At 41.6% G+C, this 134,718-nt stretch overlaps 1 protein-coding gene across 3 annotated transcripts; it reads right to left on the reverse strand.

Moving 5' to 3' along the window:
* Positions 1-72,313: 72,313 nt before the first annotated feature.
* tmem275a (transmembrane protein 275a) lies at positions 72,314-121,570 on the reverse strand. Of its 3 annotated transcripts, none has more exons than XM_072573316.1 (2): positions 121,356-121,570; positions 72,314-74,128 (listed from the first exon to the last, which is right to left on the reverse strand). In XM_072573316.1, the coding sequence occupies exon 2, from the start codon at positions 74,054-74,056 to the stop codon at positions 73,502-73,504; it is 555 nt and encodes a 184-aa protein (XP_072429417.1). In that variant the 5' UTR covers positions 74,057-74,128; positions 121,356-121,570; the 3' UTR covers positions 72,314-73,501. The 3 variants fall into 3 exon arrangements, with proteins under 3 accessions (XP_072429417.1, XP_072429415.1, XP_072429416.1); XM_072573314.1 differs by lacking the exon at positions 121,356-121,570 and adding an exon at positions 120,821-121,338; XM_072573315.1 differs by lacking the exon at positions 121,356-121,570 and adding an exon at positions 117,091-117,164.
* Between the last annotated feature and the right edge of the window lie 13,148 nt (positions 121,571-134,718).

The raw sequence follows: 134,718 nt of genomic DNA on the forward strand, positions 1-134,718 counted from the left end.
GATCTGGCCAGTGATACAACCTAGATCCCTTTGTTTTTGTAGATTCAGTCTGTTGGGATCCTTCTCTACTATTTTCAAGCCTTTGAGAGCCTCATGTAATTTTGTATTCACAAACTTGGAGACACAGCTGAAGTGGCTGGGCTTCACACTGTTGTATTGGCAGCCGCCATTTGTCTTGATCATGGCACCAACTCAGACACTATCCCATGGGAACAGGGGCTTCTCTGTGTAGAAATTGTTCTCATCATATGGAACTAGTTGTTTGACAAACTTCACAGTGTTGACCCAAATGGGCACTTCTAAATCAACCATTTTAATTGGGCGCTGTTCCATTTAGTGTTGCTGAGTCAAAGTCCTGAAACTCCCTTCCTAATGTCACCTGCACCAGGTGGACTGCAGTGGTTCAAGAAGACAGCTCAGCACCACCGTCTCAATGGTAACCAGGGACAGGCAATAAATGTTGGCCCAGTCAGAGATGTGCACATCCCATGAATAATTTAAAAATATAACCTTCCATCCTTCTCTTTGAAAATTTTCAAAAAACTTTGGATGTGATTCTCTATGTTGTCTATGAGAACATTTTTGTTGTGGGCATAAGAACAATGGGCATAAGAAACAAAGAACAATCCCTGCACCAAAACAGCAACCCAATCTCAATCAAATTGGACCTTTGGTCTCATTACTATCTGAAATAGCTCTTGGAAGAACCTTAGAGTTGTCACATGACTATTCAGATCTTAGTTACATCAGAGGCTTATCTACATATTCATCACACATTATCGTTATACCCATACCATTAAAGTTTAACTCTGGCGTTCTGCAAAAACTACGCATTGCACTCTGAAGCATTTGAATTGAAACTAGAATGTCTAGATAAAAATCTTGCCCCTCTTCAATTACCATAGTCTTGTATACGAACAGATGATTTAGTAATACAACCTAATTATAATTCAACCTAATTTTTAATGAAAGAACAAGACTACAAGAACATCTGATGTAGAAAAACTGAATTGTAAACTACTGCAGCTGGGTGCTAAAATTTGTGTTATTGTGCAAAATTGAGCAAAAGGAAATTTTCTTGTCACCTGTTCCACATCTGCTTAATTTTAACTTTGAACATAAAATGTAGAATGATGTCCCACATATTAATATTGATATTGTTTGCCTCACAGAATGTGTGATCATCTCTTAAGAGACCTGCAGTCCTGGTTGGACATGTTTCTGTATGTATTTACCCTGAACCAGCATTTCAATTAACAGAGAAACCAATCTCAACGTACACAGACAAACAAGGATATGGATATCCTTTAATCTCTAGTCAACTAAATAATATTCACCAAAGATACTAAATCCTATTTAATATATGCCTATAACAGGTGTATCATGTATCAGTGAGATGCTTGCCTCCAATTGGAAACTGAACTTCTGACGTAAATGAAACTTTCAGTAGCCGGACAGTGGATCTGTTGTTGCTTGGCAACTCTAGTTGTCAGGGCCATAGTTTCCTTTGTTTGTTATCTTTTACTTAATCCAGTGGGAATCGCTGCTTCCTAACTTCTGGACTTGCAGATGCTACTCATTACAGCATGTCATCTAAAGTACGGAAGACACTGAGGATACAGAAACCCCCAAATCATAACCACCTTTTGCAATCAGCCTAGAAACCACACATTCTATTTTAAATGCAGCAAGTTGCATTGTTAAAAGAGCATTGATTTGATATTTTGATGTGATTTATACAGGTTAAAGATGATTATGTGCAGATCCCCATTATTCAAAATTTTCTTGCCTGCATCATTTAGTCAAATCTGGAGACAGAAAGGAAACTCTCCCTTCATTCAATTCACAGAATTGCCCAATGCTTTGAAAACAGTATTATCTATAAGCATCTTTTAACATTCTCTGTTTAAATAGAAACTAGGTGAAAAATGCTTTATTAAACTTGATGGTCAGCAGAAATACAATGTCAGATAATTGGTTTGTTTCCTTAATAGTTTGAAGGATCTAAGAGACATAAATTTAAACAAGCTCTACCACACATTATAATTAAGAGCATTGTGCTTGGGTCTATTGTTTGAACTACAGTTCGAACATCTACAGTTGCTGTCTTTTGTGCTGGGAGTGAAACACATTGGAAGGTTGTGGACAGGAGAAATGTCTCCTGTAAGATGAGCTCATGCCTGACCATGCTGCAGCTGAGAAATCTTGCCCACACTCTATTGTCCTCTGCTGCACAATTTCTGCTCTGGTTTAAGTACATTGAGTGGACTAGTCAGAAGGAACAGCTATGCAGGGACCACAACAATTAGAGAACACATTAGCATGGAGAACTGTGGGAACACTGTGAAGTTGAGAACATGGCAGGTTAAAAGTGGAATACAGAGGCTGTGGAGTGAAACTTTGCAAGGATCGGGCTATTAGAGTTTTTGAAAGGGGAGAAGATGGAAGGTGAGTAGAGCAGAGAGAGGGAGCTAAACCATAAAACACAGTAGAAAAAGTGAGATAGATTATAATAGGAAATGCTGTATAAGGCATCTGAAAGAGTTAATTGACATCACAAGATAAGCTCCACTGAGCAGAATATACAGCACTCTTCCTGAAAGAGCTAACCAGTGTCTCCATGTCTTCACCAGAGTTTCAGTGAGTTCCAGGGTTGTTGTTGTTTGTGTTAACAATATGTAGCTAAAGTAATGCGCATTCATTCTTCAGTTGAGCCTGGTGTCTCACAAGAGACAATCATGTGTCTTTGAACATAAGATCAAAGAAATAAGAGCAGAAGGGGGACATCCATCCTTTCTGGCCTGCTCTGCCATTCGATAAGATCATTGTCCCCAGGCCTAGACTTCTCTTTTGAGCCAGCTCCTCATAGCTCTCAGATAGCTGAATGTCCTGCACCACTGAAGTGTTCCCCTGAAGTGGTCCAGGACATTCAGCCTTGGACCTTCGGGTGACCATCCTCCAAGGTGGACTTCGGGACAGGCAGCAGAGAAAGGTGGGCGAACAGAGGCTGATAGGGAGGGCCTCAACCGGGACCTTGGGTTCATATCACATTACAGGTGATCACTATTGCACTACACACACACAGACAGATATTCCTACACACACACTCTCACATACACACGGACACAGGTACACACAGGCGCGCACACAGACACCCACACACACCCTTATAGACACACACACTCCCATACTCACACATGCACCCCCTCACAACTTAAGACACTCTGCACTCACTACACACACACATACACACTTTCTCACACTCACAACCCTCACCCCAGACAGACACACACACAGACAGACAAAGACCCACATGCACACATATATTTTGTGGGGTGAATTTGTACTTGCAGAGTTACAGTGTACTTTGCTCAAAAACTGCATACATTCATGTAGAACTCTGAGCTCAAAAACTGCATGAATTTATGTAAAACTCTGTTATCTCACTTTTTAGATTAGAATCAATCTAAACATCATGGCATAGATAGAGAACATGGGGGCCAACAACTTCAACATATTGTCTAGCTATCACCATTGTTAACAGCTAACCCGAGAATGCAACTTTAAAAAAAAAAGGTTTTGTGATTTACACATGAAAGAAGTGAAACTATCACTGTATTCTAGCAGATGAAAGGCTTAACAGACAATCAACTTTTCAATGTATAATTTCAGTTACATTACACTGTAAACTTTTGTTTTAATTCTGTGTTACGATTGAGCCCTCCACTATTACCCGTTGAAGGAATGTCGCTCCGAAAGCTAGTGTGCTTCCAATTAAACCTGTTGGACTATAACCTGGTGTTGTGTGATTTTTAACTTTGTACACCCCAGTCCAACACCGGCATCTCCAAATCTAAACTGTTTAGCTATTCTTGATAAGTCAACACAGTCATTCTAAGAATCAGAGTCTCTTTTTCACTGCTGCCAATGTCAATGTCCATGTTGTAATATTAGATCTCAAGGTGACTATAAAACTATGTTTTCAGCAAGATTGCCTATTTCCACCTATCCAGTGCACTTTTGGATGCTCAGTCTCCCTGAGAATTACAGTTGTCTTGTTTCAATGAACTTTTTAAAGTGGTCTGCAGATTTCCTCTCTAATCTGTTTTGATCTGTGAAGTGTACCCAATCTTGCAGCCTGACCTTTTAGCAATTTTCCTGTTTGCTAATGCTACCACTGTGTAGCAAGGTGAGACTTGCATCACCCACCTGACGAGGGTTAATGCTTGCAATTTTTATGGAATTACTTCCTTTTAGGTATCTTTTCCATGGCTGTTAACATTGTATCTGATTATACCCAGGAGTTTAATAGACTAAAGTGATAGCAAATGGCTGCTGCCGTTATCGTGAGATCCACATTTGCTTAAAGGGCCCAGGCAGCCTGGTGGATGCAATTAGTTTGGAGAAATTGGCCAAATTCCACCAATCTCCATGTCAGTTTCAATGCATTCTCCACAAACCAGACTCCTGCTTTGTCCATTAAAACTATTCAATGTGCTTTGTCCCATTGACCAATATTCATATACACAGATTGTGGGCATTAAGTAGGTATTTATAAATAACAAATGAAAAATTGTGTTTGTGTGTCTCAGTTAGTTAAGAACATGTGTTCTTAACTACTTTATTCACACCTGACACCTTAAGGGGCCAGTGGACATGCACACCAAGGTCCTGCTGATGCCAAGTGCTTTCTGCTGTCCTATCATTCATTATGTCTTCTCTTGCCTCGTTTGTCCTGCCCAAGTGCATCATCTCACATTTATTCAAATTGAATTCCATTTGCCACCGATCAGTCGATATGACAAACCCGTCTATATCCTCATGTCACCTGGGCTATCCTCCTCACCAATTTAACACCCCACCAATTTTTCTACCATCCAGAAGAAAGTTCACCAAAATTTACCTGTAGAGGGAGAAATTTGGTGGCAGCGTAAAAACAACTCACAATGACTTCCAGTAATTTCTTTGATAAGGTCAACATTTCCTTCCACCCTTTCCTTGGATTAAAGCGGTCCATTTTGGTCCACAATCCTAAACTAAGCAGAAAAAAGTCTTCTGCTTTATAAAAGATGAAACACCATTGCACTAATCATACATTTCATCACAAGGCATCTGACACATAAACAAAACAAAAATGAAGTTTACATTCACTTTTCCTCCCCTCCTTATACGATCTTTCAGCATTTTTTAAAGCTTTAATTGATTCCAGCATTTTACATCTGGGGTAACGTATCTGTGATTACATTATCATTTCCAGAGGTGTGTTTAAACTTTACATTGAAAAGTTAAGTTGATTGCCTACATCTGAACAGTCTTCCATTTGCAATGAATACCCATCATTGGCAGTGCCTTGCAGATGAGGATGACTCTCTTCCAATCTCAGCGTGAGTCTGTAGGTGGCTATTCAGACCGCTAGAGCTACCACAGGTTCTGATACACTTGGGGCAGGTGGTGGTGAAGGAAAGATGTGGGTGGGGCATTGGTGTGAGAGCACTCTCCTTTCTTTGTTTTCACCTGGCTTCCATTTTATCCCGATGGCAAGCCCTGAAGTGCTTGATGTCTTCCTGGATGCCCCTCTTCCACTTTGGACAGTCTTGGGCCAGTGATTCCCAGGTGTCTGTAGGAATGCCACAATTCATTAGTGACCTTGAGGATATCACCAAAGCACTTCCTCTGTCCACCTGGAGCTCACCTGCTCTTTCAAAGCTTGGAGGAGAGTTTTGGAGTCATCATGCAGTCAACGTGCCCAGCCCATCCTAGTCGATCAAGGGTAGTTAGTGCCTCGATGCTGGGGATGTTGACCTAGTCACGAATGCTTGTCTTGGTGCAGTGGATTCACAGGATCTTGCGCATACTGCATTGGTGATACTGTTTCACTGACTTGACAGACTACAGACTACTATAGGAAGGTGGAAACCACCACAGCTCTGTAAACCATGATCTTAGTGTTGGAGCTGATGTTGTTGTGCTTGAACACCTCAGGTGGCTAAAGTCTGGGCTGGCACACTAGAGGAGGTGCTGGATCTGTTCATCAATAGCTGCCTTGGCTGACAGGACATTCCCAGGGTATTGGAGATGGTCAACTTTCTCTAAGGCTTCCCTGTGGTCCTTGATGATTGGGGATTTGCTCCACAATGCCAGGCCAGGTTGATGAAGGAATTTTGTTTTGCGAATGTTCAGGATGAGACCCATGCTCATATATGCCTCCATAAAGGTGCTGACGATAGTCTGGAGTACATCCCCAGAGATTGCACATACACAAGCATCATCTGTGTACTAGACCTCAATGCCACTGCCTGGGTGACTTTGATTTTGGCTTGAAGGTGGCAGAGGTTGAGTAATTTCCTACTGGTTCTGTAAGTTAGGTCCACTTCAGTGGGGAAATTGTTGGCAATGAGGTGAAGCATTGAAGCGAGGTAGATCAAACACCAATGGACTGTCATCAGTGTAGAATAACATTACTTTGCTCTCATGTCAGACATAATGTTGAAGTATCTTTTTAAGCTGCTATTCCTAGCTCAATTAAACAGGTACACCTTTTCTTCACTTGAAATCTGTGTTTTAGTTTCAAGATCCTGTTTTGAACCACCTATGCTATGCTCTACTCAGTGCCCTTACCATCCTGTTTGCATAGGAACATAGGAATTAGGAGCAGGAGTCAGCAATTCAGCCCTTCAAACCTGCTCCGCGATTTAACGTGATCATAATTGATCTTATGCTGGTCTCAACTCCACTTTCTTGCCTGATCTCCATAGCTCTTTATCCTGCTTTTCTCTGGAAACATATTTATTTCTTTCTTGAATCTGTTGATTGAGTCTGCCGCCACTGTACTCTGGGGCAGTGAATTCCACAGGTCCATAACCTTCTGAGAGAAGCAGTTTCTCCTCACCTCAGCTTTGACCCTATCACCTCTCATTCTATGTCTATGACCTCATGTTTGAGACTGTCCCATACTGGGGAATATCTGTTCGACGTTCACCTGAACAACCCCCTTTAGCATTTTATATACCTCATCAGATCGTCACCCTCTTTCTTCTGAACTCCAGTGAGTACAAGCTCAGGCTATTCAACAGCCCTTTCACCTCTGGAATCAACCTCGTGAAGCTCCTTTGAACTGTTTCCAGTAGCATCACGTTTTGGTAAGATAAACAAGGGCTAGACTTATACAGTTAAGGGTAGGGCCCAGGGGAATGCTATTGAACAGAGACACCTCGGGATACAGGTATACAGTTCTTTAAAAGTTGTGTCATGGGTAGCTGGTGTGGTAAAGCACGGTCTGCTCTCTCCTCTGCACTGCATGGCCTTCCCTCCTCCGCATTGCAGGATTTGCACTCTGCTGTTGCTGCTGCTACCACACATGCTGGACAGGCCAAGTACACTCTCTTCGGTTCTGCCAAAGAAGCCAAGAAAGGCTTTTAAAGAGAAAGAAAGGAAGAAAGGCAAAATGAAAAGAGCAGGAAGTAAAAAGAAAAGAAAAAAGAAACAAGGAGAGCAGATGAAGGCGGATGAGGACATTGGTGAGGCCACGTTTGGAGTATTGCGTCCAGTTCTGGTCGCACAGTTATAATAACTATTATTAAATTGGAGAGGGTTCAGAAAGAAATTGACAAAGGTGTTGCCTGGACTGGAGGGTTTGAGTTATAAGGAGAGGCTGGATAAGTAAGACTTTTTTCATTGGAACATAGGAGGTTAAGGGATGATCTTACAGTGGTTTATAAAATCGTGAGGATCACAGATAAGATAAATATCAAATGTAGAGTAGGGGAGTTCAAAACTAGGGGACATATTTTTAAGGTGAGAGGAGAAAGATTTAAAAGGGACCTATGGGGCAACTTCTTCACTCTGAGTGTGGTTTGTATGTGGAATGAGCTGCCAGAGGAAATGATAGATGCAGGTACAGTGACAACGTTTAAAAGACATTTGGAAGGTACATAAATAGGAAAAGTTTAGAAGGATATAGGCCATGTACAGGCAAGTGGGTCTAGTTTATGTTTGGAAGTTTGGTCGTCATAGACGAATTGGATTGAAGGTTCTGTTTCCATGCTGCATGACTCTATCACTCTGTAAGGAGACCAAAACTGGATACAGTATTCCGTGAATGGTCTCACCCACGCCTTATATAATTGTAACAGCATTTTTAAAAATTTTTATTATTCAGTCCTTTTGCAATAAATACCAGGATGCTATTTGCCTTTCCTGTTATATGCTGTACCTGCATACCCACTCTCTGTGAAGCAGGCAAAAAGATCCCTCTGTACTGATGCACTTTGAATCTGCTTCCCATTTAAATAGTAATTTGCCTTTTTATTTTTCCATTCAAAATGGATAACCTTGCACTTATCCACAATAAACTCCATCTTCCAGATTCTTACCCATTCTCCTAGCCTATCAATATCCAAGTGTAAACGCTTAATCACCTCATCCACATATATTAGGATCATCTGCAAATTTTGCTATAATACTCTCTGTCCCTGCTTGCAGATCATCTACATTGTAAATAGTTGAGGTCTGAGAACTGAACCCTGCCACACCCCGTTAGTTACAGTTTGCCATTTTGCTATTCTACTAATTTACAGTGCCCCCTACTGTTCCCATTTTGCTGCACTTCTTAATGTAATGTGTTATCAGCATATTGCAAATGTTGGTTTCTGCTAGAAACTTCTGGGATATCTTCTGTGGGTTCTCAATCAGCTAATTTTCAAGCTGTAATTATTTGAGCTATTGATGCCATGTGGGAAAAATGCCCACACAGTGAATCAAGCAGAAGATTGTCTCCAATATAGTTAAACAATAAAGGTTTATTACATAATAGTTCGTAACTAGCTACAAAAGATATGAGTGCCTGGACCTGGACTACACTCCACAGTTTTGGACCCTATATTTAGGAAAGGATACTGTAATGAATAATCTCAGACCATTACCAGGCAAAGCAATGGAGTTTGTGGCAAGGATGTAGAGACTTTAGAAGATTTGCAACTCAAGTTGAGGGTCTGAATGTAGGTTTGTTCGTTGAGAAATGCTTATCATAGGAAATGATGTCACCACAGGAAATGACATCACCAACCCTAGGAAGCTCAAACATATCTTCTTTGTTACTTCTTCAAAAAACTCAATCCAGTTTGTGAGACATGATTTCCCACACACAAAGTCATGTCGACTATCCCTAATCAGCCCTTGCCTTTCCAAATACATGTACATCCTATCCCTCAGGATTCCCTCCAACAACTTGCCCACCACCGAGGTCACGCTCACTGGTCAATAGTTCCCTGGCTTGCCCTTCGTAAACAGTGGCACCACATTTGCCAACCTCCAGTTTGCCTCTACTTTTTGTCATTTACATAAATGATTTGGATACGAGCATAAGAGGTACAGTTAATAAGTTTGCAGATGACACCAAAATTGGAGGTGTAGTGGACAGCGAAGAGGGTTAACTCAGATTACAACAGGATCTTGAACAGATGGGCCAATGGGCTGAGAAGTGGCAGATGGAGTTTAATTCAGATAAATGCGAGGTGCTGCATTTTTGGGAAAGCAAATCTTAGCAGGACTTATACACTTAATGGTAAGGTCCTAGGGAGTGTTGCTGGACAAAGAGACCTTGGAGTGCATGTTCATAGCTCCTTGAAAGTGGAGGCACAGGTAGATGGGATAGAGAAGAAGGCATTTGGTATGCCTTCCTTTATTGGTCAGAGTATTGAGTACAGGAGTTGGGAGGTCATGTTGCAGCTGTACAGGACATTGGTCAGGCCACTGTTGGAATATTGCGTGCAATTCTGATCTCCTTCCTATTGGAAAGATGTTGTGAAACTTGAAAGGGGTAAAAGACTTACAAGGATGTTGCCAGGGTTGGAGGAGCTGAGCTACAGGGAGAGGCTGAATAGGCTGGGGCTGTTTTCCCTGGAGCGTCGGAGGCTGAGGGGAGACCTTATAGAAGTTTACAAAATTATGAGGGGCATGGATAGGATAAATAGACAAAGTCTTTTCCCTGGGGTTGGGGAATCCAGAACTAGAGGGCATAGGTTTAGAGTGAGAGGGAAAAGATATAAAAGAGACCTAAGGGGCAACATTTTCACACAGAGGGTGGTACATGTATGGAATGAGCTGCCTGAGGAAGTGGTGGAGGCTGGTACAATTGCAACATTTAAGAGGCATTTGGAGATGGGTATATGAATAGGAAGGGTTTGGAGGGATATGGACCGGGTGCTGGCAGGTGGGACTAGATCGGGTTGGGATATCTGGTCGGCATGGACAGGTTGGACCGAAGGGTCTGTTTCCATGCTGTACATCTCTATGACTCTATATAAATAGAAAGCAGGCTACACTACCAGTGCTTCTTTCAGAGGCTCACTGAAGATGTTACCTAGTATGGTGAAGAAACGTGTGAGAACAAACCTATATCCAAATGATGTAGACTTTGTGACTGAACCAAAGGTATAGTTTCTGCCTTCCTATTTATTTGTTAGAGTCACAGGTAGATAGGATAGTGAAGAAGATGTTTGGTGTGCTTTCTTTTATTGGTCAGAGTATTGAGTACAGGAGTTGTGAGGTCATGTTGTGGCTATACAGGACATTGGTTAGGCCACTGTTGGAATATTGCGTGCAATTCTTGTCTCCTTCCTATCGGAAAGATGTTGTGAAACTTGAAAGACTTCAGAAAAGATTGACAAGGATGTTGCCAGGGTTGGAGGATTTCAGCTATAGAGAGAGGCTGAACAGGCTGGGGCTGTTTTCCCTTGAGGGTCTGAGGCTGAGGAGTGACCTTATAGAGGTTTATAAAATTATGAGGGGCATGGATAGAGTAAATAGACAAAGTCTTTTCCCTGGGGTTGGGGAGTCCAGAACTAGAGGGCATAGGTTTAGGGTGAGAGGGGAAAGATATAAAAGAGACCTACGAGGCAAATGTTTCACACAGAGAGTGGTATGTGTATGGAATGAGCTACCAGGGGATGTGGTGGAGGCTGGTACAATTGCAACATTTAAGAGGCATTTAGATGGGTATATGAACAGGAAGGGTTTGGAGGGATATGGGCCGGGTGCTGGCAGGTGGGACTAGATTGGGTTGGGATATCTGACCAGCCTGGACGGGTTGGACCGAAGGGTCTGTTTCTATGCTGTATATCTCTATGACTCTATGATGATATTAGATTTTTTTTTGATGATTAATGAAAATTACTGTATTGGATTAAGAAGAGAAGCAGTTGAAGATGATTCTTTGATGTAAAATAAATAAATAAAAATGGAACATGGTGGGGGCAGTCTCACACAGGGGGATGACAGAAGCAAAGATTACAAGTAATAGAAGTTCCACATTTTTTAAACATTGCATTGCCATGATTAATCTAAATTGAATGTGCCTAACAGTACAGTATGAAACTATTGGACACTTCTACCATTGATCAAGAAGGAAGTAGAAATGAAAATAATTCTTGTGAATTTGCTCTTCTTGCATCTCTTCCTACAAAGTCCCTTTCTTGCAATGTCCTATATTATACCTTTTTTTGTTTATTCATGTTATTATGGGACTTTACGATCTCAGTTACACAATCCAGAATGTTTGCAAAGCTTTGGAAACATTCAGAGCCTCAATGGGTTTTGAACAGCATCTTTTATCTCAGACTGTGATTGGATAAAGTTATCATTAAATTATTTTGTCTAAAACAACTCAGGAATTGTGCGCCCCAAATCCTGTTTGTCACGACAGTAACCAATTTACTAAGTCAGTATTTCCTTCCCTAATAAAATTCTGGTGATGATTTATGTCCTTTGATGTTACCAATATCCTTGATGGCTCTCAAACTTAAATGCCACTGTTCAATGATTTTATTGTTTTATCTCAGGCAGTGCCTGAATATAGGTGAATATCCCCTTATTATGAAAATACACAGTGACTAATTGTTCCTGCATCCCTTTCATATATCATACACTGTGTTGTTAACACCACAGACCTGACTTTAAATCAGTACAAGTGGGTAGGTTTTAAATTAATTAGAATTTCAGCTCAAAATTCAAGTTGATAACAGAACAAAAGTTGAAGAGAAATTAATGGCTCCCTATACCTATCCTCTTTACTGCAAGTTTCTACCGTTTAGAAAATGGACATCTGGGACTCCTGATTTATTTTATTAAGAAATGCTCACCTCAGCCCCAGAACAGCCCTTACTACCTAATCTAATCTGTCAACAATACTGATATCTCATAGCACACTAGCCCAGACTAAACCATCATAAAGATGAATGACTGAGATTGATGTTACTTTCACCTTTGAACACTATTGAGGTGGACAACTTAGGTTCATCAAAGGAAGTCAGGAAATGTATTGACAAAGGAAGTCAGGAAATGTATTAAAGAAAAAGAGAGATCCTATAAAGTGGCCAAGAGCAGTGGGAAATCAGAAGATTGGAAAGGCTACAAAAACAAACAGAGGATAACAAAGAGAGAAATAAGGAAGGAGAGGATCAAATATGAAGGTAGGCTAGCCAGTAATATTAGAAACGATAGTAAAAGTTTCTTTCAATACATAAGAAACAAACGACAGACAAAAGTAGACATTGGGCCATTTCAAACTGATGCTGGAAGCCTAGTGATGGGAGATAAGGAAATAGCAGGAGAACTTAATAAGTACTTTGCGTCAGTTTTCACAGTGGAAGACAGGAGTAATATCCCAACAATTAAAGGGAGTCAGGAGGCTGAGTTGAGTATGGTTGTCATTACAAAACAGATAGTGCTAGAAAAGCTAAAAAGTCTTAAAATTGATAAATCTCCTGGCCCCGATGGGATACATCCCAGAGTTCTGAGAGAGGTGGCTGAGGAAATAGCGGAGGCATTGGTTGAGATCTTTCAAGAGTCACTGGAGTCAGGAAAAGTCACAGATGATTGGAAGATCGCAGTTGTAACCCCATTGTTCAAGAAAGGATCAAGACAAAAGATGGAAAATTATAGGCCAATTAGCCTAACCTCGGTTGTTGGTAAAATTCTAGAATCCATCATTAAGGATGAGGTTTCTAAATTCTTAGAAGAGCAGAGTCTGATTAGAACAAGTCAACATGGATTTACTAAGGGGAGGTCATGCCTGACAAACCTGTTGGTATTCTTTGAAGAGGTGACAAGTAGGTTAGACCAGGGAAACCCAGTGGATGTGATCTATCTAGACTTCCAAAAGGCCTTTGATAAGGTGCCACATGGGAGGCTGCTGAGCAAGGTGAGGGCCCATGGTGTTCGAGGTGAGCTACTGGGATGGATTGAGGATTGGCTGTCTGACAGAAGGCAGAAAGTTGGGATAAAAGGTTCTTTTTCAGAATGGCAGCTGGTGACGAGCAGTGTCCCGCAGGGTTCAGTGTTGGGGCCACAGCTGTTCGCATTATATATTAATGATCTGGATGAAGGGACTGGGAGCATTCGAGCAAAGTTTGCCGATGATACGAAGATAGGTGGACAGGCGGGTAGTACTGAGGAAGTGGGGAGGCTGCAGAAGAATCTAGACAGTTTGGGAGAGTGGTCCAGGAAATGGCTGATGGAATTCAACGTGAACAAATGCGAGGTCTTGCACTTTGGCAAAAAGAATAAAAGCACAGACTACTTTCTAAACGGTGAGAAAATTCGTAAAGCCAAAGTACAAAGGGATCTGGGAGTGCTAGTCGAGGATTCTCTAAAGGTCAACATGTAGGTTGAGTCTGTGATTAAGAAAGCGAATGCAATGTTGTCACTTATCTCAAGAGGGTTGGAATATAAAAACACCGTTGTGCTACTGAGACTTTATCAAGCTCTGGTTAGGCCCCATTTGGAGTACTGTGTCCAGTTTTGGTCCCCACACCTCAGGAAGGATATACTGGCACTGGAACGTGTCCAGCGGAGACTCACACGGATGATCCCTGGAATGGTAGGTCTAACATATGAGGAAAGGCTGAGGATCCTGTGATTGTATTCACTGGAATTTAGAAGATTAAGGGGAGACTTAATAGAGATGTACAAGATAATACATGGCTTGGAAAGGGTGGATGCTAGGAAATTGTTTCTGTTAGGTGAGGAGACTAGGACCCGTGGACACAGTCTTAGAATTAGAGGGGGCAAATTCAGAACAGAAATGTGGAGACATTTCTTCAGCCAGAGAGTGGTGTGCCTGTGCAATTCATTGCCACAGAGTGCAGTGGAGGCCGGGACGCTAAATGTCTTCAAGGCAGAGATTGATAGATTCTTCTTGTCTCGGGGAATTAAGGGCTACGGGGAGAATGCGGGTAAGTGGAGTTGAAGTGCCCAGCAGCCATGATTGAATGGCGGAGTGGACTCGATGGGCCGAATGGCCTTACTTCCACTCCTATGTCTTATGGTCTTATGGTCTTATCAATCCTTCCTCCTCCAAACAAAGAACGCCCGCGACAGACTCTGTCAACTGTCTTGTCATCATGGAAAGATTTCCCATTCAATGTAGCACTAATACATGACTATATCACTTTAATAACAGGATTCTGGATAAGCCAAGATGGAGGAGAGGAAAAATTTCTGGCGTAAGAGCTGCTTCTTTCTTTGAGGTATTTTAGGTGTTGGAGGTGATTTCCTCGAATTCCAGGAGCAGCAATTACTGTCTTATATGCTGTTGCATTGTTTTGGAACTTTGGGGAAAAAAAGTCAAAACAACAGCAGTTTTAAAAGGAAGAATAACAGACAAAGGAAGCACATGGTGAGGACAATGCAGGGGAGAGAGAGAGCAAACTGCACAGTTGCTACCTTTGCTGTTTGTATTCATGTATTGCTGGACATCGGAGTGCAGCTGGAAAGATTAACAAACAGTGAAATTCACAACTAATCTTGGAGGAACTGTTGGGTGAAGTTCACAGCACAGAATCAGATAAGTTAATTGTTGTTTTAAGTCTGTCCAAGAGAAAGGCTGCAGTAGTGAGTATAGTGGATTCTTTCGTAATTATATGTTTTTTGGAAATAAGTCTCTTGATTAAACTTAAAATATAAGCCATAGCTATTAATTTAACCTGGGGCAGTGTTTGTAGAGGAATAAGATGGTGTTATTTTCTGAGTCTGTCCAAGAGAAAGGCTGCAGTAGTGAGTATAGTGGATTCTTTCGTAATTATATGTTTTTTGGAAATAAGTCTCTTGATTAAACTTAAAATATAAGCCATAGCTATTAATTTAACCTGGGGCAGTGTTTGTAGAGGAATAAGATGGTGTTATTTTCTGGGTCTGTAGATTGTGAAGGAGCAAAAATGGCCTCTGCACTTCTTGTCAGATGTGGGACTTTAAAGAGAGTTTAAGGGTTATTGCAGATTATATCTGCCATAAATGCTGTTGGATGTGAATCTTATCAGATCGAGTGGGTCGGTTGGAGAGTCAGATAGAAGCGATGAGGAAATTGCAACAGCAACAGAATGTGATGGATGGCAGTTATAGGAAGGGGGGAAAGTCTCAGATACAGTCACATAGATGGGCTAACTCCAGGAAGGGTAAGAAAGGTAGGCAGCCTGTGCAGGAGTCTTTTGTGGATATACCCATTTCAAACAGGTATGCTGTTTTGGAAAATGTAGGAGGTGATGGATTCTCAGGGGAACGTAGCACGAACGGTTAAGTTTTTGGTATTGAGATTGGCAATAATCTAATGCAATGAGGGGTACATTGGCTTCCAAGAGATCAATTGTGTTAGGGGATTCTGTAGTCAGAGGTACAGACAGATGTTACTGTGGCCAGCTGAGAAAAACCAGAATGGTGTGTTGTTTCGCTGGTGTTAGGATCAAGGATGTCTCGGAAAGGGTGCAGAATGTTCTCACGGGGGAGAGGGGCCGGCAGGAGGTCATTGTCCACATTGGAACCAACGACATTGGAAGGGAAAAGATTGAGATTCTGAAGGGAGATTAGAGAGACTAAGGTAGAAATTTAGAAAGGAGATCCTGATGGGTAGTAATATCTGGATTACTCCCAGTGCTACAAACTAGTGAGGGCAGGGATAGGAGGATAGAGCAGATGAATGCATGGCTGAGGAGCTGGTGTATGGGAGAAGGATTCACATTTTTGGATCATTGGAATTTCTTTTGGGGTAGACGTGACCTGTACAAGAAGGACGGATTGCACCTAAATTGGAAGGGGACTAATACACTGGCAGGGAAATTTGCTAGAACTGCTTGGGAGGATTTAAACGAATAAGGTGGGGGTATGGGACCCAGGGAGATAGTGAGGAAAGAGATCGATCTGAGATGGGTACAGCTGAGAACAGAAGTGAGTCAAACAGTCAGGGCAGGCAGGGACAAGGTAGGACTAATAAATTAAACTGCATTTATTTCAATGCAAGGGGCCTAACAGGGAAGGCAGATGAACTCTGGGCATGGTTAGGAACATGGGACTGGGATATCATAGCAATTACAGAAACATGGCTCAAGGATGGGTAGGACTGGCAGCTTAATGTTCCAGGATACAAATGCTACAGGAAGATTGAAAGGGAGGCAAGACAGGAGGGGGAGTGGCATTTTTGATAAGGGATAGCATTACAGCTGTGCTGAGGGAGGATATTCCCGGAAATACATCCAGGGAAGTTATTTGGGTGGAACTGAGAAATAAGAAAGGGATGATCACATTATTGGGATCGTATTATAGACCTCCAATAGTCAGAGGGAAATTGAGAAACAAACTTGTAAGGAGATCCCAGCTATCAGTAAGATTAATTGGGTAGTTATGGTAGGGGATTTTAACTTTCCAAACATTGACTGGGACTGCCATAGTGTTAAAGGTTTAGATGGAGAGGAATTTCTTAAGTGTGTACAAGACAATTTTCTAATTCAGAGAAGGTGCAAAACTTGACCTACTCTTGGGAAATAAGGCAGGGCAGGTGACTGAGGTGTCAATGGGGGAGCACTTTGGGGCTAGTGACCATAATTCTATTCGTTTTAAAATAGTGATGGAAAAGGATAGACCAGATCTAAAAATTAAAGTTCTAAATTGGAGAAAGGCCAATTTTGATGGTATTAGGCAAGAACTTTCTAAAGCTGATTGGAGGCAGATGTTCGCAGGTAAAGGGACAGCTGGAAAATGGGAAGCCTTCAGAAATGAGATAACGAGAATCCAGAGAAAGTATATTTCTGTCTGGGTGAAACGGAAGGCTGGTAGGTATATGGAATGCTGGATGACGAAAGAAATTGAGGGTTTGGTTAAGGAAAAGAAGGAAGTATATGTCAGATATAGACAGGATAGGTCGAGTGAATCCTTAGAGTATATAGAAAGTAGGAATATACTTAAGAAGGAAATCAGGAGGGCAAAACTGGGACATGAGATAGCTTTGGCAAATAGAATTAAGGAGAATCCAAAGTGTTTTTACAAATATATTAAGGACAACAGGGTAACTAGGGAGAGAATAGGGCCCCTCAAAGATCAGCAAGGCGGCCTTTGTGTGCAGCCTCAGAAAATGGGGGAGATACTAAATGAGTATTTTGCATCAGTATTTACGATGGAAAAGAATATGGAAGATATAGGTTGTAGGGAAATAATGGTGACATCTTGCAAAATGTCCAGATTACAGAGGAGGAAGTGCTGGATGTCTTGAAACGCTTAAAGGTGGATAAATCCCCAGGACCTGATCAGGTGTACCCTAGAACTCTGTGGGAAGCTTGAGAAGTGATTGCTGGGCCTCTTGCTGAGATATTTGTATCGTCGATAGTCACAGGTGAGGTGCTGGAAGACTGGAGGTTGGCAAACGTGGTGCCACTGTTTAAGAAGGGCAGTAAAGACAAGCCAGGGAACTATAGACCAGTGAGCCTGACCTTGGTGGTGGGCAAGTTGTTGGAGGGAATCCTGAGGGACAGGATGTACATGTATTTGGAAAGGCCAGGACTGATTCGGGATAGTCAACATGGCTTTGTGGGTGGGAAATCATGTCTCACAAACATGTTTTTTTTGAAGAAGTAACAAAGAAGATTGAGGGCAAAGCAGTAGATGTGATTTAGATGGACTTCAGTAAGGCGTTCAACAAGGTTCCCCATGGGAGACTGATTAGCAAGGTTAGATCTCATGGACTACAGGGAGAAGTAGCCTTTGGATATAGAACTGGCTCAAAGGGAGAAGACAGGGGGTGGTGGTGGTGGAGGGTTGTTTTTCTGACTAGAGGCCTGTGACCAGTGGAGTGCCACAAGGATCAGTGCTGATTTGGATGCGAGCATAAGAAGTACAGTTAGTAAGTTTGCAGATGATACCAAAATTGGAGGTGTAGTAGACAGTGAAGAGGGTTACCTCAGATTACAACAGGATCTGGAACAGATGGGCCAATGGGCTGAGAAGTGGCAGATGGAGTTTAATTCAGATAAATGCGAGGTGCTGCATTTTTGGGAAAGCAGGACTTATGCACTTAATGGTAAGGTCTAGGGAGTGTTGCTGAACAAAGAGACCTTGTAGTGCATGTTCATAGCTCCTTGAAAGTGGAGTCACAGGTAGATAGGATAGTGAAGAAGGCGGTTGGTATGCTTTTCTATATTGGTCAGAGTATTGAGTGCAGGAGTTGGGAGGTCATGTTGCAGCTGTACAGGACATTGGTTAGGCCACTGTTGGAATATTGCGTGCAATTCTGATCTCCTTCCTATCGGAAAGATGTTGTGAAACTTGAAAGGGTTCAGAAAAGATTTACAAGGATGTTGCCAGGGTTGGTGGATCTGAGCTGTAGGGAGAGGCTGAACAGGCTGGGGCTGTTTTCCCTGGAGCGTCACAGGCTGAGGGGTGACCTTATCGAGGTTTACAAAATTGAGGGGCATGGATAGGATAAATAGACAAAGTCTTTTCCCTGGGTTCGGGGAGTCCAGAACTAGAGGGCATAGACCTAAGGGGCAACTTTTTCACGCAGAGGGTGGTACGTGGAATGAGCTGCCAGAGGTTGTGGTGGAGGCTGGTACAATTGCAACATTTAAGAGACATTTGGATGGGTATAGGAATAGGAAGGATTTGGATGGGTTATGGGCCGGGTACTGGCAGGTGGGACTAGATTGGGTTGGGATATCTGGTCAGCATGGACAGGTTGGACCGAAGGGTCTGTTTCCATGCTGTACATCTCTATGACTCTTAAGTACATCTCAGCTGTTTACCAGAGCAAGAGGGATGGGAAGAAAAGAGAACTAGGTGCTCAAACAGTTTGTAATGTTTCAGTTGAAATTAAAAACTTCAAAGTGACTATCAGCTTCCTTGCAGAAGGCCCAATCAAGCCTCAGCAAGTGATATCTTTGACAATTTCAGCCATAAAGACTTGGCGAGGTTCGTGAGTGATTTCCAGTGACATCACTGGAACATTAAGGAGGATTCTTTATCTTTGATTGTAGGTCCACATGTTGCCAATTATATAATGATTAAATCAAGTTTTCCAGGTAACTTGCACATCTTTTGAACTGCAAAATTTAAGTTACCATGAGATTCTGATATAGGTTGGATTTACCAATGACATAAAAATAATAAGCCTTTAAATCTTCAGGCCCTTAAAATCAACAGATGGTTCATTTACATTACAGCTGAGATTTTCCATTCTGGCCCATTCCAATCTAAACTCAGTATTAAAGGGTTTTCAACTGTCAGCAATTATGTGGGAATCGAATAACTTGAACATTTCCAGCTGGATCATGGTAGGATTCCCACACTAGCTGTATTCCTATGGGAGATGACAGAATGGGAGAGGAATGGCAGGGGGTAGAGAAAGGCTGCAATGGATTACAGGTCCCACTGAGGAACAGCGTGACCAAAACAATTTCAAAGGTATCTTCAAAAATTCTATCTCAATGAAAATGATCAATTCCCTTGTTATTGATTACATCAGGCAAAGTGGCTCATTAAATTTCTCTGTATTCTTGCAGAATCCTAGTCAGTAACATAACAATATTTTTAAGACTGTGTTGATATGGTACATATACCAGGTTGTGCTAAAAAAGATGTTTATGTTGTATGTTGTACGTGTATCTTGCCTTGAAGACAGTTCACCTTTAAGGACTCCATGTGCTGTGTGCCTTTTTGAGGTAGTAACAAAGATCCTTGATGAGGACAAGGTAGTGGATATTGTCTACATGGACTTTAGCAAGGCCTTTGACAATGTCCCTCAAGGTAGGCTGATACAAAAGGTATAAAAGACTTGCCTCCCAGATGTACCCCCTTTTACCTTAAAGGTATGTCCCCTCATAACTGACATTTCTATGCTGGGAAAAAGAATCCGACTATCCATTCCATCCATGCCTCTCATAATTTTGTAAGCTTCTATCAGGTTGTCCCTCATCCTTCGACGTTCAAGTGAAAACAGACTAAGTTTGTCCAATCTCTCCTCATAGCTACGGTGCTATGTAAAAAAGGGAGCCACGGTGAACTGGTAAGATGTCACAAAAGACAGAAAATAGTGGTGGAAAAGTGTTTTTTTTCCATTGGAGATCTGTAACCAGTTGTGTTCTGCAGGGATCAATGCTGGGACTTCTGTTGATTGCAATGTATATAAATGATTTAGAGGAGAATATAGATGGTCTAAGTTTGCAAATGACACAAAGGTTGGGGAGTTACTGATAATGAGGAGGATTACCAGAGGATGTGGCAGGATATAGGTAAGCTGGAGACTTGGGTAGAGAAGTGGCAGATGGAGTTTAATCTGGACAAATGCGAGGTGTTTGTTTTTATGGAGATGTAATTCAAGAGGGAAGTATACATCAAATGGCCGTAAATTTGCAAAGTAGACATTTGCGATGGGCCGAATGGCCTTACTTCCACTCCTATGTCTTATGGTCTCAGTATCATCAACATACAGAAGGATCGAGGCATGCAGGTCCATAGTTCCCTGAAAGTAGCATTAAGCAGCTAAGGCAGTTAAGAAGGCTTGTGGCATGCCTGCCTTCATCGGTCAGAGCATAGAGTACAAAAATTGGCAAGTCATGTTGCAATTGTGTCAACCTTTAGTTAGGCAACCTTTAGTTGAAAATTTCTGTACATTTCACAGTGCACAGAAATGATTTACTGGGATTTTGCCTGGTTTGGAGGGTGTTAGCTATGAGGAGAGATTGGACAAACTTAGTTTGTTTTCACTTGAATGTCGAGGGATGAGGGACGACCTGATAGAAGCTTATAAACTTATGAGAGGCATGGGTGGAATGGATAGCCGGATTCTTTTTCCCAGCATAGAACTGTCAGTTATGAGGGGACATACCTTTAAGGTAAAAGGGGGTACATTTAAGAGAGATCTAGAAGGCAAGTCTTTTATACAGATATGCTGCCAGAGGAAGCGGTAGAGGCAGATACAGTAGCAACGATTAAGAGGCATCTTGACAGATATATGAAGATGCAGGGAATAGAGGGATACAGAATGAACATAGAACGTAGGACGTAGAAACGTACAGCACAGAACAGGCCCTTCAGCCCACAGTATTGTGCTGAGGATTATTGCTAGGAATGTGTATAGACAAAAGGTTTTTAGTTGAGAAGGCAGCATGTGTTGGGGCCCTCTTGGTGGGCTGAAGGGCCTGTTTTTGTGCTGTACTGTTCATTGTTCTTTGTATACAATGTTGTGATTTTGTCTGGTAATATATTGTGAATTTGCAAGTTGTGCCCACAGTTATGGATGATTTTTATAATATCTACTTCATAACTACTAATCACTTTTCCAGTTTTAAATAAACTGACCCACAGAGTTAATCAACCCCTGAAGGGTGATTGCTTATCAGATCATTATCACTAACATGGCATGACGAACTGCAGTAGGAAACAATGCGCTGATGAGGTCTGTAGCACTTGGACAGCCAGCAAGCAATCTACAGATGAAACATATGGTATAAACTCTTGAATCATGCTAAAGGACATGAGACCATCCTCAATGGCTTTGTTTGTTAGAGTGAAGAGTGCTAAAATTAAAAGCCGCCATAGTCTCACTTTCTCATTGACAGAGTTGGTGATTTAACCTGAGGGTCACTATGCTGCAGGCAAAGGGTGATATTGAGTCAACTTTTCATTGCAAGCCATCCATCCAGTTAACTTGATGACACCATTAAAAAAGCAGTTTGCTGGTAAGCAGAGAAGCCCTGATTCAAAGGCCGGTTTAGATCACAAGAGATAAGAAAGTGATCAAGGTGTGTATCAGATTGATAGCAAGTATGGGAAGGTCAAAGGCATATGGTCAGAATGTTCACAAAGTTCTCTAATTTAAATTGGGACATAGATGTCCTCCTAACAGAATTTAAAATGTTTAAAATAGCATTCAGAATTAGGGTTTCTAGATTTGGGTGTGTCCAATGCAGAAAAGTGAGACATTAAGATTCAATTAGCAATTTGGAATGTAAGTCTCCACAGACTGTACACCTCAGGATTAACAGCCAAAACGTTGCAGTATCTTCAAAAGATATGGATGACATTAACAGATCAATTTAGAGAGATTAAACTTCTTTATTCATCAGTTAAAATTCATGTCTCTTAAAAAGAAGCTGCCGAGAAAAGGACTTAATCTGATTTTTTTTCAGATGGCAAAATTGTCTCAGAATCAACTACAATACTCCCCATCTTAATGAATAATTCCATTACATTATAGTCACTCTTTCCCAAGGGCCTTGCACAGCTAGATTGCCAATTATTCCTTTCCCATTACACAATCTGGGATGGCCTGTTCTGTAATTGGTTCCTCAACATATTGACCCTGAAAACCAGACCGTATACACTCCAGGAATTCCTTCTCTAATGGTTTTGTTACTGATTTGATTTGCCCAATCTATATGCAATTTGAAGTTGCCCATAATTACAGGTTACCATTGCTGCTTGCATCTCTAATTCCCTGTTTAGTGCATTCTCAACATAGTTTCTACACTTTGGAGTCTATCTACGACCACCATTATCGTTTTCTGCTCCTTGATGTTTTATCAGACCTATAACCTCTCATTATTATTTGGCAAAATGGCTTGTGCTACTTACATTCAGATGAGATGAAATAATTCAGATGTCCATGTAGAGGTATTGTATTGTCCTCCTTCAGGAAGATATTGTGTTTTATACCCTAAGATGAAGCCTTGTTTATGTGGTGCAATTGCTCAAGAATCACATCATATAAAACCTTCTGATTCTGATACTCCCCACAAAATATCAGCACACTGATACTGAATGGGTGCAGTAAGGCGAGTGCTAATGTTATTGTTATACCCAAAGCAGAAAATACAGAAGTAAACAGCACAATACTTTTAATATTGGTCGACTCCTCCAACCTTGGATCTGGTTTAGCGATTCCTTCTGACAAACCTATTTGCTTGTGCATTTACATGAAATTTTTAAAGGTGAACACCACGGGATCATCTTCTGCCAGAATCTGAGAAATGCCTTTCCTTCAGCAGTTTTCTTAAGTCCTAGAGACTCGGGTCATTTCTTACTCAGCCAGCTCCAAAGACATCAGTGATGTGCTCACTAGACTGTACTTTCAAATTTAATCTAGTTAGCCTACGCTTAGAGCTGAAAGTCTCTGAGCTGGTGGAGGGTGCAGGTGAAAGCCTTGTTGGTGCATCTTCTGATGGTTGAGTGGTTTGCTTCTCTGAGCTGGGGAGAAGCTGATGTGCTGATGTATTGTATGAGTGTTGCTGATGCCTGCTATACTCCAGAGAGGGCATTGCTGTGCAGTAGGGGTAGAAGCTTGAGAAACTTAGGAATGATTTAACATACTTGATAATGGAAGGACAGTGCAGCACAAAAAGCTTATTGAGTTGACTAGACATGGAACTTTCAGTGTACTCATATTAGCCATCTTGATCATCTCTTGTCATCTCTAGGATCCTGTTCTAATAGGGGTGTGAGGAGCTGAATATTCCCATCCCCCAGCACTCACCTTTTTCCCCCTCACCCCAGTTGATTTGGCAGCCATGAGACAAAAGGAGGGATTGAGTAAGGTGGAAGTGGATGGAAAAGCAATTACCTCTGATGCATGAGCAGCAGAGGCAGTGAGAGTGTTCCCAATGGGCAGGTAGTAAGCTCAGAGGACAGAAAGCACAGAAAGGTTAAGTAAGTGACAGAAATTGAATGGAGATGCTGCATACAATAGTGAGAGCTGTAGCCTTGAGAATCTTGCTGAGCAGCAGCAGAGTTAGAGTGAATTGAGATACCAGAGGGAAGTTGGTGACACTTAGCAGTGTGGAGAGCAGATGATCACTAACTTTCTACTTGCATTTCTGAATATTTTGTTATCTCCAAGAAATGGCACAGATATGGACCACTTATGGATGCAGGCTGGCTGGGTCTACTTTGCCAGTCTGCACCATAGTGGATGGCCCTCCTCTCCACCACTCCATCCACCAGTATCTCCTGGTTCCGTATCTTTAAAGCAGTGTGTGAGTTTTCCTTCTGCACCTTGATAATGATCAAGCCCTACAGCGTAGCGTCTGAACTGCTGTGAAGTTAGGCTAGGGAGAAGAACAGACAAAGGAAGCATATGGTGAGGTCAGTGCAGGAGAGATAGAGAGAGAAAGAAACTGACAAGGCAGTGAACCTGCATAGTTACTGCCTTTGCTTTTTGAATTTATGTATCGCTGGCCATTGGAGTGCTTCTGAGAAAATTAACAAACAGTGAAATTCACAACTGATTTAGGAGGAACTGTTTGGGTGAAGTTCACAGCACAGAAGCAGATAAGTTAATTGTTTTTAAGTGGCACCAACAGAAAGTCCGCAGTAGTGAGTAGAGTGAGTTCTTTATTGATTATATGTTTTTTGAGATATGATTAAACTTAAAATATAAGCCATAACTACTAATTTAACCTGGGGCAGTGTTTTGTAGAGGAATAAGATGGTGTTATTTTCTGGGTCTGTAGATTGTGAAGGAGCAAAAATGGCCTTTAGTACAGTGATATGCGCTTCTTGTCAAATGTGGGAGTTTAAAGAAAGTTTGAGGGTTATTGCGGATTATATCTGCAATAAATGCTGTTGGTTGCAAATCTTATCAGATTGAATGGATCGGTTTGAGAGACTGTTAGAAGCAATGAGGAATTTGCAACAGCAACAGTATGTGATGGATGGCGGTTACAGGAAGGGGGGAAAGTCTCCGATACAGTTGGATTAACGCCAGGAAGGGTAAGAGAGGTAGGCAACTAGTGCAGGAGTCTTTTGTGGATATACCCATTTCAAACAGGTATGCTGTTTTGGAAAATGTAGGGGGTGATGGATTCTCAGGGGAACATAGCATGAACAGCCAAGTTTCTGGTATTGAGACTGGCTCTAATGCAATGAGGGATACATCGGGTTCCAAGACATCAATTGTGTTAGGGGCCTCTCTAGTCCAAGGTACAGACAGACATTTCTGTGGCCAGCAGCGAAAAAATCAGAATAGTATGTTGCTTCCCTGTTGCCAGGATCAAGGATGTCTCAGAGGGTGCAGAATGTTCTCACGGGGGAGAGGGGCCAGCAAGAGGTCATTGTCCACATTGGAACCATTGACATAGGAAGGGAAAAAATTGAGTTTATGAAGGGAGATTACAGAGAGTTAGGCAGGAATTTAAAAGGAGGTCCTCGAGAGTAGTAATATCTGGATTACTCCCAGTACTATGAACTAGTGAGGGCAGGAATAGGAGGATAGAGCAGATGAATGCATGGCTGAGGAGCTGGTATATGGGAGAAGGATTCACATTTTTGGATCATTGGAATCTCTGTTGGGGTAGAAGGATGGTTTGCACCTAAATTGGAAGGGGACTAATATACTTTCAGGGAGATTTACTAGATCTGCTCTGGAGGATTTAAACTAGTAAGGCAGGAGTTGAGACCCAGGGAGATAGTGAGGAAAGAGATCAATCTGAGACTGGTACAGTTGAGAACAGAAGCAAGTCAAACAGTCAGGGCAGGCAGGGACAAGGTAGGACTAATAAATTAAACTGCATTTATTTCAATGCAAGGGGACTAACAGGGAAGGCAGATGAACTCAGGGCATGGTTAGGAACATGGGACTGGGATATCATAGCAATTACAGAAACATGGCTCAGGGACGGGCAGGACTGGCAGCGTAATGTTCCAGGATACAAATACTACAGGAAGGCTTGAAAGGGAGGCAAGAGAGGAGGTGGGGGGGGGGGGGGTGGCATTTTTGATAAGTGATAGCATTACAGCTGTGCTGAGGGAAGGATATTTCTGGAAATACATCCAGGGTAGTTATTTGGATGAGGGTTGAGGGATGATCACCTTATTGGGATCGTATTATAGACGCCCTAATAGTCAGAAGGAAATTGAGAAACAAATTTGTAAGGAGATCTCAGCTATCTGTAAGAATAATAGGGTGGTTAAGGTAGGGGAATTCAACTTTCAGAACATAGACTGGGGCTGCCATATTGTTAAAGGTTTAGATGGAGAGGAATTTCTTAAGTGTGTACCAGACAATTTTCTGATTCAGTATGTGGATGTACCTACTAGAGAAGGTGCAAAACTTGACCTACTCTTGGGAAATAAGGCAGGGCAGGTGACTGAGGTGTCAATGGGGGAGCACTTTGGGGCTAGTGACCATAATTCTATTCGTTTTAAAATAGTGATGGAAAAGGATAGACCAGACCTAAACGTTGAAGTTCTAAATTGGAGAAAGGCCAATTTTGATGGTATTAGGCAAGAACTTTCTAAAGCTGATTGGAGGCAGATGTTCGCAGGTAAAGGGACAGCCGGAAAATGGGAAGCCTTCAGAAATGAGATAACGAGAATCCAGAGAAAGTATATTTCTGTCTGGGTGAAACGGAAGGCTGGTAGGTATAGGGAATGCTGGATGACGAAAGAAATTGAGGGTTTGGTTAAGGAAAAGAAGGAAGTATATGTCAGATATAGACAGGATAGGTCGAGTGAATCCTTAGAGTATAAAGGCAGTAGGAGTATACTTACGAAGGAAATCAGGAGGGCAAAAATGGGACATGAAATAGCTTTGGTAAATAGAGTTAAGGAGAATCCAAAGGGTTTTGACAAGTACATTAAGGACAAAAGGATAACTAGGGAGCGAACAGGGTCCCTCAAAGATTAGCAAGGCAGCCTTTATGTGGATCCATAGAAAATGGGGGAGATACTAAACGAGTATTTTGCGTCCATATTTACTGTGGAAAAGGATACGGAAGATATAGAAAGTAGTGAAATAGATGGTGACACTTTGCAAAATGTTCATATTACAGAGGACTAAGTGCTGGATGTCTTGAAATGCATAAAGGTGGATAAATCCCCAGGACCTGATCAGGTGTACCCTAGAACTCTGTGGGAAGCTAGAGAAGTGAATACTGGGTTTCTTGCTGAGATATTTGTATCATTGATAGTCACAGGTGAAGTGCCAGAAGACTGGAGAATGGCTAACGTGGTGCCACTGTTCAAGAAGGGTGGTAAGGACAAGCCAGGAAACTATAGACCGGTGAGCCTGATGTTGGTGGTGGGCAAGTTGTTGGATGGACTCCTGAGGGACAGGATGTACATGTATCTGGAAATGCAAGGACTGATTAGGGATAGTCAACATGGCTTTGTGCGTGGGAAATCATGTCTCACAAACTTGATTGAGTTTTTTGAAGAAGTAAGAAAGAGGATTGATGAGGGCAGAGCGGTAAATGTGATCGATCTGGACTTCAGTAAGGCGTTCGACAAGGTTCCCCATGGGAGGCTGATTAGCAAGGTTAGATCTCATGGAATGTAGGGAGAACTAGCCATTTGGATACAGAACTGGCTGAAAGGTAGAAGACAGAGGGTGGTGGTGGAGGGTTGTTTTTCAGACTGGAGGCCTGTGACCAGTAGAGTGCCACAAGGATCGGTGCTGGGCCCTCCACTTAATGTCATTTACATAAATGATTTGGATGCGAGCATAAGAGGTACAGTTAGTAAGTTTGCAGATGACATCAAAATTGGAGGTGTAGTCTGGACCAGATGGGTCAATGGGCTGAGAAGTGGCAGATGGAGTTTAATTCAGATAAATGCGAGGTGCTGCATTTTGGGAAATCAAATCTTAGCAGGACTTATACACTTAATGGTAAGGTCCTAGGGAGTGTTGCTGAACAAAGAGACCTTGGAGTGCATGTTCATCACTTCTTGAAAGTGGAGTCGCAGGTAGATAGGATAGAGAAGAAGGCGTTTGTTATGCTTTCCTATATTGATCAGAGTATTGAGTACAGGAGTTGAAAGGTCATACTGCAGCTGTACAGGCCATTGCTTAGGCCACTTTTGGAATATTGCATGCAATTCTGGTCTCCTTCCTATTAGAAAGATGTTGTGAAACTTGAAAGGGCTCAGAAAAAATTTACAAGGATGTTGTCAGGGTTGGAGGATTTGAGCTATAGGGAGAGGCTCAACAGGCTGGGGCTGTTTTCCCCAGAGCATCGGAGGCTGAGGGGTGCCCTTGTAGAGGTTTATAAAATTATGTGGGGCATGGATAGGATAAATAGACAAAGTTTTTTCCCTGGGGTGGGGGAGACCAGAACTAGAGAGCATAGTTTTAGGATGAGAGGGGAAAGATATAAAAGGGACCTAAGGGGCAACTTTTTCATGCAGAGGGTGGTATGTGTACGGAATAAGCTGCCAGAGGAAGTGTGAAGGCTGGTACAATTGCAACATTTAAAAGGCATTTGGATGGGTATATGAACAGGAAGAGTTTGGAGGGATATGGGCCGGGTGCTGGCAGGTGGGACTAGATTGGGTTGGGATATCTGGTCAGCATGGACGGGTTGGATCCAAGGGTCTGTTTCCATGCTGTACATCTCTGACTCTATATGGCACCAATAGTGTGAACATCATAAAGATACAGTAATGATATGCACTTCCACCTCTTCAGCGGCACAATTGCCGAAGAGGCTGATTGAATAATTACTGAGTGGAAGAGCAGATGATTACTTGAGAGAAGTCAGTAGGGGCTATAGTGGACCACCCGCCATCAATCTCCCTGAAAATGATGTAGGAAAAATCAGCCGGCTATTATCTGAATGATAGGATTAATGCAACAGCTGTATCACAGAGTGATACAATGTGGCTTTGCTGCTTTTTATTCTCCACAAACTATGTTCCTGATTTTGGGATGAAGAAACATTCCTAGAGAAGCAATGACGAAGCTGTCAAAAGGAGAGGTAATGTCTGCTGTTATCACTAAGAGCAAGAGGTAGAAATCTTGGAGAGTTCTACATATCCATTACCATCGTTATCAAATGATTTATTGCATAGCAGGACCTGAAGAAAAAGGAATGAAAAAATAATTTGACAATACAAATATAAATTTGGAAGTGGCTTGAAAATACCAGTATGCTTTGACATTATCAGAAAGGTGCTATGTGAAATCATAGAAATTCATAGCTACTCAATGTACTAATGTGATCCCATTTCTCTGATTTCTGCTTCACATATTTGTCAATTTTCCCTTAAGATGATATTGTCTCTGTCTCAACCATTCCCTACAGCAAAACGTTCGAACAGTTTTCAATCCAAAACCTCTCTCATCACAATATATTTTTTTCCTTGCTAGGAAGTTTAGTAAGACCTTGAAATATGATAAAGTGTGAGCTGTCATCACATTGTACAGGGACTGGTAATGTAATGCAGCATCAGAAAGCTCTAATGAGTGATGTGTAGCACAGGTAATTTCAAGATCCAAATGCTAAAGGTTAGCGACATTCACTATATACAAAGTAAAATGAAATATAATACCATTGTGTTCAATAACCATTCTCTGCATGACGTACCAGTAGAGAAGTCATCATAGAGAACTGGCTCTGCACAATACATTTCTATTCCGCGTTCTCCAAATCCCTTACAAACTATCTACAATGCCACTTTAAAATTGTTAAAGGCTATGCCTCATATGTGAATCAAGTGTTGCAGTACAGCTGTTAGGTTTTTAATGGGATATAAAATGATCATATGTGGAAGTGATTTACTAGATTGATTGCAGGTATGAGAAATTTCAACTATGAGGATAAATTGAAGAAAGTGGGACTGTTTTCCCTGGAGATGAGCAGGCTGAGAGGAAATCTGACAAAGGATTCAAAAGCATCATAGGGTTGAAAAGGGTAGGTCAAAGCTCTTTGGGTTTGTAAAAGGCAATTTGGATACTTGTAGTATGCAGGGATATGGAGAAAAGGCAAGAAAATTGCTTAAAAAAAGGAGCCAGACTAGATAATATAGCCAGTATTATCAATAGGTCAAATGGCCTCCTTCGACACTATAATAATTCTGTAATTCTGCAATGTGGGCATTGTTAATAAGCCAACATTTACTAATCCATGCCTAAGAGAAGGCAATGAGCTGGCTTCTGGATTCCATTTGATGTAGGTACACCCATGCTGTTCGGGAGGGAGTTTCAGGACTGATGCAGTGGTAATGAAGGAATGGCAGTACATTTCAAAGGCAGAATGATGAGTGGTTTGTAGACAAATTTTTAGAGGAGTTCCTATGTATCTGCTATCCTTGTCCTTCCAGATCATAATGGTTGTGGGTGTGGAAGGTACAGTCTAAGAAGCCTTATTAAATGTCTACAGGTATCTTGTAAATGGTACACAATCTTGCTACTATGTGTCAGCAGTCAGGAGTAGATGTTTGTAGAAGTGATGTCAATCAAATGGAATGCTTTGTCTTCAATGGCACAAGTGTCTTGTATACTGTTGGAGCTACATTCATCCAGGCAGGTATTCCTTCACACTCCTAACTTGTGCCTTGTAGATGATGGCCAGGATTTGAGGAGTCAGGAAATGAGTTATTCACTGTAAGATTATTAGCTTATGATATGTTCATTTTAGCCACAGTATGTAAATGGCTAGTCTAATTCAGTTCTGTTAAATGGTTAAGCCAGGATATTGATAATGGGGGATACAGTTATGGTGAAACCATTGAATGTCATGGGGTGATAGGTTAGATACTCTCTTGTCAGAGATGGTCGTTGCCTTGCATTAGCATAGTGTGAATGTTACTTGCCACTTTTCAACCAAAACTTCAATATTTTCCTTGCTTCACTTGGACATGAACTTGTTTTTGCTATCTAAGGATTTGTGAATCGTGGTGAACAATACGCAATCATTAATCAACATTTCCACCTATGATGGAAGAATCAGCTGGACCTGGTTGGGTCGAGGAAGTTACCATGAGGAACTCCTGCAGAGATGACTGATCTCCAGCAACAATGCTTCTCTCCCATGCTGCTAGGTATAGCGTCAACCAGCAGAGAGATTTCCCCTGGTTACTAATTGGCTCCAGTTTTGCTCAGGCTCCTTCAGGCTATACTCTTCAAATGTGGCCATGATGTCAACAGTGGTCACTCTCATCTCACCTCTCTAATTTGGTTCTTTTGTCTAAGGCTGCACTGAGGCTACAATGAGGTCAAGAGCTGGTGGCCCTGGCAGAACCCACACTGAGCATCAGCGAGTAGATTATTGATCAGCAAGTGCTGTTTAACAGTGTCTATGATGACCTCTTCCCATTGCTTTATAGAAATTAGAGAGTAAACTGATGGGGCAATAAGTGGCAGGGTTGGAGTTGTCCTGCATTTTAAGCACAAGGCAAGCTGGGCAATTTTCTTCATTGCTTAGTGAATGCCATATTTTAGCTCTACTGGAACAGCTTGGCGTGGTGCATGGCAACTTCTGGAGCCCAATTTTCAGAACTATTGCTGGAATATTACCTTTGCAAAGTACCACATGAAGTACTTAATTTGTTCGTCATTGGTGCAGCCATTCAAATTTTTTAAAATTAGTTTTCCACTACCCACACAATATTTTCTGTGTTCAATTATTGTTTCCTATTTTGTAATTGTTTTCTAGAATATATGAATAAGAGTTTTACAGCAGTTCTGAAGCTTATCACTCTAAATGGAAGTGATTTATTGTAATCTACCCAGTATGTTCTGTCATTTATTTCAGCAGGCTGCAATGCCTGCTTGGATTAGAAATAAGGCTATAACATTGAAATCCAGTTGTCGGACCTAAGGCCATGTAAAATTACTTATTATTATGACTGACTTGGGAAAGTGCACTAATTCTCAAGAACTACTATTCCCAGGGTCACGACAAAAGTTCATAATTTAATCAAAATATGGCAAGGTCCCTAACCTACCTGTTTGTTAAAATCAAGGTAACAGTAATTATTGACCTGTACTTAACAAAGCAACTATTTCTTCCAAATAAGTTGACTCTAATTACAAGTAAACAATTATGAACTGTCAACATTTGACTGTCCAAGTTAAAATTCAAATTGCCTTTTAAAACCCTTATGCATGCAAATGCACACACCCACAAACAAAACAAAATTGGTTTTTTGAGTAGAGGGATAAGAAGCTGGAAAATACGGTTAAATAGCACCAGCCCACTGGGGTCATTGAGGTGTTTTTCCAGCTCACCAGACTTCCTGTTCTTCAGTCTCCTTTCTCCAAGCTCTTTTACTTCTTCACAGGAGACACAGGGCAATCAGTACACTAACTATAAAATCTTTTAAGTACCAGTTAAAGGCAATAGCTTGCACCAACCAGTGAGAGAAAATAACTAGCTTTCTTCAGAATTCAAGCAGGAGGCTGGAAGAACACAGCAAGCCATGCAATATCAGGAGATGGAGAAGTCAACGTTTAGGATATAACCCTTCTTCAGGTTGGGGGTTGGGATAAGGGGAGCTGCAGATAAAGGGCAGGGGTGGGGGGGTGGGGTTTGGGTTGGGAGAGGGGAGGAGTGGTGAGGTAGTGATGAGTTTGTTTCACGGTGTGGTCAAAGAGCTGAAGGTTTGAAGAGGTGCTCTGGCAATGAGAAAGGGACTCTGCAGCTCCCCTCACCCTCACCCCCAGTCGTGAAGAAGGGTTACACCCAAATTGTTGATTTCTCCACCTTCTGATGCTGCCTGGCTTGCTGTGTTCTTCCAACCTCCTGCTTGTCTACCTTGGATTCCAGCATCTGCAGTTTTTTTTTTGCTCCTTCTTCAGAATCCAGGCTGCACAAACAGAGACACACACAATTGCCCTTCAGCAATCTGAAGGCTTCTCATATACTGTTCACACCCACAAGCTGTTTAGCTATCCAGGAACAGAAAGCTGCGGCTGGCTGATGATCCTTGGCATCCATGACTGGCTCACAATTGCACAAATCAATAAGCTTCTTTCCAGATCTCACTCTGCACATACTCCCAAGTTTCCTACCATCTGCAAATATTTTCCCCTACTGTTTGAACAAATCAGCAATGTCAACACCAGATCTAATGGGTTTCAGTAAATTGTTTTTGTTAAAAAAAACTGTAGCAATTCCTTCCACCTTAAATGGGTCCTTTTCCCATTTTTGCACAGTCAAAAGGTTCAGAAAATAAAATTATATTGTTTTCACAATATGAAAGTAGACACACAATAGCCATATATTTTTGGAACCATTGATTAAAACCTTTTTGCTGAATCAATATTGTAATTTGTGTGCTGTTGGAAAAGGCATCTGGTGGAAGACAAACTCAAACATTCAGAAGCAGTTTATAATCAGATCAAAAAAAAATTTCTCCATGGTTTGGCTTGCTTTACTCATTGCTTTGTTTATTATTTTATTACTCTTCACATAGATTAGCAAATTGTAGTGCACTGATATTTTAAAAATCTCAGCCCTGTCAATTACATAGAGAACGTTCATTCGAAATGTATCATTGATCCATCTGCGTCTCTACACAAGTCAGCTCAAGATATACAACTATCAAATATGAAGCAGTCAAAAGAATTTTATGGCAATTCAGTCATACTTCTACTGTCTGTTATTTTTCTCCTGTTATACTCAGTGTGAAGGATGAAAATCCTTCAATAATAAATGAACCAACCTTAGAAAAATACCTCCATATTGTTCAGACCTTTCACAAGCACAATACATTTTTGTTACTGTTCTCTAAGGAATGAGAGCAATATTTTTTCTGCATTCTGATGATCTAATTCTATGGCCTCAAGGCCACTGAGAACAAAATAGACTATGTCAGAATTAGAGACCAAAGAACCATTTCAGAGTGGGCTTTCATCCCATCAGTTTAGATTATGTTCTAAATTCAGGTCCGATAATGAAGGATCCATATTCCACTATACTGAACAGTGCAATTCAGTATTAGGAAGACAGAGAAATCAGTATCACCATTTCGTGTGTCCTGCACTTTGACAACCATGACAAATATGGAAACTTGATTAAGCCTCTCAGTCACACTTCTGTCTTACATCTTTGTCGTGAACAAATTCCAAGTGCATTTCTGTTCTCCAGGACTTATCTGAATATGAATGATAGTACCACATTGATGTGCTTTCCACTGGAGTAAAGTTTGTTCGAACTGTTCCTATCCACTTGGGAATAATCAACTATCTGATGAATCATAGACACATGAAAGACAAATTTTAATAAATAGCTTCCAACGGTTATCACAAAATATACTGGAAGTACAATATCAAAGTGAGAACACTGGAGTCAAACAGTGCAGTTACTGCAGCCAAATGTTAACATTGCGTCAAGTGGTTAAGAAATGCTTCTGATGTAACTGGAGGAGTGATTAAATGCCATATGGCTGTCACGGAAAAGCATTATTACCTCACCCTTCCTGCAGGGATAATGAATAATGGTAGCAAATAATTAAACCCCTTCAGTTTTCCGAACTGCAAAGACAGTGAAGGTAATGTTAAGTTTTAACGCTGGGAGCTTGTCCGACTTCCATTGAAGTCAACTGAACAGCTCAAATAATAACGCTCCTTTTTCAGATAATGAGAAAAATTAAAATTATCCAGTGTGAATCTGAAACATTTTATCACTGGTACTTTTGCATCCTGGTGAATAACATCAACCTTTTTTCTATTGCTTTCTTAAAAGTGGTTTGATCATATTGAAAATAAAATTCAACCTTGGCAATGTTGCAAAATTACATGTCCAATATGGAACCCACACGATATTCAGTTCCATGAAATCAATTGGAAAATGGAAATGCAGGTTAACAAAAGGTAGATAAAGTAGAACCTTCATGGTGTAGAAAGGGAAATAGGTTCTGGCTTGAAGAGAATTCGGGAAAGAGTACCAGATTAAACTAAGAGGGAGATTTTCATTTTAATAAGTGGAAGAACAGGTTGTTTTTCAGGGTAGTGGGGGAGAAGGTGGTGGGATTTGAATGAGTGCTATCTCTCGATGACCTGACTGAATGTGTGTGCCATGCTTTACTGGGGTAGCATACTGGAAATCTCATGATTGTATGGCCAAGTTTCATCCCAACTTCATTTACAAGTTTGCTGATGACACTACTGTTGTGGGTTGGATCTCAAATAGTGACAAGACAGAATACAGGAAGAGGTGGAGTGCTTGGTAGCATGGTGTAAAGATAACAATCTCTTCATCATTGTCAGCAATATTAAGGAGCTAGTCATTGACTCCAGGAAACAGAGCAGAGGACACACTAACTGCATCAATAGTGCTGAGGTGAAGATGGCAAGAACATCAAGTTCCTGAGAGTGATGATCACCAACAGTCTGTCCTGGTCCACCCACTTGATGTGCCAGTCAAGAAAGCACAACAACATCCAAACTTCCTCAGGAGGCTAAGGAAATTCAGCATGTCCATAAGGACTCTTACCAATTTTTATGGATGCACCATAGAAAACATGCTATCTGGATGTATCACAGCAATGTTTGGCAACTGCTCTTTCCGAGACCGCAAGAAACTATAAAGAGATGTGATCACAGCCCAGTTCATCAGGCAAATCAGCCTTCCATCCATTGACTCCATCTATACTTCGCACTGCCTTGGGAAAGACTGCTTCCACCCCGGTTATACATTCTTCCAACCTCTTCTGTCAGGCAAAACAGCTTCTTCCCCACTGTTAATAGACTTTTGAACAGACCTCATAAATGTTAATTCTGACCTCACTCTGCACCTTCTCTGTAGCTGTAACACTGTATTATGTACCCTGTTCTGCTACTCTGATGCACTTTGCATGTTTCAATCTGCCTGCATAGCATGCAAAACAGCACTTTCTGCTCACAGGATCAGATTTACGAGAGAGGAGGAAACCAACAACCAACTCCCATTCCTGGATGTGATGGTAGAATGAACACAGAATGGTGAATGCACTACAAGAGTGTACACAAAAGCCACACTTACATGGACCAGATCCTGAAATACAACAGCAACCACCCAAACACACATAAGAGAAGATGCATAAGGACCCTGTTCAAAAGGGCTACAACACATTGCAGCACCCCCGAACTGCGAGGAGAAGAACACCTCTGCAACTTCATCTGCAGATGCCTGACAGACATACAACATGATAAGGAGATGCCATGACCCAATACATTAGCCAAGCCACCTTATATAAAAAACACCTTGGAACTAACAGCCAGATTTCTCCAAACACTTGGATTCATGACAGCCCATAAACTGACAGACACACTCAGTCAACAACTTACCAGAACAGAAGACCCTATACTCATCATATGCAAGACTAGTGTAATTTACAAGATTCCATGCAAAGGTGGCATGAAACACTAACTAGGACAAACAGGCAGACAACTAGCAATCTGCATCCATGAACACCAACTAGCCACTAAAAGCCATGACCAGCTGTCCCTCATAACCATACACACGGATGACAAAAACTACAAATTCGACTGGAACAGCACAACGATCAGAGGACAAGCTAAACAGAGGACAGCCAGAGAATTTCTAGAAGCATGACCATCATTCACAGACTCCATCAACAAACACATAGACCTAGACCCAATATACCAGTCACCACAATGACTACTAGAACCAGCAACTGAAAGTAGCAGGAACGGAGCCAAATAAATTCCAGAAGACACAGTGCAGCAGCGCTTCACAGGAGGTTTCAAAGCACTGAAAATGTCACCTAGACAGGGGATGAAATGTCTGCAATTCAACTTCCCAGCTCGGTGAACATACCCACAACCATGGCAACTGGCACCTGAGCTACAAATCTTTATACAAACCTTGAACAACACTTATCACATGTACCAAAATACAGTGAAAACAGTAATTCAATCAATCAATCAAATCAAGGGAACTGACTCCCCACTCAAATCAGAGAAAAAACATGAAAATGAAGGTTGAGGTTTATCATGGAATGACTGCACAGTTGGCCGCCACTCTGCACGATGTGCAGTGCCATCTCTTTGGAAGAGCTGTGCAGTTTAGATTTTCTGCTTCCTTTCCTCATAGCTCTGTAAATCTTTTTTCCAGTACTGTTATTTCTCTACTAACTTTCATTTTCCTGTCCACTCTTGGTTGGAGAACTACTAAACAGTCCTTCTCTGCCTGACATGCATAAGTTACACATTTAAATTACAATGAGATCTGGTAAACTATCCCTATTCACTTCTTCCTTCCCATGCCATTTCTGCTTGGAGTCAATTACTAGGACAATGACGGAAGGCTCTGCGATATCCTTTCTGAGGAGGATTTTTTTTTCTCAGAGAGTTATTAGAACATGGAATTCTCTTCCTCAAAAAAACAGTGGATGTTAGGTCCTTAATTTTATCCAAGACTGAGTTAGATATACTTTGATAGACAAGGAAGTCAACGGTTATAGAGATAGACAGAAAAGTTGATTGAGGCTAGAATCAGGTCAGCCATTACCTTATTAAATGAGAATCAGGCTCAAAAGACTAGCTGGCCTATTCCTGCATCTAAGTCCTGGTTCCCAAATGGAAGTTCAGTCCTGGTAGATCATATAGCGTTATCTTTGAGTGACTTTAGCTCTACCTGAGGCCTGACTTTATATCAATTCAAGTGGTGAGACTTCCAGAAGCAGTTTGAATTGTAATTTTTGACACCTTTTTTCTATAATAAATGTGCAGTATGACTCATTTCAATACTTCTCTTTTCCACAGATGCTTGTATATTCTGCTGTAACAGCTAGTTGGATGCATGAACTAAATATGAAATTTAAACTAAACATCGGATTTTTGAAGGTACAGCTTAAGTTTACAAAAGGACTCTAATGATTTTATTGTAGTTTTCCACAATAAATAAATGCTGAAGAAACATTCCATGTATTAATTTTAAATGGCTAATAATAGAAACATAGGGGCAGAGGTCCACTAGCTGGCCTATCACACCTCCTCCACCAGTCAGTTAGGTCATATTGATGCTCATTTACCTACGTTAGCTCCATATCCCTGATACAGTCAGTTAATATCTATGGATCTCAGTCTTCAAGCTTCAAATCTCCCATCCCAAAACCTGTCCAATACACTTTGTATGATTAAATAGCTTCCTGATTTCCATCATAAATAAATTTGAGATTTCATTTATTTGTTTTAAGAATATTTCCTCTTATTTTGGATTTCCTCTACTAAAAGAATAGTTTCTTTCTACCTGTCAGAATGAATCATCTGAACATTGTCAACACTTCAGTCATATTCTAATTTAATATTCCAATGAGATTCCATTAACAGAATATAAATAAAATATTGGTGATTAATGAAAATGCAGTTTGGTATTGTCATCCAGTAGTAGTGCCACTGACTCTAAGGTCGAAGTTCAGAGTCTGAGTCCCACACAGACCTTGATGGCCAAGGAAGCCTGTTAATAGCATGGAGGAAGTGAGCACTGCAGATGCTGGAGATCAGAGTTGAAAAGTGTGGCATTGGCAATCCAAAGAGGTCAGGCAGCATCCGAAGAGCCTTGGAAGAGGTTTTGCAGTAAAGTTACTCTTGGAAGACTTCATAGCATGGTCAAACTGACCGAATTTCAACCTGTAGATATTTCCAACAATTGCTGGTCAATTGTAGAGGCTCTGCCTTCACTATCCATCATTCCAGGCTACAGCGTACTTGGAAAATGTGTTGTCACAGCAACTTTGAATCTTTTGGTAGAGAGAAATGTGATAAGGCAGATGGGATTTGACACATTAGCAAGGCAACACACATGAAAAAGATTGTCGCAGCATGTAATTTAAATATCGGGAGAAAGAGGGATTCTGATGTTAATGGGTTGAAGGACAGGTTGTTTTGTAGGGTAGTGGGGGGGAGAAGATAATAGGATTTAAATGGGTACCGTCTCTCAATGACCTGACAGAATATATGTGTTATGTCTTACTGGGGTCACATACTGGAAATTAAACCACTATTTCTGGAGTTGTCAGAAACAGTAAGGCTCACAAAGTTCCCAAATTTTTGTCTTTTAAGTCCAGGTTGATAGAAAACAGAGACCTTGTTTCTGTACTTAACAAGAATTCGTACTTATTACCAGATTCTAGCAATAGATTCTAGCTACAAGTGAACAGCTATGAACTGTCAACAAATAACTTGACTGGTTAAAACTTTAGTTGAAAAGTGTAGTGCTAGAAAAGCACATCAGGTCAGGCAGCATCTGAGGAGCAAGATAATTGACATTTCGGGAGTAAGCCGGAACTTTAACCCACTTATAGAGCTGCCCCGACATACACATGAAGACAGATGCAGACAAACACACAAAAAATTATGCTGCATAAAGGGAAATACTGGGACGGCCAAACTGGCCATAAATAGGTCCAGGCAACGGGCCATGGAGGGGGGTCGTTAGGGTTGATTGTCTGCCTCTCTTCCACACTTATGTCAGAGCCGGGGTGTTTCTGGAACAGGAGCATGTGGTGTCCACCATAACCGTTGAGCTGTTCGTGGAGAGGTGGGCCCTGCAGGGAGTAGAGTGTATTATTTCCCTGTCCAACTTTATTTTGATTTAATCTATGCCCTACCCATCACTCTTTGATCATGCAGCATTGCCCTCTACGAAGGGCACTGCTTGTCACTAGCCACTGGGGTGTTTCCTTTCTTCCTGGTGATGGAAACTGAATAAAGATTTGTACACCTTGTGTCTTTCACTGTGTCTCACACCTGCACACACACAACATGTGAAAAAGAAAATACAACCAGGAGATTTAGAATCTCCTCAGTTCAGGGGAATGTGCTGGCTGAGCCACAGTCAGTGTGTTCCGGCTGCTGTTGGTTTCTGGTTTTTTGGAAGAGGAGTTTTCTTTCTCTTTCCTCTTGTTCAGGGAGGACATTTGTTCTTTTAAAAAAAGTAAGTGGGGAATCAGGTCCAGGCAGGGGGCCATGGAGGGGATCGTTATGGCGATTGTCTGTCCCTCTTCCGCGGCTACACCGAACTCGGTGTATCTTCTGCGACAATCTCTAGAGAAGGAGCACACGGTGTCTACAAACATTTTCAGGGGGAGGTGGGCACCACAGGCAGTGGAGTGTTTCATTTCCTCATCCAACTCTATTTGATTTAATCCTGCCCGCCTCCTCCCTCACTATTTGATCACACTGCATTGACCTTTGATGAGGAGGCAAAAGTGAGGACTGCAGATGCTGGAAACTAGAGTTTAGATTAGAGTAGTGCTGGAAAAGCACAGCAGGTCAGGCAGCATCTGAGGAGCAGCAAGATCGACGTTTCGAGCAAAAGCCCTGCATCAGGAATAGAGGCAGGAAGCCTCCGGGGTGGAGAGATAAATGGGGGGGGTGGGGGGGGGGGGAAGGAGCTAGGGAGAAGGTAGCAAAGAGTACAATGGGTGAATGGCAGTGGGGATGGAGGTGATAGGTCAGAGGGGAGGGTGGAGCAGATGGGTGGGAAGGGAGATTGGCAGGTAGGACAGGTCATGTGGGCAGTGCTGAACTGGAAGGTTGGAACTGAGGTAAGGTGGGGGGAGGGGAAATGAGGAAACTGGTGAAGTCCACATTGATGCTCTGAGGTTGAAGTGTTCCACGATGGAAGATGAGGCATTCTTCCTCCAGGCGTCGGGTGGTAAGGGAGCGGCAGTGGAGGAAGCCCAGGACCTCCATGTCCTCGGCAGAGTGGGAGGGGGAGTTGAAATGTTAGGCCACGGAGCGGTGGAGTTGATTGGTGCGGGTGTCCTGGAGATGTTCCTTGAAGCGCTCTGCGAGGAGGTGTCCAGTCTCCCCAATGTAGAGGAGACCGCATTGAGAGCAACAGATACTATAAATCACATTGTGGATGTGCAAGTGAAACATTAATGGACGTGGAAGGCTCCTTTGGGGCCTTGGATGGAGGTGAGGGTGGTGTGGGCGCAGATTGTGCAATTCCTGCGGTGGCAGGGGAGGCTGCCAAGATGGGCGGGTGGTTTGTTAGCCTCTCTGACCTATCACCCTCCATCCCCACCCCTATTCACCTATTGTAGTCTTTGCTACTTTTAGCCCCATCTTCCCCCCCTCTCTCATTTATCTCTCCACTCTGGAGGCTTCTTGCCTCTATTCCTGATGAAGGGCTTGTGAGAAACAAAACTCACATATTAATAAATTTCAGTCCGAGTCAAATTCTGAAGCAACGAATTTTATTGATACGTACTTGCAAGAACGGGTGCCTAATGGGTAAGCACCCCGACCTGAGGGTTACATTCTGATTTATGCTGTTCAGCTGCATCTCTTGGTCCTCCCCTTTCACCTCATTGGTTACTTTTACTGTAGCACGTAGCCTATCAGAAGCTCTAGCTTCGCTCCACCTTTGTCTAGCTTCTCTCTGCCTCTGTTTACTTCTCCCTTTACTCTAAGCCTGTCGCCCCTTACTCTTATTTATCTCGTTTCTTATATGTGACTATCCTGGCATAGTTTGCTGTCTTCGTGCGATCACCCTGCCAAACTAAATTCCATCTGTTGGCCACATACCTCCTGAGACTGGCACACTATTCTCCTGTTACTGGTACATCCCACTACACGGTCGCTCTGCCCTATTAGTCAGAGATAATTCTATCTGTTTTTGCTTCTCACTGTTTAATATTTGCATGCGTAGCCTAATTTTATAATGTAAGCTTTTGCAGAAGCAACACCTGTTCCCTTATTCTGCACAATTTTAACCGTATACCTTACAATCCCCCTTTTTTCTTCTTGGCTACTAAATGTTGTCTTCTGCATTTGTCTCATATGTTGCCTTCCAGTTTGCTAGCATCATCCCTGAGACTTCATTTATAGTGGCTAATTCCTTAAGGTCACCCATCCCCTCATTGTTCAAGAAGTTGAGTTCCTCTGCCTGATTATCTTTTAGATGCATTTGTTTTGCCAAGGCCGTCTCAATTAGCGGCTGGGTTAACCCCCGTACACAAGGTATGATACAACAGCCAATTGCTGTTAATACCCCTGCTACCACTATCAAGGAGGTGAGAATAGAGACTACCATGCCTTTCCACTTCCCAAACCATGATTTCAGCCATCCCGTGAGTGATGTGTCCACTCCTGAGTTCTCAGCCAATTCTTCCGCCAAGGTGGTCAATCCTCGCAAGGCACGAGAGATTGACCCATCAGGTGCTGTATTATTTGGAATAAAGGTACAACAGCTACCCCCTAACATCACATACACCCCCTTTTTCAGCTGGGATCATATCTAGGGCCAGTCTGTTTTCCCAGGCCATTCTGCTGGTTGCATCAAGTTGCTCAGAAATACCCTTGAATGCATCTCTAGTGTAATTGATGAATCTTTGCTGGTTGTAAAAAATATAATTTATCCAGTCCACATTCTTGTTGACCATTACCCACCAAAATAGGGCTGATTCAAAACCTGCTGCAATTTGGTTGCGGGCCTTGAACTCATCGGGGACCCCTCTAGGAACTCCAATAGAGTCGAGATAAATCCTATCATCAAAGGAAGTATCTTATAATGACCTTTTACTCCTCTCATTCTTTGTTACTACCACCTTCTCCTTCTCAAATGCCAAGGTGAATGGGATTGCCGATTGCACAATTGCACATATCCCTCTCCAGTCTGGAGGTAGGGTAGATCACAATATTCTGCCTCCACAGTACCACCAGAGATCCACCCGGGGAACCCAGAGTGCTGAGTAGTTCCCTCCTTTGTCCGTTTCGGTGTCATTTTGAGTTTCTATACATAACCTCAGCTCCCCCAAGTCTCTGGACTGATTTGACCCCGTCGGCTTATCCATGATGTGTGATTCCTGACCGTGGTCAAAAACGGGGAGGGGAGCTTTCAAATCTGTCTTCTCCAAGGGAGGGAACATTAGAGATAGGGATATACAATTCCTATCATTCCATGCAGTCTTATCCTGATACAGGGCTATCATACATTCCATGCCCTTCCTGTTTCGGTTCCACCCGAGCAGAAAGGGGACTGTCTGGGCAACTTGTCTACCGGAGGCACATGCATAGCAATTGCTTTTATTCAGAGTTTTAACAGTGAACTTTACCCATTCAACCCAGGTATTTGCGTCCCCGTATCCAGTTTCTATATAGATGGTCTGTTTCAAGTCCTTCACCTCTATAATTTTTAACCACCTTTGGGTCGTTGGGAGGGGCAAAAGGATGTATCTTATTATCAAGTTGTTTAGCTCGTTTTCTGTTTCCTACGGCTATTTGGAAACAGCAGCCTGAAAAACACTTCCCAGTGGCAGCCATTACTATCTTTAAAACGTTACTAAGGAGTCGAGACCCGTTTTTACGGGGAAAGGAGTCTTCAGAGGAGGTACTTTTGATGGTGAGATTTATCGGGTGGCACTTTTAGTCAGGACAGTCTATGGCTGGGCGAAAGGGGGCTCTATGGATAGTGATGCCAGGTGACGGTTTTTGCGAACCATACCTTGTGTCCGGTAGGGTCTTAAGAAGGATTTTGGAGGAAATATAGTCCCTCTGATACTTTACATCTGCGCATTCTACTAGACTGCAAGCATCGACCTCTATTACTTGGGGATATTCAGACTCAGGGGCCGTTAATAACAAATATGGAGATGACAGCATCATTTGACAAAATCCCAATACTAAGTAGGCTAATATGGTAACCCTAAGCATCCCCAGCATCCTACAATAGTATAATAGTATTGAAGGACCAAGAGATTTAACATGCAATACAATATATAGATATCAAAAAGAAACTATCCCGTGTCCGCATAAAAATCAGTTACTTAAAGTCTTTTGAGTCTGAGTTTCAGTGGCTCTTCCGTTGATTCGGCTGTCCAGACTTCTTTCTTAACCGAGGATTCCACCAGTCCTTTAATCCTGGTGTAGTGATTCCAGCCTTTCTCCACCATGCGTATCGCCGTTTCAGTAGTCAAAAGAGCCTGGTATGGTCCCTCCCAATCTGGTTGCAATTTAGTTTCTGTCCATGACTGAATTAGGACCCAATCTCCCGGCCGGATGGGATGAATGGCGAATTCAAGGGGTGGAGTCTGTGCCAGTAATCCTTGTTTCCTAAGAAAAGACAAAGACAAAGACAAGCCCAGTATATACTTTTTAAAGAATAGATCTTTAGTCTCCAGGGTTGGCAGTTCCCCTTTCGTTCCCAGATATGGCAGGCCAAACAATACCTCATAAGGGGACAGCTCCATATCTTTCCTTGGGGCTGTCTGCACTCGCAAAAGGTCTATAGGTAAACACTTAGTGCAAGGGAGTCTGGTTTCTACTACTAATTTTGATAACTGCTTCTTGAGCGACTGGTTCATTCTCTCAACCTGTCCTGATGAAGGTGGGTGCCAAGGTGTGTGGAACTCCCAGGAAATACCTAACCCTTCATTACTCCCTGGAGTACCCTGGAAGTAAAATGAGTTCCCTGATCTGAATCTATGCATTCCACTATCCTGTATCTGGGAATTATGTGTTCAAGTATTATTTTGGATACCCCACTTGCAGTGGCAGTGGCTAAAGGGTACGCCTCCACCCATCCAGATAGGTGATCAACCATTACCAGCATATACCTCAGTCTTCCCACTCGGGCTAATTTGGTATAATCCATCTGAATGCTCTGAAATGGTCGGAGCCGTCCCTCCTGGGACTTGTTTCCTCAATACCTTCTTATTGATTTTCTTGCATGTTATACATCCCTCACATATCTGTTTGGCTATCGTATAGATCCCTTTGCATCCATATTTCCTTAAGACCAAATCACACATTGCTTGCACTCCCCAGAGACTCCCCTGGTGTAAGACAGCCATAATTTCTCGCATCATCATCTTATTTAGCATCTCCCGGCCATCGGGTAGCATCCAGCGCCCCTCTACTGTCGGCATAGCTCCCAGTTCTTCTAACTCTCTCCCTTCCTTAGCGCTAAATATCGGTCTCCCCCCAGGTTCCTGCACCATCGGTACCAAAATCTATATTGTAGCGGGTTGAGGGTTCAGAGCTGCCTCCTTAGCGACTTCATCCACCAATCTATTTCCCTTTGCTTCGGGATCATTTCCCTGCTGATGTCCATTTAAGTGGAGCATTGCTATTTCCTTTGGCAATGAAAGGGATTCCAATACTTGCTTTACCAATTCCTCATGAGCCAGTTCTTTACCCCTACTGTTTATCAGTCCCCTCTCCTGCCACATCTTCCCAAATGTGTGTGCCACCCCGAAGGTATACTTTGAATTTGTGGATACAGTTCCTTCTTTGCCTTCCAAGGTTTTAAGGGCCCTTCCTAGTGCATAAAGTTCGCAAGTCTGGGCCGACCAATCATTGGGTAGTCAACTACCCTCAATAACACTCCCCGCTATTCCATCCACTACTGCATATCCATTGTGTCTTTTACCTTCAATCACTCTGGAGGACCCATCAATGAACAGCCTGGCCCCTGCATGTAGAGGGATATCTCTAAGGTCCATTCTTACTTTAGTCTGATATTCTATAATGTCGAGGCAGTCATGTTCTGGGCCTGAGGGAACTTCATCCTCCCCTTTCCAGAGAAATGTAGCTGGATTCAGACAAATGTCTGTGATCAATGTAAAGTCATCGCTCTCTATTAGAATTGCTTCATATTTTAGAATTCTCGAGTCCGTAAGCCACCACCCTGCTTTCTGATTTAGTATGCTCCGTACCTGATGTGGGATGCTGACTATTAAGGCTCCCCCAAAAGTAAGTTTCCGACTCTCCTCTACCAATAAGGCTGTTGCTGCCACTGCCTGCACACACTCTGGCCAGTAATGTAGCTTTCCATTCTTTAATTAACAATGAATTAATGCTGTCATGTTTTAAATTAGCTATGAATCAATATGACAGGTCACTGAGACAGTGTGAAGGAATCCTGTCAATTAATATTGATTCAGGCTAATACAATTGATATATTATAAATATTAATTATTAATTACATATAATATAAATAAAATAATCATTATCTGTAATTCAGGGTGGAAACGCAAAAAGTGGCTAAAACATTTTAGAAACTGTAATTGTGTAGTTCTGTTTGTTTACCAGTCATTTGTGACTTCTCATTCTGTTTCTGTAATTGTTTTGCTCGAGCGCATTCATTTTTAAAAACCTCAACAGATTCCATAGCACCATTTGCAGTTAATTCAATCCCCGATTTGGTGGCAATATCTTGTCATGAGCGCAAAACTGATTCTTCGTGCCTCTCATCACAGAACTGTCGCCATAGTCCAATTAACTCTTTCATTCCTGCTCCCATGTTATATTGCCACATCAATTGCTGAGCCGATTTAACCAACTGAACAGCTTTAGGCCCACCTAATGACCATTCTTCATCACCCAATGTTTTGTTTAAACCTTTATTTTTGTTTTAAGAAATATTGCAATATTTCTTGCTCCCTATAGCTTCAAATACTAATTTATCAATTTATGCTTGTCTAACTTTAAAGCCTGTTCCTAACTATACATTTTGGAATCTTACTTGTAAATATACATTTATATATTATAAATTCATTTATTCAGTATTTAATATTTAAAATGTAAAATGCTTACATTTCCGAACTTTGAAATCCACTATTATTACCCGGTTTTAGTCCCTTAATTTAAATCCAAAAATTAGTTTTCTTAAGTAGTCCTGACCAGTCATTGCTCAATTACAATGCTATAGGTCGTGAAATAACCAGAGCTGTCTTAAAAGGATTTGTCTATTCAAGTTAAAAAAAACTTATAATGCATGAACAATGGTCGATCCAAGGTCACAGATATTAATCATAGGATTGATTTATTACAATCTAATGTTGAACTGAAACTTTAACTGTCAATGAGGGAGGGAACTTTCTGAACAAAGCTACGGCTTAAAATAAAGTGAAAACAAATGAGTCTGAAACACAAAAAAAGATGATCATGTTGTTTTTGTCCGTATTAAGCTGATTTGAAATCGCTTTTATGTATGGATAAAAGAGATTAGTTAGAAACTGATAGTGAGGTAGTCATGACCTGTAAAAAGAACAGGAGTTAACATTTTATTTCATAATCACTGTAAAATCCTTAACCTTAAAAAAAAATCATGTTTAAATTTCCATAATAGAAATCAGATTCAAAACAGTCCCGGATCTCAAGCTCCAGGGAACAAAGCACAAACATTCAATCACCAACAAACAAATGTGCATTCAAACTGAATCACAAAGGGTTAAACTTTCTATTAGCTGTACAGCTCTTTTCTCTCTCTCTCTCTCTCACACACACACACATACACACACCGTATCTCACAGACACTTTTTGAGCTTCCCACAACAACAACTCTAGAGGCTTCTCGCTCCACCCCTCTATCTTTTGAATTTTATTTTTCTGGATGTAACACCCTGCTTGTTGGCGTCTCCACCTCTGTCCTTGTCCCTGTTGACTGGACCCTACAAGGTCCTCCTCGTCCTCTACCCCTTCCTCCATGAACTACGTGCTGCCACCTCCACTCCGGTTGCTAGTCACTGATTCGATTCTTTTCTTGACTACTTCGTCAACCGTGGCTACCATCGTTTTTGCCTTCTGCTTTTGTTTCTTATCTCTCTCTTTACAAACACTTTCTGTGCATCTCTTAACAATTCAAGTGATTTCTCACTCCACCCATCTATTTTCAGAAATTTTTTTTTGATGTCTGGCCATGATTTAGTTACAAAGTGTACCCTCAATATCCCTTCAGCTACTAGCCCTTTCAACACTAAGCATAATATGATCCCTCCTGACTGAAAGGCTGTTTTCTGTTGACATATAAATTCAAATATTTACAAACACAGTCTTCATCCAACCTGTACTTTGGCCAGAAGACTGAAGGACGAAGAATGGATTCCTTAGTCCATACAAAGCAACAATATTAAATCATTTTTTGCTGTCTCTTCCCCTTGTGCAAGTATTATTTTTCCAATTTCACAACATCCTGCCCAATAGACTTTCTGGAGGTATGTTGTCAGGGACCCCACCTCCATTTCCATGTTTTCTTCAGAGGCTTATACTTTACCCTCAGCACAGCCCATATTGAGTTCTTTCGTTAGACACTTATTAACTACTAGAACTCAATCCCAGCCACCAAGGTAATACATAAAAGTCAATTTCCCTACCTTGGTCCATGCATGGAGTTGCCTGGCTCCCTGTGCCTACTTACTTCCACCTGGTTCAGATAGACTCTCATTGGATCTCAATCAGTCAACCAGAAGGGGGAACCCACTGCCGAGGAATACGGGACCATTCTAAAAGGAACGGGACGCGTCTTCCCAGCCGTCGACGGTGCCTACCCTGCTGGTGATGATGGATATCCCGGACGAGCCCCCAAATTGTGAGAAACAAAACTCACATATTAATAAATTTCAGTCCGAGTCAAATTCTGAAGCAGCAAATTTTATTGATACGTACTTGCAAGAACGGGTGCCTAATGAGTAAGCACCCCGACCTGAGGGTTACATTCTGATTTATGCTATTCAACTGCATCTCTCGGTCCTCTCCTTTCACCCCATTGGTTACTTTTACTGTAGCACATAGCCTATCACAAGCTCTAGCTTTGCTCCACCTTTGTCTAGCTTCTCTCCGCCTCTGTTTACTTCTTCCATTACTCTAAGCCTATCGCTCCTTCCTCTTATTTATCTCGTTCCTTATATGTGACTATCCTGGCATAGTTTGCTGTCTTCGTGCGATCATCCTGCAAAACTAAATTCCATCCGTTGGCCACATCCTTCCTGAGACTGGCACATTATTCTCCTGTTACTGGTACATCCTGCTACATGGTCGCTCTGCCCTATTAGTCAGAGATAATTCTACCTGTTTTTGCTTCTACTGTTTTCCTATGCCTGGTACATTGCACTCCACGATTACTCTGCCTTATTAGTCATAAATAGTTCTATCTGCTTTCGCTTCTCACTGTTTAGTATTTGCATGCGCAGCCTAATTTTATAATGTAAGCTTTTGCAGAAGCAACACCTGTTCCCTTATTCTGCGCAATTTTAACCCTATACCTTACAGGCTTTTGCCCAAAACGCAGATTTTCCTGCTTCTCAGATGTTGCCTGACCTGCTGTGCTTTTCCAGCACCACTCTGATCTAAACTTTGACGAGGAGGGCACTGCTTGTCACTGGCCACTCGGGTGTTTCCTTTCTTCCTGGTGGTGGAATACAAATAAAGATTTAAACACCTGTTGTTCTTCACTGTGTCCTACACCTACACACACATGACATGGGTGCTGGGGAAAAATAAGCGCTTACACAGTTAGGCGGTAGACTGGGGTTAAGGGAAAGAAGAAATAAGCAGGAGATTTAGAATCTCCTTGGTTTAGGGGACTAAGAAGAAAAAAATATAACTGGGGATTAAAAAAAAGGAAAAATATATAACCAGGAGATTTAGAATCCACTTAGTCTAGGGGACTGACTCTGTGCTGGCTGGGCCACAGTCAGTGTCTTACTGCTGCTGTTGGTTTCTGCTGTTTTTGGGAGAACCTGATTTCGAAACTGGCTGGTTTACAAAGCCAGTTTTGTTAACGGGTATTCTTTTTTATTGAGGACCGGTTTCTAAACAAAAAAATATATAATTGTGGATTCAGGTCCAGGCAGTAGGCCATGGAGGGAGCTGTCCCGGGCGTCTCTGGAGAAGGAGCACGCAGTGTCTACCAACTCCCTCGAGGTTTTCAGGGAGAGGCGGGCAGCGCAGGGAGTAGAGTGTTTTATTTTCCCCTCCAACTCTACTTTGATTTAATCTCTGCCCTCCCTTTGACTGGCCTGGGGGAAAGTGGGCTTTGGTGGATCTGTTATGATTACGTTAGATTCCCTACAGTGTAGAAACAAGCCCTTCGGCTCAACAAGTCCATATCGACCCTCCAAAGAGTAACCCACCCAGACCCATTTCCCTCTGACTTAATAACACCTAACATTATGGGCAACTTAGCATGGCCAATTCATCTGACCTACACATCTTTGGACTGTGGGAAGTAACCGGAGCACTCGGAGGAAATCCATGCAGCCACAGGGAGAATGTGCAAACTCCACACACAGTCGCCCAAGGCTGGAATCGAACCTGGTGCTGTGAAGCAGCAGTGCTAACCACTGGGACACCATGCCGCCCCTGGGAGAAAAGTACACGGAGTGGCCGAGGGCCAGGCAGCTGACAGTGTGCCCGTAGGAAACCTGGTCGGGGAGAGGCAGCCAGTATATAAGCTGGCTGGGGCTGGAAGGTTAATGACCGGCCTGGAGGAAAGCAGGCTGGGACGAGCTTGTCAGTACGTGGGGCAGGCAGGGCCAGACAACTGATAGCATCCTCACAGGAAAGCCAGTATAGGGCAGGCCGATCAGTACGCAGGGAGGCTGGTATCAGTTGTTGGTTTTAACTACATTGGTCTGTATTATATGCATTGTTCCTCATTTGATTGGACTGTCTTGTCTGTGTTTGTTACTGTTATCTTTTTGATGACTGAAAGTGGGAACTTGAGGTTTGTCCTCACTTCGCTGTTAACTGATTGAACAGTGGGATTTGGGGTTTTGGCCTTGCTGACTCTTCCCCTGTAAATTGTGGGGGGGTTTTCATGAACTGCTACTTTTTGTTAATACTAACTGTCTGTATTTTGTACTGTTTCATAACATTAAAAAAGGAAAATATATATATATAATCGGGGATTTAATTAAGCCCTAACACTGTTTGGCAGTAGTGTGGAAAAGGGGAGAATAGAAACAACAGTATAACCAGCTGATTAGAATAGGAAAAAAAAGTACAAACAAGAGATTAGAATCTCCTCAGTTGAGGACTGACTCTGAACCAGCTGGCCACAGCCAGTGTACTGTACACTAGTACATCAAGAGTGACTGGACCGAGCCTCTGTGCAGTTATCTCACACAAAAAACATACAAGTATTACCAAGGGAGTAAAATAAGCACTACTACTTTACAGTAGTTGTGTGAAGAAACAAAAAAATTGGTTATTCAGAATCTCCTCAGTTCAGGGACTGACTCTCAGCTGGCTGGCCACAGCCAGGATGTCACACACATGTAATAAAAGGTGACTTGGTGACAAAATACCGGTCCCTGAGTAGTTATTCCAGTGGCAATGGAAGAACATTCACTCACGACAGTCATCTTGAAGTTGGGGTAAGCCTTTCTGGCATCATGCTATTACTGGGGAAGCTTGACTCATTTTTTTTCCTGCTGTCAAAGACTGAGCCCAGAATGTGGAAAGAATGCAATAATTTTTCCAGGCAAATGGCATTGGACAAATGAAAAGCAATGAGTAATTCTTCTGATCACTTGTAGACCCACGGCATTTTAGGTTTTAACAGGCTTAAAAACAGACACTAAAACTTTCCAAGAGTTGACGGAGTTGGTTAAGGAATATTATGACCCCAAACCTCCTCTAACTCTGAATTTTTATTCAGCTGTTCTAGAACTGGGGGAATCCACATCTGGGTTTTTGATGAGATTAAGACAACTGGCAGAGGCATGTGATTTTGGGTTAACCCTGAATAAGATGCTGAGAAACCATTTGGTAAGTGGGATTAATGATGTAATCAATGCAGAAGCACCTACTAGCTGAAGCCCAGCTGGACGTCAAACTGCAGCTGGCCTTGTCATTAGAAAATGTGGCAGGTGGAGCATTGGAGCTACAGGGCATCCCAATCGAAGTGGACACCCTTACTGTCTGACTGAGGTTGGGGACGATCACATGAGTGTGGGTAATCGCAGAGCCCCACGCAGGGCATATCTTGAGCAGAGGGAATCTAGGCCAGCCCACCGCAAAGCTGAGCCTCGGCCAAGCAGCAAAAAATATCTTCAGGATTTGAAGCGGCAAACCATTGTAATTGTTGCTTGTATGCGGACTTGAGACAGTCGTAGAGTCCTACAAGGCCAGATTTGAATAAGAACACTCATAGGCCAGTATCCAGGAGAGTGCACACTCTGGAAAGTCCATCTACATGTCAATTGGAACAATTAAATTGCTTAGTGACGTCCAAGTCAGAACTGATTAAAATGTGTGTTTGGTTAAATGGTCACCCCGTTCTCAATGGAGGTCGATACCCATGCAGCTGTACCTGTGGTTGCAAAACCTGCCTTTAACTAGTTTTGCATGGGTCTCCAACCCTTAAGTTTTTGCAAGACTGCAGCCAGACAGAGAACATACAATGAGGAAATGTTGCAGATTAAGGGTATGACTTCGGTTCTGGTCTCCTATAAGGAGTAGTTGGTGCAGTTACCACTGATGGTAGTAAGAGGCTTGGGCCCAAGTCTATTGGAGTGAAACTGGCTGAGAAAAATTCACCTAAATTGGCTTCCAGTGAAGCCCTAAAGAAGTACCCAGGAGTTCTTCTGGAAAGGCAAGGGACTGTCAAACGGGCCAAAGACACTTTTACATGTTGACCAGGAAGCAATTCTGTGATTTCTCAAAGACTGCTTGGTGTCATTGGTATTGCGGGCAAAAGGAGAGGCAGAAATCAGGAGGCTGGAGAGCGAAGGAAACATCAAATCAGAGCAGTTTGCTGAATGGGCAGCACTGGTCGGATCGATTGTGAGGCCTAATGGCTCAGTTTGCCTTTGTGGGGATTTTAAGTGAAGAGTAAATTGTGCCTCGCAGCTGGCTAAATACTGGATCCCTCACATAGGAGGCTTCTACGCAGAGTTGGCAGCAGCGGGCTATCCTTCGTGAAGCTGGACGTGAGCAATGCTTACCTGTAATAGACCAGATAAGGAGTCCCAGAAGTACACTACAATTAATACCCATAAAGGGTTATATCAGCATACAAGACTGCCATCTGAGGTATCATCAGTCTGCATCCTTTTCCAGCATGTCATGAAGAACATTTAACAAAGGCTATTTATCTGGATGACATGCTAATAACTGGGAAGACCAATAAAGAGCACTTGGAGAACTTGGACATAGTCCTTAAACATTTCTCCCGGATAGGTATCCGTCCTTGAAGGGAACAATGTGTGTTCCAGGCATCCCAAGTGACCTACTTAGGTTACAGAGTCAACTAAACCTGATTTCACCCGTTGGAAGATAAAGTGAGGATGATCAAAGGGGCTCCGCCTCCCACATCTGTGTTTAGGTCTTTCCTTGGGTTATTGAATTATTACAGAAAATTCATATGTAACCTGGCCTCCACCTTGGCACCCTTTCGTGTGCTATTGCAAAAGGGATAGCCTTGGAAATGGTCGTGTAGGCAAGAAGTAGCCTTTAGGGAAGTGAAAGTGACTATTGTCACCTGTGGTGTTGACCCACTATGATCCATAGTGAGAGGTGGTGCTGATGTGTGATGCCTCCCCGTGCAGGATCAGGGTAGTGTTAGCTCATTGTTGGCCCAATGGAGGGTAGCACCCAATAGCTTTGCTTCCTGGACTTTGGCTGATGCTGAATGTGGTGTGAGATAAATGGATCGAAAATTAGTGTCTGTTAAAGTTCTGATTTACAGGTTGGCATTCCTGATTAACACAGATTTCAAAAACATCTTGAAATCCAACAAAAAGACAATTCAGAGGGAAAATAAATGTTAGAATCAGGAACAAAAGTCATTAACTGCACTTTTGCCTGAATGACCCTTGTTACATTTTTAAAAACATGAAGGTTAGCAGGAAAAAAAACCTGCAAATTTCTGAATTGAACTAGCTTTTAGCTAGCTAATGAAGTACTTATTTATGGAACCAATATTTTGCACTGATTTTGATTTTAAAATCTTCTACATTATCATTTTAATCAGAGCCAAAAACTGTTTTAATTTAATGTTGTCTAAGGTTATTTAAATTTTCTCGACTTTTTAAATCCAAAATTGGTGAATAATGATATTAATTGTTATCCAGCGTTAGTATTTGACTTTTCAGTTCCATTTTGTCAAATCACACAAAGATGTTCATAAGTAAATTATTTGCACTTTTTCAGCTGGACTGAACAAATACTGGTCAGTGTGCAATGGGTTATTTATTTTCTTTAGCAAATAAGTATTGAACTCGTAATGATAAAAAAACAAAATGGGGCGTGGAACAGCCTATAACAGTAGTGGACTCACCGACATTAGGGGCATTTAAATGGGCTTTGAGCATTCATATGGATAATAATGGAATGGTGTAGATTAGATGGGTATCAGATTAATTTCACAGGTCAGCACAACATTGAGGGCTGAAGGGCCTGTACTGCGCTGTAACGTTCTATGTATGCAAATACGCCCAGATAGAGAAGGAAAATTTGTCTGTGATCTTTGATTTGACAAATTCACATCCATAAACGTTCCACCAGTATGTTTATGGATGTGAATTTGTCATAGTAATAGACTGCAAACTCCTGCTTGGGCTATCAAAAGAAGACAAGGTGGTGCCTCCCATACATTCTGGTCAAATTCAGCAGTAGGCCCTTAATCTCAGCCCATATGGATTAGAACACCATCCAGTGGGCCAAGAGGCAAATGCAGATGTCTTGATCTACCTCCCACAGGCAGATACTCCAGCATGTTGCCTCCCTTGGAAGAATCCGTTCTGGTTTTAAACTTTCTGGACAGTCTTCCTGTCACCGCTGACAATATTTGACTGGACACAAAAAGATCCTGTTTGCAAAACTAAAACAGCAACTGGAGATTGTGTGGATTGCAGATGCTGGAAAATCAGAGTCAATAAAATGTGGAGCTGGGAAAAGTACAGCAGGTCAAGCAACATCAGAGGAGCAGGAGAATTGATGTTTTGACCCCTGATGATGGGTCCTGCACGAAATGTCAACTCCCCTGCTCCTCTGATGCTGCTTGACCTGCTGTGTTTTCTCCAGCTCCATATTTTATTGACTAAAATAACTGGTGGTAATGGAGGAAACAGAAGGGCCATCACAAATAGGTTTAAAACATTTCTGGACTCAGCGAGACCAGATCACCATAGAGGCATATTATTATGGGAAGCTAGAGTGATTGTCCCGAGTAAAAGTCGCCGTTAGATACTAGCTGAACTCCCTCAGGGGTTTCGAAAATGAAGACACTCACAAGAAGCTACGTCTGCTAACTGCATTGGTGGGATGGTGTCCAGAGTGCCAGCAAACACAATAATTGCCCTTGGTGGTGCCCCCACATTCATGGGAATGGTCGCCTAAACACAGGACTCTGTTACATGCTTGTTATGCTAGTTCTTTCTTCGGCTCAATGTTCCTGGTCATTGTGGATGCCCATTCAAAGTGGTTGGATGTGCATCGCGGTCATTTGGAAAACTTAGCGTTGACAATTGAAAAGCTGCGAGCATCGTTTGCAATGCATGGACTCCCAGAAGCATTGGCCATGGACAATGGGACACAATTTACCAGCAGGGAATTTGAGTAATTCTTCAAGTCAAATGAGCTCCATACCGTCCATCGTCCAATGGCCTGGCAGAAAACACAGTCCAAATGTTGAAGACAGGTATAAAGAAATAGGCCACAGTGTCATTCAATAGCAAACTGTCACGGTTCCTGTTCAATTTTAGGATTGTTCCTCACGCAACTACAGGGATAGCTCCAGCATAGTTGCTGATGGGGAGAATATTCCACACCAGACTAAACCTGACATTCCCAGACCTTGGAGTTAGGGTGAGACAGCAGCAGGAACGCGAATGCTAGCCACATGCTTCAGCTAAGCGATAGAGACATTTTACTTCAGGGGATGGAGTTTGGTGCTGGCACCATGGAAATGTCCCTGTATGGGTCCTAGGCCAGACTGATATGAGGTCAGGTCCTGAACAAACATGTGTATCACATGAAAGCTGTTGCCTCGCAAACAGGGCAGAAGCAAAACATACTTGGCCCATCAGAACACTCCAAAGGCCTGATAGAAATCGTGGGTTCACCCTCTCTCTCTAGTGTAGAGAAAACCTCAGAGTCCGAGATGGATGTAGCCTCGATACTGCTACCACGAGAAAAAGAGGACAAGACTCTCCCAAGAAGCTCCAGACACACAAAAAATGGGCTATGGTCTGGTACATACTGCCCGTGTCAGAGTTCGAATCAGAGGCACTGGACCTGGGGTGAAAACATCACAGGAAAAGCTATAAGAGAAAGTCCAGGCCTACATCCCTGGACTTAGAAGGGGAAGGGATGTAGTGATTGGAACCAGGTGGATTTCATTGACTATGAGCTGCTTGGTTGGTATTGGCCCTGGCTGACTGACATATTCAGAAGATAAACTGTTAGGTGTCATATGTATTGTAAATTTGTCTTATTTGAATGAAGAGAAAAACAGGAGATTAGAACCTCCTCAGTTGAGGACTGACTCTGAAGAAGAAAAAAAATTAGCCAGGAGATAAACTGTTAGTGTGATATGTATTGTCAATTTGTATGACTTTGAATAAAATATGTATATACAGGAGATTAGAATCTCCTCAGTTGAGGACTGACTCCACGTTGGCTGGCCACTGCCTGTGAAAAAAAAATTCACCAGGAGATATGTTTGGGCCTGGGTGTCCCTGGAGATGGAGCACAAGGTATCCAGCAATGCTCTTGACCTCTTTCTGGAGAGGTGGGCACTGCAGAGGGTGGGGTACTTTATTTCCCCCTCTAACTGTACTTTGATTTAGTCCCTACCCTCACCTTCACTTGTTCTGTCACATAGGCATTGCTCAATTGGGCTTTGTTTGTCATTGGTCCCTTGGCCACACAGATGTTTTTCCTGGTGGTGCAGTATTAATAAAATTATTTATAACTGGTGTTTTCACTGTGTCTTGCACCTACACATACATAATATGGGTGAAATTTTTTTTAAAAAAATATGACCGGGAGATGTGTTCAGGATCAGATTTACCTGGAAATGGAGCACATGGTGTCTACAATTGCTCTTGATCTATTTAGGAAGAGGTGGGCACTGCGAGGAGGAGGGATTTATTTCCCCCTCCAATTCTATCTTGATGTAGTCCCTACCCGCCCCTTCACCTTTTTCATGTAGGCATTGTTCCCTCTCGGTTTTGCTTGTCACTGGCTCATTGGCCACATGGGTGTCTTTCCTGTTGGTGAAATGTTAATTAAATTATTTTCACTTGGCGTTTTGAGACATCCATTTTGGTGGGATGATAGTCAGAGTGGTCTGTTAACAACCCAAACAGTCCTCTGCTTTCCCTTTCCAAAGGCAAAAGTTGAGGTTTTCCATTAATCTCCTTTCTAAATCAGGGAAAGACATGGAAATGAAGGCTGAGCTAATGCCATTCTGCACACTGTGCAGTGCCAACTCTTTGGAAGAGATATGCAGTTTAGCTTTTACTGCAACCTTTCCCCATTGCTCTGTAATTTTTTTTTCCCAGTAGCACTATTTCTCTACCTAACCTTCACTTTCCTCTCCAGGATCTTGGTTGGATAATTACTTTTCCTCCTGACTCACTTAAGTTATACATTTCAATTACAATGAGATCTGGTAAACTACTCTTATTCTCTTCTTTCTTCCCATGCCGCCTCTATTCTGCATCAATTACCAGGGCAATGACGGAAGAGTATGTGATGCACTTTCTGAGGAGACCCATAAGATCCTGAGGGGGCTTAGTTTAATGAATACCAGAACTAATTGTGAGGGAGATTAGAATTTGGGATGTACTTTAAATATAAGAAAGACTCCTTTCAGACGGACATGAAGATTTCTTTTCGGAGAAGGTTATTAGTACATGCAATTTTCTTCCTCAAAGAACTGTGGAGACTAGGTCATTGACTTTATCCAAGATTGAGTTCAGTCGACTTTGGTAGAAGAAGAAGTCAATGGTTCTAGGGATAAACGGAAAAGTTTGTTGAGACTAGAACCTGATCAGCCACAACCTCCTTTCCCCATTATCAGCCAGACAATCAGACAGTAGCTAGTTATGTTAGAAGTAGCATACATCCCTGTTTAAAATTCAAATTACCTTGACACTTCGATATTGGACATAGCATCAAGGTGACAGAAGTTTTGTGCCACACCAGACCTAACCCAACATCCCATCCCTTATTTCCAGTGCCCTCATCCATATAAGTTCTTCTGGAAATTTTGAAATTGTTGTTCCTCTTATAGAATGAATCCAAGCCTTTTGTTGTCTTTGAACCCTGGTCACAAATGTTACTTGTGAAGGTACTCAGTGGACAGTGGTTTGTTGGAAAATCATTGAATGTACCCTGTATTGCATATTATCTTGATCTCCCCAGTTCTGTCAGCTCAAGTACTCATGCTGTCATTTTTGCAATCAATTGCTTTTAACCAACGGGATGTATCTTGACCTAGTGTGAATGCATAAAACAAGTGAAAGTGAGATACCAGTCTTTGATACATCTCTAGCCAATTTTATTTCAAATGGAGTGATGAAAAATGTAACACTGGCTGCAAATTCCATCACAGTAGATGTCAGAAAATCATCTTCCATTATGGATCATAATTTAAGATGCAATTATTAATCGCCATGTAATATTGTCACATCACTTTATCATTATATTTCATATCTTATTTCCCTTAATAGCATTATTTGAGCTTTTATTACCTAATTACCACATTAATTTGTATCATTCTCTGATGACTCAGCTTTAGTTCACTTCAACAGAATGCAACCTGAGAAAGATTGCCATATCTGCAAGTCTGCTGTTAAATTGGAGGGAGGTTTGGGTTAGTTAAATAGCATTATTTGAATATTTTATGGAATAGAGGGTTGAAAGTCAAACAGCGTTATGTGACACTCTCTTGCGAATATGGCATGAATGAGAACTAATGTTAAAAAGTAACAAAATGTACACATACTTTCATGAGTACTGGCCTTTTTGGGAACCTGTCATTTGTCAGTTTTAAATAGTACTTATCCTGATTTTAAAACATCAGAAGATGTATTCTATAAAGGGCAGTAATTTGCAGTGGACCTGACAAGCCGTGTGACTGTTCTTCCATTTTCTTGTAAGTGGATGTATGTGAGTGAACTTTAGGTACAATGTTGGAAAGATGTTGCCATCACATATGTCAGTTTTTTACTTCTACTAAATATGAACATAACTAGATTCAGCAAATAGCAAGTGTCACAAAGGAGAGCCAAATGGCAACTATTTACATGGCTGAATCTTACCAAAAATTGACTTTGAGTAGACTCTCCCACAAGATAAAACAATCTCTCTGCAACTACCCTGTCAAACCCCTAAAAATCTGACATGTTTCAATCAGGTTGCCTCTCATTCTGCTAAACTCCAATGAGAGGCAACCTGACTGAAACAGGTTAACCCCTCCTCATAAGACAATCCCTCCTTTCCTGGAACCCAACTTAATAAACCTCCTCTGGACTGCCTCCCTTGCCAGCATACCTTTCCACATACTCACAGTATTCTATTAGTGCATTTTGGGTACATTTATAGCTCAGGTCCTGGATGTAGGTTTGCTTGCTGAGCTGGAAGGTTCATTTTCAGGTGTTTCATCACCATACTAGGTAACATCTTCAGATAAAGCACTGGTGGTATAGCCCATTTTCTATTTATGTATTTAGGTTTCCTTGGGTTGGTGATGCCATTTCCTGCAGTGACTTTATTTCCTGTGGTGATGTCATTTCCTGTTCATTTTCTCAGGGAGTGGTAAATAGGATCCAAGTCAATGTGTTTGCTGACAGCATTCCTGTTGGAATACCAGGCTTCAAGAAATTCTTGTGCATGTCTCTGTTTGGCTTGTCCTAGGTTGTCCCAGTCAAAGTGGTGTCCTTCCTCATCTGTTTGTAAGGATACTAACGAGAGTGGGTCATGTCTTTTTGTGGCTAGTTGATGTTCATGTATTCTGGTGGCTAGTTTTCTGCCTGTTTGTCCAATGTAGTGCTTGTTACAGTTCTTGCAAGGTATTTTGTAAATGACATTAGTTTTGCTTGTTGTCTGTATAGAGTCTTTCAAGTCCATTAGCTGCTGTGTTGGTGGGTTTGTGGATTTGTGGACTACCATGATGCCAAGAGGTCTGGGTAGTCTGGCAGTCATTTCTGAGATGTCTTTGATGTAGAGGAGAGTGGCTAGGGTTTCTGGATATGTTTTGTCTGCTTGTTTAGGTTTGTTGCTGAGAAATGGGCAGACTGTGTTCATTGGGTATACATTCTTTCTAATCACACTGTACAGGTGATTTTCCTCTGCTCTTGATAGTTCCTCTGTGCTGTAGTGTGTGGTGGTTCATTGAAATAATGTGCTAAAGCAGCTTCAATTGTGGGTGCTGGATGATTGCTTCTGTAGTTCAGTATTTGATCTGGATGTGTTGTTTTCTGGGAGAAATAAATAAGACTGACTTCCAAAAAATGAAACCAGACAGATCCAACACACCATGCTTCTATAGATTACCCAAAATTCACAAACCAGGAGCCCCCCTCAGACTATAGCCTCACTACCTGGAACACCAATTTACAGATTGGCCAAAGAGCTACACCAAAGACTAAAATACTTAGTAGACAACTCACACCACTCCATCCATTCCACTCAAGAATTCCTGAAGACCATCAAAGACACCAAGATAGAAGAGGATAAAATAATGGTCTCCTTTGATGTAACAGCCCTGTTCACATCCATCAATTGCCAAGGAAACACTGACTACACTATTATAAGACATCTTAGAAATGACTGCCAGATTACTCAGACCTCTTGGCATCATAGTAGCCCACAAACCCACCAACACAGCAGCTAATGAACTTGAAAGACTCTATACAGACAACAAGCAAAACTAATGTCATTTACAAAATACCTTGCAAGAACTGAAACAAACACTACATTGGACAAACAAGCAGAAAACTAGCCACCAGAGTACATGAACATCAACTAGCCACAAAAAGACATGACCCACTTTCATTAGAATCCTTACATACAGATGACTAAGGACACCACTTTGACTTTGACATCCTAGGACAAGCCAAACAGAGACATACACAAGAATTCCATGAAGCCTGGCATTCTAACAGGAACTCTATCAACAAACACATTGACTTGCATCCTATTTACCACTCCCTGAGAAAATGAACAGGAAATGACAACAACACAGGAAATGACATCACCACCAAGAAATGGCATCATCAACCCAAGGAAATCTAAATACATAAATAGAGAGTGGGCCATACCACCAATGATTCATCTGGAGGCTCACTGAAGATGTTGCCTTGTATGGTGATGAAACATCTGAAAACAAACCTTGCAGCTCAGCAAGCAAATCTACATCCACAGTATTCTATCTGTGGTCTGACTTGTACCTTGTATAATTTCAGTAAAACATCCCTATTTTTATATTTCATTGCCTTTGAAATGAATATCAGTAACACTTGCCTTCACTGTCATCTGCTGAACTTAGATGCTAGACTTCTGAGATTTATGCATAAGGACTCCCAATTCCCTCTGTGCTGCAGCTCTCCATTTAAATAATATTCAGCTCCTCTATGCTTCCTGATACAGTGCATGTCCTCACAGTTTCCCAAATTATATTCGAAGAATTTGTCCACTCATTTAACCTGTCTATGTCCTTCTGCAGACTCTTTGCACCATCCTTACCACTTGCCTTCTCACTTATTTGTGTGTCATTTGTAAAGTTGGCAACAGTACATTTATATTCAACATTCAAATAATTAATATATTATAAATAATTATCCCTGCGGCACTCTACTAATTGCAAGTTGCCATCTTTAGAATGCATTCCCTGCCATCCCAACTCTCTGTGTTCTATTAGCCAATCCTCTATCCAGGCTAACAGAGTAGCTCCAGCATCATGGTCTTTTATCTTACTAAGTAGCCGAATGTGCAGTACCTTTTCAATGCCCTCTGGGAATCCAAATATATTGCTTAGAACATAGAAACATACAACACAGAACAGGCCCTACAATGTTGTGCCGAGGATTAATCCTAATCTAAAATAAAATAACTTAACCTACGCACCCCTCAATTCACTGCTGTCCGTCTCCATGTCCAGCAGTGACTTAAATGTCCCAAATGACTCTGCTTCCACCACCACCACTGGCAATGCATTCCATGTGTTCACAGCTCTCTGCATAAAGAACCTACCTTCCTCCTAAAACCTTAAAACTATGACCCCTTGTGGCACTCAATCCTGCCCTGAGGAAAAGTCTCTGGCTATCGACTCTATCCATGCCTCTCATTGCCTTGAACACCTCGATCAGGTCACCTCTCTTCCTCCTTCTCTCCAGAGAGAAAAGTCTGACTCAGTCAACCTCCCTTGGTAAGGTAATCCCTCCAGTCCAGGCAGCATCCTGGTAAACCTTCTGTGCACCTCTCCAAAGCCTCCGCATCTTTCCTATAATAGGGCGAACAGGACTGGACACAATATTCCAAAAGCAAAAATGAGGACTGCACATTGTGGAAACCAGAGTTTAGATTAGAGTGGTGTTGGAAAAGCACAGTAGGTCAGGTAGCATCCAATGAACAGGAAAATCGACGTTTTGGGCAAAAGCCCTTTGTCAGGAATAGAGGCAGGGACCCTCCAGGACGGAGAGATAAATGAGGGGGGGGGGGTGGTGTTGGAGGTGGGTGGGCTGGGGAGAAGGTAGAAAAGAATGCAATAGGTGAATGGGGGTGGAATGGAGGTGATAGGTCAGAGACAAGGGTGGGGGAAGGTAGCAAAGAGGACAATAGGCGAATGGAGATGGGGATGGAGATGATAGGTCAAAGGGGAGGGTGCACAAATCAACCCAATTGCCCCGTGGCCCAACATTTCAACTCCCCCTCCCACTTTGCTGATGACATGCAGGTCCTGGGCCTCCTCCACCACCGCTCCCTCACCACCCGACGCCTGGAAGAAGAATGCCGTATCTTCTGCCTCGAAACACTTCAATCCCAAGGCATCAATGTGGACTTCACCAGTTTCCTCATTTCCCCTCCCCCCACCTTACCCCAGTTCCAACCTTCCAGCTCAGCACTGTCCTCATGACCTGTCCTACCTGACAATCTCCCTTACCACCTATCCGCTCCACCCTCCCCTCTGACCTATCACCTCCATCCCCACCCCCATTCACCTATTGTACCCTACCTTCTCCCCAGCCCCCCTCCCCTCCCCACCCCCCCCATTTATCTCTCCACCCTGGAGGCTTCCTGTCTCTATACCTGATGAAGGGCTTTTGCCCGAAACGTCGATTTTCCTGCTCCTCGGATGCTGCCTGACCTGCTGTGCTTTTCCAGCACCATTGTAATCTAAACAATACTCCGTGTGGTCTCACCAGGGTTTTGTAGAGTTGCAGCAAAATCTCACGGCTCTTAAACTCAATCCCTCTGCTAATGAAAGCCGAAACACCATATGCTTTCTCAACAACTTTATTGACTTGGGTGGCAACTTTAAGGGATCTATGCACTTGAACACTAAGATCCCGCTGTTTCTCCACACTGCCAAGAATCCTGTCTTTAATCTTATATTCAGCATACAAGTTCAACCTTCCAAATTGCACCATTTTGCATTTATCCAGGTTGAACTCCATCTGCCATTTCTCAGCCCAGCTCTGCATCCTGTCTATGTCGAGCTGCAGCCTGCAACAGCCCTCAATATTATCAATGGCATCTCAACATTCGCACCATCGGCAAATTAACTAGCCCACTCTCAACCTCCTCATCCAAGTCATTTATAAAAACTATAAAGAGCAGAGGCTCAACAACAGAGCCAGGCTGGACTCCACTTACCACTGACCTCCAGGCAGAATACTTTCCATCTACAACCACTCTCTGCTTTCTGTCAGGCAACCAATTCTGAATCCAGACAGCAAATTCCCCCTGTATCCCATACTCCCTGACATTATGGATGAGCCTACCATGGAGAACCCTATCAAATGCCTTGCTGAAGTCCATAGACACCACATCAACTGCTCGACCTTTGTTGACCTGTCTCGTCACCTCCTCAAAGAACTCAATAAGATTTGTGAGGCATGATCTGCCCCTCACAAAGCCATGCTGACTACTTTTAATCATGCTATGCTTTTCCAAAAAGTCATAAATCCTATCGCTCAGAATTCTTTCCAAAACCTTGTGACCACAGATGTAAGACTGACTGGTCTGTAATTGCCAGGGATTTCCATATTCCCCTTTCTGAAAAGAGGAATAAGATTCACCTCTCTCCAATCTTCCGGTACGACTCCTGTGGAGAGCGAGGAAGCAAAGATCTTTACCAGCAGCTTAACAACCTCCTTTCTTGCTTCTCTGAATAACCTAGGATAAATCTGGTTTGGCCCTGGAGACTTTTCAATCTTAATATTTGCCAAAATTTTCAGCACATCATCTTCCTCAATCTCAATCTGTTTAAGCTAGTTTCCCAGCTCGTCAAAGTTCTCATTCACAACAAAATCCCTTTCCTTTGTGAAAATTGAAGCAAAAAACTCATTTAGGGCTTCCCCTATCTGTATAGACTCCACACATAAGTTTCCTATGCTATCCCCTACGCTTCCATTGCTTCACCCTTACCATGCCTGTCTGTTACTCTGAACCATTCTAACAAATTTATCAGGTATGATTTCCTCTTCATGAAGCCAAGCTGACTCTGCTTGACTATATTTTGTATTTCTAAATGTTTCGTTACTGTATATTTTATAGCACACTCAAAATTTAACAGATACTCAACCAACTGGCCTAGACTCCAATCACACAGTTTACCCATCCTTCGCCTCAACTCATTTTACAACCCCAAACATGGCACTCTTTGAAGAATGGTTGATATTGTATTGATGCTGTGTCTCTGTCAATGGGTCATGAAATGGATTAATGGTCGCAGAAAGTAGCTCTTGTCTTGCAGTAACTATTCTCCTGCTCCTCGGAAGTTGCCTGACTGGCTGTACTTTTCCAGCACCACACTCTTCAACTAACCTCAATTTACAACCTGATCAAAGTCAATGCTGCTGTTTCTCCAATGCCCACTGTAGGCCAAAACCTTCCTTTCATTTAATATAGAGCTATCACATAAAGAGATTTCAATTAGTTCAGAGCCTTCAATTTTATTCAGTAATAGCAGAAGTCAACAATTAACAAACAGACAGAAGCTGCATTTGCTTCTTAATCAGAAACAGACAGCTTGCCTGTTGAGCAAGCCCAGTTAAACCCAGTGGATGTGGTCTATCTAGACTTCCAAAAGACCTTTGATAAGGTGCCACACGGGAGGCTGCTGAGCAAGGTGAGGGCCCATGGTGTTCAAGGTGAGCTACTGGGATGGATTGAGGATTGGCTGTCTGACAGAAGGCAGAGAGTTGGGATAAAAGGTTCTTTTTCAGAATGGCAGCCGGTGACGAGCGGTGTCCCGCAGGGTTCAGTGTTGGGACCACAGCTGTTCGCATTATATATTAATGATCTGGATGAAGGGACTGGGGGCATTCTAGCGAAGTTTGCCGATGATACGAAGATAGGTGGACAGGCAGGTAGTACTGAGGAAGTGGGGAGGCTGCAGAAGGATCTAGACAGTTTGGGAGAGTGGTCCAGGAAATGGCTGATGGAATTCAAAGTGAACAAATGCGAGGTCTTGCACTTTGGAAAAAAGAATAAAAGTACAGACTACTTTCTAAATGGTGAGAAAATTCGTAAAGCCAAAGTACAAAGGGATCTGGGAGTGCTAGTCGAGGATTCTCTAAAAGTCAACGTGCAGGTTGAGTCTGTGATTAAGAAAGCGAATGCGATGTTGTCACTTATCTCAAGAAGGTTGGAATATAAAAACACCGTTGTGTTACTGAGACTTTATAAAGCTCTGGTTAGGCCCCATTTGGAGTACTGTGTCCAGTTTTGGTCCCCACACTTCAGGAAGGACATACTGGCACTGGAACGTGTCCAGCGGAGACTCACACGGATGATCCCTGGAATGGTAGGCCTAACATATGAGGAACAGCTGAGGATCTTGGGATTGTATTCATTGGAGTTTAGAAGATTAAGGGGAGACTTAATAGAGACGTACAAGATAATACATGGCTTGGAAATTGTTTCCGTTAGGTGAGGAGACTAGGACCCGTGGACACAGCCTTAGAAATAGAGGGGGTAAATTCAGAACAGAAATGCGGAGACATTTCTTCAGCCAGAGAGTGGTGGACCTGTGCAATTCATTGCCACAGAGTGCAGTGGAGGCCGGGACGCTAAATGTCTTCAAGGCAGAGATTGATAGATTCTTGTTGTCTTGGGGAATTAAGGGCTACGGGGAGAATGCGGGTAAGTGGAGTTGAAGTGCCCAGCAGCCATGACCGAATGGCGGAGTGGACTCGATGGGCCGAATGGCCTTGCTTCCACTCCTATGTCTTATGGTCTTATGGTCTTATGAGCAACAACAAAGTTACAGCCAACAAATGATCACTACCCCCAGCTCACATCTACTGGGACAGGGTGTCAATTAAACATTGTCTGATGCTACAACACTCTATCATACAGAATGTGATTAAGCATTGGAACCTCATCTCCAGGAAAGTCATTGTCTTCTCCATCGTGGCACTGTTTGAAGAATAGTTGATAATGTACTGACACCTTGTCAGTGGGTTGTGTAACAGATTCACGGTCGCAGAGAGTCACTCTTGTTTCAAAGTAACCATTCCCTTAAGACACTTGGGTCTTGACACAAACCAGGAAAGTTTTCAAAGATGTAGGTATCATGGCAGCTCCCAGTGAGTTGAGCATAGATTTCTAAGCTGTGGTATCAGTGATCACAGATCAGTTGCATATTGATGGAATGGAACCATCAATGAACTCAGCTGATTATAATATGAGCTTCTCAATGTCAATTATGAAAAGTCTCTAGTGACCTTCACTTTGGGAAATTAGCTATGTTACCAAACTCAATTATCCATGTTACAACACTGTCCTTGTAACAAAGAAATGGGATAAAGTGGTGTAATCTGGCACAAATAACATTGGTAACATCCTTGATCATATGTGGCTTGAGAATTGACAGATCCCACACAGATCCCCAGTACTTCCTTGGAGGTGTTAGATACATAGATGTTTTTAGAGGCATTGTCACCTTGTGGGCCATCCCTCCTTCAGATCACAGCAGCTGCCATTGTTCTCTGACAATGTCCTGAGACATCCTCAGTGTATAGTGACATTGTGCCTTGCTCATCTCCTGGAAATAACATTGAGGCCAATAGATTCTGGACATGCTATAACCCCTGAGGGGCTTCGGTTGTGGCATTTTCATGAGGAGGCAATTTAGCAGCCACTGGAAGTTGCTGCTGTCCTGGGTTTGCTGGTACATCTGTTCCTCCTCCATTTTTCTAAACTCTTGTTACATCACAGAGACAGCAATGATAACCCCTGCTGTGGCTGAATCCATCAGTCACACTTGCAACTGAAGCTAAACATTTTAATGTGAACAGTCAGTATTCAATTCACACAAATAATATTGACAACTCCAACAAGCAGGGCCAAGGAATGACTCAATATGGAACTTGGACGTTGGCCTTTAATAATGAATGCAGTTCTAGCCATGTCACAGGAAGACACTAGGAGATTCTAAATGATGCATGAGTGCAGAGATCTTATTTGCTCAACCACACTTTTCCAAGGAAAGACATGATTGCATATAAGAGGCATGTTGGCATATGCTCAAAATGGGACGGTATCATTTCAGTGGTCGTGGGCAGCCTGTGAGCTGTTGCTATATCATTCTGTAGGTACCACTCTTCAAGTCACCTCTGTTTTGCAGAGATGTCCACCTTCAATCTGCAATGATCAATGACGTAGTCAAGATTGCTCATAATAAGCATATAAATTCAACACAGTTGGATATTGCATGTATATCACATGTTTAATTCCATATGACTTCAACCTATACTGTGAAAGTGCCTGATTAATGTAATTTTGCAGGGTCTCACATTGCTCACAAGTAGAGAATGTGTATTCAGACAGAATTAAACTCTCACTCTGTCCACTCTGGCTGTAGTTGCAGCCCTTTTCTATTCACAGTGAGCATTTTTGAGTTGTTTGCCTATGAAGACTGCCTAGGTCACACTTGGCAGTCTGAGTATCAGACAGCCTGGTTATCGAGGGAAGCTCCATCTCCCTTTCTTCCTGGATGGCCTTGCACAGCCTATCAGCACTGATCCCCCACATGCTCCTACACATTACGCCTGCTCCTCTCATTAGTATTCACTCTTCCCCAGATTAGTTTAGTTTAGAAACAAAACAGAATTTGCTGGAAAAGCTCAGCAGTTCTGACTACATCTACAGAGAGGAATCAGAGATAACATTTCCAGTCCACCAACCCTTCTTCAAAACACCTAGCTTAGGTTAGTTTTGTTAGTTTAGTTTTTCCCACCATTGTACTGCACAACCCCCCCTCATTAAAACTACTTCTGCTGATAACACTCCTCCACCACTCTGGCAGTACCCCGTGTGCCCATGCATTATCAGCTCCTGCTTATATGTTATGTTGAATCTTTCCTCTATCATTCCTGTTCACTCTGCATCCCAGGCCATTTCCTCCAATCCCCAAAAATGATTTCCCTAATCTCATTAATGCAGCTGTATTCCCTGCTAAATCTCTGTTGACTTTAATTCAGATGATCAATATGACAGACCACTCCCCAGTCTCCTGTAGACTTGGGCCAACAGCTCCAATTGATGACTGACTGCTCAGTTGCAGCTCCCTTCCTGACTTAGCATGAATTCTCCAAACTGGTTGTAGTGAACCTGCTGGACTGAAACTTTGGCCTTGGGGTGGCAAGTAAAATTTGCAACACACAATTGCCAGTCTATGACCATCTCCAACAAGAGTGATTCTAACCATCATCCATTCAGATTTAATTGCATTACTGTTGCTGAATTCCCCACTATCAATATACTAGGGGGTAACCATTGAACAAAAATTGAACTGGTCTAGCCATATAAATACTGTGACCATAAGAGCAAGTCAGAGGCTAGGAATACTGCAGCAAGTAATTCATACTCTGACTTGCAAAGCCTGCTCACCATCTACAAGGCACAAGTCAGCAATGTGATGGAATGCTCCTCGTATGCCTGAATGCTGCAGCTCCAACAATACTCAACAAACTTGACACAATACAGGACAAAGCAGCCTTTTGATTGGTACCACAACCCCAAACATTCACTCCCTCCACCACAGACAGTCAGTAGTAGAAGTGTTTACCATCTACAAGACACAATGCAGAAATTCACCATGGCACCTCTTTCCAAGCCCATGACCAATACCATATAGAAAGATAAAGGCTGCAGATATAAGAGAACACAACCACCTACAAGTTCCCATCAAAGCTGACTTGAAAATATATATCTGTTCCTTCACTGTCGCTGGGTCAATATCCTGGCACTCCCATCCTAATGGCAAAGTGAGTCTACTATCGCAAATAGACTGCAGCGGTTCAAGAAGGCAGCTCACTACCACCACTAGCTCTTATCTTGTGACTTGCCTTTTGTGAGGTATCTTGTTGAACTCCTGGAAGTCCAAACACAACATAGTTCTCCTGTATTCATTCTAGGTGAGACTCTCAAAACTCTAATAAGTTAATCAGACATAATTTCCCTTTCATGAAGCCACTCTTACATCTCAAGGGCAACTAAAGATGGGTAACAAATGCTGGCTTAGCCAATGATGTCCACATCCAATAAATGAATAAAATAGCATTCAAGTCATTTACAGAGATCATGAACAGCACTAGACCTCACACTGATCCTTGTGGTATCCCAGTAGCAATAGTCTGCTATCTCAAGATTCATCCACTTGTTCCTACACCCTGCTTTCTGACTGTTGCTAGTGTATTTCTGCAATCACACATATTCGATTGATCATTACTCTGATGTTCTTTTGCTTCTTCTGAATTCTATGTTTTCCATCTTACATTCTTCTCCCTCTCAATATTCCTGTCACATTAAAATTAAGGTCGATTCGATCATTGCAAATCTAATTCCCTATTATGCTGTCAAACCTGTGGAGCTTGTTTCTCCCAAAAGAATTTCCATTTTCCTGCAAACTTCAGTTTACCAAATTCAAACTAATAATCACCAATTTTAAGGTCACTTTTGGACTTCAAGCCATAATGGTGCCTTGTACCACATGCCTTTATCCTTGTTACAATACAAAAATATCAAAATCTTTATTCTGCCTTTATTTGTTATCTTCATGTTCTTCAGACAAGAGGACAAGAGGACTGTCTCCTACATGAAGTCATTAGCAGCGCAGTACTGTACAATCTTTAATGCCTCTTTGTAGTCATGCTGCTATTAGCAATTTGAATGGGATGCATTTTTTAATGAACTATATCTCACGATCTACCAGGCCATTTTTTCAGCTAAGCCCCTGTACCTTTGGGTCTCTGATGCTTGCATTGTTAGTGAATGGGAAATGGTAGAGGAGTTAAACAGATATTTTGAATCAGACTTTAAAGTGTGAGTTACTTCAAACACCCCATTAATGCCAAAGAAAATGGGGGAGGAATTGAGTACCATCTTACCAGACCAAGGCTGCTCTCTCATGACAGAATGACAATTGGTGATGGTTTAACCTGAGGTTCACCATACCTCAGGGTAGGGTTGAGGTTGAGAAAGGGAGTCCTTCATGGTAACCTTAGTCAGTGTAGAATTGAACCTGTTGGCATCACTCTGAATTTTAAACCAAGTGTCCAGCCAACTGAGGTTAACCAATCCTCATTGTTAGACCAACTAACACAGCTTGGGTAATTATATCCCCTGTCCTAATGACTTAAATCCTAGGATCCTAAAAGAGGTAGCTGCAGAGATAATGAATGCATTGGCTGTAATTTTCCAAAAATTCTTCAAATTTAGAGAAATATCAGAGGATTTGAAAGCTACCAGTGTGATACCTTATTCAAAAAAGAGAGGGGGAGGCAAGAAGTGGGTAACTGTAGGCTGATTAGCCTAACGTTATTAGTTGGAAAAGTATTGGAATCTATTATTAAAGCTATAAAAGCAGAACATTGGAATATAATAATCTAATCAAATGGAGTTGGCTTGGCTTCATGAAAAGGAAATTGTGTCTGATTAATTTATTAAAGTTTTCAAGGAAGTCTCAATCAGAGTGGATAGAGGACAACTGGTAAGTATGTTATATTTGGACTTCCAGAAGGAGTTTGAAACTTACCTTACAAATGGCACGTCACAGTGTTGGAAGTGGTATGTTGGCATGGGCAAGAAACAGTGAGTAGGGATTAGGGGTATTTTTCAAATTAGCAATCTGTGACCAGTGGAGTCCCATGGGGGCCAGTGCTGGGATCACAACAATTACAATAGATGTTAATCATTTAGAGGAAGGAAATGAGTGTACTGCAGTCAAATTTGCAGATGACACAAAAATAGGTAGAAAGGCAGGTTGCAATAGAGGTACAAACAGTTTACAGAGAGATTAAATAAGTGGAAAAAATGTTGGCAAATTCAATTTGAAGGGAGAATGAAAAAAAACAGAATATTATTTAAATGGACAGAAACTGAAGAAAGCTGCAATACAAAGAGACTTACAGGTACTTGTACATGAAACACAGAAAGCTATCACACAGATGCAAAAGGTAATCAGGAAGGCTAATGGAATGTGGACATTTATTTCTAGGTGGTTGTAATATAAAATTAGGGAAGTCTTACTGCACTTGTACAAGGTGCTGGTGAGATCATATCTAGAGCACTGTGAATAATTTTGTCCCCTCATTTAGGGAAGATATCATTTCATTGGAGGCTGATCAGAGAAGGTTCACTAGGATGATGTAGGAGCAAGTTATGGCAGATTCTAGAATCTGTATGTTTTGAATCTAAATGACTCATCAGAGCTGATGAAGAGCCAGCTAGACTCGAAATATTAGCTTGTCCTCTCTCTATAGATGTTGCCTGATCCACTGTGACTTCTAGCATTTTTTGTTTTCACTAGGATGATCCCTGGTAAGGAGGATTGTTTTAACAGCAAAGGCTAAACAAATTGAGACTCTACTCAGTGTAGTTTAGAAGATTGAGAGGTGATCTCATTGAAACATACAAGGTTCTTAGGGGACTTGACAGAATAAATGCTGAGAGAACATTTTGCCTCATAAGTGAGTCTAGGACCTGAGGACATAGTCTTAGAATAAAGGGGCACAAATTTAAGAATGAAATGTGTGAATCTTTGGAATGTTATACCACAGAGAGCTGTTGGGGCAGAGTATTTGTGTATATTTAAGGCTGTGACAGATAGATTCTTGGTCAGTATTAGAATTAAAGTACGAAAAAAGAGCAGGAAAATGGGTATGAGGAATGTCAGATCAGCCATAATCCTATTGAATGGTGGAACATGCTTGAGGAGTCAAATGATTTACTCCTGTTCCTATATGATCTTACTGTCTTATGATCTAATTAATAGCACTGCCTTCTTTTACTCCCACTCTTTGTTGCGTTGAGCACAAAGTATGTCCACATTTTGGGTTTTTCCATTACTTTTTACAATAGTACTGTTCCTTACTAAAACTCAGTCAATGTAAGTAATCGACTTTAATTAGAGTCCTCCCATTCAATCCATCTTCTACACAAATACTTTATGTCTAGTTGTACTTTACAGATACAAGAAAACATTTATTTGGAATTGCTTCTATGTTAACGAATACAATGAATAGATAATACATCTTACGCAATGACATGATCGGTACAGGTTTCTCCAGAAGTAGTTAAATAAACAAAACAAAATTTCCTGGCATTTTCACAACATTCCCTCCATTTCATTCATGATAAATACATAACTCATAATTACAATTTTAAAGCTGATTAACAATAGCAGGTAACTAATACTTGTTTTTCACTTATTTTCCAATTTGTAGTATTGTTCATCTCACAATCTTACTTTAGGCAATTGTATACATTGGACAATTCACATTCCCTTAAGCTACCTCCTTGATAGAACTCCAACTGTTTTTGTTATCCCCAAAAAAAGGGAGAGATAGGTAAAGCAAATATATTGTCATAATCCTCCTGCCCTTAATACTTCTACCCTTGGTCTCACAGTTTAATTATGTCAGCACTATGTGAGCCCTTATACAGTGCTTAAATCAATGAAGCAGATCTAGAAGAGAATTGAGGTATATGGGGAGAATTGGGTTTTGCCAAAATATGTATCTCTGTTTACAAAATTAAGCTTCTCAAAGTACGTTATTGAATGAGTTTTGTCTGAATTAAAACAAATGTTCCCTGTACTGCATCCCAATTTTTTTTTGAGGGTGGAGTGGGCATGGGCGAAAAAAAGGACGTCTGGTAACAAAACTCTTTACTTATGACAAAATACTTTTGAGATAATGTTTATGCTCTTTACACTTCTCAACCAATTGATTTTGCATCACGTCGCCTGCAATTTGCACAGATGCTTGCAACTGTCTCATGTTTTGGGGCATGGTGAAGTTACTATCAGACAGTGCTTTTGCTGTCAAATTTGACTGTTCAGTTTAAAAAATAAACTTTTTTTTAAATAACTTCTGTCTTGTGCATTTTGCTCTCAGAAAACAGCAGGAGATTTAAAATATCACTGTTCAAGTAACAGAACTTGTAAAAATGAAGGTGAATGCAGTTCAGACAGAACAGTAGATTAATATAGTCTGCAGCATTGGTTGTTCAAACTTAACAACAAGTTTCTGCTGGTGGACAGTTCAAAAGACTTTGCCATGACATTGTACAGTGAGGGTAGTTTTGGACTCAGAGCTCAATCCAGTTCTATGATGATGAGCCCAAGTCACGGGGAAGGTTCAGTTGTATCGCCTCAGCACCGGCTGTATATTTGGCTCCAGGATTGTTGGCATCCATTGTGAACAGTTTGCATGTCTTTGAGTTTTCATGGACTGGAGTGGACTTCTTCGAAGACACTGGTGAGTTTGTGGGGCTGAGCTGGACTGCAGTCGTGTCTTGCACTGTATGCTCACTGGTCTCAATCTCAAATGTGGCATGGCCCGGCTTAATGATGCCAATATTGGAGCCGGGTTTGGACTTCCTCTGGCCATGAGCTGGAGGTCTTCGACTGCAGATGCAACAGGCTGCAAAGAAGGTGAAGGCAACCACTAGCAAGATGGGCCCAATAATGATGGGGGGATTGTTCACTGGTAAGAAGGTACCAAATGCAAAGGCTCCCACAAGAGTTATGTTAATTCCTGCCAACATGATGCAGAGGCCACAGGCACAACACAGGGCTGGAGATGGAAGACCCTGAGGTCTTGTCTTCTTCTGTCCAGGCTTCTGAGGTACAGCAGTGTTAGTCTTCTCAGTGAACATCATACTTCAATCAAGGGATGTGCTAAACCATTCCCACTCCAAGTCACACGTTAAAATGGTATTTAATTGCTTTAGCTGTGAAAACAGAAAGCATATGCATCAGCTAATTAACAGATTCATGCAATTCTGAACTGAGAACTGTTCCATTTAAAATTATTGCATTCAAAGTACAATCTGTCAACCCATGTTTATTAAGTGTATTTTAAAAAAACTTGAATACGATCAAAAATAAACATCTTTGATGCACATTGAATGAGAAAGTGAATATAAATGTTAGAAAAAAACGTAATTGAGGAATAGTAACAGAAAGATTAATCAATTAATAAGCAGATTTGTGCTCAGGGAATGTGTGGTGAAAGACCAAATTCCTAAAATTGTGAACTACACAGATAAGTGTGATAAGCCATGGGAAATCATTAATTAATCTCCTCATAATCTTCCTTGGTAACAGCAATGGCCTGCCCAGCAGGAACTCATCATCTGAGCCCTTTGAAAAGTATACCCTTTGGTCATTTCCACCAACTCTCTGCTCCTCTTCCATGGTTATATTTGAGACTGGGTGTCATTGGAGAATGAACATGTGGTGTCCATCAATGCTCATGATGTCTTTATAATGAGGTGGGCACCACAGGGGATACAATGCTTCATTTCCCACGTCAACTCCATTTCGCCTTCATGCCCTCCTTTTCTCCCTTCCCCCTAACCTCCCCACAAGGTTTAAAAAAGAACAGTACTAATCACTAATGATTTGGAGAAAGAATAAATAAAACCTTAAAAGAAAAGCAGACAACCTCGCTAGCTCCTCTTGACTTTTCATCGTTTACCTTATTCATAATGGGCTTTGCATGGAAATTTCTAATTGACAACATGGGTGATTTACTGGTGGCAATTAGTAGCTAAAAGAAGAGCATTTCTGGATATAAAGAAAAAAAAGCAAACTCATTTTAGAGACAGCTGGTCACTGCAGGGGGTAGAGTATTTTATCTCCCCATCCAGCTCCTTTTGGATTTAGCCTGCTTCCCCTCACCCTACCCTCCTCCTTACTCCCTGATGGTTTGCATGCAAATACCCAATGGGCCACATGGATGATTTACCAGTGAAGATCAATAGTTGAAAACAAAAAAAAATGGTGATTTGGTGATGGGCGGAAAGAAGAACATTTGGCTATGTCTGTGATAACACTTCCAAATATATAAAAAGCAGACCCTGTCCATTTTGATTTAGTGCCTTCCCACTCTCCCTAACTTCTCCTCCCCTTCTGATAGTTTGTATTACTTATAATGGTCTTTGCATGTAAATACTCAATTGGCTACATGGATGATTTAGTAGGATACATAAAGAAAAAATGAAAGCCAAACCCAGAGGGACTGTGGTGGTGCAGTTGTACTGTCCATACCTCTGGGTCATAAAATCCGCATTGAAGTCCCATCTGCTTCATAGGTGTGTAATAATAACCCCTGAACAGGTTGTGTAAAAAGTAATAAAGTAGACCCTGGTAGCTACGTTCATGCCCTGGTATCCTTGAAGAGGAGGTGTGTGGTATCCACCAATACTCTCAATGCTTTTAGAGAGAGGTGGGCACTGCAGGGGGCAGAGTACTTTAATTTACCCTCCAACTCCATTTTGATTTAGCTCCTTTCTGCTCTTGCCACCTCCTCCTCACCCTCTGATGGTTTGTATTGCCTGTAATGAGCTTTGTATGTAAATATTCAATGGGCCACACAGATAATTCACTGGTGATGGATAGTAGCTAAAAACAAAAAGACAAAGCAGACCCACGGATGAGTCAGCATACGTGTCTGTCCCAGACTGTGAAGAGCCCATGTATGCTTCAAGTAGTGGCTCCATTTTGACATTCAATGGTGAAAGATGTTTCTTTCCAGTAGAGCTTCCTGAGTTATTGCATTTAGCGATAAGATCAAGAAAACTTTTGGACCTGGTAAGACAATGACAGGGAAATATTGGAACTTCTGCTGTTTGGAAAGCTTTCTGATGGGGTGAGAAGGATTAGCTTCAGTACATTAAAAGAATAAGATACCTTTTTTTCAGGCAAATGGGATAGAAAGGGATCACTGACAAAAGTCACTCTCCTGACTACTTGTGGAGCCCTAACATTCAGCATTGTAAAGAGACTAACCTACTTGGCAACACTAGAGTCAAAATCTTTTGATGAACTTATAAATATGGTAGCAGACCATTATGACCTTAAACCATCTGTTACATTGCAGGCTTAAAACAGCAAATAGACTTCTGAGGGAATCAGTGACTGGATTAGATTAGATTAGATTACTTACAGTGTGGAAACAGGCCCTTCGGCCCAACAAGTCCACACCGCCCCGCCAAAGCGCAACCCACCCATACCTCTACATTTACCCCTTACCTAACACTACGGGCAATTTAGCATGGCCAATTCACCTAACCTGCACATCTTTGGACTGTGGGAGGAAACCGGAGCACCCGGAGGAAACCCACGCAGACACGGGGAGAATGTGCAAACTCCACACAGTCAGTCGCCTGAGGCGGGAATTGAACCCGGGTCTCTGGCGCTGTGAGGCAACAGTGCTAACCACTGTGCCACCGTGCCGCCCACTTATTCTTGATGAGACTATGGCAATTGGTGGAACACTGTGTGTATGGGTTAGCACTTCAGGAAAGGTTAAGGAATCACTAGGTTTGTGGATTTAATAATATTGTGACCCAAAGGAAGCTACTGACTGAACTAGAAATGGACCTCGAGGAAGCCATTGAACTGGCCCTTTCTCACAAAAATGTGGATGAAATGTCTCAGCAGCATCAAGATCTGTAAATGGTACCAAACTCAACCTTGAGTTACTCCCTTACCAGAGAGCCAAGTCCACAGCAGATGATACTCTTGGCATCTGTTGATTGTTAAGGAAGGGGATTGCAGTCAGAGGCCGCAAGTTTCCAGAACTGGATGGCAAGTTTCTCCACAATATAGTGTGGAGCAAGATTGTCAATGCTGCATTCATAGTTACAGGGTCCATTCCAGACAAGGCTACGGAAAAAAGGCGAAGCGCGTACCTCCAAGATTGAAAGGTGAAGTCACTTCAAGACAGAGCTTAGCAAATAAATCAGCCTGGGGATGAGGAATTGACACAGCTAAATTACATTACAGCTGTCAAAGTGGCCCCAACTAACGCAATACTCAGGAAAATGGCCACCCCGTTGACATGGAGGTAGACACCAGGTATTGCTGAAACTTTTGATAGGGAGCAAACCTTTAGGAAATTCTGGAGCATCTTGCCTTTAGGTCTGAGAGACACAAGGCTAGGTTGGCCACATACACTGGGGAGACTTTATATATTATTGGGATCTCTGCAATCCCAGTTATGCATGGGCAACAGACAATCTGACTTCCTTTAATGGTGGTGCAAGTGACAGGTCCCAAACTTGTAGAAAGGGACTGGCTGTAGAAAATCCACTTAGATCCACTTAAATCCACTTTAAAAGGGGTACTGGATAGCTATACGATGTCATTGGGAAGTATCCCAATGTGTAAGAAGAGAGTCTTAAAAAGATAAAAAGCGCCACGGCCAAGATTATGTAGACATAGAGACTTGACCTAAATACTTTGGAACATGATCAATCCCCTATGCCCTATGTGCCAATGTAGACACTGAATTGGAACTTCTAGAGGAACTTGGCATCAAATGCTCAGTACAATTTGCTCAATGGCCAATGCCAATAGTCCCTGTTTCAAAATCTGCTGGGGATTATGAGTTGACAGAGTTTTCTGTTTAGACATATAGCCAGTGCAATGCTTAGAGATTTGAATGAAAAGCTGGCTGGGGGTCACATTTTATCTAAATTGAATATGAGCCCAGCCTACCTCTAACTGCATCTTCAGAGATCTTTGAGGAAGTATGTTCCTATAAATATAATCAAAGGATTGTATGAGTACACTCATTTGACCTTTGGAATATCTTGGGTTGCACAATCTTTCTAAGGGTGACAGAGAACATTCTCATGTATTAACATCTAATTTGGATATGAATGATGTGATAATATCTATGCTTACAGCAAAAGCATAAATCAGTAACCTTGTTCATTTCATTGAGCCTAAAATTCGATGGGGTTTTGGGAGAGGGGGAGGGTCAATGGAGATGAACTCTATTGGGCTTCCTTGTAGAACCCCAAGGGTGTACCCATCACTGAATTCAAGGTTTGATCAAAGGGACTGAGCTGCCTAGGAAAACAAATTTGATAAAATGTCTGCTGTAATAGCTTGCTATTCAAGCATTGTTTCAAAGGGACTGCAATGTCTGTCCCTATCAACAAACAAATTTCCAGGTACAGCAAACAGACATAAAGTAAACGCCTCCAGTGTCTCTTTCCTGCCCTGCATGAAATGTGATGTTGTCCCATTGACTTTGCAAAGTTTGGCAAACTCGATTGAAGAAAATTTCCAGGCATTACCTTACACACTCATTTCAAGTACCCACTTCAGCCTGATACAACTCCAATGCATTATCACATGTTTCAGCCACTATATGTACCACATTCACTGACACATCAGCAATAATTACATTTGCAAGCACTTCATTGGTGTGAAATGTTGCATAATATTGAAAGCTGCTACATGCTATAATAATTCAAGTCATTTCTTTATTTTCCTCATTTTATGGGTCATTCTTTACCTACTATTGTCATACATGAAATGGGATTGAAATTCTGAATGCCTGTCAGTTGCTTTCCATAATCGGGCTGACAAACAAAAATACGTGTCTTTACATCATTTTTTACTTTAACTTGTCATATTTAACCACACCTTACTCTTCTGCACTTCAATCATAACAACATTAGCATGTTTATCTTGGTTATCAATCTATATTTGCTGCGGAAAGTTATTTATGTTTTTCCTTTTGCTTCCATCTTTTTAATTAAATCCAAACTTTTAAAGTGAACACTGTAGGATATTGAGTGCCGCAATGTTGCAATCAGCAGAGATTTTGCCTCAATTCATTGATGGCTTTTCCAGTGAATGGATTTTAAGCTTCTCATCCTGCCTTACTGGAGAAAGTTTTTCCAGACAGAAATTCCATTTTACATCCTCATTTTCTGTCACTCCAGTGAGCCTTTGTTTCTTATATTTTCTTCGCTATGTCATCAGAAGTTGATATTTCAGCATTGCACTCCTACCCTCATCTTCCAAAATCACTTCCCTTTGTGGTCTTTATTGCAGTACTCATATGCCTCCTAATCCCTTTTTATTTGAACATGTATCACCGTGGAATCAGGGACACTCTGAATCCTACTCCTCCCGACAAAGTCCATTTCATGTCCTATTTAACAATCACCAGAGTAAAATGTAATGAAATGTTCTGTTTCATTCTGATCTCAGCCGACACAGCTAGGAAAGGGACCAAGAGAATGCCGGTCACATCTGCAAAATAATGGAAGCAAGATCAGACAGACACCTAAATTAAGTGATTCGTCCCCACTTCAGTCTGGCCAGTTCAAATATAAGATCGATAGAAGCACAAGTACAAATTCCCTGTTGACCTATTCAACTGAACAAAGCTGCTTGCAGCAGGGAGACGAAAGCTAAGGAAAACCAATAACTAAACTAATTTTAGTAACTGTCTCAGGCTAATGCTGAGATCCCAGCACAAATGAAAATCATGGAAAGCTTAGTCTAGTTCAGGATTAGGAAGGAATTTCCAACACTTTTTCCACTTCAGTTATTTATTTTGTGTAAAATATTACCTCTAGGTTAAATACCTACATTATGGAAAATTATGCACAGTTAAAGCACCATGACCATGTGATGTAGGCTACGTAGACTAACTGGTATTTTCATGTGCACCATTTGTTTAAGTGAAAAAGCTAAAGAAGAATATGATTCCATTGAAGAATGATATTCTGACTTGCTAAATCACACGTGAACATCAAACGATACTTTCAATACCCTTAAGGTCTGGTTCTCTTTGGCAGCTTCTAACTTTTGAGGTGATGGTTTTGCATCATGATGAACATATCTGTTAACTGTGGCCTGGTCTGCCTCAAGAGCCACCAATCTGGCATGACAGACTCTGCTGTATTTGCTGTAGGGGAAGATTCTGGGTTAAGAAGGTATGATTAGCTGGCCTCTGTTTACTCTGGTCAATTATAACAAACTAAGTTTTCCAATTCTGACCACTTCTTCCAACGTTCTTGCAAGTTGATTGAGTTTTTTGAAGAAGTAACAAAGAAGATTGATGAGGGCAGAGCAGTTGATGTGATCTATATGGACTTCAGTAAGGTGTTCGACAAGGTTCCCCATGGGAGACTGATTAGCAAGGTTAGATCTCATGGAATAAAGGGAGAACTAGCTATTTGGATACTGAACTGGCTCAAAGGTAGAAGACAGAGGGTGGTGGTGGAAGGTTGTTTTTCAGACTGGAGGCCTGTGACCAGTGGAGTGCCACAGGGATCGGCGCTGGGCCCTCTACTTTTTGTCATTTACATAAATGATTTGGATGTGAGCATAAGAGGTACAGTTAGTAAGTTTGCAGATGACATCAAAATTGGAGGTGTAGTGGACAGCGAAGAGGGTTACCTCAGATTACAACAAGATCTGGACCAGATGGGCCAATGGGCTAAGAAGTGTCAGGTAGAGTTTAATTCAGATAAATGTGATGTGCTGCATTTTGGGAAAGTAAATCTTAGCAGGACTTATACACTTAATGGTAAGGTCCTAGGGAGTGTTGCTGAACAAAGAGACCTTGGTGTGCAGGTTCATAGCTCCTTGAAAGTGGAATCACAGGTGGATAGGATAGTGAAGAAGGCGTTTGGTATGCTTTCCTTTATTGGTCAGAGTATTGAGTACAGGAGTTGGGAGGTCATGTTGTAGCTGTACAGGACATTGGTTAGGCCACTGTTGGAATATTGTGTGCAATTCTGGTCTCCTTCCTATTGGAAAGATGTTGTGAAACTTGAAAGGGTTCAGAAAAGATTTACAAGCATGTTGCCAGGGTTGGAGGATTTGAGCAACAGGGAGAAGCTGAACAGGCTGGGCTGTTTTCCCTGGAGCGCTGGAGGCTGAAGGGTGACCCTACAGAGGTTTACAAAATTATGAGGGATATGGATAGGATAAATAGACAAAGTCTTTTCCCTGGGATCGGGGAGTCCAGAACTAGAGGGCATAGGTTTAGAGTGAGAGGGGAAAGATATAAAAGAGACCTGAGGGGCAACTTTTTCATGCAGAGGGTGGTACGTGTATGGAGTGAGCTGCCAGAGGATGTGGTGGAGGCTGGTACAATTGCAACATTTAAGAGGCATTTGGATGGGTATATGAATAGGAAGGGTTTGGAGGGATATGGGCCAGGTGCTGAGAGGTGGGACTAGATTGGGTTGGGATATCTGATCGGCGTGGACAGGTTGGACCGAAGGGTCTGTTTCCATGCTGTGCATCTCTATGACTCTATGACTCTAAGTCATTAGCTTCCGGAAGTCAAGGCCTTTTGTGAGACACTCACAGTAGTTAGCATTAATGTCCACCAAATTCATATCTTGCTTGCATGTGTCCTTATAGCAAATGTATGTCCATCAGGTTATGACCAGTGAGTAGCTCACAATATGGAAGATTATTGAGTGTACAGCCTGTTATCCATCTGATGAACAGGGCAGAGTCAGTGCAAATGTCATTGGTTTAGTAACACTTGAATGCAGGACCTTTTGCCAAGAGATGCTGAGAATACATCTGAGACAGTGAAGGTGGAAACTGTTCAGCTTTATCTTATGAATAAAAAATGTTGTCCAGCTCACACCACAGTGGAGTGCACTGAGGATACAGGCTAGGTAGAATTGCAGTGTGATGTTCTTAGGTTGTTGTTTCACACTCTCTTTCCAGCTTTTGCAATAGGCTTGTGGATTTCAGCATCAAGTGACTGATTGCTAGCAGTTATGGAGCTGACAGTAACCTCTAGGGGAACCTTGTGAATTGGTGGTATGGCAACGTGCACCATGACAGTTATCTTTCCACTGTTGATGTGTAGGAGATTCCACTTCCTTCCTCCTTGTTGTGATTCTTGGAACCCAGAATTACAACAACAAAGTGCACACAATAAAGAGGGTTTAGCTCAACCATAAATTGCATGGTTTATTAAGTCAACAAAATCACATTATAAGCTCCTTTATGATTTGACTGAAACTTACATCACCCACTAGTCATTACCAATGATGCTTGTAAGTCTGGATCTGGAGATTACTGGTCACTATCAAACTTCACTTGATTGCAAAGACCACACTTCAATATGGCCCTTTCTTATAGTGCTCAAATTACATAGTCACGCACCTGGCCCTCAGCTATAGATGCAGTTAATAGGTTTCTGGATTGCCTGACATTTCACATCAATTTATCTTGGTCTTTCAGCCTTCTGAGATATGCAAGAATGCTCCTGAAAGGTACAGAATTATTTACTTTTTGGGAATGAATACACAGACGTCAAGCATCGCAAACTCTTTCTGTTCCCAATGTCCTGTTGTTGACTTTCTTCATCTGCAATAAGAAAAAACTGGGGCAATGAATGAGATTACAGTGATTGGGATGGTCATTAGTGCTGGCGCTTATGGGGGAATGCTGTACTGTGTTCTGAGGGACTGAGGAGGCAGCATGGAGCACATGCAGGGTTAGTGAGGTGACAGGCTGAAGGAGGTTGGGTGGTGGGGGGGCAACTGATGGAAAATGTAGCAGGCAATAGTGAGAGCGGTACAGCAAGAGACCTGGTGGATGATGGGTGTAGTGGCAGAGATAGTCTGTGTGAGCTGCAGAGAGAAAAATGTGGCACTTACTCTGATGGAGCAAAGAAGGTCATTGATCTTTTTGTGGCATTTCTGGCCATTCTTCTGCATCCTGGAGACCACATTGATCCAGGTGGCGACCTCAGACCAGGCTAGCATGGTAAGGTGGCACAGTCCCCTCTGCTGGCCCACTAGGATGGCTCAGTCTCCATCAGAGAATCATAGTGTCCTCTTGCCCTCTCTGACATCTTCTGACTCTGTTTACATCTCAGCAAGGCTGCTGTGGAATGCCAATGCTCATCAAGGTATCCTGTGGCATTTGTGGAATGTGCAGGCAGAAGGGATGCTAGTGTTTCAGCTGATATCCTCTGCATGGTGAGTTGTTTGGTGAAGGACGCATGTTAAGTTGTGGTGGAAATCAACAAGGGAGGTGACTTGGTGGTGCAGTAGGAAATTCATGCACTGAATTTGGGCAGAAACGGTGAGAGAATTGACCAGGCCTTGCAGAGACAAACTCTAACAAATGCAAAGGAATATAAGAAACTACAGAAGGTTGTGTGCACAGCCCAGACCATCACAGTAGCCAGCCTTCCAACCATTGGACTCCATTTACATGGCTCAGTGCTGCAACAGGGCTGCCAATATTATCAAAGACCCATCATACCCCGGTATGTTCTCCTACAACCTCTTCCTTCAGGCAGAAGATATGGAAGGTTGGACACACGCACCAGCAGGTTAAGGAACAGCTTCTTCTGGGCTGTTATTAAACTGATGAATGGACTCTCTGGCTTCAAATAATGCTGATCTTGTTAATGTTGATGTCGCCTAGAGCGCACCCTGTGCAACGTAACATGTACACCTCTGCCCAAGTTTTTTTACTCTCTACAATCTGTACATCTTTGCTTACTATGATCTGCCTGTACTGCTTGGAAACAAAGCTTTTCGTTGTACTACGGTAAATGTGACAATCAATCAATCAATCAATAAACTTGACAAAAACAATGTATGCTGTATGTGATTTCCTTATAGTTTGTTCATGTTCAGCTGTTAATGTTCCTTCTGTTATTGATAATAACTAATGGTGGGTCATAGACAAGGCTGAAGCTTTCACAGCAATCTTCAGCCAGAAGTGCCGAGTCGATGATCCATCTCAGCCTCCTCCAGTGCCCCCAGCATTACAGATGTCAGAATTCAACCAATTTCATTCACTCCATGTGATGAAGAAATTATTGGAAGTGCTGGATACTGTAAGGGCTTTGGGCCTGACAGCATTCCAGCAATAACATTGAACCCTTCAGCCTGCCTTAGAACCTGCCACTTCCTGAGCCAAGCTGTTCCAATACAGTTATAGCACTGGCATTTACCCAACAATGAGGAAAATTTCCCAGGAATGCCCTGTACACAAAAAGCAGGACATAAATGGGCATTTAACCAAGGCTGACCTCATTACAGCCTTTGTTAAATTAAATTCTGTCTGCCACACCTCAGCTCATTGACCAATTTAGAGTCTAAAAGTTATACAGCATGGAAACAAACTCTACGGTCCACCAGTCCACACTGACCATGTTCCCAAACTAAAGTAGTCCCACCTGCCTGTGCTTGGCTCATAATTCTCCAGACCTTCCATATTCTTCTACTTATGCAGATACCTTTTCAATGTTGTAACTGTACCAGCATCCACTTCTTGCTCTGGCAGCTCATTCCACACATGAACAACTCTCTGTGTAAAAACGTTGCACCTCATGTCCTTTTTAAAACTATCTCCTCTCACTTTAAAAATATGCCCCAGCTTTGAACTCTGCCAACCTAGGGAAAAGACCTTGTTATTCACCTAATCTACGATCCTCATGAGTTTATAAACTTCAACCTCAAATGCTCCAGTTAAAAAAGTCCCAGTCTTTCCAGTCTATTTTTATATCTTAAACCGTCATTCCTGGTAAGTCTTTTCTGAACCTTACCATAACAGGGCGACCAGAACTGCACATGGTACTCCAAGATCTCTTTGCAATCTTAGATAACCTTCTTCGCTGTCTACTAGACCACCAATTCTGGTGTCATCTGCAAACTTGCTAATCATGCCTCCTAAAATCTTATCCAAATCATTTCTATAAATGACAAACAAAAGTGGGCCTAGTCCCGATCCCTGTGGGACATTGCTGGTCACTGGCCTTCAGTCTGAAAAATAACTCTTCACCACCACCTTCTGTCTCCTACCATAAAGCCAATTTTCTATCCATCTGGCAGGGTCATTCTGAATCCCATGTGATCTAACTTTATTAATTCATCTCCCACGCGGAACCTTATCAAAGGCTTTACTAAAGTCCATGCAAACAATGTCTACTGCTCTGCCCTCGTCAATCTTTTTGATTACTTCCTCAAAAAATGCAAACAATAATCAGTTATTACAAGGTGCCAAAGTAACCCTGCAGCTCACTACATGCAGAGAAATCATGATATCGTTCATAACATATTCGGATTTTATAAGGTGTTAATGCAAGACATTATGTACTGAAAGCACTTGTGAACATGTTTGCAACCTGAAACATTACATGCAGCAAAATGTAGCCCAGTAAGCAAAATTTGACCAGTGCCACTGGATTAATTTTTACTGCGGCTAACAATGTCCATGACTCAACAACAAAATCTGTAAAACTGCTTTGTCTTTCTACACATTTGTTGCATTTTACTAACCAGAACACGTGCTGTAGGTAGACTCAAAGGATGAAGTTCCGGGATTTTCAGGAACCCTCTCACTGCACTGCAGGTTGTATCTTCTGCCCCAAAGCTCTTCTACCATGTCCTGAAGCAGACTCGCTACCACAGCCACATCTCCTTCCTCAATGCCTGCCTACGGAACCGACTGAGTCCACCCTCCCCTCCCAGCACCTTCCCCTGCCACCACAGGAATTGCAAAACCTGTGCACACACCTCCCCTCCCACTTCCATCCACGGCCCCAAAGAGCCTTCCACATCCATCGAAGTTTCACCTGCACTTTCACACATGTCACTTACTTAATCTGTTGTTCCCGATGTAGTGTCCTTTATATTGGGGAGACAGGACGCTTACTTGCAAACCCCTTCAGAGAACATCTCTGGGGCACTGCACCAATCAACCCCACCGCCCCATAGCCGAACATTTCAACTCCCCCTCCCACTCCGCCAAGGACATACAGGTCTTGGGCCTCCTCCTTCGCCGCTCCCTAATCACCCGACGCCTGGAGGAAGAACGCCTCATCTTCCACCTCGGGACCATCAAACCCCACAGTGTCAATGTGGAGTTCACCAGTTTCCTTATTTCCTCTCCCCCACCTTATCCCAGTTCCAACATTCCAACTTGGCACCACCTTCATGACTTGACCTACCTGTCTATCTTGCTTCCCACCTATCCACTCCACCCTCCCCTCTGACTTATCACTATGACCTCCACCTCCACCTACCTATCGCACTCTCAGCTACCTTTCCCCCAGCCCCACACCCCGTCCCATTTATCTCTCCACCCCCGAGGCCCTCAGCATCATTCTTGATGAAGGGCTATTGCCTGCTCCTCAGATGCTGCCTAACCTGCTATGCTTTTCCAGCACCACACATTTGACTTCCAGAATTTTCAGCCAATGACACTCAAGGAACAGCAATTATATTTCCAAGTCAGGAACATGCGTGACATGGTGGGAATTACTGCTTGTGCTCTTCCCTTGCATCTGTTGCCCTTGACCTTCGAGCTGGTCATAGATTTGAGAAATGTTTTCAAGGGAGCGTTGGTAAATTTACCTTCCAAACCTACAACCACTTCCACCTAGGAGGTTTGGCAGCATCCGTGGAGAGAAGTCAGAGTTAACATTACTATTAACGTGACCATTCTGAAGAAGGGTCACTGGACTCAAAACATTAACTCAGTTTTCTCTCCACAGATGTTGCTACACCTGCTAAGTTTCTTCAACAATCTCTGTTTTTGTTTGATGTCTAGCATCTCTAGCATTTCATCACATCATCACATACTTTTCTTGTACCTTGTAAATATTTGAAAAGATTTTGAGGAGTCAGGAGGTGAGTCATCTCACAGAATTATCGGCTTCTGAGTCAGTCTTATCCATTGCAGATTTTACATAACTAGTTCAGTTTAGTTTCTGATCAATGCTAATAACCAGAAGTTCAAATGTGGGGATTCAGTGATTGAACATCAAGGAGAAATAGTTAGATTCTCTCACTGGAGATGGTCATTGCCTGGCATTTGTCTGGCAAGAACATAGCGTTCCATTTATCAGCCAAGCTGTCTACCTTTGAGATCTTGCTGCAGAAGGACACAGACTGCTTCAGTATCTGAGGAGTAGTAAATGGTGCTGAATGCTAGAGATCCACTTGGCTTGGAACTAGATTTAAACTGATGTGAAGAAAATGGAAATTTATGCCCTATAATTGCTAGGTCTTTGTGTGCAGCTTTTGACCAGATCGTCAGTAAGTACCAATACTTCATTGCTGACTCTGAAATCCAGAACATGGAATTCAGTCTCACACCAATGATACCACATGGTGAATTTCAATTCAGCTACTTTATAAAGAAGAAAGAAGAAATAATCACCTCTTAGAAAGGATGTAACACTGGGGACTGCATCAAAAAAGATATCACATCAATTAGAATTGTCACATGTTGGGAACACATGTCTTGTCTCTCTCACGTGGCCAGAAATATTATGAACTCAAAGAGAAATTGTAAATGATTTTTGAAAGATACACTTGATGAAACCCCACTTTGTAAAATTAACCATTGATTAATTGTCATTGGGGTTAAAATCTCACTGATATAAACTAGACTACTTCAAAGAGCTATTGTACATTATTATAAATTGGCTAAAGCAAAACCATAATCCAGAGTGACAGTAAAAAGACAGCTTCTATTTACTGATATTTACGACTTTCAATCAAATGAGCTTGTCCAAATTTAATTCTTGGCATGCTCAAAATCCACAATATATTACTCGTCACTATTAAATATTTGGCTTCCTGTTTAAATGTTGTTTTGCTGAACTTAAAGGGAAATTGTTTGCAAGCCCCCTCTTGTCAGAGATACCTGCAGTTGACATCTTTTGGTAAGATTAGATTAGATTACTTAAAGTGTGTAAACAGGTCCTTCGGCCCAACAAGTCCACACCGACCCGCCAAAGCGCAACCCACCCATTCCCCTATATTTACCCCTTTTACCTAACACTACGGGCAATTTAGCATGGCCAATTCACCTAGCCTGCACATCTTTGGACTGTGGGAGGAAACCGGAGCACCCAGAGGAAATCCACGCAGACACGGGGAGAATGTGCAAACTCCACACAGTTAGTCACCTGAATCAGGAATTGAACCCGGGTCTCTAGCGCTGTGAGGCAGCAGTGCTAACCACTGTTCCACCGTGCCGCCCACGATAAGGGGGAGTTGTGCTAACTTTCCACCATAAAGACACATAAAGGTCTTGAGTAAGAAAGCTGCCATTTCTACCACTAGTTGAAGGCATCCTGAACTGCAAAGATAACTGTGTGGATGTCGTGGCAGAAGAGACACACTCTTGAGTTACAAGAATGGTTTATTACATGATAGGAAATAAGAAAATAAGAAAATAAGACTAGGAAATGACATTAACATTTAGTGAGAGATTTGTTATCTTCTAAAAGGTAGAAGCTAGATCTAAGCTACATGACTATAGATTATATCGATTATATAGATTATGACTGAAGACTGGCTGGCTCTTTCCAGAGATTGCCACTTATATATCATTAGGCAGAATCAGGTTTACATTCCTCAATTAACCCTTTCAAGCCTTATACACCATTATATAACTGCCTTATCCATTTGATAAGAAAATGGAATCGATGATTCGGCATAGAGGTCATTTTATCCTGGGGAGTGTAGTGCTGGAAAAGCACAGCAGGTCAGGCAGCATCCGAGGAGTAGGAGAATCGATGTTTCAGGCATAAGCCCTACGTTGTGGGTGGCATGGTGGCACAGTGGTCAGCACAGCTGCCTCACAGCACCAGAGACCCGGGTTCAATTCCCGCCTCAGGTGACTGACTGTATGGAGTTTGCACATTCTCCCCGTGTCTGTGTGGGTTTCCTCCAGGTGCTCCGGTTTCCTCCCACAGTCCAAAAGCATGCAGGTTAGGTGAATTGGCCATGTTAAATTGCCCATAGTGTTAGGGGCAGGGGTAAATGTAGGGGGATGGGTCTGGGTGGGTGGCAGGTCGGTGTGGACTTGTTGGGCGGAAGGGCCTGTTTCCACACTGTAAGTAATCTAGTCTAATCAGGATAAATTCCTGATGAAGGGCTTAAGCCCAAAACGTCAATTCCAGCACGACACTCTCGACTCTGAGCTCCAGCATCTGCAGTCCTCACTCTCTCCTAGATTATTTTATCCTGCCTAATTTATCTGGTTTCTGCAAATAGCAAGTCAAGCACTCAACAATTTTAACGCTATTAAACTTTTGGAAGGAATAGGGAGGTGAGTCAAGTATTTTTTATTCTATATGGTAAACTTTTGTGACTTCCAAGAGAAGGTATCACCATGCATAAAGGGAGTAAAGTTTGTGTTGTGCCAATTCTATTACGTGTTCTTGCTTTGATTTCCCCAATGGTTAGAATTGAGGTAAACATTGCTGGTTGTGAAGGTAGTGATCCGTAGCATTATGTGAGCCAGGAAATTGAGCTAAGTCTGCTTAACATTGTTATCCAAACACATTTCTCTATAAAACGTTTTTCTATTTTCTAAGCATAAATTACAAATACTCATAAAAATCAATGATTAATGCAAAGGTTCTCAGAGACAGCATTAATTGTAATTGATTTGTTTCAAATTTGAAAAGAGATGTAAAACAGCCCTTATGCAAATATTAAACATTATAATCAATGAAACTAAAGGTCTTTTGTGGGCTGTGAGGTCTGAAATTTCCTCCTAAACTTGTCAATCTCTCTTATCTCCTCTAGCACACTTGCTTACAGCCTAGCTCGTTGAGTAAGCTTTTGGTCACTTGTCTTATTGGCTCCTTCTTAGCTCACTGCTCAATGTCAATTTTTGTCTCATTATGCACTTGTAAAGTATCTTGGGACATTTTTAATTATATTAAAACCTGGATATCAATGTGTTTTGCTGTCGCAGATTTACAGCCTCAAAATAAAAAGTAATGATTCTTTTCTGGTGTTGGAATTAAACCAACAAGACTGATCCCAACTCCTGAACATTTACTTCTTTGTGATAGCGGGAATATTGGGGCTTCACTGAAGGTAGCATTTTGTTAAAAAACGCAAACACCAGATGGTTAATCACTGCAAATAGACCCTACAACTGCACTTACACATAACAATAAAGCATCTGAATGATGTGTGCTAAACCAGAATCCAGAGTTTGGGAAAACGTGAGCAGGATAAAAGAAACTCACAATTCATAACATTATCCCACAATGATATCTGTTTCCCTGGGCAAGCTGCAACTTCTTCCACCTCAATGTTAAGAAGACTGACTCACATGACAAACACAACTCCCTTGCCACCAATTCATCTCTTCACTTTGCTTGAATTCTCAATTTTATTATGCTCTTTGGCCGTGAAAAGGGTTTGAAACTGAAGCGATGATGAAGACCATTTATTCCTACCTCAGCAATAGTGCTTGCCTTTACCCTATTTTAAGCTATCTAACGGTGTTATAAATGATTTTGTCACCTTTTGATCTGAGCGATTCAATATTCTCTTTGAGAACTTTCAAGCAGTCATCCTTCAGAAACTTTCATTTTTCCAACACTGCTATGCACATGATGTCACACATTTAGTCCCATCCACTTTTCACCCATATCCTTGATGACTGATACTGGCTTCCCAAATCCTGATCTTCATCTTCCAAAACTTTGATCTGTACCAACCAGAAGGACAAGGATAGCAGATTCATGGGGACATCAACAACCTGCAAGTTGCTGTCAAGTTGCATATTTTCCTGATGTGAAATTATATTGGCAGTCTTTCACTGTTGCTAGAATAATGTCCTAAAATTCCTTTCCTACACCACAAAGACCGCAGCAGTTCAAAAAGGCAGCACAATTTACTTCTTAAATGACTATTAGTGATGGATAATAAATACTGGCCTAGTCAGTGATGCCTACATATTATGAGTGATATCAGAGCTGCAGTCATCCAGGCAAGGGAAGGTATTCCATCACACTCTGGACATGCGTCACATAGATGGTGGACAGGCTTTGAGGAGTCAGGAGGAGAGTTATTCCTAGCCTTTGACTTGGGCTTGTAGTCATTATATTTATATGGAAAATCCAGATCAGTTTCTAGTCAATGGTAACCCCCCAGGATGTTGATACTGTGGGAATTCAGTGATGGCAATGCCATTGAAAGTAAAAGGAAGTGGTTATATCATTTTTTTTATTGGAGATGGTTATTACCTGGCATTTGCATCTCACAAATATTGTTTGACAATTTTCAGCCCAAGTCAGAATATTGTCCAGGACTTCTGCTCTTATACATGCACTACTTCAAAATCTGAGGAGTCAATGAATGACGCTGAACATTGTGCAATCATTGGTGTACATCTCCATTTCTGATAATTTGATGTAGGAAAGGTCATTGATGAAGTAACTGAAGATGTTTGGGCCAAGGACACTCCCTAAAGAAGTTCTGTTTTGGAGCTGAGATGACTGAACCCCAACAACCACAACCACCTTCCTTTGTGCCAGGTATGATTCCAACCAGTGGAGAGTTTGCCACCTGATTCCCATTGATTCCAATTTCAGTAAGACTCTCTGATGCCACACTAAGATGAATGTGGCCTTGATATCAAGGAGGTCAGTCTTACTTCACCTCTGGAATTCAGCTCTTTTGTCCATACTTGAACCCAGACAGTAATTAAGGTAGGAGCTGAGTAGTTTTGGTGGAACCCAAACTGGGCATCAGTAAGCAGGTCATTACTGAGTATGGGATTGGTTAGCTCAGTTGGATGGTCTGCAATGCAGAGTGATGCCAACACAGTGGGCTCAATTCCACATTGTCTGTGGTTACATGAAGGATTTGCCTTCTCAACCTCTCTTCTTGCCAGACACCTGATGACACCCAAGATACCAGGTTACCACCAGCCATCTCTCTTGAATGGAAAAGCAGCCCTATGGTCTGATAGGACTATAGTGATTTTACCTTTACTGTTGAGCAGATGCTGCTTGCTAGCACTGTTGATGACACCTTCAGTTGCTGTACTGATGATCGAGAATAGACCAAAGGGAGAATAATTGGCCCTCCTGGGTTTGTTCTGCTTTTCATGTACTGGACATATTTGGAAAAAATTCCACATTGTTAGGGAAATATCAGTGTTGTAACTGTACTGGAAGAGCTTGGCTATGGATTGGCACATTTGGAGCACAAGTCTGTTGCTGGAATCTTGTCAGGGCCCACAACCTTTCCAGTGTCCAGTGCTTCCAACTGCTTCTTGAAATCACATGGAGTGAATTGAATTGGCTGAAGACTGGTATCTGTGATGCAGGGGACCTTTAGAGGAGGCCAAGATGGATCACCTACTCAACACACCTAGCTGAAGATTGTTACAAATGCTTTAGCCTTTTTTTTCCCACTGATGTGTTAGGTCACCTCCATCATTTAGGATGGGGATATTTGTGCAGCTTTCTCCTCTAATAAATAATTTAATTGTCCATCACACTTTACAGCGGAATGTGGCAGGATTGCAGAACTTAGATCTGATCTTAGGTCTGGTTGTGGGATTGTTTAGCGCTGTCTACTACTTGCTGTTTATGCTGTTTGGCATGCAAATAGTCCTGTTGTGTAGCTTCACAGGTTGACACGGTACTTTCAGGCATGCCCAGTGCTGCTGTTATGTCCTCTAGCACTCTCCAATGAACGAGGGTTGACACCCTGGCTGAATGTTAACAATTGAGCTGGGGATATGCTGGGCCATGAGTGTGTAGTTTTGCTGAAGCACAGTTTTGCTGTCGCTGACTCATAGTCTTGAATTGCTAGACCCTGTTCGAAGTCTGTCCCATGTAGCACAGTGATAGCCCCACACAACATGATAGGGGGGTATTCTCAGTGGGAAGACAGGACTTCATCTCCACAAGGACTGCACAGTGGTCGCTCTTCTGATACTGTCAGGGACAGATGCTTCTGTGCCAGGCAGATTGCTGAGGTCAAGTATGCTTTTCTCTCTTGCTGATTCCCTCACCTCCTGCCAGAAACCCAGTCCAGCAGCAATGCACTTCAGGACCTGACCAGCTATATCAGTCATGCTGCTGCCAAGCCACTTGATGATGAATATTGGAATCCCCCACCCAGAGTAGATTCTGAGCCTTTTCCACCCTCAGTGCTTTCCCCAAGAGTCATTCAACTCAGAGGAGCACTGATTCTTCAGCTGAAGCAGAATGGTACGTGGTAATCAGCAGGAGGTTTCCTTGCCCATGTTTAACCTGGGGCCATGAGACTCCCAGGGCAGCTCCCTCCTGACTGTATACCACTATGCTGCCACCTCTATGGGGTTTGTCCTGCTGATGAGACAGGATATATCCAGGGATGGTAATGGTGATATCTGGGAAATTGTGTGTGTGTATGGCTATCTCAGGCATGATTAATCTGTGAGATAGTTCTCCCAATTTTGGCATTCACCCCCAGACGATAGTGAGGAGGACTTTAGTGAGGCTGTCTTTGTCGTTGACGATTCCATTTTTGAGGTCAATCCCCGGTGGTCTGTCTGGTCTCAGTCCTAATTTTGAGACTTTGTAGCAATTAGTTACAACTGAGTGGTTAGGTGGTTAGGTTATATTGGAGAGCAGTTAAGAGTCAACTGCATTGCTGTGGATCTGGAGTCACCTACAGCCCTGGCCATGTAAGGGCAGTAATTTCCTTCCCTGAAGAGGACTAGTGAATCAGATAAGGTTTTCCAACAATTGGTTGGAAAGATTTGCTGGTCACCATTTGATTTCAGTTTTTAATTAAATTCAAATTCCACCAACACCTACGGCGGGATTCAAACCTGGGTTCCCAGACCATTATCTGAGTTTCTGGATAAATAATTAAGTAATAATAAAACTAAGCCATTGCCTCCAAGCTGTCGGGAGTGTGTTTTGGTGAACAGCTTATCAAACACCAGGAGGGAAATAGAAAGCAATGAAGGTGAACTATTTAAAAAACACCTGAATTGGAAGGGGCCTAATATACTGGCAAGGAGATTTGCTTGAGCTGCTTGGGAGGATTTAAACTATTAAGGTGGGGATGGGGTGTGTAGGACCCAGGGAGATAGTGAGGAAAGAGATCAATCTGAGACAGTTGAGAAAAGAAGCAAGTCAAACTGTCAGGGCAGGCAGGGACAAAGCAGAGAACAAGGTAGGACTGATAAATTAAACTACATTTATTTCAATGCAAGAGACCTAACAGGGAAGGCAGATCAACTCAGGGTATGATTAGGAACATGGACTGAGATATCATAGCATTTACAGAAACATGGCTCAGGGATGGACAGGACTGGCAACATAATGTTCCAGGATACAAATGCTACAGGAAGGATAGAAAGGAAGACAAGAGGGGAGGGGGAGTGGCGTTTTTGATAAGGGATAGCATTACAGCTGCACTGAGGGAGGATATTCCCAGAAATACATCCAGGGAATTTATTTGGGTTAAACTAAGAAATAAGAAAGGGATGATCACCTTAGTGGGATTGTATTATAGATGCCCAAATAGTCAAAGGGAAATTGAGAAACAGATTTGTAAGGAGATCTCAGTTATCTGTAACAATAATAGGGTGGTTATGGTCGGGGTTTTAACTTTCCAAACATAGACTGGGACTGCTATAATGTTAAAGGTTGAAATGGAGAGGAATTTGTTAAGTGTGTATAAGAAAATTTTCTGATTTATTATGTGGATGTACCTAGGAAAAGGTACAAAACTTGACCCACTCTTGGGAAATAAGGGAGGGCAGATAACTGAGGTGTCAGTGGGGTAGCACTTTGGGGCCAGTGACCATAATTCTATTAGATTTAAAATAGTGATGGAAAAGGACATACTAGATCTAAAAGATGAAGTTCTGAATTGGAGGAAGGTTAATTTTGACGGTATTAAGCAAGACCTTTCAAAAGCTGATTGGGGTAGATGTTCACAGGGGGCAGCCAGTGGCTCAGTGGTTAGCACTGCTGCCCCATAGCACCAGGGACCCGGGTTCAATTCCCACCTCAGGTGACTGTGTGGTGTTTGCACATTCTCCCCGTGTCTGTGTAGGTTTCCTCAGGGTGCTCCGCTTTCCTCCCACAATTCAAAGATGTGCAGGTCAGGTGACTTAGCCATGCTAAATTGCCGATAGTGGTAGGTACGGTACATTAGACAGGGGTAATGGGTCTGGGTGGGTTACTCTTTGGAGGGTTGGTGTACACTTGTTGTGCCGAAGGGCCTGTTTCCATACTGCAGGGAATCAAATCTAAAAAGGGACAGTGGAAAATGAAAAGCCTTCACAAATGAGCTAACGAGAGTCCAGAGACAGTATATTCCTGTTAGAGTGAAAGGAAGGTGGTAGGTGTAGGGGATGCTGGATGACTAAAGAAATTGAGGGTTTGGTTAAGAAAAAGAAGGAAGCATATGTCAGTTATAGCCAACTAGATTGAATGAATCCTTAGAACAGTATAAAGGCAATAGGAGTATACTTAAGAGGGAAATCAGGAGAGCAAAAGCAGACATGAGATAGCTTTGGCAAATAGAGTTAAGGAGAATCCAAAGGGTTTTTACAAATACATTAAGGACAAAATGGTAACTAGAGAGAGAATAGGGCCCCTCAAAGATCAGTAAGGCGGCCTTTGTGTGGAGCAGCAGGAGATAAGGGAGATACTAAACAAGTATTTTGCATCAGTGTTTACTATGGAAAAGGACATGGAAGATATAGAATGTAGGGAATAGATGGTGTCATCTTGAAAAATGTCCATATTACAGAGGAGGCAGTGCTGGACGTCTTGAAACACATAAAAGTCAATAAACCCCCACTACCTGATCAAGTGTAGCCTAGAACTCTGTGGGAAGCTAGGGAAGTGACTGCTGGGCCCCTTGCTGAGATATTTGTATCATCGATAGTCACAGGTGAGGTGCCGGAAGACTGGAGGTTGGTTAATGTGGTGCCACTATTTAAGAAAAGTGCTAAGAACAAGCCAGGGAACTATAGACTGGTGAGCCTGATATTAGTGGTGGGCAAGTTGTTGGAGGGAATCCTGAAGGATAGGATGTACATGTATTTGGAAAAGCAAGGACTGGTGAGGGATAGTCAACATGACTTTGTGCATGGGAAATCACGGCTCACAAACTTGATTGAGTTTTTTGAAGAAGTAGCAAAGAGGATTTATGAGGGCAGAATGGTGGATTCAGTAAGGCGTTCAACAAGGTTCCCCATGGCAGTCTGTTTAGCAAGGTTAGATCTCATGGAATACAGAGAGAACTAGCCATTTGGATACAGAACTGGCTCAAAGGTAGAAGACAGAGGGTTGTGGTGGAGGATTGTTTTTCAGATTGGAGGCCTGTGACCAGTGGAGTGCCACAAGGATCGGTGCTGGGTCCTCTACTTTTCGTCATTTACATAAATGATTTGGAAGTGAGCATAAGAGGTATAGTTAGTAAATTTACAGATGACACCAAAATTGGAGGTGTAGTGGACAGCGAAGAAGGTTACCTCAGATTACAACAAGATCTGGACCAGATGGGCCAATGGGCTAAGAAGTGGAAGATGGAGTTTAATTTAGATAAATGCAAGGTGCTGCATTATGGAAAAGCAAATCTTAGCAGGACTTATACACTTAATGGTAAGGTCCTAGGGAGTGTTGCTGAACAAAGAGACCTTGGAGTGCAGGTTCATAGCTCCTTGAAAGTGGAATGGCAGGTAAATAGGATAGTGAAGAAAGTATTTGGTATGCTTTCCTTTATTGGTCAGAGTATTGAGTACAGGAATTGGGAGGTCATGTTGCAGCTGGACAGGACATTGGTTAGGCCGATTTGGAATATTACATGCAATTCTGGTCTCCTTCCCATTGGAAAGATGTTGTGAAACTTGAAAGGGTTCAGAAAAGATTGACAAGGATGTTGCCAGGGTTGGAGGATTAGATCTAAAGGGAAAGGCTGAATAGGCTGGGGCTGTTTTCCCTGGAGCGTCAGAGGCTGAGGGGGTGACCTTATAGAAGTTTATAGAATCATGAAGGGCATGGATAAGATAAATAGACAAAGTCTCTTTCCAGGGGTGGGGGAGTCCAGAGCTAGAAGGCATAGGTTTAGGGTGAGAGGGGAAAAATATACAAATGACCTAAGGAGCAACTAGTTCATGCAGAGGGTGGTACGTGTATGGAATGAGCTGCCAGAGGAAGTGGAGGAGGCTGGTACAATTGCAACATTTAAAAGGCATCAGGATGTGTATAAGTATAGGGAGGGTTTGGAGGGATATGGACCAGGTGCTGACAGGTGGGACCAGATTGGGTTGGAATATCTGGTCAGCATAGATGAGTTGGACCGAAGGGTCTGTTTCCATGCTGTAGATCTCTATGACTCTCTGACTCTATTCAACAAGAGTTTCAGTGGAGAAGAGCAAGATAGATATACCTGGAAAGAGGCATCGAATTAAACTCTCAAATAAAAGCAAAATACTTGGTTGTTGAAGATCTGAAATAAAAGCAAAAAATGCTGGAGAAACTCAGCAGATCTGCATCATCCATGGAGATAGAAACAGAGTTAACAGTCCAACACAGAGCCATCAGATTCAAAACATTACCACTTTGTCTCTTGTCAAAAACTGCTGAACCTGCTGAGTTTCTTATATTCTTGTTGTCTCGGGGAATTAAGGGCTATGGGGAGAATGCGGGTAAGTGGAGTTGAAGTGCCCAGCAGTCATGATCGAATGGCGGAGTGGACTCGATGGGCCGAATGGCCTTACTTCCACTCCTATGTCTTATGGTCTTATGGTCTTTCTCCAACACTTCTGTATTCATGGTATTCTGCTTTTATTACAGAGCTTCATTGCATGTGAAGTTGTGAACTGGACAATTTCGGCTCAGCCAGTAATGTACTTACATAATTGAAGCTCAGAAGCTAAAAGGTTAGTTTCCATTGAGACTGTTTTTGTTATCAATCCAGTTCTGTACTGAAGCTGCCAATATGAGGAAAATCCAAGCTATGAAGTTTCTATTGCCAGAGTGTTCCACCTTGGTAAGAATTAAATTGAGTACAAAATGTATGAAACACAGACATGATACTTATGACAGAAAATCAATGCTACCATGTATTTAAGTTTAATATGTTGACACCTTGTCTGAGAAATCCTTTTATATCGAGTTCAATTAAGAAGTTAGGTAAGTCACTCAACCTGACACTGATCTGAAGTCTGAGCATGCACTACCATTGCCAACTTAATTTGATACAAATGAAATGATTCAATAGAAGTGAAATTCCTTTGGGACAGGAACCCAGAACTTGCATCTGCCACCTTTTACATGCCCTGGTATTCAATTTCACTGAAATTATCAGTCTCTCTCCATCCTTTATTCATTGTTCTGGCTGATTTTTAATATTATTTTATTTCATCATTCTCATATCCTTCTTACATTCTTAAGATCTGCCTTGTTTGTTAGCCAAGACTCAGTTTCTAGCACACTTATCTCTGAATCTCCAAGTTTAAGTCCCACTCCAAGCCATGAGCACAAAAATCAAGGCTGATCCTGAGTAGAAGAGAGGGGTGTTACACTGCTGGAGTTGCTATCATTCATATTAAACCCCTTTGACAGTTCAGACACATAGAAAAGGTTGTGTGGTTGTATTTTGAAGAGCAGTGGTGATCTGGCCAATATTTATTCCCGAATTAACATCATAAAAACAGATTATCTGATCATTATCACCCTTATATTTGTGGGAGTTTGATAGTCACAAATTAGCATTTCCAACATTAAAACAGAGTGCTGGGGTTCAAAAGTACTTCACAAACTGTTAAGTGCCTCATACATTCAGTGGTCATGTAAGAGCCATACAAATGGAACTCTTCTTATATTTCTTCTCTCATCCTCCTTCATCTCTCATTCTCCATATTTCTTTAATTAAAACTCACACAACACAACATTTGCTATTTTCACAATTTATCACAAGTAATGAAATATAGCAATAACACAATAACAAGAATAAGTAATGAAATCTAATAATAATATAATAACAAGAAATACAAATGATTTGCAGGTGCTGATGTTGGACTGGGGTGTACAAGGTTAAAAATCACACAACAAGAGGTTACAGTCCAAGAGGTTTATTTGGAAGCACTAGCTTTCAGAGCGACGCTCCTTCATCAGGTGGTTATGGAGTACAAGATCGCAGGACACAGAATTTAAAGTCTACATGTCCTCGGCAGAGTGGGAGGGGGAGTTGAAATGTTGGGCCACGGGGCGGTGTGGTTGATTGGTGCAGGTGTCCCGGAGATGTTCCCTAAAGCGCTCTGCTAGGAGGCGCCCAGTCTTCCCAATGTAGAGGAGACCGCATCGGGAGCAACGGATACAATTAATGATATTAGTGGATGTACAAGTAAAACTTTGATAGATGTGGAAGGCTCTTTTAGGGTCTTGGATAGAGGTGAGGAAGGAGGTGTGGGCGCAGGTTTTACAGTTCCTGCGGTGGCAGGGGAAAGTGCCAGGATTGGAGGGTGGGTTGTTTGGGGGCGTGGACCTGACCAGGTAATCGCGGAGGGAATGGTCTTTGCGGAAGGTGGAAAGGGATGGGGAGGGAAATATATCCCTGGTACTGGGGTCTGTTTGGAGGTGGCGGAAATGTCGGTGGATGATTTGGTTTAAGTGAAGGTTGGTCGGGTGGAAGGTGAGCACCAGGGGCGTTCTGTCCTTGTTACGGTTGGAGGGGTGGGGTCTGAGGGCAGAGGTGCGGGATGTAGACGAGATGTGTTGGAGGGCATCTTTAACCACGTGGGAAGGGAAATTGCTGTCTCTAACGAAGGAGGCCATCTGGTGTGTTCTGTGGTGGAACTGGTCCTCCTGGGAGCAGATCCGGCGGAGGCAGAGGAATTGGGAATACGGGATGGCATTTTTGCAAGAGGTAGGGTGGGAAGAGGTGTAATCCAGGTAGCTGTGGGAGTCGGTGGGTTTGTAAAAAATGTCAGTGTCAAGTCGGTCGTCATTAATGGAGATGGAGAGGTCCAGGAAGGGGAGGGAGGTGTCAGAGATGGTCCAGGTAAGTTTAAGGTCAGGGTGGAATCTGTTGGTGAAGTTGATGAATTGCTCAACCTCCTCGCGGGAGCACGAGGTGGCGCAAATGCAGTCATCAATGTAGCGGAGGAAGAGGTGGGGAGTGGTGCCGGTGTAATTACGGAAGATCAACTGCTCTACGCAGCCAACAAAGAGACAGGCATAGCTGGGGCCCATACGTGTGCCCATGGCTACCCCTTTGGTCTGGAGGAAGTGGGAGGATTCAAAGGAGAAATTGTTAAGGGTGAGGACCAGTTCAGCCAAACGAATGAGAGTGTCGGTGGAAGGGTACTGTTGGGGACGTTTGGAGAGGAAAAAATGGAGAGCTTGGAGGCCCTGATCATGGCAGATGGAGGTGTAGAAGGATTGGATATCCATGGTGAAGATGAGGCATTGGGGGCCAGGGAAACGGAAGTCTTGGAGGAGGTGGAGGGCGTGGGTGGTGTCTCGAACATATGTGGGGAGTTCCTGGACTAGGGGGGGATAGGACAGTGTCGAGGTAGGTAGAGATGAGTTCAGTGGGGCAGGAGCATGCTGAGACGATGAGTCGGCCAGGGTGGTCAGGCTTGTGGATCTTGGGAAGGAGGTAGAACCGGGCAGTGCGGGGTTCCCGGACTATGAGGTTGGAAGCTGTGGATGGGAGATCTCCTGAGGTGCTGTGGGTGGGAGATCTCCTGAGGTAATAGTCTGGTTTGGATTTGTCATGCCTTTTGTGTATAGGACGTACTTGTGCATACTTGTTGCGCAGATGCCATATTCTAACTCTACTGAAGCAGCTTGGCTAGAGGCATGGCATGTCCCAGAGCACAAGTCTTCAGTATGAGTGCCAGAATTTTGTCAGAGTCCAAAACCTTTACAGTATCCAGTGCCTCCAATGATTTCTTGCCTTCATGGGGAATGATTAAAGACTGGTATCTGTGATGCCGGGGACCCCTAGAGCAGGCTGCTTAAGATACTGGCACATGCTGCAAGAATTATGTTGCCATTAAGGCATTTTAATGCTACTATCAAGTTGAATTGTATGCAGGAACAGGCATCCACCTCATGCATCAGACTAGGCTGCAACTCAGAACTCTTAGCTTGCTTGGCTGATCACTGCTGCCAAGCGTGTCAAGCTGGCTTTGTGTCTACACTCAAAGGCAAGGCAAAGTAGTTGTTACATGAGGCTCTAAGTTCTGATTGAAATGACAAAGTGCAAAAAAAAGGCAAGCCAAGGCATTGGCAGGGAGTCTGCAAGCATTCAAGGAGGCACAAAGTGAGTAAGAACAAAGAAAGAAAGCTGAAGTTCTGTGATGCAGCCTGGTCTACACATGAATTGGGTGCCTGTCCCTGCATGCAATGTAGGGTAGTGGCAGCATTAGAATGCAACATCTCAGTGCACTACAAAGCACAGAATTGAGGTGGTGAATCGTATCATAAGCGTGTCGGAAACGTGCCATAATGATATGGTGAGGTTGGTGCATATCTGATGCCAACTTCTATGAACAAAGCATGCTGGTGGTCACTGCCCATGGTGCATACCCTGCAATGTTGAGGAATGCTGGCCAAGATGTTGGCCTGGGGGAGCAGGTGGTGAGCTGGAGTCACAACATACCCATTCTGACTTTCCAGTCAGGACTTGTTGCTACTTAGTTCTCCCTGCTGTATGAGAGAAATAGGAAACTGCAAATAAATGAGGTAAGCATAGCAAATACTGAGATGTAAACGTTTTCAAACAGGCTTCTTGCCGCTTGCTAATGAGATCCATCATTCAGGTCTTGGGTGGAAAATTTTATTTTCTCCACTTAAGAATCTAGATTTTTCGATTTTTTTTCCACTATGTTCCCGTCTGACCTGCTATATCCATGCTATTCAGCAGGTGGGAAAATTCCACCCATAATTTCTGTACCTCAACACTTTATCTTATAGTTCTAAAGCCTCTACTTTAAAAATATTATACTGTTGCTAAAGATAACTCATGACTCCGGTCTAATTGCTTGTATTGTGAGTTGTTAGATACCAATTGACCTTAATTGCTATTTGCTTTTAGCATGCATATTTTTTTATTGACAGACTATAAGCAGGATAGAATGGCATGAATGAAGCATGCACTGACACTCGGCGATAAATAAAGGATTCAGAGGGTGTCTAAATGTTCCTTTCTATGCTTAGATATTTTGATTCAAGTTATAAGTGATACAGATTTATTGATTTCAAAGCTCTTACATTTCGTTGTGAGGAAGGTAGGTGGCAATGCTTGTGATAGGTCATCAAAAAAGGGAACAGTTCTATTTGAGTGGTGAATTCTCACCATCCATACTCCTACACAGTCAGGAAGTTCATTTAGAATTAGAAAAAGATTAGGGTAAAATTTGCTCTCCTTGGTGTGGTGTGAGGAGAGAAGACACCAGGTTATAGTCAAACAGGTTTATTTGGGAGCACTAGCTGTTGGAGCACTGCTCCTTCATCAGGTGTCCACAACCACCTGATGAAGGAGCAGCGCTCCAAAAGCTAATGGTTCCAAATAAACCTGTTGGCCTACAACCTAGTGTTGTGTGATTTTTAACTATGTACACCCCAGTCCAACACCGGCATCTCCAAGTCAAGAGGTGAGAAAAGACAGTGAAAATGAAAAACATCAAATTCTCAAGATCAAGAAACATTTCCCTAATATTCAACATACCACATCACCATGCCTCTCCCCCAAAAGTCTTAAATGGCAACTTCAGGACTTTGCCATCAAACAGCAAATGCTTTAGAAACTCTACACTGTGGAAAGGGGCCATTTGGCCCATTGGATCTGCACCAACCCTCTAAAGAGCATCTCACCCTGTCCCTGAAACCATACAGTTACTATGGTTAATTCACCTAACCTGCACACTACAGGGCAATTCCACATGGCCAATCCATTTACCTGCACATCTTTGGGCCGTGGGATGAAATCAGAGCATGCAAGGGAAACCCATGCAGGCACAAGGAAAATATGCAATCTCCAGACAGATAGTCACTCACAGCTGGAATCAAATGGTCTCTGGTGCTGTGAGACAATAGTGCTGACTTTTTATGTGTTTCTTTTTATTTTCTATTTCTGATGGTATTTTCAAAATTGTTGAGCACATGAGTGATGAAGGATGAACTAGTTCCCTTTCATCTGATCCCTCTGTTGGCTGCAAGAAGTTTAATTTTAAGAAAAATCCCATTCCTTATGGATACCTTTTACCAAGACCAAATTAAAATCTGTTTTAAAAGTGGCTAAATTAATCAAGCTTTCTTGGCAAAATTCTTATTAGTTCCTAAATACAAGAAGAAATAATAAAATACATACACACAGGTCAAGAATGAGAACTGAAACCATTGCCTCAGTTAAATAAATAATTGTTTGGTATGGCTGAACTTCAATATTACTAAAAGAAGACAAAAAGTTGATGCTTTTCATCATGCATATATCAAAACTAAGATGGAAGAAACAGACTTGAATAAAGGGACACTAAGTTTGTACAACATGAAAAGAGGGCTCTGATTGGGCCATTACTGGAAGGGAGATGCACCAAGAACTGTTCGTTGTCAGCTTTAATTCTCAACCCACACAGGCAGATAACGAATTAGTGAAAGAATTAATTTATTTTTCAGTCTCTGAATTTTCATGAAGAGTAGATAGTGCAGTGTTGACAGTCAAGTAGTCAAGTTTGAGATTTTTGGCTTTGCAGTTTGATTGAAATTCTTTTATCCTGTTTATGTTTGAATGGTTTTCTGACTAGCTGGCTTCTTGAACTCGGAGAGAGTAACTTAATTTTCTGCAACACAGGGATGACTCGAGAGTGATCCACTGGCTGATCTTCACAGCACACTCACATTCAAATCCTGGCTAGTGCACACAGATAGCTCAGTTCACTGGCACACCTTCTTTCACTAGACACACAGACTGGCTGAACTGGCTTTTAAAGCCTGTTCTTTTGAATTCGTGAAAGGGGAGGACAAAAGTTGTAACCCAAACTGTTGTCTTTTCTCCCAATGTTTACATAACCAATAGATTACAGTTCAATTTGCAATTAATTTCTTCCTTTTATGTTCATCTCTTTGAAGCTCCTTGATACCTTGTCAAATGTGGCATCCAGAATCTACCTCTCCAGACAGCCGCTGAATTTGCATCCAGTCATTCTTTTGGTTATATATTCTTACTTTTAAAAATGTAAAAATGAGTTTGATACGTATACTAATGATCTGAGTTATAATCCATTATCATTATAATTTGCATCCTCAACTTGGATTATCTATATGTCACTTCCAATTCTCACTTCCTTCACTGAGGAACTAAATGACCCAACCTGTAAATCAGAGCAAGTATCACGCAGCTGCAGCCTACTTACTGAATGCTTGTCCCAGCCAACTGTACCTTCATCATGCTGGCCCTACATGCTCAACACAAACCCAGAAGTTACTGGAAAGGCTCAACATGTCTGGCAGCATCTGTGAAGAGAAATTAGAGTTAACACTTCAGGTCCAGTGACTCTGTTCCGAGGAAGGGTCACTGAATCTGAAACATTAACTCCAATTTCTCTTCAAAGATGTTACCACACCTGCTGAGCTTTCCCAGCAACTTCTGTTTTTGTCTCTGATTTACAGCATCCACGGTTCTTTCAGATTTTATTATCCATACATGCTCCATAGTCACCATCCTATTCGTCCATGCAAGTTAGCATCAACAAACCACCAACAATATGTTTGCTCTCAGATCACATCAGACACCAACTTAACCATGCAACGCTTTACTTTGGACCTCAAAAAGTCTTGGGACTTGCATGCTTCTGACATGACAGTTTGTGCAGAGGAACATACTCTTAGTTTGTTTTCTTAGTGCTCATTCACTTTACTTCTTAAGTAGAAACTGTCAGTTTCTGTTTACTTCATATTGTTTTCTAAGTAAACACTCACTTAAGCATTGACTTAAAGGTTACCAGTCTCTATGTAGACAGGCAGAGGCTGGAAGAACACAGCAAGACAGGCAACATCTGGAGGTGTAGAAGTCGATGTTTCAGGGGTAACCTTTCTTCAGGACTGAGGATGAGTGTAGGGGGAGCTGCAGATAAAATGGATGATGGGGTCAAGGTGGTGAAGTGGGGATAGGTGAAGACTGGCAGAGGGTCACTAGCAGTCTTGCTTTTTTAAAATTCATTCACAGGATGAGGGTATTGCTGGATACGCCAGCATTTATTGGCCAGAGGGGAATTAAGAGTCAACCATATTGCTGAGTCACATGTAGGCCAGACCAGGTAAGGATGGCAATTTCCTTCCCTAGAGGACATCAGTGAACCAGATGGGTTTTTCCTGACAATCGACAATGAATTTATGGTCATCAATAGACTTAATTTCAGATTTGTTTCTAATTGATCTCATATTTCACCATCTGTCTTGGTGGGATTCAAACCCAGGTCCCCAGAACATTATCTGTTGGTCTGGATTAAGAGTTCATCAATAATACCACCACGCCATCATCTCCCAAATGAATTCCCAGGGTTTTTACTACTTATTTGCATATTGCTGATGGCTCTGTGGCTTACATTGCTTTTTCTTTAGAGAAAGAGGAAAGTAGCTTGGGATGGTGGTAGGGTGCACTGAACAATCAATCTACCAGACAGAGTGTGAAAATGTTGATAGTACATCATTATCAACCTCAGATCTGCAACATGTGCCAGTAGTTAATGTGGCAACAATACAGTGGATATGCTTCAAGCAAATGACCATGTCTGAAAGTCAAAGGGGAGCAGCCTTTGAGTGGAGTGAAGGGGAATCAATCAGTCAGAGAAACTGCAATAGTTAGTTAGGGGCAGTAGAAACCTATTGTATTTCATTCCAGGGTATTGATCATGGTAAGTCAGGTGCTTGGTCCAACCAGAGTCTAGTGATCTCTATCCTAGCAGTCGGGGGATTGAGTTCCAGTCAGCCTGTCAGTCAAGTACAAGCAGTTCTGGGATAACAGCTCGGTTATTCATACTAAGATGTTAGCCTAGGATTTCAATGGTAGACAGTTGGGGCTTACTACCCAAGTCAGTCTGGATGGTAGGCATTGGTTAATACTGGGCAATGAACAAAAATCGTCAGGTGGCTGATCTTGGGGCAATCCTTTGAGAGTACTGGGAAAGAGGCCAACTCAAATCTAGAGATGATTTTCATTGTTTTGGATCACTGAAGGAATAGTGACAGTATAATGAAGCTTTGAGGCATATTATTTGGATTGTAATTATTATTAGCATGTTTAAACTTGGGTTCTAAAGTGGATAGAACCACATATACCTCTAAGTTTGATTTGTACTTCTATACCATGTGGGTTAAGAAGCAAAATACATAGTTGTAGTTTCATTTATGAGTTTTGTGAGTAATATCAGATTGTCTAGAAATGCATTTCGATGAGGCTTTTAATAAAAAGCAGTGAGGTGAATTGTTCAGTGCTTTAGAAAGCTTAGAAAGGACAAAAGAAAAAAATACTAGACTGTTGATTAGCAATTATGATACAGAGAAATAGAGACAAGAAAAGTTAATTTTAGAAAGACAGAACCAACCAGAAGTCAGTGAATGTGCAGGGTCCCTTCAGAGGATAAAGCATGTCATTCAGACAGAAAAGGCCTCTAAGAGCAGCAGTACAGTTTAGCAGTCTCCAAAACAGTCAGGCAGAAGAAAATAAGTCATGATTGGCTAAAAGAAGCTCCAGAATAAAAAGCTTTAAATGTGTCAGAGAGGAAGAGATCCTGCATTAACTGAAACAAAAGCATCACATGGAAGAAGACACTTGCTGAAAAGAAATCAAGTCCTCTGTGCCACAGAACAAGGAACTTTAAAGTTGACCCATTATTGTATTTTGAATATCTATACCATTGTTGTTGAGGGTAAAAGAATTGAATTTTTATTTCTGATATTTGTAAGTTGTTAGTTTTGCATACTGTAAAATATATTGTAAAATAGGTTGTATTTTTTTTAAGTTTTATATATCATAAACTTTAATGTAGTTTTGTTACAAGTACACTGGCACTGAATACATTCAGTGGCTGACCACTAAGGTAAACAAATTGCAAAGTAAAACTTATGGTGAATCAAGCCAGGTTTCAGTCTGGAATCTGACTTATCCAATACTAATCAACTGGATTCACAATAAAGTGGGATTGCTTTGCTGAAATTCACTGAATTTAAGAGGGAACAGTGTATGTTCAAAAATGAGCATGTGCTGGTACAGTGCATGAAAACAGGAGAAATGTGTATTACACAAGTTAGAACTTCAAAGTGCCATTGACTGTTGCTGAGATGTTTTAGGTAGTGGAAGATGTAACAGTTAATTATTTGAAATGTTTGATTAAGATTAAATGACAAGTGTGAGAGGATAAACTGAAAATAGAAATAAAATCAGGATGTCATAATGGTGAGATGTTTAAAGTGAATAACCAGCATTAGAATTCAAAGAAAATATTCCTGATAATAATGTATCACTGCAAGTGTGAAGTAAGATTCAATCAGAAGTTAAGTACTTGAATTAGTGAAAAAAAAATAAAAAAGAGCAACACAAAGGAAAGAGAAAGAAAATAAGGGAAGAGATGAAAATAACAGAGTTTGGATCGGTGAGAGGAAAGAAAAAGAGACAAATGGAAAAGAATTAAAAATGAAATGGAATTTCAAAAGCTGTAAATCAAAAGAAAGAAGGAAATCAGACAACATGACTTGGTTAGAAAAACATTTAGAGTAAAAGAAGAAGGAAAAGAAAATCTCAAGGATCCTTCTGATTCCACTGAAGGATTTGTTATCACTCACATTCTTTGTTTAAAGCTTACATTTACAGAAGATGAAGGTGAAAGACATTTCACCAAATTTTAAAAGGTAGTTATGAAGTTGAAGCTGCCAAAGAGTGCTTGCAGCTTAACGTTACAGTGTAGTAATAGATGGTACAGCTATGAAAGCGGTGGCAAAAACAATGACTGCAAATGCTGGAAACCAGATTCTGGACTAGAGTGGTGCTAGAAAAGCACAGCAGTTCAGGCAGCATCCGAGGAGCAGATTTTCCTGCTCCTCGGATGCTGCCTAATCTGCTATGCTTTTCCAGCACCACTCTAATCCAAAAACAGCTATGAAAGCGTACACCAGCTTGACAGAAAATCAGTCTGGGGGCTATAAAGCTGTTAAGATTCAATGCTTATGCCTGTAGTTTGTCAATTAAATTTTTCTACTAAAAGAAAAAAAACCTCATCAGGCATTTATAACATTTGCAGGAGAAGAGAAATGCTGTGGAGTTCATAGTGTCAATCTCTGAAGTTAGAGAAAAACTTTGAGAATGTGAGAGAAATCATGATTATCAAAGAGTTCTGAAATATCCTGGTAACTCTTCATATTTAGATGAAAGTCAAATAGAAAAAATGCAAAATGCAACATTTTGGCAGATATATCACAAATGGGACAAATGCCATAAGATTATATGATCCGAATCAACCTGCTAAACCTTCTTTGAACTGTGCCCCATGTCAATATATCTTCCCTCAGAATAAGAGATCAAAACCGTCCACAGTATTCAAAGTGTGCTCTGACCAATGCCTTGTATAATTTTAGCAAGACCTCCCAAAATTTACATTCCATCCCGTTTGAAATAAAAGAAAACAGTTCATGTCCTCTTCATAAAAACGTGCTTGATATTATGTATTTCCAAATGCTCTGCTAATGTATCCTTTCTAATAGATTCTAACATTTCTAAAACTGGAGGTATAGAAAATCTGGGAATGGAGTAAGTATCGATATTTGGGAGCAAATAAATGGATGTCAAAATAACAAAATACAAAGGGCAGAATCTAAAATTTATTTTTAAAAAATAACGTGCTTCCATTGAAATAAGGCTAACGCTAATATCAATTGTTGGAATTTAGATGGAAGACCAACTGCAGTCGTGTGTGTGCGAAAGGAATCCTCAGAAAAAGGAGCAAGAAAGGAAAGGAAATGGATATTAAATTGTAGCAAAGTGGAACATGTTCTCTCAGAAGCTATTATGAAAGCAGAAATGACCCAGGGCAATCAAGATTTTTTTTTCCCTAGATTATTAATAAAGAAAATCAGACTGCTGACATTATGAATATTTTATGCCAATGGAAGAAGTGTTTCCTTATTCTTTAAATTAAGGTGGCATGCCATTATGATATTGGCAAACACTGAAACAGGTCAGTCAATTATGTTGGCACATGATACATCCATCTTGAAGACAATATGTATGAAAAAATATCAATTAGAGCGATGTACAGAGGTGGTAAAGAGGTCCCATTATGTAAGGTCATAATATATAAGGTCATAACATAATAATATATAATTATCACGAATGCTGTAATGACTGGGACAAAGGAATTACTTTGTTAATATTTGCCATTAGGGATACTGCTATTGATCCACAGAATCCAGTTCTTTTTAAGGGTGGGTGCAAGGCAAAGGACAACTTAACTTAAACTTTAAAAACAAATTCTAAACCAAAACTTGGAAACTACACTTTTGACCTATGTAACAGGTTTCCAAGAAAAACTAACCAAAGCATGAGGGTTAGATAAAAGATTTTAAAGGTGTTCAATATATAATGAAAGTCTGAAAAGATAAAAGGCCAAAACATGGAATTTAGTTGTTAAAGACAAGATGTTGGTATTGTTATCTATCTCTGGGAAATCAGTATAAGAGAGGTTCGCTTGACCATACAGAATAAAATGAGAAGCACAGGGAAATAAATTATGTATTAAGTATTCCAGCCTGGAAAAACAAAACAGTGAATGTGTGCTGTTAATATGTGAAAACAATATTATGACAGGAAGGATCTTCAGGATAGAAGTGCATTTACAATAATGATAGAAATGGGAATGAAATAAAATGTTAGAACAATTTGAGCATGAAACAAAAATTGAAAATCCTGAAGTTAACCCTTCAAAATCAGATTGAATGATATGAACATACTTGGAAAGTTTGGTGGTATATTATGCTGTCTCCCAGTAAACTATCAAATTGACTAAGGAAAGCAATTACAGACTCATAAATCCAAGTGGGCCAAGAACAATTTCTTCAGCTATAAATTATTTTAATGCTGGGGGTGGAGAGGTGGGGAGGGGTGGTGGTGTTACCAATAGACAACATCTTCACAGATTCAACCAAGAAAATCAGCTCCTTTGAAGAGATCAAGTTCAAAACGTACAAAGATGTTACTGAGCAGGGTCATAATAGCTAGAGCCTACTTGTTGTGGTGGTGCCCAAACCAACTGGATCACAATAATTGTGTTGATTATTACAAAAGTCTACGAGGTAGCAAAGGTAAAGGTTTCATGATTGCAGAATTGAATTGAGATGATTTGACAACCATAATTTGTTACAAAAATTGTCTTTGTTACAAGGAAATTAGCAACTTCCATTGACTGATACAACCAAGGAAATAAGAGTTTTTGAAATACTGGATGAGTATAATTGTGCTTTTCTGAATGAAAAATTCACCAGGAATTTTTCAACACTTAACTAATGTCATTGAATAATTACGCAACTGTTGCATACATAAACAAATTAGTTGTTTTCATTCAAACCAAATACTTACAATACTTGACCATTTTAAAAATCAAAGAGTCAATTTGGTCATATATTTGGCTAAAAAGGAATTTTTGCCAAAACAATAATGGCTTGTATAGGCCACACTGTTGGACAAGACAAAGCAGAACCTGACAAAAATGAAATATTAGGCTTGACTTGAATTTTCCCACACCTAAGATGAAATGAAAAAATTGTATTGTATTAACATGCCTGAATTAACATGACTTAACATTATTGGATGCCTGTTTCAAATTTAAACACTATAGTGGCTACTTTGACAAATTTGTTAATGTAAAGCAAGACATTTGAATGAGAAAGAGAAAGTAAAAATGACTTCAATCATGATGGAACTGTACTGATTTCTGCACCAGTTTTGGTAGTATCAAATTGTGCTAAGTCATTTAAATTGGTTATTGATACCATCAACACTACTGTTGGTGAAGTGTTATTACAGGAGGGCAAGGTGGGGATTAAATGGTTAGTCAGTTATTTTGCTCAAAAGTTAAATTTGAGCTCGCAGAAATATTCAACCAGGGAGAAACAATCTTTTAGTTTAGCATTGGTTCTGCAACCCCTTCTTGCATACACATCTAAAAAACTCTGCACAAACAGTTACTTACATGGATCTTAATCCTTTGAATTGTCTGTCAAGGTTTGATACCAAAAAATTGAGATTGTCTTATTGGGGTTTATTGCTCCAAATGTACAATTTAAAAGTAATTCACATCACAAAAGTAATGCATGAGCAGGAGAGGTGCTGAGGTGTGCCCAGGGAGTGAGCAGGACAGGAGGGGTTGGTAATTTGGGAGGATGAAGTGTATGCAAGCCATTGAATGGACATGATACATGTAATACGAAGAGTTGTAGTCCATAAGCCTTGGTAAGAGGCATGCACTGTGGCAGATTTAGAGGAGTGGTAGTCTTTTGAATGTGAGGTAGCAGACAGAAATGGTGGCACTTACCCTTATGGAATTCAAAAGATGAGTAGCCTTCTTCCTGCACTGAAAGGTATCCCAGTTCACTTGGGACACAGAACTAACCCAGGCTGCAATTTGTTTCAAAGCTGCTATGGCTTGTTGCTGCAGCCTCCTCTGGTATTTGGAGAAAGGACTGCCATCCCTGCTACAACGCCCCCCACCCCCTCAACCACCATCTTCACTTCCTGCCTGTAAAGCAGGGAATGAGCTTTCCTTTCCTGTGGGCAATGTCTTGATTGTTGAAGTTTTACCATCACCATGTGTTCCTGCAGCTTCCGATGTAGTGTGCTGCTGGGCTTTAATGATGATGTCAGGGATGTGAGGGCAGCAAGGACCCAGCAGGGGTAAATATTTCCACCTTTCTGACAGCACAGAGCCAGCAAGAGGCTGGTTGTGTAAGTTAGGAGCAGAAGATAGTATCAGAAAAGTTGTTGTAAGCCAAGTTTGACCATGTGCCATGAATCTCCCTAAAAAAAATGCTTCAACTGAAAATAGGAAAATTCTGCCCATGGTTTTCAAAGATCGCATCTTTTAAAACAATTCAGATGGATTAAAATATATAGAAGTACCACAGTATTAAAAGAAGCGCCTCAAATGTTTTTCTAATATAGTTGGGAGACACTGAATTCAATCAACAAAGAGGCAGAAGTGATTGTACCAATCATATTTGAACGAGTAAGAATAACATTTGCACATTGGTAAATCAAGGAATTGTTGGACATAAAGGTAGTCCATGATGTTAAGTCTTTTTCCCATTGATTGAGTATGCTTAAATAACATGAGTTAAGAGCTGACTTGAATTTGTTATTAGTTCATCATTATTTAGCATGAAACTGTCAATTTTACTCATGGATGTCTAGAGCACGGTTTGTGAAAAATTTAAAATTCCACAATTAATTATTAAAAGCAATAGTGTCAGCCTTGGCTCATTGGCATCAATTTTGCTTCTGAGTCAGAGCTTGCACTTCAAGTCCCATTCTAGCAATTTAAGTAAAAAAATCTGGTAAGACACTCCACTGAGGCACTGTAGGGTCACAGTTTTTTAATGAAATGTTAAACTGCAGGCTGTCTGTTCTTTCAGTTTGAGGTATTAGATCCTGAGATGCTAATCTGAAGAACAACACAATAGTTCTTGCTAAGGCTGTGGTCAATATTTATTCCTTAATCAATATTACTGAAAACAAAGAATATAGTCATTAATTGTGCTTATGATTGTGGGACCTTAGACATATTGACTGCTGCTTCCTACTTTAAGTGACAGTATTTTCTTGTCTTCAAAGTACCTTCGAACATCCAAAGGTTGTTCAGGTTCAAACAGAACATACAAAGGTTATAGCCTCAGGAACACTGTGATTCTACTCTTACTTAATAATTTTCTTAATAGAAGGTGCACCAAATGACCATATGTTACATTGCTACAAATAAATTGATGCAAACTATGCAAATTACCCATTGAACCAAGAGACTACGTAGATTAAGAAATATTAAAATCAATTCAATTCAGCTTAATGGCATCCTCTAAACACTCAAAAATAATGAAGATAAATCAAAAGCCATTCCTTTGCCAAAGATAATCACCTACAATATGTCAAAAAATACAGATCACCATATATATTCTTTCACAATGGTATGTGTAAGTAAATAGATCCTTAATTTATGTTAGGCGAAAGTGAGGACTGCAGATGCTGGAGATTAGACTCGAGAGTGTGGTGCTGGAAAAGCACACAGGTCAGGCAGCATCCAAGGAATAAGCGAGTCGACCTTTCGGGCAAAAATCCTTCATCAGGAATCTTTAACTTATGTTACTTAGTACATCCAAGCAAGTGTTTCAAAATGGAAAAAAAAACTGGCCAAGCTATTGCTGAAAACAGCAGTTCAGAGGTACAATGCATGAACAATTTCACAATTGGATTCATAGATAACATGATTATGATAATAAAAAAAAACTGCAAATGCTGGAACTCTTAGACAAAAACAGAAATTTTTGGAGAAACTCAGTAGTTCTGGCAGCATTTGTGCAGAGAAAGCAGAGTTTACGAATGGGTTCAGTGATCTTTTTCGGAACCGAACTGAATAATAAGCTCCAGCACAAACTGGAGGAACAATAACTGGAGACGACGCACCATACAACCTTCTGGACTTAATACTGACACCTTCAGATTATGAATTCACTCTCATTTCATCCTTTTCTTTTAGCTTTACTTGTTGCATTCTCTGTCAGCCTTGCTCCCCCATTCCAGTGGGACCATCTGTTCTTCCGAGTTCAGCAGATGGACACACCATTGTACTGCCATTCTCACGTTCCAGTCACTTAACCTGCACTATCAACACCCTTTCTCACCCAGCACTCCATCCCCCCACTATTGCATAAATGCTGCAACACACTTCATGTCAGCTCTGACGAAAAGTTGTCTGGATTGGAAACATTAGCTTGCTGTCTCTCCACCGATGCTGTCTGAACTGCTGTGATTTCCATCATTTTTTTTTTCAGTGAGGAATAATCACTATGGTTGCGATTATTATCTACTGTAAGCTGTTTAAATGTATATCAGATTGGGACCATGCACTACCTCGCATTTCTTAAAGTAAGATTACAGCAATGTTATCAAGTATCTAATGTATGCTGTACAAGATGATAAATTAAACAAGCTGGAGGTTGGAAGAACACGGCGAGCCAGGCAGCATCAGGAGGTGGATAACTCAACATTTCGGGTAAAGCCCTTCTTCAAGAGTCCTGAAATGTTGACTTCTCCACCTCCTAACGCTGTCTGGCTTGCAGTGTTCTTCCAGCCTCCTGCTTGTCTACTTTAGATTCCAGCATCTGCAGTTTTTTTTGTCTCTATACAAGATTGCAAGGCTGTACTGGATTCAACCTCCCACCACAGCACTCTACTGTTTCGATATTGATCCCAGACGTCTGGTTTTCAATACACTGCCGTCATGTGTTGATTGAAAACTTACATAAAGCTTTCTTTTGCAAATTTAAATTTCTGTCCCAGCTCTAATTTTAATCTTGGATCAGTTTTGTGCAAAATGAACAATGCTTTCAATTAACAAATCAACCACTGCTCTAGTGGCCTTAATAGTCCCCAGTAGGTGGGTAATCGGGGCACTTTTAACTATCTTTCCATCCCATAATTGCCAGTTTCTACTCTACCATGTAGATTTAAAATCCTCACAACGGAACAGTTTGTCAGAGCTTATAGGACTTCCATTTATCCATTGCATCCTTGTAATAAGCATGTATTCAACACATGATCTAACCTAGGACACTATACAATTTAAGCATAGTTTCCTGCCCATCATATTTGACTATTCTGCTTATGGAGTTCAACAGGATGTGTGTTTTGCTGACTACAGATTTAAAGGGGTTGTCCATGTTCAGTGCTCTATCTGCTAAAATTCTGAGAACTTTATATTTAATTATGCCAGTACAGTTCAACACCATCCCAAAAAGGCTTTGGACGATTCTCATCTACCTCTGATTCATTTGAGCAAGTAATAACGTGATTCAACCTGATATAAAAGGTAAAATGGTAGTTTATAACCTTTCACGTGAAAAGTTCAAATGAAGTTGCTCCATTCTGCCTCAGAACTTAATGAGATATGCCAAGAAAATAGCATTGGGTCCACTACTGTTTCTAATTTCGATCAGCTACTTGGATTCAGAAATTCAACGTAAACAAATCACATTTTTAGGTAACACCAAATTGTGAAACTATACTGAATTGGTAGAGGTGCCCCAGAAACTACAAAACAGGTTAACAAAACATGGAAGTGAGTCAAGCAATGGTAGATTAAATTGGATGGAGTACAACCTAATATGGATATGCAGAAAAAATTGTGCACAATAAATTTCATAAGTGTTGGTTTTCTTTTTTCATTCCTGCATGAGATGTGGGCATTGGCTGGCTACACCAGCATTTAATGCCCATCCTTAACTACCTTTGAGAAGTGGAGAATTGCTTTCATGATCTGCTGCAATCTGTGCTGTAATAGACCCACAGTTCAGCTAGAAGGGATTTCCAGGAATTTGATCCATTGGTTTGAATAGCTCAAGATGAAGTTTGAAGAGCATTGGGAGCTGATTTTTCTCCAGAAATTTATTCCAGAAATTGGAGTAAATCAATGGGAGAATCAAATGGTGAGGCATATTACTGAATTGACTTTCCCATTGACTATCAAAAGAACTCACGCTGGTTACACTTCCTGAATAAATATGTACAAATATTGATGGGGCCTTGTTTCTGATCAACATCAGGGCTCACTGGTGGAAGAAGGTTATAGGCCCAAGCTAGTGGTAAACACCCTAGTTTATTCTAAACAAGAACAAAGTTGAGTGGAGGTTTCCTCTGCCTCCAATTGGGTGGTTGTGACTTACCTTCTAGGTTAAAGATGTCAAACCTCGAGAATAAGATGATAAGATGTCAGCCTTTTGAGTCTATTCCATCATACAATGAGATCATAGCTGATCTGATAATCCAAAACTGCATTTTCCTGCCTTTTCCCTATAATCCTTGATTCCCTTCCTGATTAAAACTATGTCAAATCAACATTTAATATGCTTTATTACCCAATCTCTATGGACACCCATGATAAAGAATTCCACAGATTCACTACCCACCAAGAGAAGAAACTTATTCTTATTTCTTTCTTAAAAGTGCGACCCTATTCTGGGATTATGTCCTATGGACCTAGACTCTCCAACTTCTTCCATTACAAGCCCCCTAAGAATGTTGTGTGTTTCAATGGAGTCACTGCTCACTCTTCTAAACTCCAATGAGTAGAGACCTGATCTATTCAACCTCTCCTCAGAAGACAGTCACTCCATACCTGATTTTAGCCTACAGAATTTTATCCGCACTGTCTCCAATGTCAATAAATTTATCTTTAAGAAATGAGGGACAAATATGTTTAGAATATTCCAGATGTGGTCTGACTAGGGCCTTGTACAGTTACAGCAAGCTACTTTTGTATTCCATTCCCTTTGAAATAAAGGCCAACATTCCATTTGCTTTCCCTGCCACCCATGGAACTTGGATGCTAGATTTTTGTGATTCATGCACGAGGAATTCAAAATTCTACTTTTCTATAGCTTTCTGCTACAGAATCATATTCAACTCTTCTTTCTTCCTGCCAAAGTGCATAAAGTCACAATTTCCCACATTAAGTTGTATCTGTCAAGTTTTGTCCCTGCGATTAGTGTATTCATATCCCTCTGCAGACATTTCTAACAGCTTCATACTTGCCTTCCTGTCTACCTTTGCGTCATTCACAAACTCAACCACAGTACATTCACTTCCGTCATCCAAGTCATGGATATATACAGTAAATAAATTAGCCTGGAATCACCAGGAACTGAAGATTAATCAGGTTAATCACCAGAACACTGTTATGAGCAATCCTGGAAAATATCAGAAAGGTCAATTTTTTAAAATGCACTTCTTCAGTTTCTTTTTATTCATTTAGAGAAATAGTGAAGATTTGGAAAAATAGGTTATTTGACTATCTAACACCAATCAATTGGATAAAGAGAATTATTTTCACTTACCTATTGGTATTGAGAAGGTGTGAGCCATATGGACAGGGGTGTAGGGTGACAAGTGGCAGAAGCTTTAGGAAATCACATATATATTTTCACCCACAAGGCCAATAGAGTTGCAAAAAGGCAGTACCAGACCAAGTTAGAGACCCAAACTAACCACATGGACACCTGCTGTCTGTGGTAAGGCTTACATGGCATAACAGGATACAAAATGAAGCAGAACAAAATTGCAGACTAAAACACATCTCTCCTTGATGCACTCAATGCTTTCTATGCTCAGTTTGAACAGATTGCCAGTGACATGGTGTCACCTGACCCTACAGGCCCGGATGCACCTCTTCTGTCAGTCACTGCTGCAGTTGTCAGATTGACCTGCTTGAGAGTAAACCCAAGGAAATGAAGATTCAAAGTACTGGAAGGAGCTGGAGTGCTCAGAGTTGTGGTGCAATGATAACAAACTCTCTCTCAATGTCAGCAAAACAAAAGAAATGATCATTGACTTCAAGAAGAAAGGAGGAGGATACGTCCCTAACTACGTCAATGGAGCTGAGATGGAGGGGGTTGACAGCATCAAGTTCATAGCAGTGAAGGTGACCAACAATCTGTCCTGGTCCTCCCACATAGGTGTAATGGTCAAGAAGGCAAAACATTGCCTCTTCTTTCTCAGAAGGCTTAGAAAATAAGGAACAACACCAACATTTAGAGATGCACCATAGAAAGCATTCTGTGGGTACATAACAGCCTGGTACAGCAACTGCTTTGCCCAGGGCTGTAAGAAACTACAGATGGTTGTGTGCACAGCCCAGACCATCACGGAAGCCAACTTACTATCCATGGACTCCATTTACACCTCCCATTGCTGCGTAAAAGCTACCAACATCATCAATGACCCAACCCACGCCAGCAACATTCTCTTTCAACCTCTTCTATCAGGCAGAAGATACAAAAGCTTGAACACGCACACACCAAAAGGTTTAAGAACAATTTCTTCCCTGCTGTTATTAAACTGCTGAATGGATCTGTCTAATTTCAAATCTAATGCTGATCTTGCTTTTGTGCACTTCCTGTGAAGCTGTAACCTTGTATGTCTCGCTTTGTTATGATCTGCCTGTACTGCTCACAAAAAGACTTTTCACTGTACTCAGGTACATGTGACAACAATAATTCAAATCAATTCAAACCAGAGGTGATAAGCCCAAGCTAAGTCCAAGTTCCTATACAGGTTGCAGATCCTTCCTTCACAGGGTTTTTCTGTCCCTTTATGGTCATTCACTGTTTACTCAGATGCTACAGTGGTATTAATGCTATCACTTCTAAATTCCACATCTTGGCAGTGGGAATCATGCATAGTCAATGACATCTGACTGTTAAAGCAGCAAAGGAAAATCCTGTCCTACAGGTACCCAATCCCAGAAACTTGAATTCCAGCCAGAAACTTAACACATACCTGTCCAAGCAATACAAAGCAGAATAAGCATATAAGAATAAGCATAAGAATATTGAACAACATGGCTAAAACTATACAAGTCAGAAGGAGTCATAACCAAACTGTATCATGCTTGTGTTAGGTTGCATAAGTCTTGTTTCAAATATTAAACTCAAACAAGGATTACCAGACTCAAAACATTAACTCTATTTCTCTCTCTACAGATGCTGCCAGAGCAGTTGGGTTTCTTCAGGAAATTCTGTTTTTGTTTCAAATCTTCTTTGTTTGAATTTTTCTTGTTTTATCTCAGACAAACATCAATAGTTCCTTCCATAGCAGTTTCCACAATCCATCATGAATGACAGAAGTTATAAAAATCCAAACTTTTTAATGGGTACATTTCACTCTTCTGTTCTTTAAGTGTTTAGCTCTATTTTCATTGAAATAATCGAACCCTCATCTCATCACATAATTGATCATTCAAACTTTCTCCCCACTGATTGTGAGTTCAGCTGTTCTTCATCACTAATAGAATTGGTATCTTCCTCCAGTGACGGTAGATTCAGAGATTCTGAAGCTTGCAATTTCAGTCCTTCCCTTGCCTCTCAACTATTAATCTTTATTGGAATGGTAGAGTTCTCAACCCCACGCCACCATCTCCCCCCCTCCCCACACCCCCTCCACTAAAATGATATTGGGTTCAGATTAATAATCAGTGCTGGAGGTTTCAAAATTCTCTCTAATGATAAGGCACGGTGGGCTTATCTAATAATCTAGAAAGATGTTGAACTTTCTTGACCTCAGCACCTTTCTTGACCTCCGGTCACCCCAATTACAGCCAACGAAGTAAATTTGAAGTGTGGGCACTGCCATAGTGTACAGCAACCTGACAGCCAGTCTCTGCACAGCAAGTTCCCACAGATAGCAACGTGATAATGAGCAAATCGTTTGCTTCATTGCTACTCACTGGAGGATAGATACTGGCCACCACTTTTTTTTTTCCTCCTAAGTGCGGTGGGGCATTTCATGTCCAACTATCAGGAAGTGGGGAGGGGGAAGAAGTGGTGAGACTATGGATAGTTTCTCGTCAGAGCATCAGCACCTTGGACAGCGCAATGTTCCTTGAGAACGAGCGTGCCAAACGAGACAGGAGCAAGTGAGAGTTCTTACATAATTTAGGATCGCAAGACGAATTCGGCATTTGCTGGTTGGAACTGCCAGGAACTAAAATTGAGATTAAAATCAGGGCAAGATAGGCGCAAAGGGCTGATCAATTTCCGGCGGCTGAATGCGGTAATTTCCACTCCCAAATCAGCATGCAGACCAGCTCCATGGACACCGAGGTGTGTTTCTGTGTTGGGACCCATTCCGCTCCCTGACCACATTTTGTATTCTCGACAAAAATAAAAATCCGGTATCAAACTGCATCTCCATGTCATCAAGCGAGCGGATGACTCTCAACTCTGAGGCCGCTTGAATTGCTGATCGGAGTGAAAAGGGGATGAAGATCAGAAGTGAATGAAAAAGAAAGGAATAAACCGACGGGGGAGGGGCGGGGGTATCCCAGAGGATGAGAAAAGAAAGATTGAGGTCTGGGGATTATTAGAGGGAGAATGCAACACGCTGAGTTTATAAAACAGCAAAGTGAGGGTAGAGAAATCCGGAACCAGTGGGTAAGAGATTTGAGTGCAAAAGGAGGAAAGAACATTCAGGGAGATGAGTTCGGGACGGCGTGTTGGATATACACGTAATCCCGGTAGCAGTGATTTAGGAATGTGCCCAATGCTCTTCAATCGAAAACCCACTGGCCTTTTCAGAACCTGAGGACTTTGGAAAACCTCTCTGAAATGGGAGCGGAATATGTAAACAACGTGATACTGGGACTCAGACATAAGGAGAACCGGAGAGTCCAGTCTTTACTCTCTCTCCAAATACAGTGAAGATGAGGGTCTGCTCTAAAAGGAGCCACCACCTCGACTCAATATTCAGACCCTGAACAGCTCAATAAAACACCGCAGTGCTCTCATCATCCTTCAATTTTGTTAACTGCAATAAAAAAAATTCTACCCACTCTGTTCTTTGCTGTCTTTCAGAGAGACAACGCTATACATTCAGCCAGGTGGATATCAGTGCTGCACAGTCTGATGTCTGACTATACCGAGGGGACCAAACATCTAATATTTGCAACAACATAAAAGGTTCAGATGTGGTTTTCCTGTTATAAATGTCCACGGAGAATGGATATGTCTGCATGCAATAGGCATCGCTTATATCTCAGGCTTGACTCTGATGGTAAAGTATTCCCCTCACCTTGCTCTCGCGGCTCCTTCTTATCGCCCTGACATCAGACACCGCAATGGGGGCAGTTCATCCAAGCTCCAACTCATACACAGAGCCGCTCCTCCTCCTCTTACAGCACCAGGGCTTCCGTTGCCGTCGTAATCCCCATCCCTCAACCTACACCGCCAGCAGCCTGAGGGGAGGCGGAGGGGGTGGGTAGCAGTCAGATTCTAGAGGAATGGGCTTCCGTCCCTGCTCCGTAACTAAACCCAGCAGGAATGTGAAACAGCCTTGCTGGGATTATAGCATTACCGAGAAGTTAACCAACAATCTACACACACACATACACAAACAGCGAAGTGACTATAAGAAGCACAATTGCCCGTTAAACAATCCACAAAGATGTCAGCTGGAAATATTAATCTCTGGATCACATTCTTACTTCCACCCTGGCTGCTCACAAGCTAAAGGCAGTAAAAAAAAAGATGTATTTTGCTTTCTGTTGACAGGTTCGAAAACACCATGAAATGAACCTTCCTCACAGACAGGCAGATGAGGTACTGACCGTGCACTGGAGCTCATATCCGAGAGGGTGCCTCTTTCTCCCACAACCCCTTAAATAAAAAGGTCTGCCTTGCCCCAGCACAGCCCCTCCGGGTTGGGAAGTGAGACTGGTGAAGGCTGCAGGGTCTCCTTTCCCAGCAGGTGCCCTGTCCACAGTACGTGAGCGGAATTGCTGTACTGTTCCAGCTACCACCTTCCCCCCCCGCCCCCCTTCACCCGGGGCTGTGCAGCCGCTGCGGATCCCTGGGGAAAGAGAGGGATGAAGGGGTGGGTGGGGGTGGTTCTGGCTGATGGCGGGCTGATGTTGTCTGTGAGCAAGTTGTCTCCGCTCTCACATCCCGCCCCAGGTGGACAGGGTCCGGGAAAGGTTCAGCCGTCCCTTACTAATATATCCCACCCCCTCAGTGTTCCCCGTTGAGATTGCACTGGGAGAGGTGTGAGGAAGGTAATAATCCTGACTGGAATCGTTTCTCGACTTTCCTGTTGCCCCCGCCGTTTTATAGAGACGAGCTGGAATACCGAAGTGTGAGTAGATCTTATCGATAGTTTTGTAACTGGGTACAACCTCCAGAGAATCGGCCCCTTTGTACAAATCACTGCATCTACTGCTCTGCTTCCGCCTCTGTCATCTTTTCATGCAAGATATGGATCTACATATCTGTGAAACATTCATTCAAATGCACTTTCTAGCCTCATTAATGCTTCAAAGTCTATCTCATTTGGATCTCTCCCCGATAATGCACGTGTGTCTGACATTATTCCGCCTTTAATCCATTCCCTGCCTGGTAAATAAATGCAGACACTTATTTCCGAGATGCCAGTAAGTGATGTGTGTGTGTATACAGAGGCATAAATGTATGGATGGATGGAGATGGACATGACCTTTCCTCAGAACCCTCTTTTCTCCACAGATACTGCCTCACTATTTCCCGCATTTTCTTCTTTTTATCACATTTCCAACATTTGCAGCATGTGTGTATATGTTTTTTAAAAAGCTGTTTCTTTTTCTACATTTGTAGAGTTCCAGTGATCTCTTTAAGGGGTTAAACTGCTCACCCCAGTTACAAGTTGGTGAAGTCTATATGGTGCACATTCCATCCATCATGAGCTTTTTAATGACACAGCATTGCACCCCATTTTAAGTTAACGTGGCTTCCACATAATCACCCGCGCTTGGGATTGTTCTTGTAAGGGCCCTAGTTAAATTGAGTTGATAAAGCATGGCACTGGAAAAAGCACAGCAGATCAGGCAGCATCCGAGGAGCAAGAGAGTTGACGTTTCATGCAGGACCCTTCTTCAGGGCGCTGGTAAAATTGGCAATGCTGAGAGTGGCAACAGAACACAAAGTACAGAGGTCACTAAGGTCCACTTTCTGCCTGACTGTCCAAGTTAAAATCAGACTTCATGTGTGTGCACCAGATGGCATTAATCCAAAACATTCCACTCTGTCATCACTACTTTGTCATCATTATTGCTATCCTGCTGATGAAGAGCTACAGTAAAAAAACACTCTTCCTACCACTTGTAACTAGCATTCTGAGTACATTAAAGCTGAAACTCATTCTCACAGCAAAATGAAAAATGCAGTGTCGAGCAACTGATAAGTACTTGATTGATCTGCCTCTAGTAAAGCCAATACACCAAGTCCTAGTCTCATAGCTGACCGATATACCACTTGCTTGAGTTATTATTAAGAGCAGCACTACCATTCACTGATGGTGAATGGATCAAAATGGCTGAAAAGGCAGACAAGCCAGAACAGCAAAGGCATCTCGAAGATTGCAGAGGGAAGGTAGAGCTGTGGCAATAAGATAATTTGAAATTATATCATAAACAACAATAGTATGGCACCAAATATAATGTTATGTTAACAATCTTAGAAGGCATCCATTCTGACTTATAACTCATCATCCTTTTCTCTTCCAACAGATGGTGCAATAACACCTGGTGGTAATAAAGATTCAAATATTTCACTGCAGGTCAACTACATACTCCACCTGCTGCCTACATCATCACACATCCAACTATCCAGGAAGAAAGGTGAAGAATGACTTGCATTTACCATGCACTTTTCATGACCACTGGATATCTCCAAATGCTACACAGCCAACCAAGTACTTTGGAAATGTCAGTGTTGTAATGTAGGAAAAGTGGTGGGTAGCGTGTGCACGGTGAGCTCCTACAAGCAACAAAATGATCATAGCCTGGTAATCTGTTTTTTTGGTGTTATCAAATAAATATTGGTCAGGAAATATTGACAAGTAATAGCTCCACTTTGGAAGTAATACCGTGGACATTTTATCTCAGCCTTGGGCGCAAGAAGGGATTTAATATTTCATCTGCAAAGCAGTACCTCTGTCAGTGGAACGTTCTCTTAGTCCAACACTGAAATGTTAGCTTTGAGTTTTGTGCTCAAATCCTGAATAAGGATATGACTCCAAGGCCTAACTCAGAAGCAAGAATGCTCCCAGTTGAACTAACTGAAAGTGGAGTTGATTCTTTCAAAAAGAAAGCAAATAGGTTGCACATAAAAATTGTATTATTTAGGAGACAAAGTAGGCCATTCAGCTCTTCAAGCCCAATCCACCATCCAGTATGATCATGGCTGATCTGTTTGTGTTCCAAATTCCACTTTCCCATTTATCCCTGACACCCTTTTGCGAGGTGCTGTTTTTTGGGAAAGCACATCTTAGCAGGACTTATACGCTTAATGGTAAGGTTCCAGGGAGTGTTGCTGAACAAAGAGACCTTGGAGTGCAGGTTCATAGCTCCTTGAAAGTGGAGTCGCAGGTAGATAGGACAGTGAAGAAGGTATTTAGTATGCTTTCCTTTATTGGTCAGAGTATTGAGTATAGGAGTTGGGACATCATATTGCGGCTGTACAGGACATTGTTAGGCCACTGTTGGAATATTGTGTGCAATTCTGGTCTCCTTCCTATTGGAAAGATGTTGCGAAACTTGAAAGGATTCAGAAAAGATTTACAAGGATGTTGCCAGGGTTGGAGGATTTGAGCTATAGGGAGAGGCTGAATATGCTGGGGTTGTTTTCCCTGGAGCGTCGGAGGCTGAGGGGTGACCTTATAGAAGTTTGCAAAATTATGAGGGGCATGGATAGGATAAATAGGCAAAGTCTTTTCCCTGGGGTCAGGGAGTCCAAAACTAGAGGGCATAGGTTTAGGGTGAGAGGGGAAAGATATAAAAGAGACCTAAGGGGCAACTTTTTCACGCAGAGGGTGGAATGAGCTACCAGAGGAAGTGGTGGAGGCTGGTATAACTGCAACTTTTAAGAGGCATTTGGAGATGGGTATATGAATAGGAAGGGTTTGGAGGGATATGGGCCATGTGCTGGCAGGTGGGACTAGATTGGGTTGGGATATCTGGTCGGCATGGACGGGTTGGACCGAAGGTCGGTTTTCATGCTGTACATCTCTATGACTCTACCTCTGTCATAAACATATTCAATGACCAACCTCCAATGCCTTCTGAGCTAGGATGTCCAAAGTGGCACAACCCACTGAGAGGACCCTCTATCCTGAAAGGGTGATCCCTAATTTTAAAACAGTGCCCCCTAGTTTTGGATTCATTTTGGATACAAGATTAAACATCCTTTCCACAGTCACCTTGTCAAGTCTAATCAAGATCTTCTAAATTTAAATCAAATCTCCCCTCATCTTTTCTAAACTTGAGTGATATCAAGTCCAATCTTTCTTTTTCAGACAACCCACTCACTCTAGCTATGAATCCAGTAAATCTCTGATCTGCCTCATACAGATTTACATCCTTCCTTAAACAAGGAGACTATTGCTTTGTATAACTAAAGCATAAGATCCTTACTGTATGTTCAATTTCTCTTCCATTAACAGCTAGAATCCCATTAACTTTTCTGATTGCTTGCTATATTTGCATATGAACATTTTGTGACCTGTATTGGAATGCCTAAATTGGCACTTCAAAATTCTTCAGTTGTTCTCCATTTTAAACAATATTCTGTTTTTTTTTCTTTCTGTCAACGTGAACAAATTCACAATTCCCTGCAATATACTACATTTGCTAGATCTTTGCCTACTCATTTAGCCTATCCTATATTGGTTTGCATACATGTGTGTCATCTTCACAACACACTTTCCTATGTATCTTTTCGTCACCTGTAAATTTAAATGATAAAAAACTGAGCACCCAGCACAGATCTCTGTGGGACTCTACTTATAAGATGCTGCTGATCTGAGAAAGATATTTATCAATACTTCCAAGTTTCTGACAGGCAGTCAATTTGCTATGCTAATATGATACCCTCTGTACAATGACCTCCTATTTTGTATGATAGGCTTTTATGTGGAGCCTTATCAATGCCTTATGAAAATCCAAACACAGTACACCAACGAGCTCCCTGGAATCCATAGCAAATATTATTTCATTTTAACTAATTGGTTAAATAGTATCTCCCTTCTTCACCACCTTGTCTACCTACAACTCCACTTTCAAGGAACTATGCACCTGCACCCCAAACCTCTTTGTTTGGCAACACTCCCCAGGGCCTTACCATTAACTGGACTAGCCAAACTTTGGTTTGCCTTACCAAAATGAAACACCTCACATTTATTTAAATTAAATTCTGTCTGCCACTTCTTGGCACATTGACCCATCATGATCCCTTATACTCTGAGATAATCTTCTTCATTGGTCACGACACCACCTATTTTGGTGTCATCTGCAAATTAATAGTCATATCTCCTCTACTCATGTCCAAATCATTTATATAAATGACGAAAAGCAGTGGACTGATCAGTGGACAGATGATAAGCAATGATCCTTGTTTCATAGAGTCATAGAGTCATGGAGGTGTACAGCATGAAAACAGACCCTTCGGTCCAACCTGTCCATGCCAACCAGATATCCCAACCCAATCTAGTCCCACCTGCCAGCACATGGCCCATATCCCTCCAAACCCTTCCTATTCATATACCCATCCAAATGCCTCTTAAACGTTGCAATTGTACTGGCCTCCACCACTTCCTCTGGCAGCTCATTCCATACACGTGCCACCCTCTGCATGAAAACGTTGCCCCTTAGATCTCTTTTATATCTTTCCCCTCTCACCCTAAATCTATGCCCTCTAGTTCTGGACTCCCCGATCCCAGGGAAAATACTTTGTTTATTTATCCTATCCATGCCCATCATAATTTTGTAAACCTCTATAAGGTCACCCCTCAGCCACCGATGCTCCAAGGAAAACAGCCCCAGCCTGTTCAGCCTCTCTCTGTAGCTCAAATCCTCCAACCCTGGCAACATCCTTGTAAATATTTTCAGAACCCTTTCAAGTTTCACAACATCTTTCCAATAGGAAGGAGACCAGAATTGCACACAATATTCCAACAGTGGCCTAACCAATGTCCTGTATAGCTGCAACATGACCTCCCAACTCCTGTACTCAATACTCTAACCAATAAAGGATACGACTGGTCAGAGGCCACCAGTCCAAAACAGCATCCCTCCACCACGACCTTCTGATTCCCAGTTTCAAGCCAATTTTGTATCCAATTGGCTAACTCCCATGGATCCCATGTGATCAATCCTTACTAACCATTGTACCATGCGGAACCTTGTTGAATGCTTTGCGGAAGTCCATATAAACAAAGTCTACCACTTTGCCTTCATCAATTCTCTTTGTCATCTCTTCATCAGACCATCTTCTACATTTGAGGGAGAAATCCCCAAGCTCACCTACAACCCCAACCTAGTTTTAGAACATAGAACATAGAAAAAATACAGCGCAGTACTGGCCCTTTGGCCCTCGATGTTGCGCCGATCCAAGCCCACCTAACCTATACTAGCCCACTATCCTCCATATGCCTATCCAATGCCCATTTAAATGCCCATAAAGAGGAGAGTCCACCACTGCTACTGGCAGGGCATTCCATGAACTCACAACTCGCTGAGTAAAGAATCTGCCCCTAACGTCTGTCCTATACCTACCACCCCTTAATTTAAAGCTATGCCCCCTCGTAATAGCTGACTCCATACGTGGAAAAAGGTTCTCATGGTCAACCCTATCTAAACCCCTAATCATCTTGTAAAATCATTTTGTAAGCCAGATTTATATTATTATTGATCTTGTTGATCAATATAGTTGTAAGTTAAGAATTGATTCTCTGAAGAAGATTATTACATTGAATTTACAGTACATACTGCAGAGATCATTGGCTCCCATTGCAGGTGAGTCCAACCTGCCAATAAATTTCCCAGTGGTAGAAAATTAATCCACAAATCCCATCCAATTAGACTGCATTCCAGGAGATGTTGGTATCATTCTGACATCAAGAACAATATGATCTTTGTCCTCAAAGGCAAGCATCAAAACGAAAACTGATTAGGACGTAAGCCAATAGGACACTCAGAGCTGAAATCCAATCCAATTTGTTTATGCTACAGATGTTACCTTTGCCTCTTGTAGAATTGCTCCTGGGGCACAAAGCCTCCACCTCTGATGAGACCTTTACTTTGGACACCCCCTCCACTAAGCTGCTGAGCTCTTAATTGGTAATAACTGGCTAATCACCACTGCCAAGCGCACCAACCACTTCAATGAGGTTTCCTAGAGATGGGAATGCATCAAGCCACCAAACTCTGTATATTCCTTTCAGTCCTAGCTTCCAAAGTCACTTCCAAAGTCTCATATGATTGACCCAAAAGGTCTACCAAGGAATGTGGGTAGGTTAAATGAATAAGTAAGAAGGTGATAGGTGAATCATAACTTGGGGAAATTTGAAGTTGTTTTCTTTAGGAAAAGCAAACTATTTTGTGACGACGCCTTCAACAGGTTAATATTCAAATAATTCAGATGTACAATAACTAAGAAAGTAACATACAGGCCCAAAAATATGCAGGAAAGTAACTGGCATGCTATCCTGTATTGCAAAGGGGTTGGGGTATGTTCGTGCTGTAATTGCCATAATTGCACAAACCATTGGGATCACAACTGGAATACTGTGTATCGTTCTGGTCTTCATATCTAAGGAAGGATATGTTTACCTTAGAGGGGTACATTGAAAATTCCACTATAGTGGACCCTGGATTGTCCTTTGAGGAGAGATTGAGAGGATTAATGGGTCCATAGTCTTTTCAGTTTAGCGTAATAAGAGGTGATCTATTAGAAACATATAACATTCTGAGAGGGTTTGACAAAATAGATCCAGAGTGGTTGTTTGTCCCGGCTGGTGGTCCTAGAACTAGAAGGATGTTATATCCAAATAAAAGGTGAGCCATCTCAGATTGAGATGAGGGGAAATATCTTCACATAGGGTTGTGAACCTTTATCATTCTCTTTACCTTGGAGGACTGTGCATTGACTACATTCAAGGCTGAAATAAACAGTTTGAACTCTAAAGTATTATTGGAAATGAAAATATTCGCAGGAAACTTCATTTGAAGTCAAAGATTAGACACAATCTTATAAAATAGCACAGATGGTTCAAAGCTTTCTCTTGCACTGTTTTCTATGATCTTTTAAAATAAAAACCATACATTTCTATCTAAATCACTCAAACAAAACCCATAGCTAGATGTGGCAGTGTAAATTGAACACACAGAAATGACTGTTGCAGATAATTTTATTCAGACAGCAATCTCCTCTTCTGAAAAGGCCAATTAGGTTCTTCTGCCCAGGATCTGTAGTTAAAGAACAAAATGAATTGACGATCTGGCTCTTTCACTGACACAGTTAATTACGTTTCTTATGGATGCCACTCAGCAGTGCTACCTGTTCAGTGTCATTATCTACACCCTGCAGGATATGTATATGTTGTTGCAATCTGGTTAAGGACCATTAAGAACATTATGTCCAGTACAAACATGTCATTTTATGAGCTTTTAGTTAATACCATTAAAAATGATCACACACGATCTGTTAAGGTGGTTGCTGCAAACATAATTTTTAACAAGACTGCAGAAAGAATCAAGTCTTCAGTGAATAACCAATTAAATATGGAGATAGATGAGGGGTATCACAGAGCCAACAGTGAAATGTACATATCCCATTGTTTAAGGATATCATTGAAAGACTAGGAAGCTTCCAGACAGCTTGTCCATTTCAAAGTGGACAAAAGTAAATATCAGACTTAGGGCCATGATAAAGTGTAATTGCATAATCGTGTAAAACAGGAGGTGCTGAAGGAACTCGGCAGGTATGACAGCATCAATGCAGACAGAAATAACACTAATGTTTCAAGCTTAGTGTGCCCCTTCTGGGTCTCTTCTACATTATATAGGTGGTAATATTTCAAATAGAAACCTGAACACCTTATTTAAACCAATAGAACTACCACACACAATTTTCATATTATAAACAACACACAACCTTTATTGTGTACAAAAGAAATTAATGTTGTGAAACAGATGTTAATGCCCTCTCTGATAACAAAAACTGAAACACCCAGAGAGGCTCGCCTCAACTTATCATCTATTAAAGGAATGTGACAAGTAATATAATTTCACCACTCTCCCCTAATCTGTTATTGGTTAAATGAGATAAAATCCTTTCACTCACTCGATAATCAACAAGTAACAGTTTATCTATCTAACTCCAACAGTAAACAAACTAGCAGATCCACTAATAAACCAAATAATTCCCCTCTAACTAACAAAATTCTAATAGTTTACTGTTCTAATAAATACAAATCCCACTTATATAACAAAACAATAGAATTTAATCTTTTGAAATTACCCCTCGGTCTGCACCTTCTCTGCTGATCTTCTTTCAGGAACACCTCCGCCTTTGAATTTTTTCATCAGGAATATTTCTCTCAATCAAATTCTGGTATCAGAAATATTAGCTAAGAGTGTCACTGTACCTTTATTCTGAGAGCTGAGAGAGCTAATTTCTTCAGATGGCAATTTGCTCTCCACCCCCTAATTTTCAAAAACCTTATTCTTTTATATCATAGATTAGATTACTTAGAATACTTACAGTGTGGAAACAGGCCCTTCGGCCCAACAAGTCCACACCGACCCACCGAAGCGTAACCCACCCAGACCCATTCCCCTATATTTACCCCTTCATCTAACACTACAGGCAATTTAGCATGGCCAATTCACCTAACCTGCACATTTTTGGACTGTGGGAGGAAACCGGAGCACCTGGAGGAAACCCACGCAGACACGGGGAGAATGTGCAAACTCCACACAGACAGTTGCCTGAGGTGGGAATTGAACCCGGGTCTCTGGCGCTGTGAAGCAGCAGTGCTAACCACTGTGCCACCGTGCCGCCCACTCCTTGATGATCTATTCATTTCTTTACAAATAGATTAGTTCTAGTTTGTCAAAACCATCAGATTTAAATGTAATTGGCCCTTAGTCTCCAAATGCCTGGTTTAAATTAATTGGCTAATTTTTAAAAAATTTCTTGACTTGGTAAATATGCTGATGTGCCTGCTAACAGTATGGTTTTTTGATACAAATGTTTCAATTTGGGCACCTGCAACTGGCAAACTTCTGTCCATGGACATTCATTTTCAAAATGCTAAGCACAGAGAATAAAACATCATCCTTTAAAGGGACCACAAACTCTTCTTCCCTATCATTTTTAAAAACATCAAATTCTAACACTCTGTCTTTAAATTCACAAATACTCTATCTAACTTTGCAACATTAAATAAAACAATTATGATTAACTTAATATGGTTAATAACTATATACTTTATGTGCTCAGGTTTAGTTCTTACTTCTCAAAGCAATTTTCCTAAGTAAGCAATCTTAAAGTTATTTACTCCTGCACTGAATTCCCAGAAATATGCCATAGTCCTTTTATGGATTCTGTTCAGCTCCTGCAATTATCAGACTGAAACATTCATACACCGTTTCTTGTCTTTGGATATATCACTCCCCTAATCTGACCACTTTTCCAATACTTGCAAGCTAACTTGTTAGGTATTTTCTTTTATAAACATTACTCTGTGGAGGATTACTATAGCCTTTTCCATAAGTTTCACATCAGGAAAACCTTTAGCTTTTATTTCTTTACCAAATTGCAAACTGAGTTCAAACATCGTCCATATTCCATGCAGTCAGTAATGAAGTTAGCATTTTAATCTGCTCATAGTGCAGGCCTATCTAGCTGTCATTTACTTTGGCTATAATGTTCTAATGGACTACAAATGAAACAAAGTCCAAACTGCAACAAAACCTCAATCTAAATACTGACGTGAAATATTCATTTAGGATCTCATCTATATCCTGTGGTTCCACATATAGACAGCTTTGTTGATCCTTAAGAGACTATATTGTCTCCCTAGTTACTCATTTACCCTTAATGTAGTTATAGAGTCGCTTTGGATTCTCCTTAAGATTGTTTGCCAAATCTATCTCATGTCCCCTTTTTGCCTTCTTGATTTTCCTCTGAAGCATACTCCTACAGCCCTTGTACAACTACTACTGTTATCATGCTCGTTCAATCCCGGCTGTCTATACCTGATAAATGCCTCGTTTTCTTAACCAGAGCCTCCATTTCTCTAGTTATCCAGCATTCCCTGCACCTACCAGCCTTGCCCTTCACACTGAAAGGAACATCTGTCTCTGAACTCTCAATATCTCATTGTTAAAGGCCTCCCAGTTCTCAACCATCCCTTTACCTGCGAATAGCATCTCCCAATCAACTTCTGCAAGTTCATGTCTAATATCATCTAAATTGGCCTTTTTCCAACTTAGAATTTTGACTGCTTGATCAGTTTTAAACTTTTCCATAACTATTTTGCAACAAATAAAATTCTGACCACTTGCTCCAAAGTGCTAAACCACCTGATAACTTTCTCTGCCTTATTTTCCATTAGAAGATCAAGTATTGCACATACTGTATAAGAAAGTTTTCTTGTGCACGCTTAACAAATTCTTCCCCATCCAAGCCCTAAGACTATGACAGTCCCCATCTATATTTGGCAAGTTAAAATCCCTTACCAATACAGCTCTATTATTCTCAGATATCTGAGATCTCCTTCCGTATTTTTCCTCTGGAGCATCAGAGACTGATGGGTAACCCTGTAAAAGTTTATAAAATCATGAGGGACATGGATAGGGTGAATAGCTAAGGTCTATTTCCTAGGGTGGGGGAGTCCAAAGCTAGAGGGCATAGGTTCTTAGGTTCATAGAGTCATAGAGATGTACAGCACGGAAATAGACCCTTTGGTCCAACTCGTCCATGCTGACCAGATATCCTAACCTAATCTAGTTCCACCTGTCAGCACTTGGCCCAGGTCCCTCTCAATCTTTCCTATTCATATACTCATCCAGATGCCTCTTAAATTTTGCAATTGTACCGGCCTCCATCACTTCCTCTGGCAACTCCTTCCATACACACACCACCCTCTGCATTAAAAAGTTGCCCCTTAGGTCCCTTTTAAATTTCTCCCCCCTCACCTTAAACCTATGCCCTCTAGTTTTGGACTCATCCACCCCCTGGGAAAATATTTTGTCTAATAATCCTATCCATGTCGTTCATGATTTATAATCCTCAGCCTCCGACACTCCAGGGAAAACAGCCCCAGACTATTCAGTCTCTCTCTGTAGCTCAAATCCTCCAACCCCAGCAACATCCTTGTCAACTTTTTCTGAACCATTTCAAGTTTCCCAACATCCTCAGATAGGAGGGAGACCAGAATTGCACACAATATTCCAAATGTGGCCTAACCAATGTCCTGTACAGCCACAATATGACCCCCCAACTCCTATACTCAATGCTCTAACCAATTAAGAAAAGCATACCAAATGCCTTCTTCACTATCTTATTCACCTTACACTTTTGAAGAAATATGAACCTGCACTCCAAGGTTTAAGGTGAGAGGGGAAAGATTTAAAAAGGAACTGAGAGGTAAGTTCTTCATGAGGAGGGTGGTGTGTGTATGGAACAAGCTGCCAGAGGAAGTGATGAAAGTGGATAAAAATACAATATTTAAATGGCAGTTGGATGGGTATACGAATAGAAAGGATTCAGAGGAATATGGGCGAAATGCTGACAAATGGGATTAGGTCAGCTTGGGAGTTCTGGTCTGTACAGATGAGTTGGACTGAAGAGTCTGATTTAATGGCTATATGACTCTATGACTCCATCAGGAAACACTGAATAATAGAGAGCACAGAAACTTCTTAAGCTCCACCCATATTTATGATAATGTTTAGTTTAATTATGCCTCATACACAATTTATTCTCTTATCTAATGAAGTGAATACTTTTGAAGCTCCACAATCACCTGATGAAGAAGCAGCACTTCGAAAGCTAGTGCTTCCAAATAAACCTGTTGGACTATAACCTGGTGTTGTGTGATTTTTAACTCTGAAAACAAGAACATTCTTCTAAAATGCCCTTATTGAAAGGAGTGCGAAAATTTCAACCCCAGTTTGATTTGAATCCCTACAGGGTCAAAACAGGCCATTTGGCCCAACAAGCCAACACCAACCCTCTGAAGAGTAACCCACCCAAACCCATTTCCCTCTAAATTACGGACCTAATTCTATAAGCAACTTAGCATGGCCAATTCACCTGATTGGCGCACCTTTGGATTGTGGAGGAAACCCAAGCAGGGAGAATGCACAAACTCCACACAAACAGTGGCCCAAGACAAGGATTGAACCCCAGATCCTTGGCACTGTGAGGTAGCAGTGTTAACCACTGAACCACCATGCCACTCTAGGTGCTATGGCTAAGTAAGCATATACTGTTTGTTATGGCTCCACTTCTTCTTTTATCACTTTATTTTTGAACTGATATTCCTGCATTTCTTCTGGACATCACTAAGCCCACCATTCTAATTACCCCTCCAACTTCTGCTTATCCAGAACTAAAGAATTACCTCTAAAATATTAGCATGAACCATAAACTAAACTAGAAGTTCATGGCAATCTGTGATAGCATTTGTGTCACTTAATGAGAACGATGTTGAGTAAGGTGAGGTGCTAGTTTGTTCTGTGTTACTGGAAAATTAAAATAGAGTAGGAATATATATTCGAAGTGTGTGTGCTGTGGAGAAAGGGAGAGAGAGAGAGAGACTGAGTGTTTGGGAGGGAGACCGCAAAAATGAGACAGAGATATAACGTAGAAAAAGCGGATTGATACTATTGAGTTTGTCATCAATCTCCTTCACTTTCTGTCACAGGCATTTGACTCATCAGAAGTTCTGCAAAGGTAGTCAAAGAGCTGGTCAAAGAGTTTTACACTATGAGACCCATATTGTGTCTGTTTTCTTCCATTAAGTGTCTTAAATCCTGTAGGTTAATGGTTTTTCAGATCTTGAAGGGCACACAAAATGGTAAACGTATGTCTATCCTGCAGGCCTTTCACTGTATGAATACATAGATAAGCATTGTTGGACTAAGTTGAACT

This window comes from Chiloscyllium punctatum, chromosome 7 (assembly GCF_047496795.1).
Source record: "Chiloscyllium punctatum isolate Juve2018m chromosome 7, sChiPun1.3, whole genome shotgun sequence".
In the NCBI taxonomy this organism is placed as follows: domain Eukaryota; kingdom Metazoa; phylum Chordata; class Chondrichthyes; order Orectolobiformes; family Hemiscylliidae; genus Chiloscyllium; species Chiloscyllium punctatum.

Bases quoted from the DNA above. Each gene is read 5' to 3' on its own strand.
- tmem275a (XM_072573316.1), bottom strand. From the start codon at position 74,056: ATGATGTTCACTGAGAAGACTAACACTGCTGTACCTCAGAAGCCTGGA.